Raw genomic sequence first — 129,628 nt, 5'->3', positions numbered from 1 at the left:
CTCACAGGCAGAATTCACTGATGACTTCTATATGTGCCCACACTCTGGAAGGGAGGTTTTTACGAGAGTGCCAGTGTTCCACCCTTGAGCAGGTGCTTTGTGTTTATCAACATCCTATAGGTAATATGACAACAGTCAAAAGCAAATGATAGAATCTCCCCTCTCTGCTCCCTGTTGGTTATTGGTTAGATCTTTCTGCAGAACTCACTTGGGAGGCTGCTGTAGCTCTCTTGCCTCTGTCCCACTTCCACTGTCTATCAGCTGCATGGACTGAATGACACTGGGAATGAAGATCACAGTAGAACATGGAGAGGGGCTGGTCCCCACTCCCAAGGGTAGGCAGGGAGAGAAGCAGGGAGGGAGAGCATGTAGATGGAGGTCTGAATACCTGGGGTAGAAGTTGACATGTTCCTGAAGAGGGCATGATAAGAGAAAAGGCTGGTTAGCTAGGTACTCTAAAGCACCTTGAGCCAGGAAGCCACCCAATACCCAAGTGCTTTTAGGGGATGGAGATGAATAAACTGAGTTTTGGTCTGTTGTCCATAGTGTGATGAAGAGCAGTGAGTTGAGCCTTGTTTTCAAAGGCAATGCATATTAATTTAAAATTTCTGAATACTCACCGTCAACCCCACAAAACTGTTTTCCAGTGTCAGGAATTGGTATAATTATAAATCTGTGTTTTTGCTCAGCTCAAACATGAAGTCAGTGACTGTTCTAATGTTGATATATCTCAACTTTGCCCCCTTTTTTCTGTGTTTACTGCCTCTGCTTGTTAGATTACTCATCCATTCTTGCCTAAATAATACAATAGTGTCTCATATCCCCAGGGCTTAGGATAGTGGTGGCATAATAATACCTTAATAATACTTGAATTGAAAGTCTGGGCTTAGGAAGCAGACAAATCATTACATTAGTGTGATGAGTGCTATGGAATAGGGAATGCTGACACACGATTACTGGGGTACTGACCTCAGGTCACAATAAAAATAACCTTGATTATGCTGTACACCTTAAACTTATACAGTGCTGTATGTCAATTATATCTCAAAACTGGACCAAAAAGAATTTAAAAAATAATTTTGAGAAATATCTTACACTCAGTTAAAATAATTTACTATATGTAAGGGACCATAGCTAACATGACAAAGACACAGGACTTGCACAATGGAGCTCATGATTGCATGGGATAGTCTCACATGCCCAAATTGTCTAATCAACACATATACTTGAATGTCCAATATTCACCTCAAACTATAGAACAGTGAACTCCTGATTCCCTGCTCCAAGCCATCATCTGATTACACATATGAAATATTCTCCAGTCACAGTATTCACAGCATCACTTAATGGCAGCTCCATCTTTCTAGTTGTTCAGGACAAAAACGTTGGTGTCATCCTTGATATTGTTTCCCTAACTGTCCATATCCAGTCCATCCTGTTGTCTCTACCTTCTGAAATGAATTCGGAACATGATGATGTCTCTCGCTCAGTCTGCTGCTATGATTACTGCAGTAGCATCATAACTAATCTCCCAGCTTCTGCCTGAGACCATACTTCCAACAGTCTGTTCTCAGCACAGAAGTTTGATGGTCCTCAGGGAAGGTCCTGGCTGTAGAAGACTAGATAGAAAGATAGATTAAGATCGAATGATGGGCTTCCCTGGTGGCGCAGTGATCGAGAGTCCGCCTGCCGATGCAGGGGACGCGGGTTCGTGCCCCAGTCCGGGAGGATCCCACATGCCGTGGAGTGGCTGGGCCCGTGAGCCATGGCCGCTGAGCCTGCGCGTCCAGAGCCTGTGCTCCGCAACGGGAGAGGCCACAGCAGTGAGAGGCCCGCGTACCGCAAAAAAAAAAAAAAAAAAAAAAAAAGAAAGAAAACCAGAGCCATATTATTCTAAGATTTCAGGGACAAAAATGTCCTCAGGTATATAATTCATCTAGTTCTGGTAAAACCTCTTTCTTTGCCAATGTAACAAGCTCTACCTTTAACATTTTTTTAGGGTCTGCACACCTAACTCCTAACATCTGTGAAATCCTTTACTTCTTTCACAGGATTTTTCTAGTTTGGCATCCGGGCATCCTCTCAAACAGCAAACACACAGATCCAGGTGCAACCCCTACCCTATCTGAAGACAGCATTTCTGCATCCATGGAGGGCTTTAGTAACAATTAAATGACAAGTTGAGGACTTCAAAGCCTTACGATAGAAGACTTTTTCTTTGTTTCCTTATTTAGTTGAATACACGGCTATCCTCATTTTTTAAAAAAGCAAATGCAGAACTTCTTAAAATGGATAGGAAAAAGAAAATTACTAGACATAGTAAGGAAGAAGAGATGGCCTAGCTGATATACTAGGAGGTTCTCTGGTCAAAGTCAGCATTTATGACTCTGAGCTCTAGGTCCTACTTCCTCCATCAATTAAACATTTCCAAATTGTAAATGTGCTGGGGCAGCAACCGGGCTCCTAGGTAGGACAAAAATACAAACCAAGAGATGCGTGGACGAAAAGTAAGACAGAGATAAGTTTAAAATATATAGCCATTTCAAAGCTCAATTCAAAAAATCCTAGCAAAGGAACCAACCACTGCAGGCCAACAGCAGTATTCGATCAAGAAATAGACAAACTGTGCCTGGTAAGCTGAAAGCCATTTCTGAAGAGGTGAAGAGGGAGAGAGAGGGAAGGGACAGTTGTCCAGCAGCTAAACATAACTCACATCAAAAGGAAGGGCCTCACACCTCAATATAACTCCAAGAAATTAGCTACACATTCCCAGACCATCAAAAAGTAGAAAAGGGCTTCCCTGGTGGCGCAGTGGTTGAGAGTCTGCCTGCTGATGCGGGGGACACTGGTTCGTGCCCCGGTCCGGGAGGATCCCACAATGCTGCGGAGCGGCTGGGCCCGTGAGCCATGGCCGCTGAGCCTGCGCGTCCGGAGCCTGTGCTCCGCAACGGGAGAGGCCCGCGTACCGCAAAAAAAAAAAAAAAAAAAAAAAAAAAAAAAAAAAAGATTGAATGATGATGATGAATATGAAGGAGGAAGAGGAGGAGAAGAAAGAAAGAAAAAGGAAGGAAGAAAGGAAGGAAGGAAGGAAGGAAGAAAGAGAAAGAGAGGGAGGGAGGGAAGGAAGGAAGGAAGGAAGGGAGAAAGATAGATACGTAAAATTATGAGACTGGATAAGATCACCAAGGCAATGATTGTAAATGAAGGGAAGATCTAAAGACAGGCTCTGGGACACCTCAACATTAAGAATTTGGAGGAAAAAGTAGGAACCAATAAGCAGAGACTGAGAATTAGCAGCCAGTGAGGTAGGAGGAAAACCAGGAGAGTGTGGCATACTGGAAGGCAAGAGAGGAAAGTATTTCAAGGAGAAAGTGATCAACTGCATGAAAAGTTGCCAATCCTCCAAGTAAGATGAGGACTCAGAGTTGATCATTAGATTTAACAACACAGAGATCATTCATGGCCTTGAGAAGAATAGACTCAGGTGAGAAGTGGAGGTAAAAGCATGACGGGAGTGGATTAGAGAGAGAGGAAGAGCAATTGGTGATAGCAAGTGTAATCAACTGCTTTAGGGAGGTTTGTTCCACAGAGGTGCAGAAAAATGAGATAGCATCAAGAGGGCTTTTTAAAGGTAGGAGATATAGCTTGTTGGGTGTTGATGGAAAAGATCCAGTCAAGAGGAATAAACTGATGATGGAGGAGAGAAAGGGAGAACCGCTAGAGCAATTTTATGGTGCAGAAGTAACATAATAGGAGTGAGTCACAGGTTGAGGGGTTGGCCTTGGCTAAAAGCACAGATGTTTCACTGGTGGTAAGTAGAGACAAGGTGACAGTAATGTGGAGGGACTCTGTATCACGAGAAGAATGTTTTTTCTACAATTAAGAGAGCAGGGCAAATACCTAAGGGGGTGAATGAGGAATTGGGGAGGATCATGGCTGGGGGGAGGGGCTGATACATAGAGCCAAAGCCGGAGACAAAAAGGAATTCTGGAAGTTGCCATGGCAAGGTTTTTTATTAGAGCCTAAGGAGTTGGTAGCAGCATGTGAGCCTAGGTGGGCAGAAAAAAAAGTTGAAGTTGGTGATCACCTGGTAACAGGTATGCATCCTAGTGTTCAGCCAGGGACAAGGGAGTTTTGGGGTTTGGAGGAGAGCACTGGGAAGCAGAAAGACAAAGAGGCTGCCCTGAGTGGATGGGAGGGAACTCTGTTTTGGACACCTCATTTCTCTCAGAAGTTGGCACCTCTGTGGTCCCACTTCCTGACCTACCACAGAGGAGAGAGTAAGGGCAGGAAGTGCTGTGGCTTCCTCATGGTGTGGTATGGGGGACTATGGGATGCCCCCGCCTCACTGTTTCCTAAGGAAACCCAAGATGGCTCAACATACCATCAAACCAGGAGGTGGGGGCAGGAATCTATTCCTCTGATAGGACTCAGCACTTAGCACACTCTATCCACTGCTAGCAGGATGCAGAAAAGCCAGATGGGAAGAAGCATGAATGTGTCCCTCCTCTGAATGGTGATTCTGTGCCTAAGGGTTGGGGGCCCAGCCCCTGGGGGTAGAGAGATGAGCTGGAACCAAGACCTTCAGGATTCTCAAGTCTCAGCAAAGTTAAGAGCTGAGAGAAGACAGGGTCAGAGCCTATAATTCATGCAGGATGTTGTAGAGGGATGAAGCCTTGCTCATTCCATCCTATAACCCTAGCACAAGCCCCACCTTCCAGCTCCCCCTAGGCTCAAGAGGTAAAATCAGAATGAAAACTCTCATGGCAGGGCACAAACTCAAGTATTTACTCTTCCAGAATTGGTGGTAGATGCTAGGAGTACATCAATGCTTGCTTGGGAACTTTGGAGTTTCCTCTGCCCTCTGAGGTACCATATTGTCATGGTGAAAGGTTTTGACCTTCTGGAGCCCTTCTGGTCTCTGAGGAAAGCATTTCAGAATTCTATAGAGAGAATTTAAGGCAACTGCCTTCCTGCAGTGGAGGAGAATGGCTTCTCCACAAAATCACTTCTGTTAAACAATGAGTCCTAGCAAACGGAGCGTGGCTGCTTCCTTTTTGTACCTCCTCACTGCAGCCCACACAGAGAGGGCAACAAACACAGGACAGCACAGGAATAAACCCCACGGAGATGCTGCATCCTGCACCATGTGAGAGAACAATAAGGATAATCTTATTTTAATAAGCCAAATCCTCTTAAATTTTATAAATATTTATAACACAAAAGTGTACAGATTTTTACACAAAATATCATGGGTTTGATTCTCATCAACATTTCTAATCTTAATTTCTAGGATTAAAATCTATTAACTCAAAAAGAAAACAATTTAAAATAACAGATTATCCTTGTGATTCTAACTTAAAGTATATAATTATAGAAATGTTTCATTCATGTAAGCTAGGATTTACATCCTCCCCACTCTAAGGCCTGTTTTTCCTCCTCCTCCATGCAAATACGGTAAGAAAATGACTGATTAGTATAACTCAATTACCAGTAAACAGGTGAATGCCTAATTTCTGGGTGCTGTTTCCTTTTGTGTACCAGCTATCTCACTTTCCCTGAAGGTACTATGTACTTTCACACCTATATGTGTTTCTTCAGGCTTTTCTAGACACCCATTTCTGCTTGGAAAAACTTAACCCATCCTTTAAGGCACAGTGGAAATGTACCCTTGGCTGACGTTTTCCTCCTCCTCCTCTAGAAGCAGGGTTTTCTACGTCCTCTGTGGTGTTCTGCTTTCCCTGCCCTGAAATATGTATGTATGACTGCCAATGGTGGGATCATGCATCCATAAAGGCACAGTGTCCGGTCCATAATAATCACTTAATACATGTTAACTTGGGCTAACCTAATGAGTTAAATTGGCATGAGGTAAATATGCTGACCAGCTAGATAAGAGATTACTCGGTCAACTCTTATTTAGGATCCCATAGAATCATAGATATTTGAAATAATCTAGCTCTGGTTCATATTTTTGTATTTTATGGAGAATTTAATTTGAAGAAAGGTTTCTATGGCATAAAACAGCTTGAAAGCCACTGATTCTGGACTATTTTCAGATGAGTAAATTGAAGATTTTTTAATATAAAAATCTAGGTAATCTGATTTGAAAAATTAAAAGACCCAGCAATAAGGTTTTGTTTTTTCATTCTTGAAAAGTGTCAATCTTCTGGAACTCACTCCAGTTTGCCACAGTCCTCACCATTCCCTGAAGTGTCCCTGATACTTAGCTTCTGCATCAGGGACACTTCAGGGAATGGTGAGGACTGTGGCAAACTGGAGTGAGCTTCCAGAAGATTGACACTTTTCAAGAATGAAAAACACCAACCCTTCTCCTGCTTGGGTTCTTCCTTCCTACAATTACTTCACCTCAGATTTCAATAGATTTTTCTATATTGAAAAAATATTTACAATTCTACTCATCTGAAATGTATGCAGTTTGCTATTCAGAGGAATTAACTGTAACTATATACTAACTCTTTTGAACATCAAATGAGCACGCTTGATTATATTTCTATTCCCTTGACAAGAGCTACATGATGTCTTAGCCTGGCATATAATTCTGAGAGCTCAGTTTGTCCTATTAAAATTTCTTTCTTTTATTATCATGACATTTACTTTTGCACAGGAGAAGCTTGGGTTCAGTGTGATTATTCTTCCTTTGCAAGTAATCTTTTTGTTTGGCTTTCTTTTCCTGCATGGATAAGATCATAGTTCTTATACAGTTTTTATCACGAAAATAAAACTGTTGCCAAGACAAGTTGAAGACTGAACAACATTAAATTAATTTTTGCCAGGGGCATGGTGAGCTCATTAGAGCTGTAGATTTGGAATTTTTTTTTCACCCTAGCAAGTTTTTCTTTGTGTATATGGTTCTAAAAAAATTTTATTGGTGTACTGATTTCATATAAAATTTACACATACTAAGTGGTAAACAGTTTGATGATTTTTGGTTTCAGAACATTTTCATCATCCCCCAAAGTCCTTTTGTCCTCATTTGCAGTTAATCACTGCTCCCACCCACCCCAGCCCTAGCCAAGCTTGAGCCAGAAATATACTTGCCCCACTTATGACCTCAACCTTGGGCAGGTATTGGCCCTCCTTAATCACTCGTCACTGAGGTCATCACCTCCACCAACAATGCCTTTGGACATAGGTGTTGCCAACCACTCCACATGGAGTGAACTCCCTTCCACCAAAGCACAGCCTGCCTGCTGCCCTGGCAGAACCTTACTGAGCTGAAGGGGGTGGGGAGTGATTGGATATTTGAATTACCATTCAGGAAGACACAAACAGGAAAAATTCTGCAACATCTCCATTTCCAGACTCACCAAGGGCCTAGTGCTCTGTGACCCCTGCCTCCAAAGCAGAGACTGTCACCAAAGAATTACTCCATCAATACTCGTGTGCCATTTCACATTCAGATATGACCTTTTTATTTGGGAGGAGACTGTTAGAGTGAGGAGGTGGCAACTACAGATATGACTTATCATTTTCATGACACCAATAATATTTGTTTGTTTATTTAATTTATTTAGTTGCCCTGGGTCTTAGTTGTGGCTCGCGGGCTACTTAGTTGCGGCTCGCCAGCTCCTTAGTTGTGGCATGTGAACTCTTAGTTGCAGAATGCATGTGGGATCTAGTTCCCTGAGCAGGGATCGAACCCGGGCCCCCTGAATTGGGAGCACAGAGTCTTAACCACGGCGCCACCAGGGAAGTCCCTTATTTATTTTTAAAAAGCTTCTAAAAGTTTGAGTTTGTTGTGTGTATAGCAGGTGGTGTCATAAAAATTCAGACAGTCCTTTGAGACCATGAATACAGGAGGAGGAGATTACAGAGCTCCAAAAAGGATTTCTGAAAAGAATGCAAAAATAGCCAAGGGTGTATTTGGAGCTATGGGAAAAGAAACTATGGTTAAAAAGGTTGGCTCTGCTCTAGAAGAGCTGAATTGTTGATGTTTTAGCATTCAATAAAAATAAATACCCTTATTGATTTGGAAGATTTAACAGTCAATAAAAATAAATGCCCCGGGAATTCCCTGGTGGCGCGGTGGTTAAGAATCCACCTGCCAATGCAGGGGACACGGGTTCGAGCCCTGGTCCGGGAAGATCCCACATGCCACGGAACAACTAAGCCCGTGCACAACTACTGAGCCTGTGCTCTAGAGCCCGTGAGCCACAACTACTGAGCCCGCGTGCCACAACTACTGAAGCCTGCACGCCTAGAGCCTGTGCTCTGCAACAAGAGAAGCCACCACAATGAGAAGCCCGTGCACTGCAACAAAGAGTAGCCCTGCCCGCCACAACTAGAGAAAGAGCCGTGTGCAGCAATGAAAACCCAACGCAGCCAAAAACAAATAAATAAATTTAAAATAAATAAACAAATAAATGCCCCTATTGATTTGGACGATATGTTGTAGAAGACCCCTCATAATAGATTCCATTGTAGTCTTTTGTTTGCCAGTTTGGGCATTTGCATGGTGTTAAACTTAAATCAGAGTTAATTTTCAGGATAAGACTGCTTTTATTCCCCTGCCTGCTTGTCATCCACTATATTCTACACCTCTCCTCCAGCATAATTACTTTCTTAGTCTAATATTTTCTTTGGAGAATCTTCTTCATGATCGACACTTTCAGTTTATGGGTTATGCTGTAGCTCAGAATTACAAGGCATTTAGCTAGAAATGCCTAAAGAGTAAACTTGAGCCCTCACGTAAAACAAAGATAATGGTGTCATTTTCAGGACTAGCGCCATCTGAAACTAGCCTGCTGGGATTATTTGGCCAGTGGGTACAGGTAGGAAAGCAACGTGCCCAGGAAGCTTTAAAGGCCTTAGATGTTTGGAAAAAGATTAACACAAGTACCACTGACACCAGTTCTATAGCCTTCGACAAATCATTGTATTTGTTTTGTTTGTTTTTTATTGGAGTAGAATTGCTTTACAATGTTGTGGTAGTTTCTGCTGTACAATGAAGTGAATGAGCTATGTGTATACATCTATCCCTTCCCTCTTGGACCTCCCACCCCCCCATCTAGATCACCATCTGGATCATCACAGAGCACCGAGCTGAGCTCCCTGTGCTATACAGCAGGCTCCCACTAGCTATCTATTTTACACATGGTAGTGTATTCATGTTAAAGCTAATCTCCCAATTCATCCCACCCTCCCCTTTCCTCCCTGTGTCCACATGTCCGTTCTCTACATCTGCATTTCTATTCCTGCCCTACAAATATGTTCATCTGTATCATTTTTCTAGATTCCACATATATGCATTAATATACGATATTTTTCTCTTTCTGACTTACTTCACTCTGTATGACAGGCTCTAGGTCCATCCATATCGTTACAAATGACCCAATTTCATTTCTTTTTATGGCTGAGTAATAGTCCATTATATATATGTACCACATCTTCTTTATCCATTCATCTGTCGATGGACATTTAAGTTGCTTCCATGGCTATTGTAAATAGTGCTGCAATGAAATTGGGGTGCATGTGTCTTTTTGAATTATGGTTTTCTCAGGGTATATGCCCAGTAGTGGGATTGCTGGGTCATATGGTATTTCTATATTTAGTTTTTTAAGGAAACTCCATACTGTTCTCCATAACTAAAAATTAGATTGCATTTACGTCTTAAAATAGGTCAGCTCCTTAGGATAATGTTCAAGTTTTGTGTATCCTCTACCAAAAAAACAATCTTTTAAGTATCTTTTGTCTTGCTTTTGTCTTACTTCTGTATCATTCTGATAAAGCATCGTCCAGTGGACCCTGCCGCAGCTGATCCAACTTCTGACTTCGGTCAGCAAATTTTCTTTTGCTTTTTCTTAAATATTTATTTATATATTTGGCTGCGTTGGGTTTTCGTTGCGGCATGTGGGATCTTTCGTTGCGGTGCAAGTTGCAGCATGGGCTCTTCATTGTGGCTCACGGGCTTCTCTCTAGCTGTGGAGCATGGGTTTTCTCTTCTCTAGTTGCGCGGGTTCCAGAGCGCATGGGCTCTGTAGTTTGTGGCACGCAGGCTCTCTAGTTGAGGCACGCGAGATCAGTAGTTGTGGCACGTGGGCTTAGTTGCCCCGCAGCACGTGAGATCTTAGTTCCCTGACCAGGGATTGAACCCTTTGCATTGGGAGTCGGATTCTTTACTACTGGACCACCAGGGAAGTCCTAGTCAGCAAACTTTTGAATATTTATTTGTACCACTCTATTTTTCTTATTCCCAGCATGAACCCATCTGTTACTACCTTCCTGTCTCTAGCTCTTTGTCCTTCTTTTTCAACATTCATAATTGTCCTCTTTTCTATCTACTAAATTGTGTTCCACTATTTTAGGACATCTCACTATAAGACAGACCTAGCAATACATTTTTCAAGATTAACTTTTAGTACAAATATTTCACAACTCTTAGCTCCCTACTCCAACTTACTCAGTTATTATGATTATTATTTTTTATTACATACTTACTAACTTACTCATTTTGCATCTAGTGACTGTGTTCTTTTTTAATGTGTACTATCAGGGTTAGTCCATAAACCTACAATTCCCCAAATAGTATTTGCTACAATAAGGAATACCAATTAATACAACAGACTAGAGAGTACCAACGTAGACAATTATATGTATGCAAAACTCTGTATGTATGTTTAAAGAGGTTAAGGAAGGGTTGTTTAAGATAGGGTATTATAGAAACAGGACAGCATTTCAGTAATTTAAGGTGAATCCCTGCTTTATCATGTTTCAAAGTCAATCTATATGGAATAAGAATATAAACATTGAATCAAAATCAAATTTTAATAAAAATTGACAAAGATTAAATCATTTATTCAATATATAGAAGGAGGACAACGTCTTCATTTTTGAAGAAATTACAAAATTGTAAATGGATGATTGATAGCTTCAAGAATATACGTATATAAAATTTCTATACCATTAAAAAACCCCAAAGGGGCTGATATATACAATACTTTTAAAAATTCATGTTTATAAAGAAGACATTCAAACTTGGAAGGATAAACGAAAAAGAGGATATCAGTGCATTTCACTAGACTGTAAGCTCTGAGAGGACAGGGACATTTCCTTGTACTTCACACATAATAGGTATGTAATAAGTATTGAATAAATAAATGATAATAAATGAAATAAAAGACAACTTCTAAAAGCTTATTACTGCAAGAATAAATATGTGAAATAAACAACTCTAGACAACTAAAATATGCCAGCTAAAATAGTTTAAAAAATTATACAGTATCAGCAGCGTTGTAGTAGAATTGGTACACATTCCTTGTAGCAGCTCTATAAATTGGTTATCTTTTGGAGGTAATACGATAATTTGTAATAAGGGCGCATCATCCCCCATGCAGAATTTTATCGTAATGAAGTAGCCAAGGTTAGATATTTCATCAGATTTGCATCACTGGTGGTGTTTATGTCAGCAAGACAAGGATTACAGATCTACATTTCAATTTTAAGGGTCACCTGAGTTGAAGAACCTTGTAAAAGAGTTCTGCAATTTTTTTGATTATCTGCAGGGTTCTTGCAGATGCTTGCAGAAGCATTTCCTTTAGTGATAGAAGGCCGGCATAGGCCTTGTATCAGTGAGGAAAATCTAGATTATGCTGTGGTAACAAACAACCTTCAGATCTCAGTAGCTTAAAACAATAAAGGTTTTGCTCATGTCCGTCTTGGATGGGTTGGAGGCTCTACTCAACAGCTTTGTCATGCTTGGTCCAGGGCCTGGGCTAGGAGAGCAGGCACTGGCTGGAGTACTGGCAACTGTCATGGAAGAAGGGAAAGAGGACGTGGTGAAGCATGCACTGCATCCTAAAACAACTGATTACATTTCATAGAGCAGTGAGCTCTGTGGAATGGGGAATTGGAATCCTACCACATTCCTGGAAGGAAAGAGAAAACCAGACAGTTGTGAAGAGCCATCCTGATATCACAATCTCTTAGAGTAGAATTGTGGCCAAGGTAGTTTTAGTTTTCCACCTGCCTCTCTAATCAACTAATCTCTACTTCTGATGAATTTGATGATAGCTATTCTGGAAGGAAGCAAGGCCTCCTTCAGATATTTTAACAGAAACTTTGATGTCAATATATATCAGATGCAGAAGGCAATGAGTCATTATGGCTTTCCATCCAAAGCAGCAAAATCAGATGTGCTGTCAGGCATCACAAATATACTTTCTGCACACAGCGTCCATAAGAACTGTTTGGAAAATACAGGATCATTTTAAAGATATCAGTGTCTTTACCAGTTTCCTAAAAGGTGAAAGCAAAACAGAAGTTCGTTGTTGAGGGTGTCGACATGTAAATAAGAGATGAAAACCAGGAAATGGCTGCACTGAGTGATAGCAATAATTTTCACCAACTACCTGTGTAATGAAAATGGTGAATCTGCTGGCTCTCCACGGCCTGCTTCAAAATGGCAGATGGCATGCCTGATGGGGAGGGGAAGTCTTCATCTCCAGGGCTATTGCTTCAGTTTCCTTCCTTTGCTTCAAGCCTTAATGTAGGATAACCATTTCTATGACATGTAACTTTATCAAGGGTCCTCTGATCATTCTTCTCAATGTAAAAAGCTTCCTTGTAGGATGTTTTTAAGATAAAGACTTTATATTAAATCAACTCCATGTTTTAGTAAAGTGCCAGCTTTTTAGAGTTGAGCCTCGTGTTCACAAAGAATACATACTGGTGGTGTAAATTTGTGAGTGTCAGGTAAGATTTTCTTTCAGCTTTTCTGATTTTGTGCATCCAGTGGGAAGAAGTATATCATATAAAAGCACTGTCACTTTTATGTCCCATTATATTTGGTGATAAATCTAAAACCAAATGCTATGTAAGACTCACTATATTTCATTTCTTTGTCAATTTCTGACTGAAGCTTGGCCTGGTGGTAAGCAAAGTGAATCTGTATAATGATCATGATGTCACTGTATGTTTTCCTTAATTTATCTTCCTAGGAAACTACTTTTGGCCGAATAACATGGTAGTGATGGTGGAAACTATACTTGAAGTGGCCACGCCACTTAAGGAGTGTTCCATATCCCTTACACAACCATATTCTTTGGTCACAATCAAAGCCTTGATAAAATAATTTGAAATAAAAATATGTTTTCTACAAAGACAAAAATCAAAGCAACAGAAAAGAAATCCAAGAAACAAAGATATATATGTGCCTGACTTACTGAGCCCTCCAAAGTTGATGTAATTAAAGTGCATTGTTTACCAAAACAAAATCCTCTTTAGATAATTTTGTGGTTATTTGAATAACTAATAAACTGTGAGCTTTTGGTATTAAATCTTTTTTTTAAACTAAAGATGTTATTGAGATACTTCTTTTTTTGGTAGACTTTCAGCCTTCAAGGACTCTCCATTAGTGTATGCCATATTACAGACACAGCCATTAAAGCTTTAGTTGAAAAGCATGGGAACAGGTAAGTAACGATAAATTTCTCATTTACATGTACCTTAACATTTTTATATCACCTGTTAGCTTACAGAGTACGTTCTGTTGTTGTGTTTGTATTTAATTATTTGGTGTTTTCATCAAGCATTCATTGAGGTAGGCATTATCTGTATTTGTCAGTTGAGTAAAATGAGGCCCAGAGACATTAAGTGACCTGCTAAGTGACACAAAGTATGTTATAGAAGCTAGACCTTCCAGTCTCAAGCATAGTGTTCTTTGTGTTATAGCACAACTCAAGGAAACATCTTGAAAACATTTTCCTTTTCTCCTCTTGTTCAGAACTTCAAAGCTAATCACAAAAAATTAGAGACTTTCCCATCGTGATTTGATTTCCACTGTCTTGGGCTGAAAGAGTTGATGCCATGCTTTCCCCCCATCGTTCTGGAAAGATCGTCAAATAGCTGTATTTTCAGTAACTGTCATTCTTCCACATTTGGGGAGAGAAATTCCACCCACTACAGTAAGATGACCAGTAGCAGATGGCACCCGCAGGAAGGTACTCCAGACTTACAGGATTCCTAAGGGTCTGATGAGGTTTGACTTCTGTAACCTGAAGGCTCATCAAGGGAGAGCGTGTGGAATCCTCAAATAAGGTGGCATCAAAGATCCATGTCTGGTCTCTCGGGGCAGCTGCTGCTGCTCCTACACCTATAGAAACCATCTAGAAAGAAGCTTCATGAACAGCAGTATGGGCTTCTTCCGTATTTGTGAGGTGAATTGATTCGGTGGGTGGTAGATTTTCATTCCACTAATTTAAGTCTGCTTCTTATTTGAGTCTGCTTCTCCTTTGTTCCAAAGGAGTCTGGTGAGTTTTACCCAGTGTGAAAACCAAGGTGTAGGCTCTGTGCATAAACAACCCCTGGACAAACAGAATTTTTCTCTTGGTCACTCCCTCTGGAGAAAGGCTACTGCCTTCTCTTCAACTTTTTGTTTGTTTTTTTTAAAAAATAAAATTTCCCAACACCATCAGCCTGGGAAAGTCTAATTGAATAGTACATTGGATGTGATGATGTGTTAAAAATATGGTGTATGATGACCCCAACGTGAACTGGAAGTCTGATGTATTCTCAAGAATCTGTTTGAAACATCCTCGCTTTGATCAACTCACTTCCTTATTATTTTATAAATCATGAATCATAAAAATCAGTTTATATTATGTTTTTGGAAAGAGTAACTGAGAGACTCTAGATATTTGCTTGATCCTGTGGTTATTTTGATGCTTAGACGTTCTACTTTATAAGCAGAAAAAATATTCTACTAAACTGATGTAAGTAATTGGCCAACTTGTTATGAGGAGGAAGTATTGGATACATTATAATTTGTTTACAGATTACCTGTCCTTTTACCTATTGATATAGTACTCATTTTTCCCCTCAAATTCTTACTTCTCTTTGAAGCCTTCTTTGAGTAGTAGGGGGGAAAGGGTGGGACTCATATAGACCTGTTTATTAGTTATGTGAATTTGGGAAAGTTATATATTTTCTGAGCCCAAGTTATTTATAAAGTGTGGGTCATAATGATTATCGTGGAGAGCTGTTGTGAAAATTTAAAAAGATAATGTATATAAGACCCTTAGTGACTAGTATTTAGTATGTGCTCAATAAATGCTACTTTAATTATTTTATTCCAGCCTACATTGATTGTCCCCCTCTCTGAATGCCTGTGGCACATACTGTTCCCTAATATTTCTATAATGATAACCTTGTCTCCTTAACCAGCTTTTAAAGAAAGAATACTTTTTACACCTTCAGGATCTGGCACAATGCAGGAAATAATTTGGGGAAACACCATGAATCCTCCCAACGTCAACAGCCTGTGAATTGTGTAATAACTTATTTGGTAGAAAAACACACCAAGGATTGTGGCCCTTATGATAAAGAAAGGCTGGGGCTGGCCAATAAAAACCTCATCAAATCCAATTCTGATTGGCAAAGTATACAAGTAAATTAAGGAGGCCAACATTTCTTACATAAGTTGGCAACAGGTTGTGGTTTCTCTGCATTATCTCAAGTCTTTTGAATCCTAGCCCTTGAACAATTTTGACATAAGTCAGCATTAAATGGAAAGATAAAACGAGAAATGAAGTCTTGGCAGGGAATTCCAAAATGGTCCCTGTTGCCACAGTTTCAAATCTCACCTGTATTCACTTTGGAATATTAATACCAATGCTGTGGTTCAGAAAAGTTCCAGTGTATTTTTTCTTGTTTCTTTTTTAAAAGTTTTACTATCTGGATATATTTGCTTCTAATTGTTTCTGATGCATAGGTTAATTTTTTGAATAGTTGTACCTATTTTTCTCTTTCAAATTTTAGCAAATATTTTCCTACATTATTAAAAACTTGCCATTAGCATCATAAGCTTTGAACAGTTAGGATGTTTCTAATATTTTGAAGCAAATGCTGCCGCAATGATACATCTTTTTACACAGAGATTTCCATCTCCCCTTTAATGACTATTTAGGCTAGATTCTCCAGAGTGGGATTTCCGGGTCTAACTACATGAAAAAAAAACACTTTAAATCTTGATTTACATTTCCAAATGTTTTTAAGGATTGGACTAATGTGTACTCCATCAACAGTGGAAGGGAATGCCTCTTCATCATACCCTTGCCAGTCACTGTTCTTTGAGGCGAGGTGGGGAATTGAGGCACAGGGACAAAGTGAACTTCACTTATTTGACAGGGAAAAGAAGAAGTTTTTTTCTTTTGTAAGATTGCTTTATTATTCTTGTCTTTGGTTATTTGGTTTTATCTTTAAATATGTTTGCCATTTGCATTTCTTCAATTGTAGATTTTCTGTTCAAGTCCTGTTGAAGGCATAGTGGTTTTTGTAACAAAGAAATTTCATTCATTATCTTTAAGAGAGCACAGTTCTTTTCTGTCTAGATCTCAGATTATTATATCCATATTTTATTTTACTTGTTATCTATTTGTTGAAAATTCACTCTTAAATCCATAAGGATTTTTAAGTACCATGCTTATTTTTAAAAAAATAAGGATTAAAAAAAATTAGGACATACAGAATTAAAGAAAATTAAAATTGCCATTAATTTTACTACCCAGTGATGAGCACTGTGTACATCTTATATATTTCCTTTCAGTCTTTATTCTATGTGTGGAAAAAAAGTTTTTTAAAACAAAACCATAATCACAAGGATAGTTTTGTGGCATTTATTTTCATTAAGTACACAGAATATTCTCAATCCATTAAATATCTTTTGAAAACATCATTTAAAAAATTATTTATTTATTTTTGGCTGCGTTGGGTCCTTGTTGCTGCATGTGGGCTTTTCTCTAGTTGTGGAGAGCAGGGGCTACTCTGTTGCGGTGCGCGGGCTTCTCATTGCAGTGGCTTCTCCTGTTGCAGAGCATGGGCTTCAGGCGTGCGGGCTTCAGTAGTTGTGGCTCGCGGGCTCTAGAGTGCAGGCTCAGTAGATGTGGCACACAGGCTTAGTTGCTCCACGGCATGTGGGATCTTCCCAGACCAGGGCTCGAACCTGTGTCCCCTCCATCGGCAGGCAGATTCTCAGCCACTACGCCACCAGGGAAGCCCTCATTTTTTTTTTTTTTTAAGGTAAGTCTTCCTTGATGATACTTTCTTTTTTTAAACAATTTTATTGAATTATAGTTCATTTACAATGTTGTGTTAACTTCTGTATAAATTCTGTATAGCAAAGTGACTCAGTTATACATATATATACATATATATATATGTTTATATACATTCTTTTTCATATTCTTTTCCGTTTTGGTTTATCGCAAGATCTTGAATATAGTTCCCTGTGCTGTACAGTAGGACCTTGTTGTTTATCCATCATGTATATACTAATTTGCGTCTGCTATTCCCAAACTCCCAATCCTTTTCTCCCCACCCGCCTTGGCACCCACAGGTCTGTTCTCTATGTTTGTGTGTCTGTTTCTGTTTCGTAGGTATGTTCATTTGTGTTGTATTTTAGAATTCGCATATAAGTGGTATCATGCAGTATATGTCTTTCTCTTTCTGAGAAATGTCTGTTTCTGTTCTCTATGTCTGTGTGTCTGTTTCTGTTTCGTAGGTCTGTTCTCTATGTCTGTGTGTCTGTTTCTGTTTCGTAGGTATGTTCATTTGTGTTGTATTTTAAAATTCACATATAAGTGGTATCATACAGTATTTGTCTTTCTCTTTCTGACTGACTTTGCTTAGTATAATAATCTCTAGGTCCATCCATGTTGCTGTAAATGACATTATTTCAGTCTTTTTTATTGCTGAGTAATATTCCACTGTATATATATATATATATATATATATATATATATATATCACATCTTCTTTATCCATACATCTGTCGATGGACATTTAGGTTGTTTCCATGTCTTTGCTATTGTGTTCATAGCTAGTGCTGCTATGAACATAGGGGTGCATGTATCTTTTCAAATTATAGTTTTGCTTGGATATACGCCCAGGAGTGGGATTGCTGGATCATATGGCAACTCTATTTTTAGTTTTTTGAGGAACTTCTGTACTGTTTTCCATAGTGGCTGTATCAGTTTACATTCCCACTAACAGTAAAGAGGGTTCCCTTTTCTCCACACACTCTCCAACATTTGTTATTTGTAGACTTTTTAATGATGGCCATTCTGATTGGTGTGAGGTGGTACCTCATTGTAGTGAAAATAATTTTTAATTGTTCCATAAAACGAATGTGCAACTTCACTAACAGATATTTGTATAATTACTAAATATTTGCTATTATGTGTAATATGATGAAAATTTTAAGATAGAATCTTAGAGGTGGAATTATTGGATCAAAGGACAGGGACATAAATATTGCAAAATAGCTTTCTATAGAGAGGTAACAATATGCATCCCAACAGAATGTGAAAATGTAGTCTAACCTCATTTTGCTAGCTTTGAGCACTATTATAACTTTAAATAAAAATATTTGCTTCTTTAATTGGGTCATTTGTAGAGACATGGATGGATCTAGTCTGTCATACAGACTGAAATAAGCCAGAAAGAGAAAAACAAATATCGTATATTAATGCATACTTGTGGAATCTAGAAAAATGGTACAGATGAACCGGTTTGCAGAGCGGAAGTAGAGACACAGATATAGAAAACAAACATATGGACACCAAGGGGAGAAAGCGGGGCTGGTGGGGTGGTGGTGGTGGTGGTGGGATGAACTGGGAGATTGGGATTGACATATATACACTAATATGTATAAAACAGATAACTAATAAGAATCTGCTGTATAAAAATATATATACAATAAAATTTAAAAAACTAAAATTTCCTTCTTTGATAGATTTGAGTTATACATCATCATTTTGCTTTGCTGCAAAGTTGAACATTTATTAGAACATTTGTTTATTGATTATTTGCCTCTATTCTTCTGTGGAATACGTTTGTATTCTTTCCACACTTAAATATTTATTATTTTTTGGAATATATTATTCTTGGATGTTATTGGATATTGTTCTTTGGAAACTAAAAATGTACAAAAAACATAATTATATGTATTCTTAACACCCCCAATTATCTACTATTAATGTTTAATTTTTTTCAATCTTCCTTTTATATTTTCAAGGAAAAGTCATCTACTTATAATTTATATGGTCATTATACATAATTTATTTTGCTTTTCTTCATAATTGGAGGATTGCTGAAAATTCTCAGGATTTTATTGACAGCATGAATTCTGGGGATGTTGGCGGGGGGTTAGAAACCAAGTCATACTAATCCTTCTCTGATGCAGAATCTGTTTCTTTCCTTTCAAAAGTTTTTGAAATTTATTGCATTCAATGACTCTTGTCTTTGCTGGGTTGCTCTTGAAGAGTTTTAGATATTTTCAATTTTTTTTCTTGTTTCTGTTGTTCATTTTATTGGCTACTGGGGAAAAGAGATTTAATGTTATAGTTAAATATTAGACAACCCAGAAAGTCCCTTCTTACTCTTATTTTGGTCACCAGGGTAAGGTGAGGATTTGGCATAACTTCTGTGAGCTGGGCCAATTTTCTAATACTACCTGCCAGATAGTATTAGAAATGTTTCTAAATGGTATCTGGTTGGTTTGGAATGCTTTCTTTAACATATAGTAAGTTTTCATCCTCATCAGAAAATATTTAATGACTATCCATTCTATTACATTAATTTGTCAATTACTGTGCTAATATCCTGTTTTTCTATATATTTTTATTAAATATTCTGATATACGAAAGAAGTTCCTTATTTTTTATTTTATTTTATTTTTTTTGCTGTACGCGGGCCTCCCACTGCCGTGGCCTCTCCCGCCGCGGAGCACAGGCTCCGGATGCGCAGGCTCAGCGGCCATGGCTCACAGGCCCAGCCGCTCTGCGGCATGTGGGATCTTCCCGGGCCGTGGCACGAACCCGTGTCCCCTGCATCGGCAGGCGGACTCTCAACCACTGCGCCACCAGGGAAGCCCCAGTTCCTTATTTTATTTGTAAACATTTTATTCTCATTCTTCCCTGTTTGCTTTTCTAAAAAATATTTATCAATAGAATTATTTTCTCATCAAAAATTCTCTTTGAAATTTTCTTATTAAATTCTTTGTAAAACTTTAAGCTATTGGTGCTTCCCTGGTGGTGCAGTGGTTAAGAATCCGCCTGCCAATGCAGGCGACATGGATTTGAGCCCTGGTCCGGTAAGATCCCACATGCCACGGGGCAACTAAGCCTGTGCACTACAACTACTGAAGCCCGCACGCATAGAGCCCACACGCCACAGCTACTGAAGCCTGCGCGTCTAGAGCCCGTGCTCCGCAACAAGAGAAGCCACCGCAATGAGAAGCCTGCGCACCGCAACAAAGAGTAGCCCCTTCTCACCACAACTAGAGAAAGCCTGTGCACGGCAATGAAGATCCAACACAGCAAAAATAATTAAAATAAAATAAATAAATTTATTTAAAAACCACTTTAAGCTATTTTGGAAGAATTGTTAGCATTTATAAACATTTGCACTATGCATATTGTCTCCAGATCTTTTTCTGGTTCATTAATTCTTCCATCACATGCAATTTGCCATTTAATGCATCAATTGTTTTAAATTTTAATTTTTACATTTCATTCTTAGAAATTTTCTTTTTTTTCAAATCTGCTTAAACAATTTTGATAGTTTCTTGTTATTTGCTCATACTTTCAATGCTGTCTGTTATTTCTTTAGTGTTAATATGCATTCTTATCTTATATTCTGTACCTAAAAACTCCAATATCTGCAGGCTTTGCCCATCTGGCTTTGCTGCTTGTTTCTGGTAATTCTTGCTCATGGTGCCTTATTTCCTCTAGTGGTTTGACTTTTTAAGTGTCAGCTTATGTTTCAAGTTCCCCTGGAAACACCTGGAGGACTGGGTGAACACACATTTCTCCAGTAAGGATTTGCTTTTTCTTCTTCCTGGTTCCTGGAACACTACTAACCCAGAATCACTTTAAAAGAAATTCTGGACTTATGGCTTTTCATACCAAACAGGTGATATAAATTTAGGCCACAAATCAGTGTGAAGGCCAACTTATGATTACCATAAATACTCAGGGGAGATGGGCAGTTTCTGTGGTGTCTCCTTTTTGGGGGCAATCACAGTTTATTCTTTCACTGAAGGTGGAGACATTTAAGATCCTGGCTCTGTGGTCACATTTCTCTTCTGACTTCTCTCTTTGTACACACCCTAGGCTTTAAAATCCCATGTTCTGCGGTGCCCTTAAAATATAAGGTTTGAGACAAGTACCCCCATCTTCATTCTAACTCAAGATGGTAGGCCACCCATATAGGACATGCTAAGAGAGTATAATATTAGTTTTGCAGGATGGCAAACACAGCCTCAGCCTGTATGAGAAGTGGAGGTTGAAGAGTTGGGGGGAGGGATTTTTTTGGAATGAGTCATTGGTATACCCTTATGGGGGAGGGAAGTGTCCTTGACCTCAAGTCAAGAGAGAAAGGGTGATGAGAACAACCAGGAGAGTTTGACCCAAGTTCCCTGTGGTTTAGGAGCCCCAGGGCCTACTGTCTTCTTTGTGTTCTTTGAGTCCATTCTGCCTCCTAAATATGGTTGTTCTGATAGTTGTCACCTGTCCACATTGAGATCATGGCCACTTTGTGTAGACTGATGTGTGCCAATTGCTCCGAGGCCTTAATAATGCTAACTACTAGAAAGCAATACAAACATTTAATTTTCTTTCAAAATATAATTGGTAAGCAACAAAATTCTGTTTTGATAAACTTGTAAGAGTTCAGTGTCCACATAAATCTGTGGATTCTTATCAACTTGGTACAAGAAGTAGCAAATATGGACAAAATATGTTCCCTCCACTTTGGAAATTGATTCTTCGGAATTAGAGAGATTTAGCCTCTTGATGAGCCCATAAAATCTTTTCACCGTTAGGAAAAATGCATTGAATCTCATTGAAAGGGGAATATATAACGTTGCATCTGGGAAGAAATTTAGATGGGCTAAGGCTTGCATGGAGGTAGAAATGACAATTTTTTGATTAACAAATTGTCAGCATGGGGCACATTCTTTCAATTTTCAGCAATTTGAAATCTCAGCATTAATCAGCTTTTGTTGAATGCCACCCACTGTTCATACAGCAGTGAGGAAGGCAGTAATGAAAAATTGAAGAACAAGCATTAGATCAGAGATCATGCTGGCTGCCGTGTCTGTTTTGTGTGAAGACTTTTTTTATTATTCTGGAATTGGTCAAAACATGCTTTGTCCTCATCAAATGACTTCTATGAATGCTTTCTTTCAGAACAATAAATGGTGCGAATAAGTTGGCCAGCCTCCCACCAGCTAGACCTTTGATATATGTTGTGAGCACATTAATAAAAAATCAGAATTACAGAAACATAGGGACTGTTCCGCACTCATAATTGTCTTTTTCTGTGATGCAAAATAAATAAAACTATCATATTGCTCCCAGGAAGCCTAAACCATTTATAAAATCATGACTTTGTTTTTATAAATTGGTTTAATTTATCCATTTTAAAATTGCTTATTAGTTTCCTACAACATGCAAGGCACTGCAGGGACTAAGTAGCTGCACAAAAATGGCCCTGCTGTGAAAGAGCACACAGCATCCACATACACTCCATCATTTGGTCCACAAAGTTTTACTTCCTCTATATTCTTGGTCTGTATTCTTCCTGTACATTTTTGGTCTATTGAATAAACGTACCAATGTTCTTCATATGTGAATGTGACACTGCTCACTCCTCTGTCTGTAAGCCATTGTTTTGTGCTTTTTTCTAGTATTAAGGCTAGGGACTGCCAGTTCATCACTTCTGGTGTTCTTGGTCTCCCTTGGTACCAAATTATATCACATTTTCAGAAAGACTTCTCAAGGCTAAGTAGCATATAGACTGTCACCTAGATGGAGAACAAAATAAATCAATTGATACAGGACTGGATATTGTGACCTGGGCAACTTTGTTATTGGCTATAACTATGAGTAGTTCCGTAGAGCGAACAAGAATGTGAAATGGAAGTTTAATCATTTGTTGTTCAAAGAAAAGAGAGCCAACCTGTGGACTGTTCTCAGTAGAGTGGTTTAGTAATTTGTGATGAAAACCTCAGACAGAAAGTCTTAAGTTGGGGTTAGTGACTGCTTCAGAGGGTCTGTGAACTTCCTGAAATTATGAATAACATTGAAAAAATTTTTTACTGAAGTATAGTTGATCTACAATGTTGTGTTAATTTCTGCTGTACAGCAAAGTGACTCAGTTATACATATATTCTTTTTCCTGAATAACGTTTTATATTTAAGAAGCTGTGTGTTTTCTTGAGTAGATAATCTATAGCTTTCACTGGATTCTTTGAGACAGTCATGAATTCCTAAAAAAGTTATGAACTATTGACTAAGTCAGGAGTTGGTGAATTTTTTCTGAAAAACATGAGATAGTATATATTTTAGGCTTTGAAGAACATAGAGTCTCTGTAAACAAGTGAGTGTGGCTGTGTTCCAATGCAACTTTATTTACAAAAAACAAGATGGTCCAGGGGCCGTAGTTATCCCACCTCTGGTTTAGGCTATGATTTGGTAAGATGGAACTTTCAAAATACTGTGCTGAAGTACATCCAGGTTTTCCTTTTTATATAAATCATATTTAATGTATGAATTTTATTTATTTAATTTTCTTTTTTCTTTCTTATTGAAGTATAATTTACGTGGAGTAAAATGAACAAGTCTTAAGTGTACAACTCAGTGAATTTTTGCATATGTATATACCCATGTAACCACCACCCACATCAAGATATAGAGTATTTCTGGGCTTCCCTGGTGGTGCAGTGGTTGAGAGTCCGCCTGCCGATGCAGGGGACACGGGTTCGTGCCCCAGTCCGGGAAGATCCCACATGCCGTGGAGAGGCTGGGCCCGTGAGCCATGGCTGCTGAGCCTGCGCGTCCGGAGCCTGTGCTCCGCAAGGGGAGAGGCCACAACAGTGAGAGGCCCGCATACTGGAAAAAAAAAAAAAAGATATAGAGTATTTCCATCACTCCAGACAGGGCCTTCATGTTCCTCTTTAGTTATAATCTTCTCCCTCCCCTGGAAGTAACCACTCTTCTCTCTTCTATCATCATAGCTTAGTTTTACCTTTTCTTGAACTTCATTTAAATGAGATTGTAGTTTTACCTTTTAAAAAATTGTGTGTATTTGAAAAACTCCTTGTATATAGACTGATAGTTGTAACACACAGACAATTTAAAAAATAATTGTAAAGTATGGAGACTAATTGGAAATCACTCATATATCTATCACCTATCTTAAGAAATGGAATATCATCTATTGCATAAGAAGCTTCTGTGTACGTCACCGTGCCTCTGTAATAGAGACCATGAATGGCCTGACCTTTGTGAGAACCATCACCCTGTTTTTATTTATAGTTTTACCGCATATAATGCATCCTTTAAAAATAGCTTAATTTTGCCACTTAAAATTTTTTTATAACTGGAATCATTCTGTTTATATCATTTTGTGATTTGTTTCTTTTGTTTAATATTGTTTGTGAGATGCACTGTTGTTAAAGCATATGGTTATGGTGTATTCATTTTAATTAATGTATAGTATCCCATTGCATTGATACATCGTACTTTTTGTATTTATCAGGTCTATTATTGATGGACATTTAGGTTGTCCAGTTTGGCTTATTGCAGATAATGTTTCTATGAACAGATAGAGAAAACTTGGAAATGAATGTTATTTGAGGAGGAAAATTTGGAGTGTGTTCTTGGCTATACTCAGTTTGAAGGGCTTTGGGATATATCAGTGGAGATTAGGTATAAGGATATAGGACTCTGGAGCTCAGACCAGGATCTGCCTGGAGATGTAAGTTGGAGAAGCTATGGCCATGGTTGACATCCAGAGAGATATTATGGTGTAAGGGAGAAGAGGATCTTGCCTTTAGCCTTGAGAAGCTCCAATAGTCAATGATCAGATAGAAGAAGCTGAGTCTGCAAAAGAGAGTGAGAAGGAATAGCCAAAGAGATATGAGGAAAACCAGAAGAATATGGGTTTTTTTTTTGTTTTTTGTTTTGTCTTTTAGAAATGAAAAGAATAAGACATTTTAAGAAATAGGCAGTGGTTAACAGTCCTGTGCTGCTTAAAGTATATAAAATCCATGTTTGTTGGATTTAGCTACTAGCAATCATTAGTGACCTTCATGAGAATTATTTTGGGGGAGTGACAGAGTAAAAAACCACATTGGCATGAAATGATGAATGAATGGGGCATAAGAAAATGGAGATAGAAAATAGCAATTTTATCTACAAGGGCAGGAAAGAAATAAAGTGATGACTGGATAGGAACGTGAGGTCAAAGGAACCTTTTGGTTTTTCATTGATGAAACTTGAACGTGTTCAAATTCTGGTGAGGAGGATCCATTTCAGACAGAAGGATTAGATATATAAGATGGAAAAAGTATAGATGACAGCATATAGTTCTGGAAAAGGCTGGAGTTAATGGGATCCAAAGATTAGGAATTAGCTTTTGAAAGGAAGAGAAGTGGTCAACTAATGTAGGAGGAGTGGAGAAAGTTGAAAGAATATGTGGAAGGATATGGTAGTGGAGTGTTGAGCATGAGGTAGGAGGCAAGGTCATTGGCTATGAGGAAAAGGGAAGTTGGAGCTCTAAGGACATGTCTAGAGATGAGTGACATAGGTTTGAAAGCCATTTCAGAGAGTGTAGTGTGTTGGCCAGACAAATATAACAGGTTGCTGATCATTTGTTTAAAATGTAAGTATATTGTGTACCTTGCTCCAGTGCAAGGCCAGAGAACATGGATAGCAATTTATGTGGATTCTGACTATGACAGACAAGTGAGACAGGACTTTGGGATACTGGCTAGATTATCGGTGAAATGGTAGGTCATGGGATTTAAGTATTAAGAGAATAAAGTGAGTCTTTTTTTTTTTTTTTTTTTTTTTGCGGTACGCGGGCCTCTCACTGTTGCGGCCTCTCCCGTTGCAGAGCACAGGCTCCAGACGCGCAGGCTCAGCGGCCATGGCTCACGGGCCCAGCCGCTCCGCGGCATGTGGGATCTTCCCGGACCAGGGCACCAACCCGTGTCCCCTGCATCGGCAGACGGTCTCTCAACCACTGCACCACCAGGGAAGCCCAAAGTGAGTCTTTTGTATATATGTAGATACTTGCATGATATACTGTAGTCAACATTGATTCCCCAAAAGGTCTTGCTGCTGTCAGGTGTTATCACTACATTCATCATAACTGCGCTAAACACATTTCACATGTAAATAAACATGGGACATCTGGCCTTGGGGAAAAAAAGGATAAAATGAAGAAATTAGAAGGCTGATGTTAGGAGTGAAAGCAAAGAAGACAGATATTTGGAGGTCCTGATGACGTGGAAGAAGGTCTCAATGGGAGTAGGTAGAAAAGTAGTTATAAGCTGGAAAGAAAAGGTCCAAGGCCATACTAACGGAGTGGGTGGCTGATGGGGTGCAGAGGACAAGGGTCTAAGTTATGGGGTCAAGAACCCAAGGTTAAGGTGTTAGATGGGTCATCGACTTGGCTACTGAAGTCCCCCAGGATATTGGCAGGACTTAGGGTGAAGAGGAAGACTGATTGTGCACTAAAGTCCTTCATGAAGGGTGGTGATTGACGTGTAACTGCAAGGGTGGTAACTGACAGCTAAGAGGAAGGGGAGAAGCTGTCATGCATGATGTGAGGGGAGGTGATAATTTTTGGCAAGTGATGATGGGGAGCACAGAGGACAAAAACTCCCTGTCCTGATTTTGAGCTACATGACAGTGAGAGAATGAACAGTCTCCGAGGGTTGTGGGAAAGTATTTGCAGCAGGGCTCTCCCTTAAGGCAAGGTAGAGGGATTAAGCAAAGAAACAGATAAATTCATGGAGGATTTGGTGTATGGAGCAGTATTTCCACAGAGCTCAGTTCATGGGTTTAGATGGGGTAGGGTAGGGATGGGATGGGTCAAGGGTCCAGAAGTACCAAGCAGAAGGGAAGAGAGAATGGATGGCCAGAGATGCGTTCTTTGGATATTCCTGGTGAAAATGCAAGCTGGGCTTTCAGTTAATCCCTTTGAAAAGAGGGGGCAGTGGGCTTCTAAGACTTTTTTTAGAAGATGTTGGGCTGAGCAGCTGCAATTTCTGTAGTCACTTGGCCTTGGGTGGTGTTCTTCTAGGCTGCAACCCTGCAGCCAGGGCATTCAACGTTATAACCAAAATTCCTGGCGATGATTGGGTTCAGCTTTTATATCCTACCACCATACTTGCTTGTCATAGTTGGCTGGGTTCTATAATAATGCAGTCATACACTTCCATAATGTTTACAGCTTTTAGAACAATTTCCAAGGTACTTTCAGTCAAGTACATAATCCCATATAATGCCACGCATTTTACTTTTATAAAAACAAAGCTTTGCTCTTATGGTTTGTTCACAATTAAGGCTGAGAAAAGAGAATTTTATTTTGGGTTTATAATTTCTGTTAGACTAATTGGTTTGTTAAGTGGAAACAAAAAACACATTGAGGGGGGTTAAAATTTGAAAAATAAGCTTGGGGAGTGAGAGGCAAGGTGTTCCCCTTGTCAGTTTTCAGTGACTCTGAATGGGTGAAGTTGAAACGAATTTAAAGCAGGTGGGTCTTCATGCTGTTCTCTAGACTTGATGATGGCTTCCCGCCATTCTTTATTTTTTCACTTTTAACACAGTGTTCCTGAGTGCAGGAGTCTGTATTCTCTCATTTAGCTTTGTGACTCTTTGAGATTGGGTGGAAGTGGCAGGTATTGTGAACAGTTAGCTGGTAGTGTGAAGCTCAGTTTTGCCCTTGGAAGTAGCAAAAAGAGGTAGAAAGGGCATGAAGTGTTGAAACCTGGCGTCTTACAGAGGCTCAAACTCGAGTAGGCTGCATCCTGAACCCCATTTTCCTCCCTGTTAACAATGAAAGTTATGATACCCATTTACCTGGAATAAAATAGACATTGAATAAATGTGAGGCTTTCATTTCTTCCTCTTAGCTGAACTGTTGTTTACACTTGGCACTCAAGTGAAGTTTGAAAGTGTAGGAAGCCTGTAAAGAGGTCTTTTGCCCAAGGCAGACTAGCCTTGGTAGTGGGCAAGTCTTAAATAATGTGACTTATTTTATTTTACATGTTCTGGATATCCTGATACTAGTTTGGGCAGTTAAATGTTTTTAGAGAGCTGACATTTTATATCTTTGTAACTGTATTAAAGTATACAAAACTATATTAAAGTATACAAAATTAAATGAGGGGTTTGACAGTTGATGCTGTCTACCAAGAACCGAATCATTGGGAAATGCAGAATTGTTTAGTCAGATGAAGCAAAGAATTTTTTGGGATTTGTCACTGAGATTTTCTTTTTATGGGAAGAAAAAGGAAATAATTCTTTGTAGTTTGAATGGTCTGATACCACCAGATATATTTGTGTAGATGCATTCTCTCTCCTTTCCTTGAGCAGACACACTGATTATCAAGTGCTCTGTCATTGCATACAGCATTTTGATTAAAGGGTCTTTTATATTGTTCATCTCCTATCTCATAGACTAACTCAGTGTTTCTTACAATCTCTTTAAGAGGTTTTACAGATATCGTGAAAAGAAGACTCTCAGAGAATTGCTTCTTTTTAAATTTCCTCTGTTGATTGTTTTATAGTTATAGAGTTATGGTTCACAGTTTTTTGTTTTTTTTAATGGATTCTTATTTCTTTAAACAGGAACAATGAATTTGGAGGAAGAGTTTTCTCAAGCAAAAAGTTGGTCACTTTATGGAAACTTTATGGAAATATTTATGTAAATCTAATACCTAGAATGTGCCTAAAGAAAAATCCATTGATACCATTAAGATCAATGTATTTTCCTTTTCCTTCTGTTGATAAGTCTTACAGGAATTTTCACACCAAGATTTCTGAGTGCTGTATTTGGAGGATTCTTTCATCAACTTGGCACAGATAGAAATGTCATCTTGACCTTGTTTTTGAAGGATGTTTTAACCTCACTAATTAAGCAATCCCCATCACTATTCAGTGAAGCTCTCTTGAGAGTGAAGGGCCTTTGATAGGTAAATTCCCTAATTGGATAGGACCTCTCATCATGAAACAGTCATAACATGTTGATTATAGTTTTACCATTAGGAATTCCATTGCTCAACACAAATGGACTATAACAACAATTTGATTAAACTAAGTCAATTTTAGCCTGGAGATATTTGGAACCATTGAAAAAAGATCAAGTAACCTTAGTAATCCAGGAGTCTGTGGAAAGAGGATGAGTTTTTGATTCATGATAGCAAAATATTGTACAATAGAGTTTGGGTTTGAATATAATAGCAGTCCTCCAATGATTGCTAATACTTCTTTCCCCTGTCTCTTAAATTACATTAAATTTTTTTATTATGAAAATATTCATGAATACGCAAAAGAAGAACTGTATAATGAATTCCCGTGTACCTCACTGAGCTTCAGTAATTACCAGTTTTTTTTCAATCTTCTGTTATCAATCTTCTCTCTCTTTTTTGTTTGTTTGCTGGGATAATTTAAAGCAGATCACGCATGTATTATTTCACCCATAAACACTTTAGTATTCACCTCTGTCAATCTATTTTTTTTTTTTTTTTTTTGCGGTACGTGGGCCTCTCACTGTTGTGGCGTCTCCCGTTGCAGAGCACAGGCTCCGGACGCGTAGGCTCAGCGGCCATGGCTCACGGGCCCAGCTGCTCCGCGGCACGTGGGATCTTCCCGGACCGGGGCACGAACCCGTGTCCCCTGCATCGGTAGGCAGACTCTCAACCACTGCGCCACCAGGGAAGCCCTGTCAATCTATTTTTATGCTGTTAAAATAACTATAAATGCTAAAAATTACATAGTGCTTTATAGTTCCAGCCTGCCTCATTTCATTAGGTTATCACAAAAATTTGATCAGTATTATCATCACTGTCGAGGAGATAAAAAAAAAACCCAGAGGTCTTGAGTAGTTAAATGACATTCTCAGGGGCAGTGGGTTTCAAACCTGGGTCTCATAAATATTTCAGTCAGTCTTATACTCTTGTGCAGATGTGACCATACCAAGTAAAAGCTATCCCTTGGGTATTTGACTTCAACTGCTCTGGGCAGAGGCTCCCTTCTTTTGGTCTTGTGATACCTGTGGACCAACTAAAGAGTGTGAGCATAGCCAGAGGGAAGTGACCTTTGGAGATGTGTATTAAACATGTCTTTTTATTCTGATGTTTTGACATCTGGGGCTTTGCTGACCCTGGAGAGACTACCTTTCCCAGGGCTCTAATTCCTAGACATAGTAAAGGACTCACTTGCAAGTGCGCCTTTCATAAGCAAACCAACCAGTCCAATGCCCACGTTCCCCAACCACCTCCTTTACCTAGCTCTTACACTCCAGGCCACTATCTGCCAGTTATAATCTCCCCCGGGCCATGTACCTGACAACTAGGGGCAGCCCCTATGCCCTAGAATCCACCAAAATTATTCAATCCAGCCAATCCTAAACCTGCTTGCTCTGTCTCACCATTCCTTCCAATAAAGACCACAACAAAGGCTCTTGCCCACGTTTTCCCCTCATTCCTTTGCCTCCTGACACTGGTACTTCCCCATGTAGCCCAGTGTGGTGTGGCATGCTACTTCCTCTTGGGAACTGTGAGTATAACAAACTCTCTTTTCAATGGCAGTCATCTCCTGATCTGCTGGCCTGGCCATACCTGGATAATAATAAAACCTGCACTTTAAAACAAAATGGTTAAGGCTGAGTGAAATCTTTGGGGCTTAATATCAAGGCTTGTTGCTGGAAGATCTGACAAGCTTAGTTGGAAGCAGGTGACAGTCCTGGGTCAGGTAATTGGGTTGGAGATCAAACTCTAAAAGCAATATGGGACAGGCAATGAGGTCAACAACATGTGAAAGAAATCATAATTGAATGGCAATAGACAATCATTGAGTTATCTTGCTGGCTTCTCAAGGTGGGCTCAATTCCAGCGGGAATTATATTTTTTCTTAGGTATCAATATCATCTCAAATACATTCCCCTAGGACTATTAGGAAGGCAGTGTTCCCTCACACCCTGTTGTTGATGCCTCCCCAGTATTTCTTCCCTTAGGCCACCATTTCTGCTGGTCCTGCATATCCCATCCAAGTCTTACACTGGTCTACAGTGAAGGGCTATATCTGAGGCTCTCAGTACCTGACTCTACCTCAAGTGTTTCTTCTTCTCTGAGACTCTAGTTTTCAAGCTAACTCTTACATTTCCAGCTCAGTTTCCATCTCAGGTAGAATTTTATTTTATTTTTTTTGCGGTACGTGTGCCTCTCACTTTTGTGGCCTCTCCCATTGCGGAGCACAGGCTCCAGACACACAGACTCAGCGGCCATGGCTCATGGGCCCAGCCGCTCCGCGGCATGTGGGATCTTCCCGGACCGGGGCACGAACCTGTGTCCCCTGCATCAGCAGGCAGACTCTCAACCACTGCGCCACCAGGGAAGCCCTCAGGTAGAATTTTAGATCAGACACCATAGACCCTTCTAAATCCAACATCCTCATTTTACATATGCGGAAACTGAGATTCAGAGAGGTAAAGGACTTGTCCTAAGAACATAGGCTGCAAAAAGGTGAAGGCCTTTTGATACTAAGATACACATTATTTTACTATTCTGATAACTTTTGGTAAAATCTGACTTGTATTTAATATAGATCATATCTCACAATAACAAGTTCTAGTGGACGATGAGTTACTTGGCTGTAGCACAGTCAATATAATAAATATTTATTTAAATAACTGGGAGCTTAATTATTTCCTTATGAAAAAGTTCCTATAATAGTTTATGTCATATTTCATTATAATACCTGCACTGTATAATATGTTAGATTTTTTTTATACAGCAGGTTCTTATTAGTTATCTATTTTATACATATTAGTGTATATATGTCAGTCCCAATCTCCCAATTCATCCCACCCCCCCGCAATATGTTAGATTTTGTCTTTCTTTTTTTTTTAAAATTTTTTTTTGACGTGGCCCACTTTTAAAGTCCTTATTGAATTTGTTACAATATTGGTCCTGTTTTATGTTTTCGTTTTTTGGCTACGAGGCATGTAGGATCTTAGCTCCCCGACCAGGGATTAAGCCTGCACCCGCTGCATTGAAAGGTGAAGCCTTCACCACTGGACCGCCAGGGAAGTCCCAGGTTTTGTCTGACGTTTGCTTACATACACACCCCACACCTGAATACTCACTTTCCTATTGCCTTAAAAAAACCCAAAACTCCTTAACTCAAATTAACCTATATAGATGGATGGGGCAATAAATAGTTCATGTGTTAAAACCCTTCACAATAACTCATTCATTTTAATATGAATTGATTTTGAAATAATGTCCTAAAAGTATGCTGTCAGTTTAAAGAGGTATTTTATTATTTTGTACTGGTTCTGGGAAATATATGATTAAAGCGTCATTATTCAGTAATGAATTCACTTACCCAAGATATAATCATGGACTCAGGGCTCATATACCTGTGCTAACTACTAAAGTGACCTGGGTGTGATTAGGAAGATTCCTGAGGTCAGTGATTCGCAAACTAAAGTCATGAGAATCACCTGGGGGGGGCTTGTTAAACCACAGATGTCTGGGCTCCACCCTCAGAGGATCTGGGGTGGGCCCCAGGTATTTGTATTTCTAACAAGTTACTGCTGGTTCAGGAACCACATTTGGAAGGATGCTGCCTTAGGTAATCATTCAACTGAAAGTCATGCAAGAAGAGGGGCTGGTGTGAGTTCCCTGATTCCTTCAGAACCAACTCATGGACTTGCAGTCTTATACCAGGTAGACAGAGTTATTACTTACTATCTTCCCTGTGCCCTTATTGTGACCTGAAAGGAGGATGCTCCTAAAACCCATGCAAGTAGTAACTCAAGTCACCTAAATATGTGTGAAAAATACACCAACAGTACCTGCTGCTGGAACAGACACTAATACCTGCAATCCTTAATGCTTTAAAACAATCAGGTTTTTCATGTCCTGTAAGTTGAGGGTGAGGGGTGGTTCCATATTCTTGTGTACTATTAATTTGTAAGAAATGTGAAAATTTTTTTATAAATCTCCACTGCCACGGATCATGGCTGTCCTGTAATTTAGGTATCACCAGCACCTACTAAGGTAGTGCTGCTTCTGCTGTAAGCTGCCTTTGACCGTATATACTGTTGCTGATTTTAATGTACCGATATTGTTGATCCTTATTATTCATGGATTCCATATTTAAGAACTTGCCTACTTGATGAAATTTATTTATAACCCCCAAATCAATACTCATGATGCTTTCCTGGCCATTTGTGGACATGTGCAGAGCAGGGACAAATTTAAGTAGCCCAAGGTGTATGTTCTCAGCTGATATCCAACAGGGCGAGGCTTTGCCTTCTTGTTTCAGCTCTCATACTGTAAAGAAGTGTCCTTTTCTTGGTCCATTTAGTGCCATGTTTTTCACATTTTTTTTGTGCCCTTTATTAGTGATCTTGCTGTTTAAAATGGCCCCCAAACATAGTACTGAAGTGCTGGGTAGTATTCCTGAGGGCAAGAAGGCTGTGACGTGCCTTATAGAGAAAATATGTGTCAAATTAACTTTGTTCAGGCATGAGTTATATTGCTGTTGTCCATGAGTCCAGTGTTAACGAACCAATAATATATATTAAATAAGGTGTCTTTAAACAAAAGCACACAAAAAACAAGGTTATGTTTTGATCATTTGACAAAAATGTTATGTTCAAACGCTTGCAGAAACCTAACCCTGGTACCTCCCCTAGGAGCAATGGTTAAGTATTTGCTAATCAGTGTTTGCAGCAGCTTCATATAACATAGGAGGATCAAGGGGCTTGGATTTACTGAGGATACCATGCTTAGTGACTTTTGTTCATCTGTTGATTAAATTTAACAATTCATTTCATGTTATCAGCACCATATGTTCCCTTCTCATTAAACATTAAAATGCAGACTTTCCACCATGAAGTAATGCTCTGAAGTGTGCATTTTAGGAGGGAAAGAATCCCAGAGTACCTGTGTGATAGAAAGGGTTTGGACATTGGATCCTTTCTTCTATCCAAAAGAAGAAATATTTGAAACTGTTTCCCTGAGGAAACATTGCTATTTAGTTAAGGAATAGGTAATAGATCTAAAAGTCAGCCCATTAACTGGATCCTTTGCCACTTTTCTAACTGAGCTAAAATTTACAATAATTCAATAAAACTATTGAACAAATGAGAGATAATGATAATAGTTATTATTTACTGAGCCCCTTCCATGTTCTAGGAACCGTACAAGGCACTCGTTACACACGTTATTTCATCAGCTTCCCATCTTCCCAATGCTACTTGTGAAAAGTAGCATTGTCCCCAGTTTACAGATAGAGTCATTGAGACCCTGGAAGTTGAAAGAGAAATGATACAGGTCACAAAGCTAGTAAGCCTGGACCCAAGCTTGCTGTTTTCCCCCGACTCCATCCCCCTTGGCTTCCATCTATGTGGAAGGAGAAGGGAGTCTGACTTCTCCCTCAGATATGATTAGCCAAAAGGTGATATGACAGTGGGACAGGCTGATTTTCACAGACTGAATGTTGATTGCAATTCTGTGAATTTGGAGTGGATAGTACTTCTGGCTGAGAACAGACTGTTATCATGCTTTTTGATACTGGTTGACCGGAAGCCAGTGAAAGGATATTCTGACATAAGCAGTTGAATTAAACATTTTATGTTCTCAATTTTCCCTTTTACCAGGTTCACCTTGGGCTCTGAAGTGTTCTTGCCTTGAACACTGCTCTGAATGAAGTACTGAGAGAAGAACAATACTTCATTTCTTCTTTTTAATCAAAATGTCATGTCCTTGAAAGGAATTCTCCTTTAAAAGTTGACAGTCCACTCTTAACTTGCTTTGGGATGTATTTAGATATATTTGGGGAAGTCTAGCACAAACTCAAAATTCTGGAAAGAAATAAACTCTCATTCTTAGTCTCTTTTCACTCAAAACAGCAAACTCACACAGCAACAATAGCTTAATCTTACTCAATTTCTAGGCATTTACTTCTAATCCGTGAAGAGCTCCTAAATTAGCATTATGTGTGCCGTGTTAGATTACTTGATATCTTAAATAAGAAGATGGATGCCATATAAGGGCAGAGCCTATTGCTTAAATTATTTGAGCCTAGTATAATAAGTGTTGTATTATGATCATATTGGCGGTTCCTTAGTTAATCTAGGCACAATATGGGATAAGCACTTCTGTGACTCTCTGATTTATATATTCAAATGGGGATTCTGTAGATTCTGTCACAAAAACAGACATGCAAGAGTACAGATTTGGAGCCCAGCCCCAAAAGGTGTTTGGGGCTCTAGGTATTGATCATGAAGCAAAACACAGTTCCTTGCATGTGGTTGGTGCTCTGTAAATTTATGTTAACTTAATGACTGGGTTGAGACCAGGCTACGAAGGCTATACCACAGTAAATTATGTGTCAATTGAAATTTTGTGAATCAAATACCATCTTTTTATTTTATTATTATTATTTTTTTGCGGTACGCGGGCCTCTCACTGTTGTGGCCTCTCCCGTTGCAGAGCACAGGCTCCAGATGCACAGGCTCAGCGGCCGTGGCTCACGGGCCCAGCCGCTTTGCGGCACGCGGGATCCTCCCGGACCGGGGCACGAACCCGCGTCCCCTGCATTGGCAGGTGGACTCTCAACCACTGCGCCACCAGGGAAGCCCTCAAATACCATCTTGAATGTGTAGTAAGAGCTTGTTATATTTAGGAACTTTGCCTAGAATTATCTGTAAAATGAATAGCTACTTCCTAATTTGCCTACTCTGTAAGTTTTACTTTTCAAAAAAATTTTTTACTGTATTCTCCACACTATTCTCATTTATTTTGCCATTGGAAGTTTGTACCTCTTAATCTCCCTTACCTATTTCTCTCCTTCTCCCACTCCCTCCCCTCTGGCAACCACCTGTTTGTTCTCTGTAACTCTGATGCTGTTTTGTTATATTTGTTCATTTGCTTTGTTTTTAAGATTCCACATATAAGTGAAATCAAACTATTTGTCTTTCTCTATCTGACTTATTTCACTTAGCATCATACCCTCTAGGTCTATCCATGTTGCCACAAATGGCAAGATTTCATTCCTTTTTTTTTTTTTTGAATTTTTGAATTTTAATTTATTTTTTTATATAGCAGGTTCTTATTAGTTATCTGTTTTATACATATTATTGTGTATATGTCAATCCCAATCTCCCAATTCATCACACCACCACCACCACTGCCCCACCCCCCTGCCACTTTCCCTGCTTGGTGTCCATACATTTGTTCTCTACATCTGTGTCTCTATTTCTGCCCTGCAAACTGGTTCATCTGTACCATTTGTATAGGTTCCACATATATGTGTTAATATACCATATTTGTTTTTCTCTTTCTGACTTACTTCACTCTATATGACAGTCTCTAGATCCATCCACGTCTCTACAAATGACCCAATTTCGTTCCTTTTTATGGCTGAGTAATATTCCATTGTATATATGTACCAACCCTTCTTTATCCATTCATCTGTCGATGGGCAGTTAGGTTGCTTCCATGACCTGGCTATTGTAAATAGTGCTGCAATGAACATTGGGGTGCATATGTCTTTTTGAATTATGGTTTTATCTGGGTATATGCCCAGTAGTGGGATTGCTGGGTCATATGTTTTTTAAAGGAACTATTTTTAGTTTTTTAAGGAAACTCCATAGTGGCTGTATCAATTTACATTCCCACCAACAGTGCAAGAGGGTTCCCTTTTCTCTACACTCTCTCCAGCATTTGTTTGTAGATTTTCTGATGATGCCTGTTCTAACTGGTGTGAGGTGATACCTCATTGTAGTTTTGAGTTGCATTTCTCTAATAATTAGTGATGTTGAGCAGCTTTTCATGTGTTTCTTGGCCATCTGTATGTCTTCTTTGGAGAATGGGTTGTTTGTTTCTTTAATATTGAACTGCATGAGCTGTTTATATATATTGGAGATTAATCGTTTGTTGATTCGTTTGCAAATATTTTCTCCCATTCTGAGGGTTGTCTTTTCGTCTTGTTTGTACTTTCCTTTGCTTTGCAAAAGCTTTTAAGTTTCATTAGGTCCCATTTGTTTATTTTTGTTTTTATTTCCATTTCTCTGGGAGGTGGATCAAAAAAGATCTTGCTGTGATTTATGTCAAAGAGTGTTCTTCCTATGTTTTCTTCTAAGAGTTTTATAGCATCCAGTCTTACATTTAGGTCTCTAATCCATTTTGAGTTTATTTTTGTGTATGGTGTTAGGGAGTGTTCTAATTTCATTCTTTAACATGTAGCTGTCCAGTTTTCCCAGCACCACTTATTGAGGAGGCTGTCTCTTCTCCATATGGTCATAGATTAGTTGACCATATGTGCATGGGTTTATCCCTGGGCTTTCTATCCTGTTCCATTGATCTATTTTTCTGTTTTTGTGCCAGTATCATAGTGTCTTGATTACTGTAGCTTTGTAGTATAGTCTGAAGTCAGGGAGTCTAATTCCTCCAGCTATGTTTTTTCCCTCAAGTTTGCTTTGGCTATTCGAGGTCTTTTGTGTCTCCATAAGAATTTTAAGATTTTTTTTTCTAGTTATATAAAAAACGCCACTGGTAATTTGATAAGGATTGCACTGAATCTGTAGATTGCTTTGGGTAGTATAGTCATTTTCACAATGTTGATTCCTCCAATCCAAGAACATGGTATATATTTCCATCTGTTTGTGTCATCTTTGATTTCTTTCATCAGTTTCTTACAGTTTTCTGAGTACAGGTCTTTTACCTCCTTAGGTAGGTTTATTCCTAGGTATTTTATCTTTTTTGTTGCAGTGGTAAATGGGATTGTTTCCTTAATTTCTCTTTTTGATCTTTTGTTGTTAGCGTATAGGAATGCAAGAGATTTCTGTGCATTAATTTTGTATCCTGTACTTTACCATATTCATTGATTAGCTCTAGTAATTTTCTGGTAGCATCTTTAGGATTCTCTATGTATCGTATCATGTCATCTGCAAACAGGGACAGTTCTACTTCTTCTTTTCTAATTTGTATTCCTTTTGTTTCTTTTTCTTCTCTGATTGCCATGGCTAGGACTTCCAAAACTATGTTGAATAATAGTGGTGAGAGTGGACATCCTTGTCTTGTTCCTGATCTTAGAGGAAATGCTTTCAGTTTTTCACCATTGAGAATGATGTTTGCTGTGGGTTTGTCATATATGTCCTTTATTATGTTGAGGTAGGTTCCCTCTATGCCCACCTTCTGGAGAGTTTTTATCATAAACGGGTGTTGAATTTTGTCAAAGCTTTCTCTGCATCTATTAAGATTACCATACGGTTTTTGTTCTTTAGTTTGTTAATATGCTGTATCACATTGATTGATATGCATATATTGAAGAATCCTTGCATCCCTTGGATAAATCCCACTTGATCATGATCTTTTTATTGTGCTGTTGGATTCTGTTTGCTAGTATTTTGTTGAGGAGTTTTACATCTATGTTCATCAGTGATATTGGTCTGTAATTTTCTTTTTTTGTAGTATCTTTGTCAGGTTTTGGTATCAGGGTGATGGTGGCCTCATAGAATGAGTTTGGGAGTGTTCCTTCCTCTGCAGTTGTTTGGAAGAGTTTGAGAAGGATGGGTGTTAGCTGTTCTCTAAATGTTTGATAAAATTCACCTGTGAAGCCATCTGATCCTGGACTTTTGTTTGTTGGAAGATTTATAATCACAGTTTCAATTTCATTACTTGTGATTAGTCTGTTCATATTTTCTGTTTCTTCCTGGTTCAGTCCTGGAAGTTTATACCTTTCTAAGAATTTCTCCATTTCTTCCACGTTGTCCACTTTATTGGCATAGAGTTGCTTGTAGTAGTCTCTTATGATGCTTTGGATTTCTGCAGTGTGCTTTGTAACTTTTCCTTTTTCATTTCTAATTTTATTAATTTGAGTCCTCTCCCTCTTTTTCTTAATGAGTCTGGATAAAGGTTTATCAATTTTGTTTATCTTCTCAAAGAACCAGCTTTTAGTTTTGCTGATCTTTGCTATTGTTTTCTTTGTTTCTATTTCATTTATTTCTACTCTGATCTTTATGATTTCTTTCCATCTACTAACTTTGGGTTTTGTTTGTTCTTCTTTTTAGTTTCTTTAGGTGTAAGGTTAGGTTGTTTATTTGAGATGTTTTTTGTTTCTTAAGGTAGGCTTGTATTGCTATAAACTTCCCTCTTAGAACTGCTTTTGCTGCATCCCATAGGTTTTAGGTCATCACGTTTTCGTTGTAATTTGTCTCTAGGAATTTTTTGATTTCCTCTTTGATTTCTTCAGTGATCTCTTGGTTATTTAGTAATGTATTGTTTAGCCTCCATGTGTTTGTCTTTTTTATGTTTGTTTCCCTGTAATTGATTTCTAGTCTCATAGAGTTGTGGTCAGAAAAGATGCTTAGTATGATTTCAGTTTCCTTAAATTTACCAAGGCTTGATTTGTGACCCAAGATGTGATCTGTCCTGGAGAATGTTCCTTGTGCACTTGAGAAGAAAGTGTAATCTGCTGTTTTTGGATGGAGTGTCCTATAAATATCAGTTAAGTCCATTTTGTTTAATGTATCACTTAAAGCTTGTGTTTCCTTATTTATTTTCATTTTGGATCATCTGTCCTTTGGTGAAAGTGGGGTGTTAAAGTCCCCTACTATGATAGTGTTACTGTCGATTTCCCCTTTTATGACTGTTAGCATTTGCCTTATGTATTGAGGTGCTCCTATGTTGGGTGCATAAATATTTACAATTGTTATATCTTCTTCTTGGATTGATCCCTTGATCATTATGGAGCGTCCTTCTTTGTCTCTTGTAATAGTCTTTATTTTAAAGTCTATTTTGTCTGATATGAGAATTGCTACTCCAGATTTCTTTTGATTTCCATTTGCGTGGAATATCTTTTTCCATCCTGTCACTTTCAGTCTGTATGTGTCCCTAGGTCTGAAGTGAGTCCCTTGTAGACAGCATATATATGCGTCTTGTTTTTGTATCCATTCAGCCGGTCTATGTCTTTTGGTTGGAGCATTTAATCCATTTACATTTAAGGTAGTTATCGATATGTGTGTTCCTATTAGCATTTTCTTTATTGTTTTCAGTTTCTTATTGTCTTTTCCTTCTCTTGTGTTACCTGCCTAGAGAAGTTCCTCCAGCATTTGTTGTAAAGCTGGTTTGGTGGTGCTGAATTCTCTTAGTCTTTGCTTGTCTGTAAAGGTTTTAATTTCTCCGTCGAATCTGAATGAGATCCTTGCTGGGTAGAGTGATCTTGGTTGTAGGTTTTTCTCTTTCATCACTTTAAATATTTCCTGCCACTCCCTTCTGGCTTGCAGAGTTTCTGCTGAAAGGCCAGCTGTTAACGTTATGGAAATTCCCTTGTATGTTATTTGTTGCTTTTCCCTTGCTGCTTTTAATATTTTTTCTTTGTATTTAATTTTTGATAGTTTGATTAATATGTGTCTTGGCATGTTTCTCCTTGGTTTTAACCTGTATGGGACTCTCTGTGCTTCCTGGACTTAATTGATTATTTCCTTTCCTGTATTAGGGAAATTTTCAAGTATAATCTCTTCAAATTTTTTTCAGTCCCTTTTTTTTCTTCTTCTGGGATCCCTGTAATTTGAATGTTGGTGCGTTTAATGTTGTGCCAGAGATCTCTGAGACTGTCCTCATTTCTCTTCATTCTTTTTTCTTTATTCTGGTCTGCAGTAGTTATTTCCACTATTTTATCTTCCTGGTCACTTATCCATTCTTCTGCCTCAGTTAATCTGCTATTGATTCCTTCTAGAGAATTTTTTATTTCACTTAGTGTGTTGTTCATCATTGTTTGTTTGCTCTTTAGTTCTTCTAGGTCATTGTTAAACATTTCTTGTTTTTTCTCCATTCTATTTCCAAGATTTTGGATCATCTTTACTGTCAGTACTCTGAATTCTTTTTCAGGTAGACAGCCTATTTCCTCTTCATTTGTTTGGTCTGGTGAGTTTTTACCTTGCTCCTTCATCTGCTGTGTTTTTCTCTGTCTTCTCATTTTGCTTAACTCACTGTGTTTGGGGTCTCCTTTTCACAGGCTGCAGGTTCGCAGTTCCCGTTGTTTTTGTTGTCTGCCCCCAGTGGGTAAGTTTGGTTCAGTGGGTTGTGTATGCTTCCTTGTGGAGGGCACTGGTGCCTGTGTTCTGGTGGATGAGGCTGGATCTTGTCTTTTTGGTGGGCAGGACCGCATCCAGTGTTGTGGTTTGGGGTGTCTGTGAACTTATTATGATTTTAGGCAGCCTCTCTGCTAATGGGTGGGGTTGTGTTTGTGTCTTGCTAGTTGCTTGGCATAGTGTGTCCAACACAGTAGCTTACTGGTTGTTGAGTGGAGCTGGGTCTTCACATTGAGATGGAGATCTCTGAGAGAGCTTTTGCCATTTGATATTACGTGGGGCCAGGAGGTCTCTGGTGGCCCAATATCCTGAACTTGGCTCTCCCACCTCAGAGGCTCAGGCCTGACACCCGGCCTGAGCACCAAGACCGTGTCAGCCACACTGCTCAGAAGAAAGGGAGAAAAAGAAAGAAAGAAAAATAAAATAAAATAAAGTTATTAAAATAAGAAATTAAAAATATATTAATAAAAATAAAAAGGTAATAAAAAAAAAGAAAGAGCAACCAAAACAAAAAACAAATTCACCAATGACAACAAGTGCTAAAAACTATACTAAAAAAAACCTCCAAAACCAAAAATGGACAGACAGCCCCTAGGACAAATGGTGAAAGCAAAGCTATACAGACAAAATCACACAAAGAAGCATATACATACATACTCAGAAAAGGAGAAAAAGGAAAAAATATATATATATAAAAAGGAAGACAGCAACCAAATCACTAAACAAATATACCAATGATAACCTCTAAATACTAAATTATGTTAGGCATAAAACCGGAAACAAATTAGATGCAGAAAGCAAACCCCAAGTCTACAGTTGCTCCCAAAGTCCACTGCCTCAATTTTGGGATGATTCATTGTCTATTCAGGTATTCCAGAGATGCAGGGTACATCAGATTGATCGTGGAGATTTAATCCTCTGCTCCTGAGGCTGTTGGGAGAGATTTCACTTTCTCTTCTTTGTTCGCACAGCTTCTGGGGTTCAGCTTTGGATGTGGCCCCGCCTCTGTGTGTAGGTCGCCTGAGGGCATCTGTTTCCTGCCCAGACAGGACGGGGTTAAAGGAGCAGCTGATTAGGGGGATCTGGTTCACTCAGGCCAGAGGGGAGGGAGGGGTACGGAATGCAGGGCGAGCCTCTGGCAGCAGAGGCCGGCCTGACGTTGCAACAGCCTGAGGCACGAAGTGTGTTCTCCCGGGGAAGTTGTCCCTGGATCACGGGACCCTAGCAGTGGTGGGCTGCACAGGCTCCTGGGAGGGGAGGTATGGATAGTGACCTGTCCTTGCGTATAGGGTTCTTGGTGGCTGCAGCAGCAGCCTTAGCATTTCATGACTGTCTCTGAGGTGCGTGCTGATAGCCGCGGCTCATGCCCGTCTCTGGAGCTTGTTTAGGTGGTGCCCTGAATCCTGTCTCCTCGTGCACCCTGAAACAATGGTCTTTTGCCTGTTAGGCAGTTCCACACTTTTTCCCGGACTCCCTCCTGGCTAGCTGTGGCGCACTAGCCCCCTTCAGGCTGTGTTCACGGCGCCAACCCCAGTCCTCTCCCTGGGATCTAAGCTCCGAAGCCCGAGCCTCAGCCCGCAGCCCCCACCCTCCCCCGCGGGTGAGCAGACAAGCCTCTCGGGCTGGTGAGTGCTGGTCGGCACCCATCCTCTGTGTGAGAATCTCTCTGCTTTGCTCTCTGCACCCCTGTTGCTGCGCTCTCCTCTGTGGCCCTGAAGCTCCCCGCCCCCCCACTCTGCCACCTGCTATCTCCACCAGTGAAGGGGCTTCCTAGTGTGTGGGAACTTTTCCTCCTTCACAGCTCCCTCCCTGAGGTGCAGGTCCTGTCCCTATTCTTTTGTCTCTGTTTTTTCTTTTTTTTTTTGCCCTACCCAGGTACATGGGGAGTTTCTTGCCTTTTGGGAAGTCAGAGGTCTTCCACCAGCGTTCAGTAGGTGTTCTGTAGGAGCTATTCCTCATGTAGATGTAGTTTTTTTTGTTTGTTTTGTTTTGTTTTGTTTTGTTTTTTGCGGTACGCGGGCCTCTCACTGTTGTGGCCTCTCCCGTTGCGGAGCACAGGCTCCGGACGCGCAGGCTCAGCGGCCATGGCTCACGGGCCCAGCCGCTCTGTGGCACGCAGGATCCTCCCGGACCGGGGCACGAACCTGCGTCCCCTGCATCAGCTGGCGGACACTCAACCAGTGTGCCACCAGGGAAGCCCGTAGATGTAGTTTTGATGTATTTGTGGGGAGAAAGGTGATCTCTACGTCTTACTCCTCCACCATCCTGAAGCTATGTCTAATAGAGATTTTTGGCGTTTCTGCCTATAGACTTATTTTCAAGAATTTGTTTCTTTGAAGTATAATTTGTTTATGTTGGTAGAATCATTGAGAGTGATTCTCTGGCATCAGTATTTTTTATTTATCATGTCACAGGTGAAACTAATACATGGCGAAGGCTGTGAATCATTTTTCAGGCCAGTGGTGCTCAGATTTTTTGTGCATCAGGATCACCTGGAAGACTTGTTAGATTGGTGAGCCTGACCCCTGGAATTTCTGATTTAGTGGTTCGGGGTGAAGCCCCCCAGATTTCTAACAATTTCGCAGGTGATGCTGCTGTTGCTGCTGCTGGTCCGGGAGCCATCCTTTGAGAACTTGTGATTTAGGTTATAGAGATCCCTTGTCCTGAAGGAGGCTTTTTGACTCCTGAGATCTAGGTAAACATTTGCTTAAGGTTATCAAAATTCCATGCCCATAATTTTGACAAATTCTGGGGTGGGATTTACGTGCTCATGTTCCCTCCTGTCTTCTCTTGCCTCCTGGGCTCTTCTTCCCTTTCACATGATCAGTGTTACCTCAGCCTCTTCTTCTAGTTCATTTGTGAGCAAAACAGACTTCAGCAGAAATGTTTCAGGTACCCTAGGAAGGGCTTATAGCACTTTCACAAGTTCTTCCACTGGTTCCCCAGCAGCCTTCTCACCTTGAGGGGTCCAACCTCTCTCCATTTTTCTGTCGTCTCTCTTCTCTCCACTGTCTTCCTTATTCACTTTTCAGGAGGAAGAAAAATCCATCCTTGTCTATGAAAATTGGCAGAACTATTACATGTTATTCTGCAGATTCTTTTCTCTTGCAAGAGTCTATCAAGGTATTACCCCAGGGACTTCCCTGGTGGTCCAGTGGTTAAGAATCTGCCTTCCAATGCAGGGGATGCGGGTTTGATCCCTGGTCAGGGAACTACGATCCCACATGCCACGGGGCAACTAAGTCTGTGTGCCACAACTACTGAGCTTGCGCACCTCAACTAGAGCCCGCATGCCACAAACTGCGGAGCCCATGCGCCACAAACTACAGAGCCCACAGGCTCTAGAGCCTGCGCACCACAACTAGAGAAGAGAAAACCCTCTCACCACAACTAGAGAGAAGCCCGCACAACACAACGAACAGCCCGCATGCCACAACTAAGACCTGATGCAGCCAAAAATGAATAAAGATAAATAATAAATCTTTTTTTTTTTTTAAATAAAGGTATTATCCCAAACTAAGATGGTTCCCTTCTGGGAGTAATTCTGGTGCCAGATGTTAAGATAATGATTACTTTTACCTCATTATTATTAAATACACATCAAAATGATAACACTATAACAATTACCTGGATTTATCTACTTTTACCATTTTTCTCAGAATCTCAGAATGAAACTCTGACATCTTTAAATCTTTGCCCCTGTCCTGTCTACTTTTTTACTTTATTTTCATAGTCTGGAAATTGTATTAGGTGTGTTCATCGTGTGTGTTTCTGGAAGGTCCATTTGTAGCCTCAGCCTGGTTGGGAAGGCGGGACCAGTAGGTGAGGAGCGATAGGGTGGGGTTAGTGGATATGCAGGGCCAAGGTAAATTTGAGGGTTGAATTTTTGTAAACTTTGTAAAAAGTGCATTTCACAATCTATTCCAATAACCTTTTGTCCTCTTCCTTCTTTCCAGGGTTTGCTCATTAGCTAATTATTGTCATATTAGTTTGGAATGTGTGAAATTCAGTTTCTGCAAGAATGTCACCCTGGATGTGGTTAAAAAACTTTGTAAAAACTGTCAATGGTAAGACAATGTTGATTTTGCTCACTTGTGTCTCTTTCAGTCCCATATGCCATTATGAAGTGAAGAGGAAACGTGATATTAGCTGTGCATTGGTTTGTGCTTTATAAATCCTTGTGGTTGTTTCCATTTTATTAACAGAGTTCTAGCAATCATTAAATATTTCTCAGAAAATAGCTTCTGGTAACTTTATTTAAGACTAAACCAAGGTGACTCATAGCAGACCGCTGTGGCTTCCCCTCCCTTGGTCCTAGCTCCCACTTGCCTCCTTCCTGGGCTGCTCATGTTATATGGGGTGTGTAGGCTCGGCTGCTGCCCTGGAGGAACACAGTGGCTAGGATGGGGTTGGGCTCAGTAAATTTTGTAAACAAACAAATAAATATACCTAGGCCCTGAATTAAAAACAAACAAAAAAAAGACGAAACCAAGCTTTCATGACATCTCAAATGTACTTTGGAATTCATAGAAAAGTTCAGAAAAAATATTTGGAAAACTTAAATGAAATACCTTTCAGTTATTTTGGCCTCTGTCCTTGGAACACCATTTACGAGAATTATACAAGCTAAGGAAATAAAAAGATTTCAGGAGTCACCAGAGTTGAAGCTACCATTTCAAGTGTTCCATATTTCAAGAATTATTTTATTAGTCCTAGTCTACTCTCTGAAATCTGAGCTCTTTGAATGAAATCTAAGATTTGTGTAATAATCTTTCATGAAATGGGGGAATCCATAGAATAAATAGGGGAATACATAGAACAAATACTTGTATATGGGGCCCTGGAACTTTTTAGGTTTCAAAACAAACAACATATTGGAATAGTCTGGAATATTGCAAATCCCTTTTGCCAATTGTAAATATCTTATAAAAATTAACTAATAATTTGTTTATTACTGGAAAACGTGAATTGAGAGCTTAAAAGACAATGAAATATACATTATTTTAAAAAATCATCTCTAAAGGTATTGCATTCTCAACAAACGTGTTGGTAGGCAAGAATTCTATCTCATTGTACGGTGCAAATGTGACCTCTTTTTCTTTTTATAAAGCTAACTTTTCATTTTATTCACTCATCTTCTATAACATTAAAGACTTACAAATTAAGGAATACATGTAACATTAGAAATTCTGATTCTGTATTTCTAATTACTACATTAGTAAAAGATGAGTATCTTAGTTCATTGCTAAGCTGAGGCTCTTGGGTATTGGTGAAAAGAGCCTTATTTGAATATCTCATCCTTTGAATTCTGAATTATATAATGCTTTCCAGAGGAATAGGAATGGTTTTAGAATTTTATAGATCTCTTTCTGACTGATCTTTCGTCTAATTTTGTACTTCTGGAAATAGGAGCTTTAATCTTTTTTGGTCTATAAAAAGGGATTAATATTTTAACATCTTATATAGAATTGGGAACAACTTTCATGTTACACAGAAATGGATATTTCTCCATTATTTTGCATGAATATAAATGTATCTCTGATATAACAATGCACACACTGCATTCCCTAGAGCTAAAAGTAATTTTTGAGTATTTGAGATAAAATTCATAGGCTTCCCTAGGAAAAAATTCATTGTGGTCTTAGAACGTGATCTGCCTACTGTTAGAATACAAATTTTGGAAAAAGTTGAGTGTGTCCTGAGCAGCTCTAAAATAATTAGTAAATTGCTAACAAGGAAATATTGACATAATTATCATTCCAATATTACCGATATTAAAATGAACATAGCTTCCTAATAGCTGTTTATAATTATTTATAATTTATAAATCCTGCCTGTCAAAAAGGCTTTGGGACTTTTTATGGTTAAACACACACACACACACACACACACACACACACATACATACAGCTGAGCAATTCACAACTATACTAAAAAAAAAATTTGATCAGAAACCAACTAGAGAAAGAGCAGAAATGGAACCAAGGTCAAACTGAGTCCCTCAGTTTAACACTAAACATAAGCTGAAATCACTGGCAGGGAAATAAGATGGGAAACATCATGAAACCTTGGTCCTTTTTGCCTTCTAAAAGGAGGCTTGGCAATTCTTCATTAAAGGGAAAATTAATACATTCTAAGCAGAATTTATCATAGGATTCTTCTAAATTGCTGAGGAACCGAAAAACTTAACAACCAGACAAAATTGCACAAGGTTCTGGTCGGTTGGTATTTTCTTATTTTAAAAAATGTTAAATAAGTTACCATTAATAAAGTTTGTGCATTCTTCCTTTATCCTATCACCATTCCCTTGTGATGACTTTAATTCTTCTCCTGTAAGTTGAATTATTATGTTTTTATTGGGTTTGAAGAATTTTTAGAGGCACTGAAGCTACCAGCTGTACCATCACTTCTGACCTGTGCAAAATAAAAGCTTTTATGAAAGAGTCAAAGTATTTCACAACACGTCTGCCCTTACCTGCTAATGTTTTCAGGAAAATAGCACTTCTAGCAACAAAGACTTTGAAAATATTCTTAGTTAAATATGCCCAGAAATTTTCCCAATTAAAATAAGATACAAGATTTTTTGAAGTAACCTTACTTTATTCAGTATTTTGAGTCATAGATTGATCAATAATACAGACATTACTTTAAGTTCTGCCAGCTGCAGATATAAATTATTTTAAAATTTAGATGGAGATAGGTAAGCAAGAGGTAACTGCACATGAAATTTTGACATCTCATACAAAAACAATGCATTTTGCATGCCAAACATCTCTGCCCTCTCCACCCCTCTAAATAATGATAAAGTTAAAAAGTACAGAATTTTAAGTGTTTGTATTTTCTTGCTTGCTTGTAATGCATTTAAATTTTTACCTGAGATTACTATGGTACATTGCAATCTACTTTTCTTCAGTCACTCAATGTATTATGAGACAAGAATAAGTTGAAAGGAATATTTTCTCTCTTATAACTCACAAATATTTAATAGTATACACTCTGGTTTTATACGTACTACAGTGTACTACAGCAATGTCAGATGTGTTGATTTCAGCAGGACTTGTGTCAGGGCATTGCAGTGACTTCTAGGTAGCCCATGTATTCCATAGGGCCCTTTCACAAACTGCAGACAATGCCACACCCTTAGACTTGAGTTACTGTGGAGAATATTTCATGCCAAGGAAATAGTTGTGCACTGCCTTTAGCTGTTTCTGGATGCTAAAATAGAAAATAAATGCCTCCTATTTCTTTTTTCTCCTCTGTTTCCTCTAATTTTTCAAAGTAGTAAGATAGATTATGTAATCTTTGCCTTCCCCTGAGCATATTTCTAGGGATATTCAAAAGCATTCCTTAGTACCTTGTGAGGTACTTTAAATACTTAAAAAGACGAAAAGCAACCCAATAGGACTCCTTTAAGAATCTTTTTATAAGCTGAAGAGTCCTTTCAAAATGTGAGTGATTCCTCAATAGAACAGACTACAAAGTCCAGAAATAAACTCAAATACGTACAGGAATTTAGTATATGCTAAAAGTGGTATTTAAATCCATGGCGAAGAGATGGTTGTATAAATGGTGTTGAGACAACTAGGCAGAAATTCAGAAAAAAATAAAGTTGAATCTACAACTCACACCTGACCCAAAATAAATTCCAGATGAATCAGAGTTTTAATGTGAAAAATAAAACTGTGAAAAAGACTAAAAAAGAAAAGAAAAAAGCATTCCTGTGGCCTGAGCTGACATAGTACATGCTAAGCAATGTCCTTGTAGGCGACAGGTCATAATGAAATTGTGGAAACTTTGGTAGGAAAAGCAGGATCCAACTCTTCCCCTAAGGCTGGGAAATGGTTTGGTTAGGGAGAAGTGAAAAAAGCTAAAGGATGTTTAGTATTTACATTTTGTTATGACAATAAGGAGCTATCAAGTTAGTCATGTAATCAAGTGCGGCATATTTGGGGGACAGGAGGAGCCCTGATGGAGACTAAAGCAGAAATGTTTGTATATACAGTATAAGGTGGGACCAGATTGTAGAGGATTTTGGATGCCCAGATGAAGAGCTTACCCTTGGTTCTCCTTTTACTGGGACACCTCTAGAGGTTGAAGAGCTTGGGTGCAGGCTTTCTCAACATCAGGACTACTGACATTTCTGACCAGATAATTTTTTTGTTATGGGTGGCTGGGCCTGTGCATCATAGGATGTTTAGCAGCATCCCTGGCCTCTACCTACTAGATACTAGCATCTCCCCCTTTTCAAATTGTGACAACCAAAAATGTCTCCAGATATTGCCAAATGTCTCCTGGGGAACAAAATTACCACTGACTGAGAAACACTAAGCTCCAAAATGACAGAATAATTGGTGTTTAAGAAGGACTGTCCAGCTGTGGTTGTGTAGAACGAACAGGAGGTTGGCAGGACAGGAGCCTGAGAGAATGTGTTAGAGGCTAAGTATGGTATATTATTATAGTAAGGGCCTCCAATAAAGTACATCTGCCTGTATTCATGACCTTGTATAATCCCCTCCTCCATTGACTTAGAGCTTGGCCATGTGACTTCCTTTGATCCATGGAATAGCAACAAACATGACACAAGCTGAGGCTTGAAAAGCATTTGTGCATTGGTCCTAAACCTCTTGGAACACTGCCACCATGTGACAAAGCTGGCGTGAGCCTCCTGAAGACACATGTCCAGCTAACAGCCAGCACCAACTTCCAGACGTATGGGTGAGGCGCTCTTAAGACCACGCAGCCACAGTAAAGCTACCATGACTATATGATCCCAGGCAAGCCAGCAGAAAAACCACCTACCTGAGCCCTGCCCAAGTTGATGGCAGTGAGATTATGCAAATAAAATGGCTGCTATTTTAAATCACTAGGTGTTTGTTGTGTTATGATAACTGTTGTGATAACTGGAGTAGATTAAAATCAGTGGAAATGAGAAGGTGTGTACACAGACTTTTGGAATAATCCATGTTTCTTGATGACCCCTCAGTGAAGGGGCTTATTGAAAGGACAAAGCAGGTCAAAGAATATAAGAATTTAGAATTGAGTGCAAAGGTCAGTGTGAGTTAAGGAAGGAAGTTGCAAGAGCAGTCTTCAAGAAAGCATTTCTGGCAAAGCAGTTAAAAATATTAACTTATCTATTTTGAAAAATACAGATATTTATTAATTGCTAACAGAATGATAATGATATTTCAAAGATTCAGTTTAATAAGTATATCTGAAAAGCTTTAAAGGCATTACCGAGGTAATAAGTGGCATTACTGAGGCCACTTTTTACTTTATATGGAAAAATCAGTCTTTAGAATAAACAGGAAAGCACATAAACCCAAAATCAATAACATTTTTATTGCACTAATAATAAAATTCATTCCAATGTATTAGCTATCTACTTGAACAGAACTATATTCACTTAGCAATTAGATTGCTAAGACCAGGGCTTCTTAATAGAATGCCTCTCATAATTTACTAGTTAAATTTACAGATGGCGAATATCAGTGGCATTTACAGCTTGACGGATGCTGTGAGTGTTGACCTTATTTATTGTACTATTCAAGAAGAAACAGTTCTTCAGATGTTTAGCATTTAGCTTCCTGTTTAAGAACATCAGCTTGAAGAAATGTGTCAGTCAAATCCTCTATTTTTATGACACTGAAAACAATCAAAGTAATAAGCAATAGAGAGAATTCAGAATGAAAATAAATGGAATACAGAGTCATTACTAAAAGAAATGGAAATAAATAAAAAAGTCTAAAAGGTGGAGGGAACTGATGTGATAAAGTAAAAATAACCCAAATGCATTTTCACAAGCTATGAGAATCACCAAAGGGAACATAAGTCATAGGACAAAGTGAGGGTCTCTTGAAAATAAGACGAGATTTTTTAAAAGAAGCATAAAAATGAATTTTAAAGATCTTATACCCATTAAGCAGCCAGTATTAAAGAAACAATAATAGCACTGTTGAAATTAAGATCAAAGGGTAACATACATCTGTACATATAATTTCCATAAGATTTGTTTAAAAGCTACCTCAGTCCTTGTTTAAATATTGCTGCCTGTCAAGGACTTTGGTTATTAATCTTCTCAGGTTTTGGAGACAAGAACTGTGAAAAATTATTTGGATTTGAGGATCTGGAAGATCTATGTGATTCCTAATGTGCATTAACTAGTTGGATCTTAATGTTGGACAGACATGCATTAAAGAAAGCCAGTAAAATCAGAGAATGGGGGTCTTCTGGTAACTCTTGTATATACAGAAGTTTACCAATTTTCCGGAATCAGAAAAGAATAAAATACACATAACGTTAACCAATTTGGAATCCTACCCCTACTTTCCTTTCCCCTTTCTGTCCAGTTAGCTCTCTACGCTCTTGCCAGCTCTTGACTGACCCGAGTAAACACTGTTTACGCCGAAGAGCCTACTGCTTCACTCTCAGCTCCGGCCGGGCCCCCCAACTCCAAGAGCCCCAAACTCAGGCTCCAGAGCTCCGCACGGGAAGCACAGCCGGAATCCCGGAGGCGTGGGAACCGGAGCTGGGCGCTCCTCCTCCCAGGCTGGGCAGAGCCAGGCCCCGCCGGGAAGGCGCGTGCGGCCGCGCCGAGGTCTCAGTCGCGGGCGGGCATTTTTGCGCGGGGTCAGGGGCGCGCTGGCACCGCTCCAGGGCTGGCAGAACGCGAAGCCGCGTCGGAGCGCGCCGTCCCATCCAGGCTCCTCGCCCCGCCCGGAGATTCCCGCCAGTGGCCAAACCAGCCCGACTCGCCGAATTTGCGGCGGCTCCCGGGGTTCAGCAGGTGGCTCCGGACTCCCCGCTGTCGCCACAGCCGGGGCGGACCGCGTGCCCCGTCGCGCCGCGGAGCCCTTTCGGTTGGCCCCACCAGGCGGGACGGAGGCGGACGGGGACCTGGAGGAGCTAGCCGGACTGCGCTCCGTCTTCGCCGCCTGCGAACCGCTCAGGGAAGCTGGAGCGCGAGAATTTCAGCGCGCTGTGGGCGGAGCTGCGCGTGCTGCCGGCCGACGCAGAGGCCGGCTCCGGAGGCTGGAAGCCGACCGCGACTGCGCCTCACCTTCCAGGAGTTTGCGCTCGGCTTCCGCTGGCCGGCCGCGGGGGACGGCGCCTTGGCTGGGGGCCGCGGGGAACGGCGCCTCGGCTGGGGGCCGCGAGAACCAGGCGGGGTCCGACCCCGGGGACAGCGAGGAGGACGAGGGCGACAAGGACGCGGCGGCGGCTCTGGCCGCCTCCTGGGACGCGGCGAGCCCTGGCTAGGCTTGGCAGGACTTCCAGGCACGACTCTGGGACGAGGCCAAGTTCATCCCCAGGTGCGTGTGTAGTTTGGAGGGCGGGAGGTGGTGGTGGTGTTTCCTGTCCTCCCAGGGGCGCTGCCATCTCTCCCTCTTACACGGCGGAGCGTGCAGCCCTCCTAGTCTCTCTCTGAGTTCCTTTTTCTCCATTCACCGACTCGCTTTGACTTCCCCAAGACGAGATGCCCTAGCGTTAAGGAAAGAACGCGTTCAGAGTCAGAGTTTGGGGAGAAAGTTTTACTTGCTCATATCTGAGCCCTGCAAAGGGCACTTTGTTAGTTATACAGGCCAAAGTGAAATCCGCAGTCCGGAGAATCTTCCCAGACACTGATTTAGGAGCGCTCCCACTTCTCAACGACTTGATTACGGCACCTTCTACTCCAGGCCTCCTGGATGCACCTGAGCGGCACCTGAGCCATGACCCGGGCTGTTAGCCAGTTTGGCTTTCTCTATAGCAGTTTTTGTACTCCCTGTTTTCCTGCTACTACATAGAAAACAAGACATTGTTGTGCATTTATATTGCTGCACACAGATATTCATTGATGCCTACAATTTTACAAGCTCATTTGTTTGATTTTCAGAATTAAACAGGGTCGTAGACTTTCTTATCTCTGATTGATGGAGAAATTTAGACCTAAAGACGTTAAGGGACTTGCCCAGTTAATAAAAGAGCAGCATTTAATCCCGGATGTTGTAAACTGAGAGTGAAAACTCTCGCTTTTTATATCACAGAATAAAATGATAAAATCATGAAAAATAAACTCTCTACTCTTATGGCTCTGACAGAAGTAACATAACATCAAGTTACTTAATTCTCAGGCGAAAGGGAATGGCTGCAGGTTTAGGGCATAGAGGGAAAGATAGTTGGGTTTTATTGAGATTAATTTCCATCTGTCTCTGCCAGGAGTCTTGGTATGTCTTGAGCTATTTTCACTTCTTCCTCAGGCGCTACAAGCATGTTAATACTATAAAATGGTTTTCTGCTCTCTGGATTTCCGTTGAAATTTTATGGATCTCTGGCTGTCATTATTAGGAAGGTCTGAAAGGCATCATTTTGGTTGGCAGTTCACATATTTGAGACATATGACTCAGAAAAGGAAATAGCCCTGGAAGGCAGCAGTGGCCTGGCTCACCCATTAACCGCTTAGACCTGCAGGGCTGGGAGTCCTCACTTCTTCCTCCGGACAGCCTCTCCCCGCAGTTTGGAGAGTTCGAGAATACTGGGCATAGAAAGTGGCTCATTGCAGTATAAGATGGATTGTGTGGAGAAAGTGTGTGTGATACCCATCTTTTCTATTATTTACAAATGAGTGAAAATGCAGTGTCTCCACCAAGGAAGTAGAAAAATTTAAACTTTGCTATAAGCCATATATACTTCGAATTATCTTTCATGTGTAACTTGGTTTGGGTCCAGCTAGTTAAAAAAGGTAACAATATTAAGAATAAGGAAAGGTAAGCCCACACCACATTTTATACACACACACACACACACACACACACACACACACACACACACACACTGAACTACTTTTCAGAGTTGTCAAGTCTCAGCAGCAAATATATGACACAACCTTTAAATGATCAAAATGACCTTCTTAGGATCAGCATACAAACCAGGACTTAATACCATTGGTGACATTATTATTATCACAATGCTTTTCCAACTCTTCAGAAGTTATTAAATTTAATGGCACCAATGTCATCTGGTAGACTTGTGTCCTAAGCCCCACCCCCATCTTCTGCGAGATTAACAGGTACAATATTTGCCTTCCTGTACTTGTTCAAGTGGAAAAGAAATAAACAGAGTTGCTTCATCTGACTGTTCACATGGCAGCCATCAGCTGTTTTGGTAAATTGGGTTGCTTCTATTCCATGTCCTCATACAGCTGTTCACCTTCCCTTCCTCCCATTCAAATGTGATAAAAAATCTTTTGTTATTGACAGTGCTGTTGCCATTATTTCAGCCAAATTAATCCTGCAAACATCAGAGTGCCTGTTTTGTGCCAGGCACTGTCTTATGTACTGTCCTAGGTCCCTGGAGACAAAGAGAAAGAGGAGACATAGTTCATGCCCTCAGGAAGTTCATAGGGTGGGTTAAACATTTCTCAAAAATTTCATCGAAGAACTTGTAAAGGCAAGAGAGTTATTTGCAGGAAACACCATGTATTGTGGGCATAGCCTGACACACTGCCCACAAGCAGGAGCTTTCTTTGAAGTCTTGAGTTTTTATCTTAAAAAAATCATGCATTTGTTCATTTTACTCTATAATATATTGGGGCTTGTTTTAATCTAAAATGTTATATTTCCTTTCAAGGGGAAAATTGTCTCTCTGGGAAGGTGTGCCATTTCGTCTGGTGGCTTAGTTTCCCACCTGGCACTCCATCTTCCCCCGGGTGACCCTGTCCCATGCCTATCCTAGGAGGATTCATGTACAGTTTGAGGAGAACAGATATCAGATAGTATAAGAATGTTTGGTTCCTGTAGAGGCAAAACGTGGTGGCGATTTCCATTTCAAAGATCATTCAAGCTCTTAGATCAAAATATTAAGCAAATTTGGGTTAAATTCCTCAGTTATCAATAATTGCGATATTAGAGAGAAAATAACATTGCATTGGGAAAGAATAAAAATGGTCTCTGGGATGTGTTAACACATTCTTAAGTTCGTTTTCTCTTATAATACTGAGGGACTCCTTTCCTTAAAGGCTGGGGACGGGAGTGTCCGAGTGACCTGTTGAGTTGGGCAGGTGTAATGGTCCAGAGGGTTAGGATGGGCCGTCACCACTTCCTAGTAAGCTAGAACTAGGTCAGCCAGCAGGTGAAACCAGAATGGGCAAGGTGATGTAGCTGTGTAAGAGAATTCTGGAAGGAGGATTGTATCAGGCCAAGAAAAATCCATCACGTGGGGAGAGGATGTCTGGGGAGAAGCAGAGAGCAGACTTGTAATAACCTAGTCTAGCCAGTTTCTGGTGCCAGGGACATTCGCTTGGTGAAAGCAAGGTTGGTACCCAGTACGATAAGTGTACTCAATAAATATTTGCTGAATGAATCAAATAAGCCCGTGTTCTTTGATTCCTCGCTCCGTATACTGAGAATGCAGTTAGCTCATGCTGGGTGTGATCTCCTCATTTCTTTTGTTGGTTCCCTCCCTATACTTTCAAGTTCCTAGTGAGCGCTGGTGTGTTCTGAGACTGGCAAGGAGAGAAGTATATAGGGTGTGTGTGTGTGTGTGTGTGTGTGTGTGCGTGCGTGCACGTGTGCGTGTGTGTGCACGCACGCACACATTGAGCATTTGACTGAGGCAAGGGCATAACAGGAATTCATTTCTCTCCTCTAATCAGAGCTGAAGCTTTTCAGAGTTTTCTCAGTTCCATTTGTAGTGATAGCGATTGTCATTTGTGGACTGATTCACGTTGATAAATTAACTTGGAACCCCGCATTCTTAGAAACAGAAACACAAGGGTCCAGCTGGCACTGGAACCACAATGGGTTTGTGCACGGGCACTGGTTGTGCCACAATAGCCAGACCAGGGACCGACCCAGGGTGGGTGCATCTGGTGTAACAGGGGTTAGTGTGATTGGTGACCTGCCAGACAGGGCTAGGGTGGGATTCGTTCAGGTGCCAAAATTGGACCCATGCTGTCAGCTGTTTCACGTGATTTGCACCTTTTCTACACACACAATGTTGAAGAGGACTCTTTTGTTGAATAATTTAGAAGCAAGAAACTTATTGGAGAAGGAACCAAAACTACCCCTGTGTGACCTGTATATGGGTTGTCAAAATGGTTTACTTCAGCATGTCTGTACAACTATAAAGATGATGACTAAAATAGGAAAAGAGCAACAGTTGAACACCAGTCCCACTTCACTAGATTTTTTAAAACACATAGCTACAAGTACACAGAGGCGTGGTTTCAGCATCGGTCAGCGTTTCCTTTACATTTCCCTTTCTCGGGTTCCACTTTAGGGCTTTTCCCTCTAATCATCTTCTTTTGCAATAGTGCAGTTGCTTCATAAACCCACTTTACCTACATGATGTGGTGCTTTGCAAGATGAGAACGGAAGAGAGGAGAGGTGGACGCAAAGAGAGAAATAAACACAGAGAGTGATCTGGAGACACAGAGGGAGAGGGACAGGGTGAGCAGACGGATGGAGAGACACTGACTGATTGATTAGATAGTGCCTCAGTTTCCCTTCTCTTCCCACTCAATGAGAACGGCCCTGAGGCAGCTTGAGATGCGAGAGTTAAATCAGCTCTTCTCTGGTTGATCTCAGCTCTTGAGTATCTTCCAAATGTGAGCATCTGGGTGCTTTGGACTGTGTTTGTAGTGTTTGAAGATAAATATTTTTTTTTCACTCATATGGCCAGTAATATCTTGTGCTCTCCAAGGAGATAAAGATTTGTTTCAGCCTTGAGGCATGATGGTGGGTTGAGCCTCGGTCCTGGAAGAGTGTTTTTTTTTTTTTTTTTAATACAGTATTTATTTTAAAATGTTTTTATTTATTTATTTTTGACTGCATTGCATCTTCGTTGCTGCACTCGGGCTTTCTCTAGTTGCGGCAAGAGGGAGCTAATCTTCGTTGTGATGCACGGGCTTCTCTTTGTGGTGGCTTCTCATTGTCGTGGCTTCTGTTGTTGCGGAGCACAGGCTCTAGAGCACAGGCTCAGTAGCTCTGGCATGCGGGCTCAGTAGTTGTGGCTCATGGGTTCTAGAGTGCAGGCTCAGTAGTTGTGGTGCTCTGCGGCATGTGGGATCTTCCTGGGCCAGGGCTTGAACCCCTGTTCCCTGCATTGGCAGGCGGATTCTTAACCACTGCGCCACCGAGTGTTTTTGACTGTGTGTAATGCTTTCCTTTGGCCCTGGCTTTGGGGCCTATCAGTGTGCTAGCCACAGGCTTTCCAGAGATTCTCTGCCTTTTATGCACTCAGAACTGGAGATGTATAGAGACAGATGCATAAAGATCTATCTATCTATCTATCTATATCTTTATCTGTATATCTCTCTATATATCTTTATTTTCTAATTGTTGCTGGGTTGTTGCTTTTTGTTTTTTCCCTTCAATATATCCTCTGTCACAATTATGTGTGTCATTACTGCTGAGTGGGAGAAGCCTACCTGTCTGTGAAAACCATAGACTACCTTGAACCTTCCAAACCTTGCGCCTGGGCCTGGCAGGAATCTGTGTGTGGCTTAGTTTTTCTGAACTCTGCTTGCTGGTGGTGACCCCGTCTGGTTCTGATATTTGAGTTTCATCTCAAGATAGTAACTTCTTTTTGGCCTCCTGGCCCCAGAAAGGTATTCTGGCCTGCTCTGACCCTCAGATCTCACTGTTTGTTCCGAGCTTTGCTGTCAGATTTTGATGAGAGCTTGTTTACTCTGCCTTATGGTGTGGACAAAAAGAGAAAGGCTTAGGGGCTTCCCTGGTGGCGCAGTGGTTGAGAGTACGCCTGCCGATGCAGGGGACACGGGTTTGTGCCCCGGTCCGGGGGGATCCCACATGCCGCAGAGCGGCTGGACCCGTGAGCCATGGCCGCTGAGCCTGCGCGTCCGGAGCCTGTGCTCCGCAACGGGAGAGGCCACAACAGTGAGAGGCCCGCGTACCGCAAAAAAAAAAAAAAAAAAAAAAAAAAAGAGAAAGGCTTAAAATGAGGTATCATTGGAAGACTACGCTCTAAGAGCCGCAGACTCTTCTCTGGCTTGGCTTTTAACCTGAAGTTTTCATTTACTCCTATCCTGAATCACTGTTGAAATTCACAGTCATACTACTCCTGTCACTTTGAGCATGTAAACATCTTTACCTGTTTCTCAGTTTGTTCCCAGGTTACATGATCTTATTTCATTTGTAAAATGGAAGTGGTTGAAACAGGCTAATGTGCTGTGAATGGAAGCTTAGAGGCTGACGGTGGAGAGAGCTTTTAGGTGATGGGGAAGGTTAGGATGCTGTAGTGATTCAGATGTCTGCTTTCTTCTCCTAAGAGGGTATATACAGTATACCTTCTTGCTTCATGTGTAGCTTGGTAAAGTTTAGGTAGGGCCTGACAGCGGTATATTGTTGGAAGGAAGAAATGGGAAGAGGTTATTTATCATGATACTCGGGCTTCTCCTATCTGACTATTAGTCTCATGCCATGTTGTAAAATGGGAAGTAAACACTGTTTCCCAGAGGAAAGTTGTAATGGTGGAATGACACATATGATTTCATAGAAATTAGTTCCTCAAAAAAACAGTTTCATGGGACTTCCTTGGTGGTCCAGTGGTTAAGACTCTGTGCTTCCAGTGCAGGGGGCAGGGTTCGATTCCTGGTCGGGGAACTAAGATCCGAGATGCCGCATGGCCCAGCCAAAAATTTAAAAAACAAACAAAAAACCAAGAAAAACAGTTTCATTGCTTCAACTGGTAAGTGTTTGGGGTCTTCCAAATTATAATTGCTTTTGTCAGAATAATTATAAAAAGAGGAAAGTGAATTTAAACCTTAAGGCCTTCATTTGTATGTCTTATAAAGATATATAGATGCAGTAGCTCAGACATGTTTCTTTAATTCCCTCAGTGTTCATGTGCCTGCCAGTGTCCCAGGCACTAGAGTGACCCTGACCTTCAAGAAGCTTATCGTTTCACCTTTTAAAATATCTAGGAGTTTCTAACACCTGAAGGACCTGGGATGCAGTATAATAAATGGAAAAATACCTCTGGTCACATCCTCGGACTATGGACATTTCATGTCAAGAATGTTTCTCCAATCAGGGGCCCTTTGGGTCTTGTATGCTTTGGGAGTCTTAGAAGACCCAATATTTTTGTTTTCATTTTGTGTTATTATTATATGCTAATATAAAACAAATTATTTGGAGCACATTTGCAATCACCTGGATGACCCTTGCATGACAGATCTGGCTACAGCATTTCAAAACCTGCCTCTTTGTTTCAGACTGGTTATGCGGCTCCCACAGCCCCACTTGTCATGGGCTGATGAGGAAGGCACAGCAGTGGGCTTAGTAAGTGATGTGTCCGTGTAAAAGGAAACTGACTGACAACATAGAGTGTTGGAGTCTCTGTGTTCTCAATGGAAAAGTGATGGGGAATGGGGTTTTGATCTTGTAAGTGTAACTCAAAAGTACAGCACACAAGCGGTGTGTCAGTGCCTACTGACATTAGCTGTGGGCATGTAGTTTCAGTGGAAGTGCATCCCTTGTTGGATTAAATGAATGTTGTTAATTATCATTCCATTGATTTTCAAACGCGTGTTGGGCACATTAATGTTTTGGAACTATAAGTATAATTAGTTTATATCTGTTTATGTTCGTTCGTAGTTCGTAACATGATATAGACAATATTTACGTCAACTCTGCAATCCATAGGGGGTATTTTCTTTAATAAGGTCTACATGTTAGTCAAGTGTGAGAAATACTGTTCTAAAAGGACTTGAACTCCTCAAGAACTATAAAAGATTGAAAACATTAGTTTCTCCATTTTTCGTTGCTTATCGATCTTGTCCATCATTTAAATTGAGGGCAAAAATATTGTGGAAGAAGTTCATCTTAAATTGGTCCCAGTCTTAAGGATCATGTCTGTCATTTGCCCACAGAAGAAACTCTTCGTGCTTTTTTCCTATGTCATTCATTTTAATTACTTCATTTAAAAAAGATTTTTTTTTGTATCCACGTGTGCCTGGGACTATGCTAGGAACTGGGTGCTTAAAAATCATACCCCGTCGAAAATCAGAGTTTCTTGGCCAGCCGCTCCCTCTCCAGAGGCACCGGTGAGTGTGACGAACGGGAAGAGTCATGAGGTGGGTGGTCTGGGTCCAGGTCTCACTGGGGGTCGGAAATCAAGCACACCTGCTAAATTCAGGCAGTATTTTCCTCTCTCCAGTAGAGACGTTATCTCCACTTATCTTGTGTGGTGATGATACAGTTTCAACGAGAGAGATTCTAGGTCCTGGTCAGATCATCTTCAGGTTCCCATCTTCACCATCCCGTGGGCTGTGACTGATGTCAAGGAGAGGGGCTCACAAACTCAGAGGCCTCCGCGGCCAGGCAGGTAACACTGACCCGATAGAATGGAGTTGGGGCCCAGTAGCAGCCTCTGCTTTATCTGCTGGGGGGACGGACAGATGCTGACAGGCAGGATATAGGCCCAGTGTTGCCAGCGATGCCAGCTTATAAAGAATGGTGAAACATCCAGCTTTTAAGTAGAAATTTCTAATTTTGCGTACTCCGTGAGGTGGGAAAGATACCATTTCCAGTTTGCAACCCCTGTTTCCTACCTGTGAATATGCCCTGGTAAATTCAAGTGTCAGTTGTGATCCTGCCCTGAAGATCGGTGAACATGTGGTTCCATGGTGCCCTTAGACCTTTAATCGTGTTACTTCCTCCCCTTTCAAGTTTGTGGGATCATATTTTGACCCAAAGATAGTCTATCTTTACTCTCTTTTTTGCTCTTGGATATTCTTAGCATTTCAGAGTTACCTTGTTCAGGCTCAACAGGTGGTGCTGTACAATATTTTCTACCTCCAGGTGATGCTGCCCTGATAGTGTGTCCTTGGGGGAGGAGGGCTGAGCACTGAGATATCCAGAACACCTTTTCCCCTGATGTCTTTCCTTCTCTTCATTTGAAGCTGGAAGTACTTGTCTGTCACAGTTTTAAGACAGGTAAAAAAAATCAATTGGAATGGAATGATTTCTGATCAAAAATAAGGGAACTTAGTGATGAGAGGTCATATTTTCTGGTACCACAATGGCGTTTCCTTTCATTGCTGGAATATTTTGTCCTTCAGGCAAAAAAATTTTTGAGGAGATGAAAAGATGCTCAACATCACTAATCATCAGAGGAATGCAGACCAAAACCACAGTGAAATATTGCCTCATACCTGTTATGATGGCTGTTATTAAAAACACAGAAGGTAATAAGTGCAAGTTAGAATGTGGAGAAATTGGGAGCCTGTACACTGTTGGTGGGAATGTAAAGTAGTGCAGCCGCTATGGAAAACAGTATGCAGGTTCCTCCAAAAAATTGAAAATAGAACTACCATATGATCCAGCAATCCCACTTCTGCATGTATATCCAAAAGGATTGAAATCAGGATCTTGAAGAGATATCTGCACTCCCATGATCATCGCAATACTATTCACAATAGCTAAGAGTTGGAAACAGCTGAAGTGTCCATTGACAGATGAATGAATGAAGAAAATGGGGTGTATACATACAGTGGAATATCACTCAGCTTTAAAAAAAAGAAGGAACTTCTGCAGTATGTGACAACATGGGCGAACCTTGAGGACATTATGCTAAGTGAAATAAACCAGTCACAGAAGGACCAATAATGTATAATTCCACTTACATGAGGTATCAAAATAGCCAACTCTTAGAAAGTAGCATGGTGGTTGGCAGGGGTTGGGGGACTGGGAAATGAAGAGTCGCTGTTCCGTGGGTTAGAGAGTTTCAGTCGTTCAACGTGAACAAGCTCTAGAGATCTGCTCTGCAACAGTGTGCATGTAGGTGACAGTACTGCACACTTACACGTTTGTCAAGAAGGTAGATTTCACATTATATGTTTCTTAACCACAAGAAAAGAAAAACTATGGAAATATGAAATTTCTTTTTTATAGAGATAAGAAATTTGGATAGCTACAAAAGCTCTGTGTCTTGTAATTTTCGTCGGCCCCAAATACAGGCTCCATCAAGAGTTTCCCCTTAAATGTACTCATACCTGTCCTTTTCAGGTGACCAGGCGGAAGCACTCCAGATAAAGAGATTCTGAGAGCTCCATCCCACCGCCCCCCGCCACCGCCCCACACTAATGGCAACCACTCTCTTCAATTTCATTTTTTTTTTTAATTTCAAGTTTTAAAAATTTTGGGGGACATTCTGGGGAATGTTCAGCCACAATACCCTCTTGTGATCATTTACAACTACACAGTTATGGAGCACGCTCAAGTGGGCATTTTGTCATAATGGTATCTCTGACCTAGAGTGTTTTTGTTTGCTTGTTTGTTTTAATGTCTGGCTAGAAAACAAAAAAGTGCAAGTGAGTTATTCATTTTGAAACCTGAATGCAGTGGTGGAAGTCTCCCCTGCTGTGAGCCACCTGTGGCTGCCCGGTCCCGAGGTGGAGGGTCAGGGGGGTTGAGGCAGCATGTGCTGGCTTGTTGCCCATCTCCTTAGGCGTGGTGGCCGCACAGTTCATCCCCTGATGTGACACAGTCACGCTGTAATTCTTGCTCCTATAGAGCAGAGTTACAGTCTGCTCTGGCTGAGGCAGAAGAACTTCTGAGGAGTCAACTGACATTTGCTTAGAAAATCCGTGTTTTAGGACATTTGTATGTCATGTTTTCTGACAGACATGCCGTAAACTAGTGTTAGTGTTGGTGATGCAAATACTTTTCCTTTTCCTCCTTGGGGATCTGTTGGCATAGCCTGTACTTCAGTCTGGCAGATATGAGTAGCTTGGGGATGTTAGTGAATGAATTATAGCGCATGCATTTTTGCTCTAACGTAGTATGTGCATTCCAGAAAAACCTAATATTCTGCAAACACACACAAGACATATATAAAAAAAAAAGTAGGAATGGGGCCGACCTCTCCCTATCTGTACAGCTTTGTAACCGGAATACTCAAAAACAGTAACAATCCTAATAAGATATAAGCACAATAAAAAAAAACCCTACGTTACATTCTTAATCGACAGAGACATGCAGCAGTCCAGAATCCCAGTCCAGCATAAACTGTAGATGTTTTAAACAGTGAAAATATAGGATTTTGCAGTTTATTTATTTATCTTTTTACGGTGAAGGTAACTTGATAGATGGAGGTATATGGGTTGTGGCTGCCAAGTTACGGGAACAAGGACAAAATGAACAAACACAAAGCATGTGGAATGTCTGTGTCAGGAAGAAGTCCCCGGGGAGTGGGCACCGTGCCTAGCACTGGGTTCGCTTGCAGCGGCTGCCTTCAGTGGCGGTAATAGGCTTGCGTTGGGTGGCTGTTACTTGGGCGCAGAGCACTGACATGCTGGGAAATGCAACTTCCACTTCTGCATCTCTCACCTATTGACCTAGGGGACGAGCTAATTGATGCTCTAGGAACATGTACTCTGTCTGAGCAGTCCTAGTCTTGAGTACAAATTCATGGGAGGCTAAAGGAAGGCACCGAACCAGAAATGAGCGTTAGATTGATTCCATGTGTACAGATCTGGAGGTTTTATATTGGTCTAAAAAGATAATGTATTGCCTCTCTCCTAAAAGATTTCAGTGAATAAGCTGTCTTTGGACTAATAAACTCTGTCCACAGAAGTCCTCTGATCTAGTAGACAGGCTGTTACAATCCTAATGAGCCCTGTGAGAATTAAAATGTTATATTATGTGAGCATTTGGGCCCTTAAAAAGTGGCCCATTCTGTTGAATGCTATTTAAAATTAAAGTTCTCATTCAGCAGCTGAATAAGAATTCAGTTCTTCTTGAGTTCAACTTATTCAACCAAGTAAGCTGAATAATCTTACTCAACTCTTTTAAGCAGTGCTAACATATATTCACTGCGAAGCTGGTGTATTTGTTTATGTGATAAACTCCAACGAAAGTACAATGACATAACCCATTATGTTAGGGTTCTCCGGAGAAACAGAACCAGTAAGATGTGAGAGTGTGTGTGTGTGTGTGTGTGTGTGTGTGTGTGTGTGTGTGTGTGTATAGAGGCGGCGGCTGGGGGTGGATTTATTTTAAGGAATTAGCTCACACAATTGTGGAGGCTGGCAAGTCTGAAATCTGCAGGCTGGGCCGGTAGGCTGGAGACTCAGGGAAGGCAGTGGGCTGGCAAAATTCCCTCTTCCTTGGGGATGATCAGTTTTCATTTAAAGGTCTTCAACTCACTGGAAGAGGCCTGCCCACATTATGGAGGGTAATCTGCTTTATTAATCTCATGTACAAAAGACCTTCACAGCACCGTCCAGACATGTACAACCAAATACGTAAGCACTGCAGCCTAGCCAAGTTGACACATAAAATTAACCATTGCAGCTACTAAATAAAATGTTTTTCAGATACTCTGTTTTCGAGATTCCCTATGTTATGGGAATGTTTTGGAGAGATCAGAGAGCATTTGTTTCTTTTTTTTTTTTTTTGCTTCCATCTTATAAAATGCACACCAGAAAATTTTCAAATATTTATTTGAATCTGGGAAAAATCCCTATACATATGTTATATTCCCCTTGTACCCCTTCCAAATGCCTAAACACTTCAAAACCACATACCAAGTTTCTGGGGAGGCTTTAAAGTTATTAACATTTTTCCATCTGCCAGGAAAAGGCTTGTCCTATCTGTATTCAGGGCTCTGAGATGCCCTGGGAGAAGAGGGCTTACTCACCCTGGTATCTACTCCTCCATTCTCACCCTACAACCTCACTCTTCATGAAAATATTCGTAACTGCAAACTGAGCCCCTCATGGAAGAGACATCTTGGATTTAAGCAGCCTCTCAGCCATCTGGCAAGTCGCACCAGCACTTCACATTGCTGCACTTTCCCAGGCAAACTAACTGCTTGCTTGCTCACTTTCTTTCTCTACTTCTCCCTCCCTCCCTCCCTCCCTCCTGTAAGTGCTATGGGAAAGGCACCATGCTAACAAGTCCAAAGGTGAAGTTTTAATGAGAAACAGAGCAAAACTCCCTAGAGTAGGAGCAGGTTTTTACTTTACTGTCCCCAACTACTAGTTTTTGTCCCTGAGTTGGTAGAGCTAATAGGGGTGCAATTTGAGAGGCATTGGGAAGCCAAGAATGTTCCACCAGATATGGGTCCTAAAACTTCCATGCTCATATTCCCGGGATGAGGCATTCCTCAGCACCCAGGAGCCTGGCAGGCACAGGTTTTAAATCACGTCTTTCCTCAGGCTCTGCAGCCCGAGGCCTCACTCAAGCAGCATTGGCCACACCTGGGAGTTTTTCTAGACATGCGGGCTCTAGGTCCCACCACAGACCTACTGAGGCATCTTCATTTTAACGGGATCCCTGGGAGATCTGTGTGTGTATTAAACTCTGCTGAGGAAATGAGAAACGGGGCGGGGGGGGGGGGCGTGGTGTGTGACCACGCTTGGTTGGGAGTTGCTTTCCAAAAGATAGAAAAGCCCCAGAAAGAGAATGTGGAACTGAGGGAGGAAAGATAAACATCTCATGTGCTTCAAATTTTGCCTGGGGTTGCCTCTGGTTACTTGAAATCTGAATTGTGAAGTGTTCATGATTGGATTTACCACGAAGACAAGAAATGTATACTTCATCGAGTATACTGTGTAATATTTTGTGAATGTGTTCTTCAGAGACAAATACACATACAGAAAGGAGCACAGAGCTTGGTGTACAGCTTGCTGAATCTTTCCAGATGGAATGCTCGCATATTCAGCATCCAGGTCAGGAAACAGCATGTTACTTAGAAGCTCCCGTGCTCCCTTCCAACCAATCACTACAGCCCCTCCCTGACCCCCCCAGGCATGATCTCTTGCCTGTTCTTTTCCTTACTCCATGGGTTTGGCTTCTTGCACTCAACGTTATGCTTGTGAGCTTGTTGTTGAAGATATCACAACTCATTTATCCATTTTACTATTAATGGCCATTTGGGTACTTTCTACTTTGTGGCTGTCACGTAGAGTGCTGCCATGGGCAGTCTGTCACGTCTTTTGGTAAGCATATGGAGCCCCCCAGTGCCTTGCTTTTAATAACTCTTTGCAAAATACCTTCAGCTTTCCTTGCTAACTCAGGGTCGTCATTATGAAGCCGAGTTTCATCCTGGACTGTAGTATAGTGATATCCTCAGGATTTGGGGGATGGTAGTTCAGCTTGGCTTTTTGAGTTCCTGTGTGCATTTTCTGTTTTTGCTGTCAGGCTGACAGGTTACAATTTACTATTGTTGGTTCTTTCTTCCTTCCTTCCTGAGTTACCTTCGTTTGCTGAAGACTCAGAAAGCAAAATGATCAGATATACTAGAATTGAGTGTTAAACCCCCTTGAACGTAGTCCTGTGCCAAGGAGGGGTGTCTCACAGGGTGCTGTTCATCCTTTCCTGACTTTCAGTCTTCTTTTGGATTCTTCATGGTGCCAGATATGTGAGTTTCAGGTGACTGGAGTGCTGCCATCATTTTGAAATTGGTGTTTTTTGCAGTTTTATTCCTTTTCTGTTTTTATGTATATTTTAACTCCTTTCCCCCTTTTGTTCATTTTGAACGTTCCCCAAAGCAGATACTGTAGTTCTAAATTATCTTTGTAGAAATTATGTCATTTAGAAAGGTAAACACAAAACATGGATATATAATATTATGAATACATGTGAGAAGTAGGCGTCTAGCCAAGAGTGGGCATAGTCTTATGCTGATATGAAGCCATAAGCAAGATACGGGCTTGCACCTGTGTCTTCGGCCCCCAGTCCAATGGTTGGTCATTGAGATTATCTTTAATGCTTTTTTTTTTTTGAGTCTTGGGAAAATGCTACAAAAACTGTACGTGGAGGTAAACAGATACTACCGCTTTGTGGGTTCTCCTTGTCCACTCAAGCAGATTATTGTAATAACTTTATTATGGCTCCTTCTTTAGTACCACTTGCATTTAAAGAAGCCATTCAACATGTATTTCTGTTTTGTTTAGTAGCTTTTAAGCCAGTTGTACTGCCCAAAAGGGATGTTATCCACACAGGTGAGAGAGGGTAGCTCATACCTCAGGGAACCAGAACTGGAAACCAGTGAAATTTTGGGATGAAAAATGTAATTTGAGATAAATGTAAATACACAGCTGACTGAAATTGCTTTTTCCTTATCTGATGAACCAGTGAGTTAAGTGGTGACTCAATTAAGAGAAGACTGACTTTTTTTTTTGTTATTAATTAATTAATTTATGTATTTGGTTGCGCCGGGTCTTGGTTGTGGCATGCAAACTCTTAGCTGCGGCATGCATGTGGGATCTAGTTCCCTGACCAGGGATCAAATCTGGGCCCTCTGCATTGGAAGCGTGGAGTCTTAACCACTGCGCAACCAGGGAATTCCCAAAGACTGACTTTTCTTTTCTTGGATCTCCTGAGGGGTTGAGGTCAAATTCCTTCAGGAGATAGTGTTTGTAGATCTGAAGGTTGTTTGCTCTTTTAGTGGGCTGTAGCTCTAGGAGCACAAAAGTGGACTAGTTTTCAGGGCAAATGATCCTGGTATAGTGTGAAAAAGATTTTAATAGGATTTTTGGCTACCTTCTGTTTTTTTTTTTGTTTTTTTTTTTTTGTTTTGCGGTACGTGGACCTCTCACTGCTGCGACCTCTCCCGTTGCGGAGCACAGGCTCCAGACGCACAGGCCCAGCGGCCATGGCTCACGGGCCCAGCCGCTCCGCGGCATGTGGGATCCTCCCAGACTGGGGCACGAACCCATGTCCCCTGCATCGGCAGGCGGACTCTCAACCACTGCGCCACCAGGGAAGCCCCGGCTACCTTCTTTTTAAAAGCACATTCCAGAAAATCACCCTTCGGTTCTTTAGAAAATCAAATGAAAAAGTAATTAAAATTTCCTGCAGGTTTCTGGGGAAGCAATGAAGTGGAGAGTATCTCAGGAAACTTCTACCTTGTGGAAAATACACCCCAGGCATCACTGAATGAGATGATGTCTCAAAGGGTTTTAACTGTTGAAATGTTGAAATTGAAGATGTCAACAACATTTTGTTTTAAAGGGGAAATGTGTTGAAGAAAATTTGTAACAAAATCTCTATAATTTTGCTTTAGTTTGATATTTTTTGGTCTATCTGCATAAAACAGAGAGACTGGAAAACGATTATTGGTTTATCTTTGTGTTTGAAGGTTAGGTAGCAGGGTAGGTAGGTAAAAATCAATGATTTTTCAATTAAAAGTAGATTAAAGACTTTTTTGTGATATGTTTTTTGTATAGTAACTAAACAAACTCTACATGTGTACAGATAGTTTTAAGATAGTTCAAAGACATCATAGAAAAGAAATTCTCATTTAATTACGTGATTTTTCAGAGCAAACTCTTGTAACCTTTGAGAAAGACTTTTAAGAAGGCCAGAGCAGGTTGTACACAATCTCCAACAGATTTTCTTGCCAGTATCATATCTACTCAAGTGTATGGTCAAGATTTAACTGTTGAAGAAAATTCGGCTATAGCTGATGCACCCAACAGTTATTCTTCCACAATATCAATAATAATATAGTTAAATGCCAGTCATTCAATAGTTAGTAGTAGGTGTTCAATATATATTAAATATGAATTCAAGAAATACATTTGCTGCTGAGTGAACAGATAGAATGCACTTATATCCCAGAGTATTCTAATTTTAGGAGAGGAAATGAGCTCTTTACTGGTACTCATGATTCTATGGTACATTAAGACGTCATTGGGAGATTTAGAAAGACAAGCAAGTCCTTACCTTCTGTAGAAGCTGGTGGTGGGTAATCTATGTTACGCAGGATTTGAAGTCCGTTTTCATCTACATAATCATGTGACTTAATTTGTGGGGACTTACATACATATAATAATGTTTATAAACTTAAACATAAATATTCTTTTATTAGAAATGCATCCCAGTTTGTTATTCAAACATATTTAGGATTCACAACATTGTTTTCGCCATTCAGCCAGAGTTCCGATTTCAGTAACCTCGACCCATAAAAACACAAATCTGAGGTGGAAGAAAACGAAGGGATCTCTGCATATCAGAAATATTAGTTACATATTTTACAGATCTTTTCCTGTAATTGATATCTAGTCTCATGGCGTTGTGGTCGGAAAAGATACTTGATACAATTTCAATTTTCTTAAATTTACCAAGGCTTGATTTGTGACCCAAGATATGATCTATCCTGGAGAATGTTCCATGAGCACTTGAGAAAAATGTGTATTCTGTTGCTTTTGGATGGAGTGTCCTATAAATATCAATTAAGTCCATCTTGTTTAATGTATCATTTACAGCTTGTGTTTCCTTATTGATTTTCATTTTGGATGATCTGTCCATGGGTGAAAGTGGGGTGTTAAAGTGTTTAAGAAATCTTTGCCTACCCCAAGTTTGCAAAGATTTCCTCTATGTTTCTTCTATAAGTTTTATTGTTTTAGGTTTCACATTTAGGATCCATTTTGCAAGGTATGGATCAAAGTTCATTTTTTTGCACGTGCATATCTAATTGTTTCAGCCCACTTGTTGAAAAGACTATCTCTGCTGGATTGCTTTTGCATTTTGTCCAAAATCAGTTTTCTGTATTCGTGTTGGGTTTATTTCTGAGCTCTCTGCTCTGTTACATTGATTGAGTTGTCTGTCTTTATGCCAGTGTTACATTGTCTTGATGACCATTGCTTTATGATAAGTCTTAAAATCAGGTAGTGTTAGTTCTTCAACTTTTTTATTTCTCAAAATTGTCCTGGCTATTTTAAGTCCTCTAATTTCCATAGAATCACATTGTCAGTTTCTAAAAAAACTCCACAAAAACAACAACCCCTAAAACTAAAAAACAAAACCTGCTGGGTTTTTTTCTTTTTAATATTTATTTATTTAGGCTGTGCCAGGTCTTAGTTGAGGCATGCATGTGGAATCTAGTTCCCTGGCCAGGGATCGAACCTGGGCCCCCTGCATTGGGAGCTTGGAGTCCTACCCACTGGACCACCAGGAAAGTCCCCTGCTGGGGGTTTGCTTGGACTTCAATTGCACCTAAAGATCAATTGGGGAAGAATTGGCATCTTAATAATAATAAATAATGAACAAACCTGGTATATTCTCCGTTTATTCAGGCCTTGTTACACTCAATTCCAGTAGTTATAAACTTAAAACTTTATTTGAATACTGAACATAGGATATAAATTTCCATAATGTGTTAAGAGAAAAAAATTCCAAGGTATCTGGACTCACGAGAGCTTCAGCCCCTGACCTCCTGGGTTGCCCTTCTGCCATTCTCTGCACCAGGGGTGATACATATGAGAAATACCAGCCTAAGGGACAGCACTTGCATAGAGATTTGCAGGTGATGTGATTTGAATTTAGATAAGGTGTAAGCTCTTGGAAAAACAGTAAACCCACCAGGACTTCCTGAGTCCTGATGACATGATAGGATTCAGGCAAGCACTGGGACCCTTGGCTGTGCCAGTAGCTTTTAATTAAACACAGCAGTAATTAATTAGCTAGTTAATTGATGTGTTACAGCCCTCTATCACAATTGAGTAGTGGTCATAGAGGTGTCACTCCAGGTGATGTGTATAAGTAGGTTGCGAGATACCTCAATTCTTTCACTCTTGTAGGTTTCCATTATGAAAGTGCTGGGCTTCTAAAGTTTGGTTACTTCCCTTATCTCTTCTCACCATCTCTATAGGAGACTTGGCATCAGCCTTTTTGACACAAAATTTTTCTCACCCACAGGGTTTTAAAGAACCTATTTAAGTGAACAAAATCTTTCTTTTTTTCTTTCAGGAAAAATGCAAAGCTGAGGAAGCCCTCAGTGACCTCAGACTTCAGCGTGAAACAGAACTGGGAGATCTACAGTGACAATAAAGAAACTCAGAAAGGTAGGTATGTGGCAGCTGGACTTTGAGGGATACCTTCAGTATCTCAGTGTGTCTAAATTATTAGCAACTAAAAATATATGGAATCATATTGAAGCAGCAGATGGATCAGATTTCAGAATCAAATTGGGCTCCTTGGCAAAAAAAAAAAAATTTTTAAGGCCCCTAATTTCTTTTTCTGTTTCTAAGGGCAGCTTATCTTTTGCATAGATCTAATAAATATTTCTGATCCCCTGAACACTTGTCCATCAAACCTCAGTTTTCTTTCCTTGGTCTTTACCAACCAAGGGCCCTCAAGTCCTGGGTCTGCTTATGACAGTAGGGAAATGGTCTTTCCTTGTCATGCAGCCCTACAGCCAGCTTACTACAAGGTACATGTATTCAGTGAATGTTTATTAAATGAAATGAATATTTCCTTCTCTGTGGAAAGTTCCAGATCTAGAGGATCCCTGTTGAGCAAGAAGTAGGAGAGAACCTGCTGAAGTGAAAGCAAAGGTGTGATTGGTTTTGGCCTTTGCTCTATTTGGTTTCTAAAATGAGTAGGGTCTGTTTCACTCTGCTGTGCTGGTAGATGTTTAATAACAACAGACTCTGGAGAGGGGAGGAAGGGAAGGAGGGATTTGTAGCATTTGACGATTTCCATGGTATAAATACTCCTGCCTTTACCGATTTCAAGCTCCCAAGTCAACATCACTGAATAGAGAGTTTGGGAAGAGATGCTTAAAATAAATAGCCTCTCACCTGCTGGTACACATTGTCTCCAGCACAGTACTGGATTTACTTCCTGCATGTGGATGGTCTCCATAACTAATGGAATTATCTTAGCTAAAATGAAAATGGGTGCTTAAAAAATAATCATCCATGAAAGTGGCATTGTGCGATTTGGGGACATCACTTTGTTTTTCTGATTGTTCATATGATAACCTTTAATGCTCCTTCCAGTATTTGTACTGAATGAGATTGACAGTTAACTGCATTTTGTGGGTTATTGCTATTTAAACCTCTGGAATTATTAAGAATTCTCCCCATATCCTTTTTGGAAAATTATTATCAATGTCAACCTTATATTTGATTTCCACAGGTCATTAGACCATACATACTAAGCTTTTATTACAGAATTTGAATGGACCAATCCTTTGCTTTATGCTAGAGTCACAGATTCTCCTAGCCACTGTCTTTACTTATTTCCATGTCATCCCAAATCTTTAGACTAAGAGAATGTTTGCAAAAGGAGACAGAGTTTCTTGCCCTGATACAGCATATGATGAAGACCAAACAGGCCCTGAACAGTGAGAGTCAGTAGTGACGAGACCTGAGTCCTCATCAAGACCTGCCAGTTTCTGCCTGTAATACATGGGACAATTGACTTCCTCATTAGCTTCTCATCTGTAAATGGGGATTAATAATAAACTGTCCTGTCTAACCCTAATAACTAACATTTTATTGATTTTGTAGTTTATGAAGCTCTTTTTCATAATTAAAAAAAATTCAATTCTCAAACCTTCTCTGAGGAAAGTGCAAATTCCCCACTTTTATGGATGGGGACAATGAGTTCCAGGTTTAATAACTTGTTCAAACTCACTCAGCTAATAAGCAATGGGTTGTCTTTCTGTCTTTACACAGGTGGTGCTTTCACATTTATACCAGACTTCCTGCCTGCCTCTTAGGGTTATCCTGTAAGAGAGTAGGAGATGATTTATGGGAGAACATGTTAAAGGCTGTAAAGAGCTATACAGAAGTTTACCAATTTAGTATAATTGTCAACACCTTATGCCACTGGTTCTGAGAAACTCATTTCTTTCTCTCCAGTCATTATTCCTATGCCACTCAAAAGAGAAGGTTCCCAGCTTTGTGGTCAGATGAATCCCCTTTATGTACTGCCAGTTCCAAGTTTTGCTACCTCTTAATTGGTTTTGTGTTTGGTTCATGACTTTCTTGTAAAATTGCTTATTTCTCTTGGATTCTCTGGTTGAGTTTTTCGTTTCTTGTAAAAAGAAACTCTGCCATCTTCATGATATCACTGATACCTTGCAACTTACTTATTCTTTGCAGTGCATGGAATTTGTTTTTTTCTCCTTGAAAGTACTAATTTTGGAGTCCAGGAAATTTCTATTCTTATTGGACTGATTGCTTTTTAAACTTGCTACCCAGATGTCATCTTGGAATTTCAGATCATTTTAGGTAGCTGATGTAGCAAGTAGATCTGTTTACCTCAGGGCATCTCCTCTGAGAGATGGTCTTCCTTGGAGCTCTGTGTGTGAAGCTGGCTGTCAGACAGGGGACCCCGATTACTAGGTGCATGGGGTATGGATGTTTAGAGAGAAGCCTTAGCTTTCCTTTTGGGAATCATTCAGTTATTTTTAAAAAGACAAACCCTGTCTTGTTGCATTTGGAATCAGCTCTGGCTTATCTGCTCTTCTTTCCTAGAGTAAGAGCAGCTATGGGCTTGAGAGGCAGTGTGCCTTAGTATACAATTTTAATCTCTATTTTCAGCCCCCCTTCTCACTCTCTGGGGTTCTGCATGACCAGTTGTCTCTTCTTTGTTCTACAGTAGGACCTTCAACACGCATCTTCTGGACCTCCTTTTCCTCAGCTCTCTTCCCTTTGTCAGCACATTACCATCCAGTTTCCTTTTTCCAGCAATGTGTTTAAATCACTTTACTGCTGATGGGCCCTCTTCCATTCTTTTAATTTTTTTAAAATAGATCTTTATTGGAGTATAATTGCTTCACAGTACTGTGTTAGTTTCTGTTGTACACCAGAGTGAATCAGCCATATGCATACACATGTCCCCATATCCCCTCCCTTTTGAGCCTCCCTCCCACCCTCCCTATCCCACCCCTCTAGGTGGTCACAAAGCATTGAGCTGATCTCCCCGTGCTGTGCTGCTGCTTCCCACTAGCTATTTTATGTTCCATAGTGTATATATGTCCATGCTACTCTCTCACTTCGCCCCAGTTTCCCCTTCCTACACCATGTCTTTTAACTTTTATTGGCTTATTTCCTTTGAAATTTCATATTAATGAGGTCTCAAAAGGGAAAGAAGACAAATTCATGTATTCTGTCCACCGTATTGAACTGCAAGCCTCCAATGATTATTTTCTTCCTTCCTTTTTGTTTTTAAGAAACAATTAAACTTAAAACCTTTTGCACAGCAAAGGAAACCATAAACAAAACGAAAAGACAACTTACTGAATGGGAGAAAATATTTGCAAATAATATGACTCATAAAGGGTTAATATCCAACATATATAAACAGCTCATATAATATCAAAAAAACAAACAACCTGAGTAAAAAATGGGCAGAAGAACTGAATAGACATTTTTCCAAAGAGGAAATGTAGACGGTCAACAGGCCCATGAAAAGATGCTCAACATTGGTAATCATCAGGGAAATGCAAATCAAAACCACAATGAGATATCACCTGTCAGAATGGCTGTCATCAAAAAGACCACAAATAACAAATGTTGGTGAGGATGTAGAGAAAAGGAAACCCTCGTACATTGTTGGTGGGAATGTAAATTGGTGCAGCCATTCTGGAAAACTGTGTGGAGGTTTCTCAAAAAACTAAAGCTACCATATGACCCAGCAATTCCACTCCTGGGTATATATCAGAAAAAAACAAAAACACTAATTCGAAAAGATACATGCACCCAGTGTTCACAGCAGCATTACTTACAATTGCCAAGATATGGAAACAACCTAAGTGTCCATCAAAGAAGGAAGGATAAAGAAGATATGGTCTATATATACAACGGAATACTACTCAGACATAAAAATGAATAAAATTTTGCTATTTGCGGCAACATGGATGGATTTGGAGGGCATTATGCTAAGTGAAACAAGTCATACAGAGAAAGACAAATACTATATGATATCACTTATATGTAGAATGCAAAAAATACAACAAACTAGTGGGTATAACAAAAAGAAGCAGACTCACAGATATAAAGAACAAACTAGTGGTTACCAGTGGGGAGAAGGAAGTGGGGAGGGGCAATATAGGGGTAGGAGATTAAAAGGTACAAACTATTAGGTATAAAATAAGCTATAAGGATATATTGTACAACATGGAGAATATCGCCAGTATTTTACAATAACTATAAATGGAGTATAACCTTTAAAAATTGTGAATCACTATATTGCATACCTGTCATTTATATAATATATATCAACTATACGTCAATAACAGTTTTTAAAAAAAAACTTAAAATCATCTTGTAAATTTAATTTTATTGCTTTTGTGGCCTTACTGGATTTTATCTTGTATATTTGTTTTAGTTTCGTCATTTTTCTAAGAACTCTAGCAAAAATATAACTTATTTTATATTTTTACATATTGTAATGAAAATACTCTTTGGGAAGATAAGAATAGTTTACTTTTATTTTATTATTTTTTTTCATAAATTTATTTACTTATTTATTTTTGGCTAGGTTGGGTCTTTGTTGCTGCACACAGGCTTTCTCTAGTTGCGGCAAGCAGGGACCACTCTTCGTTGCAGTGCGTGGGCTTCTCATTGCGGTGGCTTCTCTTGTTGCGGAGCACGGGCTGTAGGTGCTCGGGCTTCAGTAGCTGTGGCACACAGGCTCAGCAGTGGTGGCTCACAGGCTGTAGAGTGCAGGCTCAGTAGCTGTGGCACACGGGCTTAGTTGCTCTGCGGCACGTGGGATCTTTCTGGACCAGGGCTCAAACCCGCGTCCCCTGCATTGGCAGGCGGACTCTTAACCACTGTGCCACCAGGGAAGCCCTTGTTTTTTCTTTTTTAACATCTTTATTGGAGTATAATTGCTTTACAATTTTGTGTTAGTTTCTGCTGTATAACAAAGTGAATCAGCTATATGTATACATATATCTGCATATCCCCTCCCTCTTGCGTCTCCCTCCCACCCTCCCTATCATCCCTCTAGGTGGTCACAAAGCACCGAGCTGATCTCCCTGTGCTATGCAGCTGCTTCCCACTAGCTATCTATTTTACATTTGGTAGTGTATATAAGTCAGTGCTACTCTCTCACTTCATCCCAGCTTCCCCTTTCCCCTCCCCGTGTCCTCAAGCCCATTCTCTACTTCTGTGTCTTTATTCCTGCCACATCTTCTTTATCCATTCATCTGTCGATGGACACTTAGGTTGCTTCCATGTCCTGGCTATTGTAAATAGTGCTGCAATGAACATTGTGGTACATGACTCTTTTTGAATTATGGTTTTCTCAGGGTATATGCCTAGTAGTGGGATTGCTGGGTCGTATGGTAGTTCTATTTTTAGTTTTTTAAGGAACCTCCATACTGTTCTCCATAGTGGCTGTATCAATTTACATTCCCACCAACAGTGCAAGAGGGTTCCCTTTCCTCCACACCCTCTCCAGCATGTATTGTTTGTAGATTTTTTGATGATGGCCACAGGGCGACACATTTCTAATTACCTGTCATTTCTCACCATGTTGATTAGATATGTGACTCCCAGAAAAATTCAGTTGGCCTTTATTTTGTCTTGTGCAACCTGAGAGAATGTATTCTTCCTGTGTCAGTTCTTCAAGTATTTGAAGAGAGAAACCGTTACAGCTTAAGCCAAGTGCACTGACCTGAATGTTTTAAGTCTCACGTCATCAGTTGCCTTTCTCATCCAGGTTCTTGGCATCCCTTTTTTAAAATAATTAATTAATTAATTAATTAATTTATGGCTGTTTTGGGTCTTCGTTGCTTTCTCTAGTTGCAGCGAGCGGGGGGGCTGCTCTTCGTTGCGGTGCACAGGCTTCTCATTGCGGTGGCTTCTCTTGTTGCAGAGGATGGGCTCTAGGCACATGGCCATCCGTAGTTGTGGCATGCGGGCTCAGTAGTTGTGGCTCGTGGGGTCCAAAGCTCAGGCTCAGTAGTTGTGGTGCACGGGCTTAGTTGCTTTGTGGCATGTGGGATCTTCCTGGGCCAGGGTTCAAACCCATGTCCCCTGCATTGGCAGGCGGATTCTTAACCACTGAGCCACCAGGGAAGCCCTTGGCATCCCTTTTCAGTAGAGATATTATCCAGAAATGGATACGCTGTTCAGAATATGGTCTGACCACATTAGAGTAGAAAAGTTCACATGTTGTGTATACATTTTCTTAATACAACTTAAGATTGCATTTGCATCCTGGATGTTCTCATTCTTTTTGTATCGGGACATAAAGATGGTGATTTTTAGAAAATAGCTTCATTTATTAAACGTTTGATTTAAACGTCTTTATCTTAATTGATTGTTGCGTAGAATGAACTGATATTGCTCTGAGGATTTTATTTCCCCTGATGCTTAATCATGGAATACATTGTGGCTCTTGGGAAGAATGAGATTATCGGTCTTCTTGATTCTATTGCTGTCTGATTCCACTGCTGTGTCATCTTGAGTATCGCCAGCCCTTAGGGAGCGGTCCTCTCCTTTGTCACCCGGTCATCCCACTCTTCCTACCTGGGTGAGGACTGCAGCTCGCTGGCCCTTTGTGATCCCGTGCGGAGGATGAATTGTGATGTTGACAGCCTGCCCGAGAACAGCTTGTCTACCCTGAAAGATTCCGAGTATGACTCGGAGGTGGAGTACAAGCACCAGAGGAGATTCTGAAGGTTGCAGAGCTTGCAGGAGAGCTTTGGGGGTGATACTTCAGACACAGATGTGAGCCCCGAAATCACTGCTCTCCTAGGCCTGATCTTCAGTAGAAATATCACCCTATTTGACCTTCATCTGTCATGGGCATTGTTTTAAAGGTCATACATGTGAAACATAGGAGAATGTTTTTCTCTACTAAGTTAGGGAAAACTCTCACAGGTTTCCTTTTGAGGCCACTTTGTCCCATAACAGCGTTGACAGTAGATTCAGGTGCGTGTTTTTCTTCTTTTTACTTCATGATGTATATGTGTAATGAAAGACTTTGCTTTATAATGGCTGACTTTTTAATAAAAAAAACAGGTTCCTGATGTAAGGGATGAAGGTGGCTCAGAAGGTGTGGCTTCCATCCTGGATTAGAAGCCCGAGGGGTCTGCTAGCGAAGGCCACGTCGTTATTAGCTCCTCAAGAAAGCCCATCTCGGCCCTTTCACCACAGGCAGGTGGCTTCGGGGGCACTTTTATTCATGAACACTTCATTTTTGTGCCATATAACTTACTAGGAAGAAAGCTGGCACTACCTTTGTCATCCACTGTGGCTTTCTTTCCCTAGACGGACATGGTGGATGGTAACCATAAATCCTACAGCTTGCAGAAGCCTTACAAGATTGTGCTGGCCAGGGATGCTGCAGTGGGGAAGCCAAGTTTCCTCATGAGACTTTGCAAGGATGAATTTTGAGGGAGTACAAAGTGCCACCCTGGGTATGGTTCCTTTTTCAGTGGATAATGGGAAAAAGACCTTCTTTAGCTTGATTCTGTTTTCTTTAGAGATTATATACACAGATACATGGATCTCTCCCTTTCTCTCTCTCTGTACGATACATATATATATAGGTAGGTGTGTGTGTTTGTCCTTGTCTATAGTCCTCCTCTGTTTGGGCTAAGTCCTAAATTTGGGAAAGGAAGACTAACAAAGGACTTAGGTATTTACTTACCCAGTGAAATCAACCAAACCAAGTTTAGAGCCAGAAATGACAGATTCATTTATGCAGCAAGCATTTCCTGAGTCCTGCTGTGAGTCGCATACCGTTGTAGGAGTACAGGCACGCAGTAAACAAAATCGATGAAGTCCCAGCCTGAAAGGAACTTACATCCAAAGGAAGGAAATGGATGAAAAGCAAATTGAAAAAATGAGGTTTGGGTGACGTGCACTTTTACACAGGGTGCCCAGGGAAAGCCTTTCTGATCAGGTGTCATTGGATGTTGATAAACTGATCTTACTGATGGCCTTTTTGCCATTATGTTCAAAATCATGGCTGGGTGTATGTTCCCTCCCCTCCTTCACAACAGAATATATGAATAATACCTCTCAGAACAAGGAAAAAGTAGTGTCATGGTTTCTCAAATTTGCATAATATTCAGAAAAAGGACTTGAAAATATGCAAATTATCATTTATTTTTCTTCATCTAAAGAGTTCTTATTTTGATAACCAGAACCGTTAGAACAGATTGACTACCCTCTTCACAAGGGGTGTCTTTTTTTTTTAACATCTTTATGGAGTATAATTGCTTTACAATGGTGTGTTAGTTTCTGCTTTATAACAAAGTGAATCAGCTATACATATACATATACCCCCATAGCTCCTCCCTCTTGCGTCTCCCTCCCACCCTCCCTAACCCACCCCTCTAGGTGGTCACAAAGCACCAAGCTGATCTCTCTGTGCTATGCCGCTGCTTCCCACTAGCTATCTATTTTACATTTGGTGGTGTATATATGTCCATGCCAATTTCTTCATCCCAGCTTACCCTTCCCACTCTCCATGTCCTCAAGTCCATTTTCTACGTCTGCGTCTTTATTCCTGTCCTGCCCCTAGGTTCTTCAGAACCATTTTTTTTCTTTTTTAGATACCATATATATGTGTTACCATATGGTATTTGTTTTTCCTTTTTCTGACTTACTTCACTCTGTATGACAGACCCTGGGTCCATCCGCCTCACTACAAATAACTCAATTTCGTTTCTTTTTATGGCTGGGTAATATTCCATCGTATATATGGGCCACATCTTCTTTATCCATTCATCTGTCGATGACACTTAGGTTACTTCCATATCCTGGCTATTGTAAATAGAGCTGCAATGAACATTGTGGTATGTGACTCTTTTTCAATTATGGATTTCTCAGGGTATATGCCCAGTAGTGGAATTGTTGGGTCATATGGTAGTTCTACTTTTAGTTTTTTAAGGAACCTCCATACAGTTCTCCATAGTGGCTTTATCAATTTACATTCCCACCAACAGTGCAAGAGGATTCCCTTTTCTCCACACCCTCTCTAGCATTTATTGTCTCTAGATTTTTTGATGATGGCCATTCTCACCAGTATGAGGTGATACCTCGTTGTAGTTCTGATCTGTATTTCTCTAATGATTAGTGATGTTGAGCATCCTTTCATGTGTTTATTGGCAATCTGTATATCTTCTTTAGAGATATGTCTAGTTCTTCTGCCCATTTTTGGATTGGGCTGTTTGTTTTTGTCATATTGAGCTGCATGAGTTCCTTGTAAATGTTGGAGATTAATCCTTTGTCAGTTGCTTCATTTGCAAATATTTTCTCCCATTCTGTGCGTTGTCTTTTTGTCTTGTTTATGGTTTCCTTTGCTGTGCAAAAGCTTTGAAGTTTCATTAGGTCCCATTTGTTTATTGTTGTTTTTATTTCCATTTCTCTAAGAGGTGGGTCAAAAAGGATCTTTCTGTGATTTATGTCATCGAGTGTTCTGCCTTGTTTTTCTCTAAGAGTTTGATAGTTTCTGGCCTTACATTTAGGTCTTTAATCCATTTTGAGTTTATTTTATTGTATGGTGTTAGGGAGTGTTCTAGTTTCATTCTTTTACATGTAGCTGTCCAGTTTTCCCAGCACTACTTATTGGAGAGGCTGTCTTTTCTCCATTGTATATTCTTGCCTCCTTTATAAAAATAAGGCGACCATATGTGTGTGGGTTTCTCTCTGGCTTTCTGCCCTGTTCCATTGATCTGTATTTCTGTTTTTGTGCCAGTACCATACTGTCTTGATTACTGTAGCTTTGTAGTATAGTCTGAAGTCCAGGAGCAGGATTCCTCCAGCTCTGTTTTTCTTTCTCAAGATTTCTTTGGCTATTTGGGGTCTTTTGTGTTTCCATACAGATTGTGAAATTTTTTCTAGTTCTGTGAAATATGCCATTAGTAGTTTGATAGAGATTGCATTGCATCTGTAGGTGGCTTTGGGTGGTATAGTCATTTTCACAATGTTGAGTCTTCCAATCCAAGAGTATGGTATATCTCTCCATCTGTTTGTATCATCTTTAATTTCTTTCATAAGTGTCTTACAGTTTTCTGCATACAGGTCTTTTGTCTCCTTATGTAGGTTTATTCCTAGGTATTTTATTCTTTTTGTTGCAGTGGTAAATGGGAGTGTTCCTTAATTTCTCTTTCAGATTTTTCATCATTAGTGTATAGGAATGCCAGAGATTTCTGTGCATTAATTTTGTATCCTGCTACTTTACCAAATTCATTGATTAGCTCTAGTAGTTTTCTGGTATAGCATCTTTAGGATTCTCTATGTGTTGTATCATGCAAACTGTGACAGCTTTACTTCTTCTTGTCTGATCTGGATTCCTTTTATTTCTTTTTCTTCTCTGATTGCTGTGGCTATAGCTTCCAAAACTATGTTGAATAATAGTGGTGCGAGTAGACAACCTTGTCTTATTCCCGATCTTAGAGGAAATGGTTTCAGTTTTTCACCACTGAGAATGATATTGGCTGTGGGTTTGTCATATATGGCCTTTATTATGCTGAGGTAAGTTCTCTCTATGCCTACTTTCTGGAGAGTTTTTATCATAAATGGGTGTTGAATTTTGTCAAAAGCTTTTTCTGCATCTATTGAGACGATCATATGGTTTTTCTCCTTCAATTTGTTAACATGGTTTATCACATTGATTGATTTGCATATATTGAAGAATCCTTGCATTCCTGGGGTAAACCCCACGTGTTCATGGTGTATGATCCTTTTATTGTGCTGTTGGATTCTGTTTGCTAGTATTTTGTTGAGGATTTTGCATCTGTGTTCATCAGTGATATTGGCCTGTAGTTTTCTTTCTTTGTGACATCTTTGTCTGGTTTTGGTATCAGGGTGATGGTGGCCTCAAAGAATGAGTTTGGGAGTGTTGCTCCCTCTGCTATATTTTGGAAGAGTTTGAGAAGGATAGGTGTTAGCTCTTCTCTAAATGTTTGATAGACTTCACCTGTGAAGCCATCTGGTCCTGGGCTTTTGTTTGTTGGAAGATTTTTAATCACAGTTTCAATTTCGGTGCTTGTGATTTGTCTGTTCTTATTTTCTATTTCTTCCTGTTTCAGTGTCAGAAGGTTGTGCTTTTCTAAGAATTTTTCCATTTCTTCCAGGTTTTCCATTTTATTGGCATAAAGTTGCTTGTAGTAATCTCTCATGATCCTTTGTATTTCTGCAGTGTGACTTGTTACTTTTCCTTTTCTATTTTTTTTGAATTTTATTTAATTTACTTTTTTATAAAAGGGGTTCTTATTAGGTATCCATTTTTTAAATATTAGTGTATATATGTCGATCCCAATCTCCCAATTCATCATTTATGATTTCTTTCCTTCTGATAACTTTGGGGAATTTTTTTTCTTCTTTCTCTAATTGCTTTAGGTGTAAGGTTAGGTTGTTTGTTTGAGCTGTTTCTTGTTTCCTGAGGTAAGATTGTATCACTGTAAACTTCCCTTTAGAACTGCTGTTGCTGCATCCCATAGTTTTTGGGTCATTGTGTTTACATTGTCATTTGTTTCTAGGTATTTTTTGATTTCCTCTTGAATTCTTCAGTGATCTCTTGGTTATTTAGTAATGTATTGTTTAGCCTCCATCTGTTTGTATTTTTTACAGATTTTCCCCTGTAATTGATATCTAGTTTCATAGTGTTGTGGTCAGAAGAGATACTTGATACAATTTCAATTTTCTTAAATTTACCAAGGCTTGATTTGTGACCCAAGACATGATCTATCCTGGAGCGTGTTCTATGAGCACTTGAGAAGAAAGTGTATTCTGTTGTTTTTGGATGGAATGTCCTATAAATATCAATTAAGTCCATCTTGTTTAATGTGTCATTTAAAGCTTGTGTTTCATTATTTATTTTCATTTTGGATGATCTGTCCATGGGTGAAAGTGGGGTGTTAAAGTCCCCTACTATGATTGTGTTACTGTCGATTTCCTCTTTTATGGCTGTTAGTATTTGCCTTATGTATTGAGGTGCTCCTATGTTGGGTGCATAAATATTTACAATTGTTATATCTTCTTCTTTGATTGATCCCTTGATCATTATGTAATGTCCTTCTCTGTCTCTTGTAATAGTCTTTATTTTAAAGTCTATTTGTCTGATATGAGAATTGCTACTCCAGCTTTCTTTTGATTTGCATGGAATATCTTTTTCCATCTTGTCACTTTCAGTCTGTATGTGTCCCTAGGTCTGAAGTGGGTCTCTTGTAGACAGCATATATATGGGTCTTGTTTTTGTATCCATTCAGCAAGCCTGTGTCTTTTGGTTGGAGCATTTAATCCATTTACATTTAAGGTAGTTATTGATATGTATGTTCCTTTTACCATTTTATTAATTGATTTGGGTTTGTTATTGTAGGTCTTTTCCTTCTCTTATGTTTCCTGCCTAGAAGTTGCTTTAGTACTTGTTGTAAAGCTGGTTTGGTGGTGCTGAATTCTCTTAGTCTTTGCTTGTCTGGAAAGTTTTTAATTTCTCTGTCGAATTTGAATGAGATCCTTGCTGGGTATAGCAATCTTGGTTGTAGGTTTTTCTCTTTCATCACTTTAAATATTTCCTGCCACTTCCTTCTGGCTTGCAGAATTTCTGCTGAAAGATCGGCTGTTAACCTTATGGGGATTTCCTTGTATATTATTTGTTGCTTTTCCCTTGCTGCTTTTAGTATTTATTTGTGTGTATTTAATTTTTGATAGTTTGATTGATATGTGTCTTGGAGTGTTTCTCCTTGGATTTATCCTGTATGGAACTCTCTGTGCTTCCTCGACTTGATTGACTATTTCCTTTCCCGTATTAGGGAAGTTTTCAAGTATAACCTCTTCAAATATTTTCTCATTCCCTTTCTTTTTCTCTTGTTCTTCTGGGACCCCTATAATTCGAATGTTGGTGCATTTAATGTTGTTGCAGAGGTCTCTGAGACTATCCTGAATTCTTTTCATTCTTTTTTCTTCTTTCTGCTCTCTGGTAGTTATTTCCACTATTGTATCTTCCAGGTCACTTATCCATTCTTCTGCCTCAGTTATTCTGCTATTGATTCCTTCTAGAGAGTTTTTAATTTATTTATTGTGTTGTTCATCATTGTTTGTTTGCTCTTTAGTTCTCCTAGGTCTTTGTTAGATGTTTCTTGTTTTTTTTCCATTCTATTTCTGAGATTTTGGGTCATCTTTACTGTCAGTACTCCGAATTCTTTTGCAGGTAGACTGCCTATTTCCTCTTCATTTTTTTGGTCTGGTGGTTGTTTACCTTGCTCCGTCATCTGCTGTGTGTTTCTCTATCTTCTCATTTTGCTTAACTTACTGTGTTTGGGGTCACCTTTTCGCAGGCTGCAGGTTTGCAGTTCCCGTTGTTTTTGTTGTCTGCCCCCAGTGGCTAAGGTTGTTTCAGTGGGTTGTGTAGGCCTCCTTGTGGAGGAGACTAGTGTCTGTGTTCTGGTGGATGAGGCTGGATCTTGTCTTTTTGGTGGGCAGGACCGCATCCGGTGTTGTGTTTTGGGGTGTCTGTGACCTTATTATGATTTTATGGAGCCTCTCTGCTAATGGGTGGGGTTGTGTTTCTGTCTTGCTAGTTGTTTGGCATAAGGTTTCCAGCACTGGAGCTTGCTGGTCTTTGAGTGGACCTGGGTCTTAGCTTTGAGTTGGAGATCTCTGGGAGACCTTTTGCCGTTTGATGTTACGTGGAGTCAGGAGGTCCCTGTTGGACCAATGTCCTGAACTCGGCTGTCCCACCTCAGAGGCACAGCCCTGACACCCGGCCGGAGCGCCAAGACCCTGTCAGCCGCACGGCTCGGTCAGCCATCCTGTCACAGAGTTGCCTGAAGGCCGGGCATCCTGTCGGGGGCTCCTCTCCTTGGGTCCCGGAGACACCTGAGGGGTGGCCTCCTGTCAGGGGCTTCAAGGTCAGTTGCAGTCGCCTGAGGTCCAGGCTCGGGTGTGAATCATGTGGGGCGTTGGGCGCTAGCCTTCTCTGCTCCTGTGCGCAGCATCGGGGGGTTCGGCTGGCGTCTGAGCAGGTTATGGCTTCCACCCAGCTTTACATCTGGGCCCCATGTTTACAACTGGGGGGGTTTACATCTGAGGGTTTACTTCTGGAACCCAGTTTTACATCTGGGCCCGGTTTACCACTTGGGGGGTTTACACAGTGGGTGTCTTTGTAAATTTGTGGTTCTCTGTTATACCCTTCAAGATAACAAATTTGAAAGTTCACTTCAGTTTGATTCATAAAAATACCACAATATTTGGTTCGGTTGCTAGAGAGCGTACCCTATATACATACACAGAGTATACCTGCATATATACATATATACATAGACATTTATGTACATGCACACACACAGATATAACTGAGTCCATCTAATTACATGGGCAAATAGAACATAGATTTTCCTTTTGTCTATAGATCAAATCCTTCCCCAAGCCAGCCAACCTGCAGATGTGCATCTGTGCACATGTCTGTGGTCTGACTTAAAATTAGTTTGTGAAGGTTACTCCTCTTGAAGGCCAGATTCATTTCTCTCTACCTCGCTGAACTTTGGCTTACTGGCCCTTGTCTCATCCAAATAAGGCTCGAAAGTAAAAACCGATGGAATTATTTACATCATGTTCTCCATGTCCTCTTATATTTTTTTCAGAAGTTGATTTTCAATTGAAAACTCTCGTCGTAGATGGAGAGCTAACAGCCCTGCAGCACTGGGATACGGCTGGGCAGGAGAGGCAAGTGCTTTCCATAATGCTTTGAATTCTGCTGAGGTTTGCACAGACAAGCCATTTAAAAAATATGTGTGGTTGACATGGCCCTATTTAAGGTCCTGTAAAGTGCTGCACCTGGTTTAGAGTTAGGACATGTGGGTGGAGGTGTGCTCTTCCTCCGGTGAGCACCCCGTACCCTGTGTGTGTGCCCTGTGGTGTTGCACATGGGTAGTTCTTCTCCCACCCACGCGCAGTATTCCCTACCCACCACCCCCAAAATAATTTTTCTCTGATGTGCCTCTTCTTCCATCCTTCTCTGTACCTCCACATGGGATCTGGTAGCTTGCTGCTGAGGCTGAAATTTTTAGAACTTATGCTCTCAAGCTATGCTCTGAGGCTTGTAGACATTCTTGGGATTGTCTGGTGGAGAAAATGATTTGCTTTTCTCAATCAGCAGCCCAGATTCTTATGTTGTTACCATTCACCAAGTCATTCTAGGCCTCGGGGATGGCTATTTCACAGTAATAGGCTGCTATTAGATTCTTCTCAATTGGGGGTTATTTTAGAAGATGAGAAGAAAGTGAGCATCAAAGAGTTGGAAGAATGAGGCAGCCCCAAACTGACTGACTGATTAGAACTGTTACTTATCTGCTTTTCTCTCTTCCAGATTCAGAAGTATTGCTTAAGTCTTACTTCAGAAGAGCAGATGGTGTTTTGCTGCTGTATGATGTTACATGTGAGAAAAGCTTTCTCAACGTACGAGAATGGGAAGGTATGGTTGAGGTAAGAAGTGAAAACAGAGAAACAAAAAAGTTACACAGGAGAGTCACAGGCTGTCTTGGAAAATGTACTTTCTCTTCTTTGTCAAAACGAACTTGATTAGAAGCCACTGATCCAGGCCATCAGGAAGAACTGGATGTGAGATGCGGGGTTCCCAGTGGCATCTGGCAGTACTGGTCTCTTCCTTAGTAGCTGGGCAAGTTCCCACTGAGCCAAGGACACTACTAAAGTGAGCTTCTGGGGAAAAAAGATAACTTCTGTGTTTTCTTATAGATAAAATCAGAACCCCATGGGCAGTGCATGAAAATTCAGGCAGCCCAAGAAGGAGCAGCAGCTCTCACAAACAAGGGGGTGATGGGGCTGGGTGTGTAGTGTGATTGGGGGTATAATAGGGCCTCCATGTATGCTAGAGGCATAGGTGAGATACCACCTGGGTGTGAGCTTGTGCCAGGTCCAAATTCTATAGCATAGAGAACTGTGTTCTCGACCTTATTCTTTCTGGTAGTGATTTGGGTGATTTACACATCTCAAAGTACCACTGAAATAACCAGTTGGTATTTTAAACATGTGTGGTAACTGTCTGTGCTTTGTTTTGCTCCAGTAAGATGGTGTCTTTCATCTGAGGAGCTTTCATATCCTTTGGTTTCATGGTAAATACTTTTTAAAGTAGAAAATGATTTTGACCACAGGCAGTGTGTTACCAACAGTCATTAATAACCGTGACACTACAGTTCAAGCCATGGTTTAGCATGCTCTCCCGGAGAAAAACAAAACAAAACTGGTGGCTAATACAATTTTTCGAGTAAGTCTATTATCTATAATTTTTAACAGGCTTTAAGTGCAGTGGTGGCTGAACAGAGAACTGATTGCTGTCTGATCTCAGGTTAGCTTCTAGATTCTTCAGTTGGGCCTATTTCATACCCTGTAAATCACCAGAATGAGTGTTTTCTTTCTAACTAGAGAAGTGATTTAAGAAATGACTGGTTGAAATTGCAATAAGACTTAGACAATGATAAATAAACATGCATTTTGTTCAACTGAAATATCATGACTTAAAATTATTATAAACACAATGAAAGTGTGTTGACATTTATATAGTATTTTATTTCACAAAATTTCCCACATGTTATATTCATCTGTGTAACATATCTGAGCAAGGAAGTAAGAAATGTAATGTTATTCTCACTTTTTATGAGAAACCTAAGGCATAGAAAGCGTATGACACTGGTTTTTGGTTGTTTAGGGGTTAGGCGTAGAAGGGGAAATGGGGCCTCCTGACTCAACGTCGGTTGCTCCTTTGATTAAGCACCAGAGGGTGCAGCAAATTAAGAAAAAAATCTTTTGATGTCAAGAAAGGATCTCCAAGGTAGTTAGTGCATAGAGGAGAGGCATCTACTCAAGGGAACAGATGACCTCCCTGGGATCGACCAGTGAGTTCGGAGAATCCGGTGAGAATGGATAATCCCAGCTCACTCATACCTACAGATATTTAAGATCTGTAGCAAAACAGTTTATTGTTGGAACTGTTGGATTTGGTCTTCATTTTAAGACTTTGGATTATATTCAAGAAAAGGAGGCACAAAAGGCAGGGTCGGCCATAGGGTTGAAATAGCCCTTAGTGACCAGCTGTGGCCTGTGCCAGGGGCCCCATGGCCATAATTTGCTAAATAAGCACCTACATATGATAAGTGACCTTTTTAGCTATTCGTATTACCTTTCATATGGTCTAAAAAGGAAGAAAACTGTATTCAATACGAATTCTTGAATTTGTTATGTAGAAAAAATTAGATGCCACTTGGCATTTGACTTTTCACTTATCACAGTGAACCTTTGCCATGGCTACCTTTTCTAATTTGAGGAAATTGTATTGGGATGCTTTATATGACCACCATAAATATGGGTAGAAACTAATGGTGAGATCGTTGGGATAAGCCAGAGGGTTGAGAAGCAGTAGAATGTCAGTGGTGAATGGACCCTCGGAACTAATAATGAATACACTTCGACTGAAAATCACTGGGTTACAAAATCTTATAATAAAACGAAGACCATTTACTTACCTGTCATAAATAATTTATTGTTTGAATATTTACAATATTCAAACAATATTGATCTCTTTTACATATTCAAAAAGATTTCTGAAATACCTGCTTTGTGTGTGTACTGGGCTCATGCTTGCCATATATCCATTAATAAAACACAGAGCCCTACCCTTAAGGAGCTTGTGCTCCAGTGGGGGAGGCGTAACACACAACAAACTTAAATAAAATAAGTAGAACGATAGAAAGTGATAAATGTTATGAAACCAAAAAGAGGGCTGGATAACGGGCCTTATGGTGAGGCAGGGGGGCTGCAGGTAGTGTGGTCAGGGTAGCCACACCAGAAGGTGATATTTGAGTCAGGACTTGAAGGAGGTGCCAGTATGTTCCTGTATGACTTTGGGAAGTCATTTAGACGCTCAGACCCTTGGCTTACTTAAGCGAATATATATATATATATATATATATTTTTTTTTTTTTTAAGTAGTCCTTTTTTTTTTAATTTTTAAAATTTATTTATTTATTTATGGCTGCATTGGGTCTTCGTTTCTGTGCGAGGGCTTTCTCTAGTTGCGATGAGCGGGGGCCACTCCCCATCGCGGTGCGCGGGCCTCTCACTATCGCGGCCTCTCGTTGCGGAGCACAGGCTCCAGACGTGCAGGCTCAGTAGTTATGGTTCACAGGCCCAGTTGCTCCGCGGCATGTGGGATCCTCCCAGACCAGGGCTCGAACCCGTGTCCCCTGCATCGGCAGGCAGATTCTCAACCACTGCGTCACCAGGGAAGCCCTTAAGCGAGTATTTGATTCATGGCTTCCACGTGATGCCCCCTCAGATCCTGAGCAGTTCCCCACTGAACGCAATTACTTAACACCTTAATGGGTGGGGTGTCCAGTTTTAGGGAAGGCCTTTCATTTCCTTCTCCCCTTCGCTTTTACTTCACTCTGGTATGTTCAGTTGGAGGAAAATGGTCTGAAGAGAAAGGAAGTCGAATACAGTTTCCTTGTTCCTGAGGCTCAATTCTTGATGCTGTATCAGGTGTGGCACCGAAGTGGATGAGCACCTGGATGTCTTTAGGCACCGCAAAGGGTCATTCCCCACGTCTCAGTCAGGGCTGCTGTCTCTCTTGTTCAGGATCCAGAGCAAGGGTTGTCTGCTTGTCCTCCCTTCTCATCCTGCCTGCTGAAGGGGATGTGCCCTTGCTGATCCCTTCATTTTAGACAGGGAAGGTGAGGCAGAACCAGGAACAGACTTGCCTGACTTCACGCAGCCAGGGAGCAGCCACGTGGTGGGATTGGTGGGGTCTCAAGCTTAACCCTGCCTCTCAGCGCTTCCGCTGCGCTCGCCAGCTCCCCTCTGAGTGTCGGGGCTGTGTGACAGCGTGCTGTGCTGATTTGGGGGCATTAATCTTAAGAGTCTGTTACGTTGAGTGATCGCTCAGTGACTCCTCGCAAGAAAAATGTTGATCTTTAGGGCCTTTGTATTTTGCTTTTGCTATAAACCAGAGAGCAGTGAGTGTGGAACTTTCAGACTCCATTTTTTTTTTGTGTGTGTGCGGGCCTCTCACTGTTGTGGCCTCTCGCGTTGCGGAGCACGGGCTCCGGACGCGCAGGCTCAGTGGCCATGGCTCACGGGCCCAGCCGCTCCGCGACATGTGGGATCTTCCCGGACTGGGGCACGAACCCGTGTCCCCTTCATCGGCAGGCGGACTCTCAACCACTGCGCCACCAGGCAAGCCCCAGACTCCATTTTTGTCCCATTGTAGCTGAGGGAATTCTTGTGTGTTTTATACCTGAGGTAATGAAGTTGATTTGTAATCACCACTGTTTGGAGTGAAAGTTGTGGAAAATTATGTGGGCACTACAGCCGAGTAGTGTTTTGTGGTCACGCCTCTTGAGTTTTATTGGTTTGTATAGTGGCAAGCGTGATGGAATCAGTTTGGACCACCCTGGCCTTGGTCCTTACAAGGTCTTATTTAACCTCTCTGAATTTCAGTTTTCTCACCTGGCAATGGGAGAAAGTTTGGCTCCTTTTAGAGATAGTTTGAGGTTTGAAGATATTGTGTATACATCACGTGGCACATAAGGGGCATTTGGAAATGGTAGCTGTTGTCGTCATCATCCTCATAACTTGTCCAATGTGTGACGTGTGCACAGTTTTTTCCTTTTCTTCGTGGTAGGCTGCAGCCCATGAGAGCATTCCTATCGTGTTGGTAGGAAACAAGGCTGATCTTCATGACGCTGCTAAAGCAGAGGGACAAAAACATGTCCCAGGGTACCTTGGAGAAAAACTGGCCATGGTAAGAGTGAGAGTGGGTCCAAGCTGGAAGGGGTCTTGCACTTTTGTCAACCTTAGCTGAAGAGGTTGTTTGACGGACCTCCGCTCAGTTTGGTGGGTCTTCTGTCCTTATACAGGCAGAACTCCCAGTGCCCCCGCCCCCATGCCTGTCTGCCCCATAACTGTTAGTAACTGCACCAAGAATTAAATCCCTTAGAGAGGTAAAAGCATCACATGATCGTTTTCCCCCACTGAGTGTCAGTGACAAAGAGGAGGCAAAATTATCCCGTCTTCCTCCTCACTCTTCCCCAGCTCCTGGAACCCTTCTCTAGTCCTGGAATTTGGGTAAAAGGAAAAGAATGGGTGTCCTACTTTGAAAACATGGGTTTGGTTCCAGAGGGTCCCTGTGCCAAGGGGCAGAAGGTTGGGCTGTGTGTCACCTGGGTGAAGGGGTGAAGGGAATTGGAAGACTTGTTCTTTTCTGTAAGGTTTGTATTCAGTTGGAATAGTGTAAAATTATTTTTGGTTATGCATTTGTATAGTGGTTGGACCCTGTTTCTGTCCAGATTGTTATTGTGGGTAATGTTTATTCTCTCGTTATTATCATTGTATCAGAAGGCTGCATGGCCCTCTTGTGCCTTGTCTTACCCAAACAAGGAACCAGATGCTCCTTGGGTTAAATAAGAGGTTCTTACCCTAACAGTCTGACCTGATGTTGCTATCATTGCTGTCTGTCATCAGTACCATGAAAGGACTGCTCTGTAGCATATACATGTTAACTTTAAAAAGAAGTTTCAAGCTCACTATTTTTAAAAAATATTATTTATTTATTTATTTGGCTGCATCGCGTGTTCATCGTGGCACACTGGATCTTTAGTTGCGGCATGCAGGATCTTTTAGTTGTGGCATGCGGGGTCTTTAGTTGCGACTTGCAAACTCTTAGTTGTGGCATGTGGGATCTAGTTCCCTGACCAGGGATTGAACCTGGACCCCCTGCATTGGGAGCTCGGAGTCTTAGCCACTGGACCACCAGGGAAGTCCCAACCTCACTATTTTAAGTTGGAATTATTACTTGTTTTAAATTTTAGAACTTTGAACCAAATATGATAAACATCAAAACTAGGCAATGAAATACAGAAGAGATTGATTCAACACATATTTAACTGTATCCACCATGTGAAAAGCACTTCATTGTGAGCTGAGCAAAGGGTAGAGAACAAAGCAGACTGTCCTTGCCCTCACGTAGTTTACTGTCTGGGGCAGATAGATATTAAACTCATGTAATCCACGTGTCCCTCTAGAGATTTCAGAATTCCTGGCTGCAGGCCAGTTTTATTCCCTCTTCACGATTTCTCAGATTTCCCGAGGTTTGCTTCCTTATTATGCATCTCTTGACCTCCACCCTCCTGCGTCCTCAAAGGCAGTCTCTATTTCACCCCATAACATCCTGGCTGTGCCAGGTAGCAGCACTGTGTCAGGTAGCAGCACTACCCATTTCTACTACAAATACATTCATTTTTTTTTTTAAGCTTTTCTGTGGATTTGGGGGCTCACGGGTAAAGGTTTCACAGTAGTCTTTGCCTGTTGTTCGGTTCTTCCCTTTCTCTCTGCTCCGGAGCACCCATCACATCCTGCCCGTATCCCACACAGGGCTGTGTCGCCCACACCCAGCCCCACAGCACACAGAGTTCTCCTTTCCTAAGGGAAATTGTCTCCAGCTTGTTAGACAAAGACACACAAAAATAACTTGGTCAATTACAGCTGTGGCAAGTGCTATACTGGGAAAATACATATGTCAAGAGGTTTTATAATAGGAAAACCTAATACCGACTTTTCAGAGTTAGAAAACACTTAACTTCAAGGGAGGATTACCTAAAAATCTAGAAGGTAGGTAAAAGTCAGCCTGGTGAAGGGGGTTAGTGGGGTAGGGGATGACTTAGTAGTGGGAACAGTAGATGCATATGTCCTGAGGTGGGAGGGAATTTGGAGCGTTGGGGAAATAGAGGGACAGCCAGGGTAACTTGAGCGTTGTGAGTGAGGGAGAGTGGTGACAGGTAAAACTGGGGGGTTGGCTGGGGCCACATACAAGCTAAGCCTTGTTGCCAGGTAAGCATTTCAGTATTACTTGAGAGGGATGGGGGAAAGCATTAAAGGGTTTGAAGAAGGAGAGTGGTATGATCGATGATTATATGCATAACCACTGGGGGGTTGAAAAATAGAGGACTAGAAAATGTCCATAGGTTTTAGTGACAGAGAGGCTATTGAATCTTGATAGGAAAAGATGATAGGGTGAAGGGGAATGTGTGTTAGCTTCTGGCCAAAAGGAGACATACTTTATTTATTTATTTTTTATACAGCAGGTTCTTATTTATCCATTTTATACATATTAATGTATATATGTCAATCCCAACCTCCCAATTCATGACATACTTTAGATGGACATTTAATTCCTGAGTGGTTACCTTAAGCTATCATTTTTCTCTCTCTCAAATTATTTGATAGAGAACACTTGGTAGCACATGTGACTCTTGGAAATAAAAACCTTAAAACATGAAATTTTGTATTACGGGTTTTTTTTGGGGGGGGATGCAAAATAAAAATCCTCTGACTAGGAGTTGTTCCTGGAATAACTAGGCTCAAACCTGTTTTTTTTTTAAAGTATTGAAACTTTGAATTCAATTTCTTAGCTGTTAGTTTTAGCATACTCAAAAGGGGAGTATTTTTATTTTATTTTATTGGTTTTAAAAGCTAACATTCCAGGAAACCTAATTAAAGCCTTCATTTAATGGTGTATTTATATTTTTTACAGACCTATGGGGCGTTATTTTGTAAAACAAATGCCAAAGATGGTTCGAATATAGTGGAAGCTGTTCTCCATCTCTCCTGGTAAAGTTTTGCCTTACATTTCGAAAACTGGATGCAGGATTGAATTTTCACTTAGCTGTTGTGTGTGCCAGATTTCTTGACCATAACATGAATCTACATTGGAAAACACTGTCTTGTCTTTCAGTAGTGGTTGGAGAAACAAACATGGTTTTTATAAAAACTGGTAATGATGCTTGTTCACTGTGAACTTTGGCAAAATACCTTTACTGACAAACAAAGGAGATGTATCCGAGGTGTTGTTGATGTTTCTGCAAAATGTCACCACAAAGCTAATAGTTGACAGGTATGAGTCACTTCCAGGAACCAGGTTTTAAACACAGGAGACTATTATGAATATAGCTGTCTATTATGACATTTTCCAAGGTAAAGGGGAAAAAAACCTCAACAAAGCAAATTGTATATCATGCCAGTTGGAAGCACTTTGTTTAAATTATTACCCAGGTAATTATTTAGCTAAGTCAATGGTGTTAACAATAAATAATATTGTGAGATGTGGATTAGAATGAAAATTGCATCACTGAAGACCTTGGATTTAACTGTACTTTGATCGTTGCAGCATTCTTAGGAAATAAGAATGTTTTCTGTTAGATTTATTTCTTCTGCCTAGTTTTCTGCCACAAATGAAAAGATGATTCTTTGCTGGTCTAAAGGGATTAAATATCCAAAAAAAAAAAAAAAAAAAATAGAGAAAAAAAAACGTGTATCAACAAAATCCAGGCCAATGATACTTTAATTGCTGCCAAAGCAAAAACATAACTTTAGGCGTGTAGTTCTTTTCCTGATCATTTGTGAGATTCTGGTTTTATAAGAATCTTAACTTTAGTACAATAAGGGACTCGGTGCTACCTTAGCTTCAGGCAGGGGGTGCTGCATTGCTGTCCTGGATGAGCAGGAAAGGATGCTGCAGGTCAGGCCCTCCGCATGGCTGCTGGCTTCTGCCCAGCTCGTTGGAGGAGTGTAGTGTCAGGAGGCTCAAAGTCTGATCTTAAATCTACCCCGAACAGCTGAAGAGCCTTGACTAAGTCCCTGTCTTCCTTTAGGCATTTCTAATCTGTACAACGAGGGCGTTGAAGAAAATGATTCCTAAGGCCCTTGTAGTCCTGACAGTCTATGATTCTATATGTAACAGCCTGGACTCGACTGAATAACATAATCACTGTTTAACACTGAATTGTCTTGTGGGGTCACATTACAGTTAAATGACTCCAGAGTGCCACCGTCACACCCAGATTGCAGAATCGATTCTCTTTTTATAATCAATTCTCTATGTTACAAGGATAGGAGAGCTGGAGGCCGCTTGTGCTCTTCCCGTGTGCTCCCGCCAGAGAGTTGGCTCAGCCCGGCACCACCCTGTTTACAGGGTAGCTTCCACTCAGGTTTGTGTTTCTTTGGGAACACAAAACACCTGTGTGCAGAAGCGTTCGATAACAAGGTCACTTCTTGTGAACCACTTATCAAGGAGTTTTTAAAATGGTTGTTATTGTATTGTGGCCTGGCTTGAGTCCTCTGAGTTCTGTTAACAATGTGTTAAATATGAAAATTAGAAATAAACAAACATGTAAAGACTTAAATTTGCTTTATACTGTGCCATCAGATTTGCTTGTCAAAATACCCAAGTCTTAAGTGAAAACGGCATAGTTTCCACAGGTAAAACTACCATTTAAAAAAGTGTTACACACCATACACAAAAATAAACTCCAAATGGATTAAAGACCTAAATGTAAGGCCAGACACTATCAAACTCTTAGAGGAAAACATAGGCAGAACACTCTATGACATAAATCACAGCAAGGTCCTTTTTGACCCACCTCCTAGAGAAATGGAAATAAAAACAAAAATAAACAAATGGGACCTAATGAAACTTAAAAGCTTTTGCACAGCAAAGGAAACCATAAACAAGACGAAAAGACAACCCTCAGAATGGGAGAAAATATTTGCAAATGAAGCAACTGACAAAGGATTAATCTCAAAAATATACAAGCAACTCATGCAGCTCAATATCAAAAAAACAAACAACCCAATCCAAAAATGGGCAGAAGACCTAAATAGATATTTCTCCAAAGAAGATATACAGATTGCCAACAAACACATGAAAGAATGCTCAACATCATTAATCATTAGAGAAATGCAAATCAAAACCACAATGAAGTATCACCTCACACCAGTCAGAATGGCCATCATCAAAAAAATCTACAAGCAATTAATGCTGGAGGCGGTGTGGAGAAAAGGGAACTCTCTCGTGCTGTTGGTGGGAATGTAAATTGATACAGCCACTATGGAGAACTGTATGGAGGTTCCTTAAAAAACTAAAAGTAGAACTACCATATGACCCAGCAATCCCACTACTGGGCATATACCCTGAGAAAACCATAATTCAAAAAGAGACATGTACCACAGTGTTCACTGCAGCAGTATTTACAATAGCCAGGACATGGAAGCAACCTAAATGTCCATTGACAGATGAATGGATGAAGATGATGTGGCACATATATACAATGGAATATTACTCAGCCATTAAAAAAGAAAGAAATTGAGTTATTTGTAGTGAGGTGGATGGACCTAGAGTCTGTCATACAGAGTGAAGTAAGAAAGAGAAAAACAAATACCGTATGCTAACACGAATATATGGAATCTAAAAAAATGGTACTGCTGAACCTAGTGGCAGGGCAGGAATAAAGTTGCAGACGTAGAGAATGGACTTGAGGACACAGGGAGAGGGAAGGGTAAGCTGGGACAAAGTGAGAGAGTGGCATGGACATATATACACTACCAAATGTAAAATGGATAGCTAGTGGGAAGCAGCCTCATAGCACAGGGAGATCAGCTTGGTGCTTTGTGACCACCTAGAGGGGTGGGATAAGGAGGGTGGGAGGGAGGCTCAAGAGGGAGGGGATATGGGAATATATGTATACGTACAGCTGATTCACTTTGTCGTACAGCAGAAACTAACACAACGTTGTAAAGCAATTATACTCCAATAAAGATGTGGAAAAAAAATAAAGTGTTACAGCCTTTAGAATGTTATATATAATGCAAAACATGTAAGTTCTTGATTTAGATTTCATAAGATATTTCCCGGCATGGTCCCTTTCATTCCATGTCATGTCATAAAACTTGAACTAGAAGAGGTTATGGATTTGCACTGTCTGAAACAAAATTTGTTTTCGAAGGGAGGCCATAAATGTTTGGTTAACAACCTGAACTCCTCTGCTTTTTCTTGGAAAACCTCTCAATCCCAGGAAAAGTTTCTCCTAGAAATGCAATTTCCCTGTAGGGCTGATAGGAAATTCATCCCAACCATTGTCTATTGGTAAATACATTTGCCGTCACTAGAGCCACAGGCTTTAAACATTCAAGTTCAACAGGCATTAAATCGATCAATGGCCTGAAATTTGAGAAAAACACAAAAAGTTCAGGCTGATGTATCAGCGCCATTGCTGAGCCCGCTGGGTGTAAACCTGTCCATAAGATTGAGTCATTCAAAATGCAGTTGTGAAGCACATGGTAGTTTTTGGTGAGGTAATTTAATTTTCCCAGCCTTAAACCTGTTTGAGTTGTATGAAATTGTATCTTCCTGACTTCCTTAAAGTGGGATGTGCCTGCATTTTTGGTAGATTAAAGAAACTGAAGTCCAGGTGAACAATATGGGTACCTGTTTTTTTTCCCTTAATATTTGCTTTCAGGTTCAATAATATCTGCATAATTATGAGTGCTCAGCATCAAAGCCGTGTAGGGATATCAGGGTATGTAAGAAAGGCCATACAATTTAATATTAGAGGAAAAAAAGAAAACAAAATATATGACCAGGGAGCCATATGATATGTAGCTAATAGAGGCTGTTGGACCTCCCAGAAGGGAGCGATGTGAGTTGTCTTGTGAGGATGCTGTGAGTACTATACCCATTGTACAGATAAGAAAATTGGGAATTAGAATGCTTAATCAGCTTGCTCAAAGTGACACAGCTACTAAGAGTAAAATTGGGACTTTTCACTACTCTGAATCTCTGGCTTGCCTTTTGAATGCTGGTAATCTCAGGATTCTGTTCTGCACTCTCTTCCTCTTTCCTTTCTCTCTCTGCCTAATGTCTTCCACCCCCATGGTTTCTAGAACTATGTCTAGCTGATGACTTCCAATTTCTGTATTTTTAATCCTCATCTTTTAAAAAAATTCCATGACCATATTCCCATCCACTAACAAATGGGAATTCCATAGGCATGACTGCCCCAACATGTCCAAATTCTAATGTGTTAATTTTTCTTTAAAATTGTTCCTCATTCTACATATCCTATCTCAGGAAACTACCAACCAGAATCAGTCCTGACTCCTTCCTCTCTTTCTCCATCACCTACCTCTAGTGGGTTCTGGGGCCCTATTGATTAGGTGACCTCTCTGTAATCTTTCTTGAATCTGTCCGTATTCTCTCTCTCTCTCTCTCTCTCTCTTGTTTTGCTTCAGGCCTCAGAATTTCCTACTCCAGGTAGTGCAGGAGGCACCTCAGTTTCTGCCTCAGAGTTTCTCCAGCATCAGTTCATCCCCCACCCTGTAAACAGGGTAATCTTTATAAATAAACATCCAATTAAGACTTTCTTTCTTGCTGTAGGTAGGTGTCCTACCTACAGCATAGAGTCCAAGCTCCTTAACAAGTGGCTAATAGTCTCTCAGAGCCCAGCCTCACCTACCTTTGTTTGCATCTCTTATCTTGCTTCCCAAATGAAAGATCATCTATCCACACAGCAAACATTGCTTCCAGTTGTGGCCAAGTTCTTTCATGCCTGTTCGCCTCATGCATGCTGTTTCCTGCACCTGGGATCTCCCTTCCTCATTACATGAAGGTGAATTCCTATCCCATCAAGAGGTCGCTCCACTGTCAAAGTCTCCCTGAAGCTCAGTCTCCACAAAGCTGCCTTCCCCTCACCCCAGCACAACTGTGGTGCACCTTTTGTGTTCCTGCAAACGCTGTGCTTGTGTGTTAGCAGCTCTCTTGGGACCTGGTAACAATTTATTTGGAAGACATCTGTCTCTCTCTCAAAGGTCACTAGTTGAGGATCCCAGAGCTTGGCATAAATCAGACATTTATTGAATAACCAAATGGTCGAGATTTGGCATTTGGAAGTTGTACTAGTTTTCTATCGTCACTGTAACGAATTCCCACTAGCCTTGTGGTTTAAGCAATAAAAATGTATTATCTTACAGCTCTGCAGGTTAGAAGTCTGAACTGAGTCTTATAGGGTTTATGGATTGAACTGTGTATCTTCCTTCTTTTCATGAGTCTCTGATTCCTTATCTGTGAAGTAAGGACAGTGATGCTCACCTGTCACCTGTGAGAATCTTGTGCGAGCGGGTGTGAGTGTTATTTGTATTAAATAAGGAATATGTGAAGACACGTAACATAGCATTTATTAACTGGCCTTCAGCAAGAACTAGTTTCCCTTTTGTTTCCTACTCACAGTGCAGTGGTTTACAAAGGTTAGCAGGTATCAGCTCCTTCTGGGGCTGTGCTGACTGGTTTGGTGGCCACTAGCTGCCTGAAGTATGGCTGATCCAAGCTGAGATGTGCTGGATATATTAAATAAATACTGGGTTTTGAAGACAGTATAAACATTGTAAAATACCTCATTAATATTTTTATTGGTTACATGCTGAAATGATAGTATTTTTGCAATACTGAGTTAAATAAAATATATTAATAAAATTTCACTTGTCCTTTTACATTTTTTAATGTGGCTGCTAAAATTTTTAAATTACATATATGGATTACATTACATTCTATTCCTGTTGAACAGCGTCGCCGTGCTGGGAATATGCCAGTTCCCAGGATCTACTGCTCTGTAAGAAACCACCCAAAATGTAATTGCCTAGACCAGCACCACTTTTTATTTTCTGAAATTACCAGAATTGACTGGATCTCACTTGGAGAGTCCTCAGCTTCTCTCCCTTGGGTGTCTCATGTGTTCGCAGTCAGATGGACACCGGCTGTGGCGCGTCTGCATGTCTGCGGCCAGGATGCTCCTCCCTGTGGATCTCAGCCCCCGGGACCTCTCTTACCTCTCTCCAGCGAAGAACCCTGGGCTACTTACATTGCAGCTCAGAGCGGCCAGGCCTGATTAATGCCTGGCTTAGAAATCTCAGCACACCATTTCCTCGCCATTCTACTGGTCTGAGCAGTCACAGAGGCGGTGCTGACCAGGGGGCAGCCGCACAAGCTTCACCACCACAGGGAGGCAGAATTCTTTGGGACCACCTTGGGGACGAGCTGTCACACTCTCCTCACCCACAGAGACTGCCATTCAGCTTATCTAAGGGTGTATTTCCCAAGCATCCCCAGGGATAGGAGACTTCCTAGGGGGCTTTCATAAGATCATGGAGGTCTTAGGTCCAGTGCTGCCTCTAGAAGTTAATTCTAAAAGAAATTTAGGAAGAGGCAAAAGGCAGACTTCTTTTTTCCTGGATTTTAACCATCTGTTGTTAACTCCATGATCGTGTATAACTACAGAATGGTTATAAAGTCATCATTGCTTTTGTGCATTAGCTGGGGACGGGAGCCAGGTTCCAGAATTCTAAGGCGTGAGCTGTGTGTGTGGCAGACTATAAGCCATATGAAACCACAGGAGAGAGCAAGAGGAGTCTGTGCGTGTGAGTGTGTGCACACGTGTGTATGCACCTGGGCATGTGTGTCTGTGCACATGTGTGTATGCACCTGGGTATGTGTGTGTGTTCATGCATGAGTGTGTGACCTGGTGCTTAGAACGCAGGTGCTGGAGCCCAACTGCTGTGCCACTTCTCCAGCTGTGTGACCGAAGGGAAATTTCTTAACTTCTTTTTTTGTCTTCGTTTCCTCACATATAAAATGGGGCACAGGGCTTCCCTGGGGGCGCAGTGGTTAAGAATCCGCCTGCCAATGCAGGGGACATGGGTTCGAGCCCTGGTCCGGGAAGATCCCACGTGCCGCGGAGCAACAAAGCCTGTGCTCCGCAGCAAGAGAAGCCACGGCAATGAGAAGCCTGCGCACCGCAAACGAAGAGTGCCCCCGCTCGCCGCAACGAAGACCCAACACAGCCAAAAATCATTAAAAAAAAATTTTTTTTAAATAAAATGGGGAACAATGAAATCACATAGTTGTTGTGAGAATTAAATAAGTCAACAGCTACAAAGCATTTAGAACACTGTCTGGATGGTGCATAGCAAGTGCTCAGTAGTGCCGTTTTATTTCTATAGAGCTGTTTACGGTTCAGTTTTATACCTCAGTAATCTCCTTTCTCTCTCTGTCTATATGTCTCTCTTTCTCTCTCCAGGGAAGTAAAGAAAAGAACTGGTGAGGATGACAGCAAATCCATTTCCAGTCTGAGTGGGACCAGTTCCAAAAAGTCAGCCCAGATGAATTGTTGCAATGGTTAAATCCCAAACATTCTTGGCCCATGAGGCCTTCATTTCCAGAGTACTGAATGTATGTGACTTGTTTGCTTCTTACATAGCATAGTGGTGCATCCTACGGACACTGTCGTGTGGAGAGTTACAGTGTGTGGAATCTGAGAGATGCTCTGGGGTCCCTCCAGAACCTCAGCTCTTGTTTGCTATGTTTCAATGAATGATTTGGGCCCCCTGGTTAAATGTACCTGTCTTGTCCTCACAAAGTCTTACCAGATAACATATAGGTTTTTAAAGTGGTAAAAAAAAAATCACATGCTCAGATCAAAACTATAGAAGAAATTCACTGACATAATTAGATTCATATGGTGGCTGATTTTGTAGATAACCTATAACATTTACTTCCAATATTCAATACTAGAAAACTAGGAAAAGGGGGGTTGCCATCCTAGCTGTGCTGTAAACTAGCCTTGTAGTCTTGGACGTGTCACCAGCCCACGTTAGATCCGCTTCCTTGTCTGTAAACAAGCAGCTTTGCCTTTCAGGCCTTGGCCCTCTCAGCATGGTAGGTCTTTAAGCAGTGGGAAGGAGAGCGAGATGGCCCACAGTTAATAAGGACTCGGGTCATTCGTGCTTTTTAAATATTGGAGTATTGATTCTTCTCACTTCATATACAAGAACAGAATTTAATTGAGGAAAAAAATGGTAATGTTTTAAGCTCCAGTGGAGACAGAAATATCTATTTTTTTATGTATAAAAAAAAACATTTTTGCAACAGAAATAGTTTGTATATAGAAGAGAGTATTTTATAATCTCAGAATACTTATAAAGCCCATGGTTTGAATTAAGTGTTAAAAGTTCTAATGAAGGGCTTCCCTGGTGGCATAGTGGTTAAGAATCTGCCTGCCAATGCAGGGGACACGGGTTCAAGCCCTGGTCCGGGAAGATCCCACATGCCGCGGATCAACTAAGCCCGTGCACCACGACTACTGAGCCTGCACTCTAGAGTCCGCGAGCCACAACTACTGAGCCCGTGCACCACAACTACTTAAGTCCCACGTCTAGAACCCGTGCTCCGCAACAAGGGAAGCCACCTCAATGAGAAGCCCGCGCACCACAACGAAGAGTAGCCCCCGCTCGCCGCAACTAGAGAAAGCCCACATGCAGCAACGAAGACCCAACACAGCCAAAAATAAATGAATAAATAAATTTTAAAAATTCTAATGAAAACGTATAAAGCCACGCGCTACTGAAAATACAAAGTACAGGAAAGTTGTCACGTTTCACTTAAAAAAAAAAAAAACAGCAAGTGACTGCCAGGGGCTGGTGAAGGGAGGAACAGGGAGTGAGTTCTAATGGGTGTGTAGTTTCTTTGGGGGATGATGAGAATGTTGTGGAATTGTGAGAATGTTGCACAACTTTGTGAATATACTAAAACCCACTAAATTGTGTATTTTAAATGGTGAAGTTTTTGGTATGTGAATTATATCTCATTAAAAAAGCACACTAGTACTTAAAACGATTTACCATTTTGCCAAGTGAAAATACCCATGCTCGAACCTCCCTGTGATTTAAAAGCATAATCTCCAGTATAACTCAAATCTCCTAACTCTCTGGTTGCCAGCATTCAGTTTCTTAAATAATGAACGGTGAAAGAAACGTTACGTGTAGTTTTGGAAAATCATCTCTTTTGAAGCGGATTGTGGTTAGGGGAGAGGTAAGTCAGAGTCCTTTGTCTGAGGAGACTAGTGAGTTACTCTCACCCACAGCCTGGTGGGTCTTGCCCTCCTAGAAGCTGTGCTGCCACCCAGATTCCCCAGTGAAATGTCTCCAACAGCTAAACACCTGACCCCAGGGTGGGTCAGTGAGGCCTGGTTTTTTAGGTTTGGCTTTTGAATTTCAGTGGCCTTCGCCAAGTTATTCCCAACCAGAGACTTGAACTTACCTTGTGATAGGGCTAGGCCCCAAGTAGCTTGCTGAAAAAACTGAAATAATAGCTCTTATTTATTGTACTACATCATCTAAAAACATCCCTTTTTGTTGAATTAAAATAATTCCATGTAGCAGTTTTTCTCCTGTTTATGATGTTTATGATCAGACCTTAAATTCCCCAAGCTCTATTGTTATTATTTTTAATGCATATTGACCAGATATGTTACACACATAGATTATAAATAGCCACAATGTTGTTTAGCTTTTCAAGGTGTGCCTTCTCTCTACCTACTAGATCTATTTTTTTTTTTTTTAACTGGAAAGTTGGTTGTGTCTTCAGCAACTTTACTGTGGATTCCTGTTTCCTGTTTTTTGGTCCCAGAAAAAAAAGTTTACATTTTTGACCGAAAGGAATGCCTTGCTGGTGGGGAATGTCAAACTGAACCGGGGAGGGAGTGGTGGTTATTTTTGTGCCATGGTCAGATGAAAGTTCTGCCACCACTGTTTGCCTAGGTGGCATCTACAGAGCCCAGGTTAGAATGGACCCGACACCTATGTGTTGACTTATGGTACTCATGTTTAGGTGTTTGGTGCAATTGCTCAAAACTGTGTTAGTATACATGTTATTGTGTTGTCTTTATTTTCCCCCAAAGTGTCTATATTTGTCTTACAATCTATATATAAGAATGTACCTTTGATATAGAAATATCATCTTGATCTTTGCTTCTGGGTTGTACAGCTGGTACACCCAAATTGATTAGATTACATAGGTGCCTGTGGTACACAAAGCCATCATCTGTAGCTCTTTGAACCTGGATAAATATTTTTGCGACAAAGTCCAAATTAGAAACTTAAAGCTCCAGTTAGCAATCTTATTTAAAGAAAAGCTACTTACGTCTCTTTCCATTGCCTTGCTAGGAAATCGAGATTATTATCAACATTTGATTTCGTGAAGGTGTTCTCAAATTTAAAGAATATTTTTGGTAAGAAAAAGGTATCTAATTTTTTTTAACAGATATAATTTGATACATTTGCGTAGTTCTGTGCAAGTAACTCATCTTGGCTCAGTTTTTCCTTTGAGAGCTTTTAAAATCAGTTATGCTACACTCTTTTTTATGTATCCTGACACACTGGATAATATTTTAGTTTCATCATGGAAAAGAAAGTTGGATATGGAGACATCTTTCACTGCTAACTTTAGCCTCATGCATTTTCATAATTTATTTTTTCTACTTGCTGCTTTATATGACATATGTGACGTTTGATTATTTAATACTAAATGTGATTTGCATAAAGCCAAACTGTACAGTCCTCTTGCTGAAGATAAAATCAAGGTTAAAGATAAAGATTTATTTTCATATTTGTACAATGAATGGCTTCAGAGTGATGGTCTTTGTGGGCTTTTATAGTATATGTGTGTAAGAAATTTCATATGTATATATTAAGTAGGCCTCTGAGTATTGAATAATGATTTTATGATTTTGATTTACATGGTTTACATTTTCATAGTATCAGCTTTATTTTGCTTATACTGTTTATTCTCTTCAAACCATTAATAATTATCCCATAAAGTATAATTTTTATAGCAATACAAATGTCTAAGGAGCTACAGATATTTTCTGCATTGTAAATTCAATGAAGCACGCTTTCTTTGGCTTTCTGGATGTTCTCTTCAGCTTTGCTGCAGGCATCCCTGAAGTAGTTTTAGTTCTAGGATGTGTCTACATGAAACTGTGCAGTTGGCAGCTGGCTGGGGGGAGAAAAGAATGAACACATGGTGTGCAGTCTGTGGCACAGCCTTGTCATCTCGGCCAGTTGACCAGCTTGGGGTGTCATGGCCAGGAATAGTGAGGCTTTCATAGGATGCGCTCTGGCTAGCCTTATGACCTCAGGGATTAGTTCCTTTCTCTGACCCGCCCCCCACCCCACCTGATCTACACTTACTGCTAATACATGCCCCTTGAGGCTCCAAGCAAGGGGAGCCTGGTACTAAAACCATAGATGCTGTTTTATATGCTGGCAAGCTAAATCTCACAGAAGAAAAAGATGTATGTGGCCAATAGTTCAAGACCATCAAGTGTGCTGAAGTTTAAGAATAAAATGTGGCCTTTGCAGGAATGTGTTGTAATCCATCTCCTGTCTTATAACTGCAGCTCTGAAACTAGCCTGATTTAATCATCCCTCTTATAGCTATGAACATGGGCTGAGGAAGTAAGGAAGGTACAAAGATTGAGGAAAATTGGGTTAAGAATCAGAAATATTGAATGTTTTCTGGGATGAGACAGTGTATCATTTTTCTTCTATCTAAAACTCCATTGAAACTAGAGTCAAATGGATATTTCTTTTAAAGGTACAAACCCACAAAGACAGAAGACAATAGCAACAAAATTATGAAACTGGAGAGCAGATGAAAAATTTGGAAATGAGTAAACAACCTAAGAAAGCTGAATCCTAAGCCAGTAGTGGGGGAAAGCTGAGAGGAATCTAGATTTACACTGAAGATTTTCCAGAAGGCTCAGGAATTGGTGGAAGCAGGTACCTCTGGAACTGGGGGTAGAAGGGGAGGTGGGGGAAAAGCATTTTGAGAACAGCTCTATCCTTAAGTATTGTTCTCCCATGCTCTGCCACTATTACTCTGACCAAAGTCTGGAGATGTATTTTCTGGAGTGAAAGAGAGGGATGCTAGATTGGGAGCTATGCTGGGCACAGTTGAGTATACTGGTACTATTCAAAAAGCAGGGAAATTAAGTAACAACATCTGAGTGCTCAGTGCTAAAAGCTAATAATACCCACTTGGCTTTCAGGATACTGTTGCCTTTATCTTCCAGAGATTGAAAGACCTTTCCCTGGAGTACTGACCAGCTAAGAGGTAAGACCTCTCCCCAAGAAATGCACCCTGCCCACATCACCCTACAGTAAAGTTGGTAAGTTGCTCCCATCACTCAGAGCTTTCAATCAGGATTTTAGCTCCCCTGAACAATCAAAGGATCACTGGATTTTTGTGGAAGGCTCTAACGTGGAAAATGGAGACCAAATAAACAGAAAAATATCAATGTGGGGGGAATAGATCTTATGGAGGGAAAAAAAATCTATCATTAATATATTTAGAGAGAGAGACAAAACTATCACAGCCATGAAACAAGAACAAGGTACTATCAATAAGGAACATTCACAGAGCAAAAATAAGCTCTTAGAAATTAAAAACAGGGGGCAGAGTCAAGATGGTGGTGTGGAAAGGCACCAAGTTAATGTCTCCCTACAACTAGGGCACCCGCTGGCCACTGGTGAGGGACCCTGACACCCAAAGAGACGGGAGGAACCCCCAAGCGAACCACCAGGGGTTGGGCCGAAGCTCCTGTGGTGGGGGCTCTCTGTTGGAACCACTGGACTTAACAGAGAACCTCAGACCCCAGGGAATATTCATCCGAGTGAGGTCTCACAGAGGTCCTCATCTCAGCCTCAAGACCCAGCTCTACCAAACAGCCTACAAACTCCAGTGTTGGAAGCCTCAGGCCAAACAACCAGTAAGACAGGAGGACAATCCCACTCATTAAAAAACAAAAACAGGGCTTCCCTGGTGGCGCAGTGGTTGAGAGTCCGCCTGCCGATGCAGGGGATGCGGGTTCGTGCCCCGGTCCGGGAGGATCCCACATGCCGCGGAGCAGCTGGGCCTGTGAGCCATGGCCGCTGGGCCTGCGCGTCCATAGCCTGTGCTCCGCAACGAGAGAGGCCACAGCGGTGGGAGGCCCGCGTACCGCAAAAAAAAACAAAAACAAAAACAAAAACAAAAACAAAATGGCAAAAATATATGTCACAGATGAAGAAGCAGGGTAAAAACCTACAATACCAAATAAATGAAGAGGAAATAGGCAATCTACCTGAAAAAGAATTCAGCATAATGTTAGTAAAGATGATCCAGAATCTCAGAAATAGAATGGAGGCACAGATTGAGAAAACACAAGAAATATTTTAAAAAGATCTAGAAGAACTAAAGAACAAACAGAGATGAACAACACGATAACTGAAATGAAAAATACATGAGAAGGAATCAATAACAGAATAACTGAGGCAGAAGAATGAATAAGTGAGCTGGAAGACAAAATGATGGAAATAACTGCTGAGGAGCAGAATAAAGAGAAAGGAATTGAAGACAATCTCAGAGACCTCTGGGATAACACTAAACACAGCAACATTTGAATTATAGGGGTCCCAGAAGAAGAAGAGAAAAAGGATCTGAGAAAATATTTGAAGAGATTATAGTGGAAAACTTCCCTAACATGGGAAAGGAAATAGTCACCCAAGTCCAGGAAGCATAGAAAGTCCCATACATGATAAACCCTAGGAATAACACACCAAGACACATATTAATCAAACTAACAAAAATTAAATTCAAAGAAAAAAAAGCAGCAAGGGAAAACCAAAAAATAACATATAAAGGAATCCCCATAAGGTTATCAGCTGATTGTTCAGCAGAAACTCTGCAGGCCAGAAGGGAGTGGCAGGATATACTTGAAGTGATGAAAGAGAAAAACCTACAACCAAGATTACCCAGCAAAGATCTCATTCAGATTCGACGGAAAAATCAAAAGCTTTTCAGACAAGCAAAAGCTAAGAGAATTCAGTACCACCAAACCAGCTTTACAACAAATGCTAAAGAAACTTCTCTAGGTGGGAAACACAAGAGAAGAACAAGACCCACAAAAACAAACCCAAAACAATTAAGAAAATGGTAATAGGAACATACATATCAGTAATAACCTTGAATGTAAATGGATTAAATGCCCCAACCAAAAGACGCAGACTGGCTGAATGGATACAAAAACAAGACCCATATATATGCTGTCTCCAAGAGACCCACTTCAGACCTAGGGACACATACAGACTGAAGGTGAAGGGATAGAAAGAGATATTCCATGCAGATGGAAATCAAAAGAAAACTGGAGTAGCAATACTCATATCTGATAAAATAGACTTTAAAATAAAGACTGTTACAAGAGACAAAGAAGGACACTACCTAATGATCAATCCAAGAAGAAGATATAACAATTATAAACGTTTATGCACCCAACAGAGGAGCACCTCAATACATAAGGCAAATGATAACAGCCATAAAAGGGGAAATCGACAGTAATGCAATCATAGTAGGGGAGATTAACACGCCACTTACACCAATGCACAGATCATCCAAACAGAAAATAAATAAGGAAACATAAGCTTTAAATGACACAATAGACCAGATAGATTTAATTGATATTTATAGAACATTCTACCCCAAAGTGGCAGAATACACTTTCTTCTCAAGTGCATACAGAACATTCTCCAGGATAGATCACATCTTGGGTCACAAATCAAGCCTCAGAAAATTTAAGAAAATGAAATCATATCAAGCATCTTTTCTGACCACAGCACTATGAGATTGGAAATCAATTACAAGAAAAAAACTAAAAAACACAAATACATGGAGGCTAAACAGTGGGCTACTAAATAACCAAGAGATCACTGAAGAAATCAAAGAAGAAATAAAAAAAATACATAGAAATGACAATGAAAACATGACAACCCAAAACCTATGGGATGCAGCAAAAGCAGTTCTAAAAGGGAAGTTTATAGCAATTCAATCTCACCTCAAGAAACAAGAAAAATTTCAAATAAACAATCTAACCCTACACTTAAAACAACTAGAGAAAGAAGAACAAAGAAAACCCAAAGTCAGTAGAAGGAAAGAAATCATAAAGATCAGAGCAGAAATAAATGAAATAGAAACAAAGAAAACAATGGTAAAGATCAATAAAACTAAAAGGTGGTTCTTTGAGAAGATAAACAAAATTGATAAACCCTTAGCCAGATTCATCAATAAAAAAAGGGAGAGGACGCAAATCAATAAAATTAGAAATGAAAAAGGAGAAATCACAACTGACACAGAAATACAAAGGATAATAAGAGACTACTACAAAGAACTATATGCCAATAAAATGGACAACCATGAAGAAATGGACAAATTGTTGGAAAGGTACAATTTTCCAAGACTGAACCAGGAAGAATTAGAAAATATAAACAGACCTATCACGAGTAATGAAATTGAAACTGTGATTAAAAAATCTTCAAACAAAAGTCCAGGACTAGATGGCTTCACAGGTGAATTCTATCAAACATTTAGAGAAGAGCTAACACCCATCCTTCTCAAACTCTTCCAAAAAATTGCAGAGGGAGAAACACTCCTAACTTCATTCTACAAAGCCATCATAACCCTGATACCAAAATCAGAAAAAGATATCACAAAAAAAATTATAGACAAATATCACTGATGAACATAGATGCAAAAATCCTGAACAAAATACTAGCAAACAGAATCCAACAAACATTAAAAGGATCACACACCATAATCAAGTGGGATTTATCCCAAGGATGCAAGGATTCTTCAATATATGCAAATCCATCAATGTGATACACCACATTAACAAATTAAAGAATAAAAACCATATGATCGTCTCAATAGATGCAGAAAAAGCTTTTGACAATATTCAACACCCATTTATGATAAAAACTCTGCAGAAAATGGACATAGAGGGAAGCTACTTCAACATAATAAAGGCAATATATGACAAACCCACAGCAAGCATCATACTCAATGGTGAAAAACTGATAACATTTCCACTAAGATCAGGAACAAGACAAGGATGTCCACTCTCGCCACTCTTATTCAACATAGTTTGGAAGTCCTAGCCATGGCAATCAGAGAAGGAAAAGGGATACAAATTGGAAAAGAAGAAGTAAAGCTGTCACTCTTTGCAGATGACATGATACTATACATAGAAAATCCTATAGATGCCACCAGAAAACTACTGATCAGTGAACTTCGTAAGGTTGCAGGATACAAAATTAATGCAGAGAAATCTCTTGCATTCCTGTACACCAACAACGAAAAATCAGAAAGAGAAATTAAGGAAACAATCTCATTTACCATTGCAACAAAAAGAATAAAATATCAAGGAATAAACCTGCCTAAGGAGGCGAAAGACTTGTACTCAGAAAACTATAAAACACTGACAAAAGAAATCAAAGATGACATAAACAGATGGAGAAATATACCATGTTCTTGGATTGGAAGAATCAATATTGTGAAAATGACTATACTACCCAAAGCAATCTACAGATTCAATGCAATCCCTATCAAACTACCAATGGCATTCTTCACAGAATTAGAACAAAAAATTTTACAATTTGTATGGAAACACAAAAGACCCCAAATAACCAAAGTGATCTTAAGGAAGAAAAACAGAGTTGGAGGATCAGGCTCCCCAACTTCAAACTATACCACAAAGCTACAGTTATCAAGACAGTATGGTACTGGCACAAAAACAGAAATATAGATCCACAGTACAGGCTAGAATGCCCAGAGATAAACCCACGCACATGTGGTCACCTAATTTATTACAAGGGAGGCAAGAACGTACAATGGAGAAAGGACAGCCTCTTCAATAAGTGGTGCTGGGAAAACTGGAAAGCTACATGTAAAAGAATGAAATTAGAACACTACCTAACATCATACACAAAAATAAACGCTAAGTGGATTAAAGACCTAAATGTAACTCCAGACACTCTAAAACTCTTAGAGGAAAACATAGGAAAAACACTCTTTGACGTAAACCACAGCAAGATCTTTTTTGACCCACCTCCTGGAGTAACGGAAATAAAAACAAAAACAAATGGGACTTAAAAGCTTTTGCACAGCAAAGGAAACCATAAACAAGACAAAAGACAGCCCTTAGAATGGGAGAAAATATTTGCAAATGAAACAACAGACAAAGGATTAATCTCCAAAATATACAAACAGCTCATGGAACTCAATATCAAAAAAATAAATAACCCAATCCAAAAATGGGTGGAACACCTAAATAGACATTTCACCAAGGAAGACATACAGATGGCCAAGAGGCACATGAAAAGATGCTCAACATCACTAATTATTAGAGAAATGCAAATCAGAACTACAATGAGGTATCACCTCATGCTGGTCAGAATGGCTATTATCAAAAAATCTAGAAACAATGCTGGAAAGGGTGTGGTGAAAAGGGAATCCTCCTGCACTGTTGGTGGGAATGTAAATTGATACAACCACTATGGAGAACAGTATGGAGTTTCCTTAAAACACTAAAAATAGAACTACCATATGACCCAGCAATCCCACTACTGGGCATATACCCTGAGAAAACCATAATTCAAAAAGGGTCATGTACCACAATGTTCATTGCAGCACTATTTACAATAGCCAGGACATGGAAGCTAAGTGTCCATCGACAGGTGAATGGATAAAGAAGATGTGGCACATATATATAATGCAATATTACTCAACCATAAAAAGGAAAGAAATTGAGTTATTTGTAGTGAGGTGGATGGACCTAGAGTCTGTCATACAGAGTAAAGTAAGTCAGAAAGAGAAAAATAAATACTGTATTATAACACACATATATGGAATCTTAAAAAAAAATGGTACTGATGAACCTTGTTTTGGGGCAGGAATAAAGATGTAGACGTCGAGAATGGACCTGAGGACATGGGGTGGAAGGGGGAATCTGGGGCAAAGTGACAGTAGCATGGACATATATACACTACCGAATGTAAAATAGTTAGCTAGTGGGAAGCAGCAGCATAGCACAGGGAGATCAGCTCCGTGCTTTACGATGACCTAGAGTTGTGGGATAGGGAGGATGGGAGGGAGGCTCAAGAGGGAGGGGATATGGGGATATGTGTATGCATATGGCTGATTCACTTTGGTGTACAACAGAAACTAACAGTATTGTGAAGCAATTATACTCCAATAAAGATCTATTAAAAAAAAGGAAAACATGACAGCAAAGTTAAAGAAGTAAACAATACAGAGTTTGGAAGACAGATTTGAGGAGTCTTCCAGAAAGAAAAGCACAAAGAAAGAAACCAGGAGAGGAAGGAAGGCCAACATCCAAGAATAGCTGTTCTGGAAGGCAACAACAGAGAAAGCAGGATGACAAAATAAGACAAATTTCCAGAGCCGAAAGACATGAGTTGCTAGATTGAAAGAGCCTATCTAGAACCCAGAAGAATGGATGAAAATAGAGTATACCATCATTAGGACCCTATGTCTAGGGAAAAAATTGTCCAAGTTTCCAGAGAGAAGAAGCAAGAAAATCAGGAAACAAGAATTAGAATGGCTGTGCACATTTCAGCAGAAACACTAGAAGCAAAAGGCAATGAAGCAAAGCTTTCAAACTTCTGAAAGAAAATTCTTTCTAAACTTTAATTCTGTACCTAGCCAAACTATCAAGAAAATGTCAATAATAATGACATTTTCAAGATATTCAAGGTCTCCAAAAACCTTCTCTTTCATATACTCTATGCACTTTTAAAAGAAGCTCTTGGAGAACTTGTTCCAACAAAGGAAGAGTAAGTGACATGGAATATAGAAAATAAGAGATTCAGCACAGGAATGGTATGAAGTTCAAGTCCCAGAGAGACACTGAAGGGAGAGCCCAGGATGAGAGACTTTGCAGTTGCAGAAGGATACTGGTCCTGATTGGAACAGTGTGACTTAAGAAAGCTGTCATCTAAATATAGCGAACACTGCTGAATGTTATACATGAAAATTGTTGAGAGTAAACCCTAAAAGTTCTCATCACGAGAAAAAATTTTTTCTGTTTCTTTAATTTTGTATCTAAATGAGATGATAGATGTTCACTAAACTTACCGTGATAATCCTTTCATGATGCATGTAAGTCAAATCATTATGCTGTACACCTTAAAACTATACAGTGATGTATGTCAATTGTATCTCAGTAATACTGAAAGGAAAAAAAAATTAAAAAAAAGAATAAAAAGTCCATTAAAAAAATCACCAAGTGCCATTATAGCATCTTTTTATCTGAGGACAGAATGCTGCAGTGAGCCTGACCCTAGTTCTCATCTGTGCTCTCCTGTCCTTGCCTCCACGTGCTGATGAAGTTCCTGCTTCCTTCCCTTCATGCTGTTTGGATTAGCTGTTCATTCTGCCTCATTGGAATATTCTGTTCCTACCTCTTGGTGGGAGGCTGTGTCAAACTATAAAACAAGAGAGGGAGGGAGGAAGGGGGAGAAAGAGAGAGAGAGAGAGAGAGAGAGAGAGAGAGAGAAAATTCACTCTTATATTACCACAGACATCCTCTACCCAGCTCACACTAGATCCTCCCAGATTGCGCATCTCTGGTAAGCCTTGTTTCCAGAGAGTTACTCATTGGATTTTCAACTGATGTGCCCAGAAGGAAGGAGAGAGGGAGGGATGGAAGGAAGGAAGGAAGGAAGGAAAGAAATAAGAGGAAGGAAAGAAGGAAGGAAGGAAGGAAGGAAGGAAGGAAAGAAATAGAAGGGAGGGAAGAGGAAGATTAGTGTTATATGGAACACAATTTTCAAACATTCTCTAATTTAAATATTTGAATTTCATTCAAAAAAATTTTAATCACTTGCCTATGTTTTTCATAACTGTAGACAAATGGGTCTTCACAATAGTATTTTAAATTTCTTGATTAAATACTACGCTGGATAATTCAGGTTATCAGACCCTCTGATAGCCATTTGTCACTTTCTTTTCTACCAGCATCTGAGTACCCTTCTTCTTTAGAGGGAATCCCACACCATGAATGTTAGTGGGAAGGAGAATGCCACAGATCCTGACAGAAACTTAAAGGAACAAATATTTTCTCTCCCCATCCCCTAAAACCCCAGCTTATGTGTATAATCTAGACTTAGCACCTATCTCTAAAGGAGTGATACAGACTTAAAAGTAGTTATTAAATCACTCACACCACAGTGATGGTAGAGGGGGTGCTACAGTGGCAATATCTTGGTTGGATCACAGACCTTCTGGGCCATTGATGTGGTTGAATTCCCCTGAGATGAGCTTCCCTTGCTTGGTTTCTGCTTATAATCTGTAATCTGCACTGGGTTCTTAAGCCTTCTCACTGATTCTGTGAGTTACCCAAAGCCTGTAGATAAGATTATTTTCTGCTAAGACTCAAAAAAGACTGTAAATCCATGAATGTTTCTAGTTTGTTTACATGTAACATCTCTTAATTTTGACATCAAACCCCAAATAATTAGTCTATGTATTCCGTCTTGTTTTTCTTCTTGATCTGACAAATTACCACAAACTCTATGACTTAAAGCAACATAAACTTATTATTTTACAGTTTTGGAGGCCACAAGTACAAAATAGGTCTCATGGACTAAAATCAAGTTTTCGGCAGGATGGAATTTCTTCTAGAGACTGTAGGGAGAATCCATTCCTTGTCTTTTCCAGCTCCTTAGAGGCTGCCTGCACTCTTTGGCTCATGACATGACATCATTCCCCCATGCCCTCCAGCAGTGACATCATTCCAAGTTCCTTTTCTGCATTCATATCTCTTTCTCTGGTTCTGACTCTCCTCCCTTGTTCTTTCCCTTGTAAGGACCCTTGTGATTTTGTTGAGATGACCTGAATAATCCAGGAAACCCTCTGCATCTCAAGATTGTTAATCACATCTGCAGAGATGTGATCCTTTTGCCAATAAGGTAACATGTTACAGTTTCCGTGGATTAGTACTTTGGTGGGCTGTCTCTATACTGCAACATTACAATAATTTTGTACCTTTATTTTTTTTCTTTTTACAATTTCAGAATCATTAGGTGATTTAAATTTTAAAAAGGAAGACTGCTTTATATTCTCTCATAGTTTGCCTTTTAATCTTCTAATTTTGAGAACCTAAATGAGCACACATCAAACATTTTGAGACCTTTTTAATATTTGTATGTGAGGTGATTTTTAAAAATTCATAAGTGCTTTTTAAAAAAAAATATTTTATTTTATATATATTTTATTTTTGGCTCTGTTGGGTCTTTGTTGCTGTGCACGGGCTTTTCTCTGGTTGTACTGAGCTGGGGCTACTCTTCGTTGCAGTGCGCAGGCTTCTCATTGCGGTGGCTTCTCTTGTTGCTGAGCACGGGCTCTAGTGCACGGGCTTCAGTAGTTGTGGCACACGGGCTCAGTAGTTGTGGCTCGTGGGCTCTAGAGTGCAGGCTCTGTAGTTGTGGCGCACGGGCTTAGTTGCTCTGCGGCATGTGGGATCTTCCCAGACCAGGGCTCGAACCCATGTCCCCTGCATTGGCAGGTGGATTCTTAACCACTGTGCCACCAGGGAAGCCCATAAGTGCTTTTTGAAAATAGGAAATGAGCATTTATTATTTCAAACATTAAGTTTATCTAAATGACCACAACCTGACATAGAGCTGGCCAAATAAACACACAGCATCGGTTAGAGGAAATACTCTCTGAAAGGTTGGGCAGAAAGAAAAACAAACAAAAAAAAGATATGCTTCCTATTCCTGAAAAACATATCACTTAGTTGACAAGATCACAAAAGAGGCCATCTCCTCTGCTGCTGGAGAGAATGGAGCCATTGATAAATTCCAGCTGTGTAGTGACTGGGAGAATGTGTGTTCCCGTGGGCTTCTCCGCCATCCATAGGGTTAATGTGTACTCTGTGCCTCTTATCATTTTAGAGGCTGTTCAAATGGCTGTAAATGGATATGGTCCTTTGAGGAGTTTATAACTCCAGAGATTGTAGACTTGATGGGATTTCAGTGGGAGCACTGGGCAAGTACACAGATGAACGACTAAAAATACACATCACGGCATGTACAACTGACCTTGTGCAGGTGCTCTATCATAAAGGGAGCTAGATATCTACCAGACGGTACCATAGAGCATCAACCAGACTTGTGGCTAGCTTAGATTTGGGCAAGGTATGGAGAGGACATACTTTTCTTATTTTAGTCAGAAAAACAAGTATTTCCTAAGTGTTTACTGTGTCCTACAAGCTTTCTATGTATTTTCTCACTGCATCCTTGCAATAACTCCTGTTTTAACAGAAGAGGAAACAGGCTTAACCAAGATGAGTGACTTAGCTCAATTGATTAAGGGCCTAAATGGCAGAGGTAGGATTCCACCTAGGTCTGTTTGAGTCTTTCCACTATAGCACCCTGCCTGAGACAAAGTATGTCTTAAAGATCACCCAGATTTACTGAGTCTAAATGATCTTGGAGAAGAAAATATTTCATGATGATAATTATTATATATACTTTAAAAAATTATAGGAAACATCTTTTCTTTCTATTGTCTTGACTCTTCAGAAGGAGAGATAAGATTGTAATGTAGCCAATGCTCAGATTCAAGACAGTCATCTCAATGGCCTTTGCCCTGTGGCAGGCCAGGTCTCTTTCAGTTTTTGTTTTGGAACGACTATGATTTCTATAGGGTTTTTCTCCCTCCATCTCGAGTATTGGAAGCTCTCAAATTCTCCTAAGAACCAGTTCGTGATTTCCCAACTGGATGGTAAGCAGAGGAAACACTCTCCTCTCCATGGACCTAATGCAGTGAGTGGACACCCAGGATAGAATGAATGCCCGTGCTAAGAGGGATTTTAGAGATTATCCATTCTAAGCACCTTGTATTTAACTGGTGAGGTAACTGGTATTTGGGGAGAGCCTATGACTGTCTGGTGTTGTTTCAGAGCTGGACCCAGAGTCCAGGGCTCCTGTCTTCAAGCCAACACTTCTCCTTCTGCTTTGCAGGACTAGGAGCTGAGAGTGTGGGCCAGCTTTTTCCCCTCCCTTCCTTCCATTTCTCTTGAGTGCAAAGGTAAAGGCACAAAGGGTGTGGGGTTTTTGTTTCAAGGCACAGAAGGAAAGGACAACTAGAGGCATATGGCCCAGTCACTAGTGACTCCCCTGTTAAGCATAGAAGTAAAATTTTTTCCCAAACTAGACCTTAACCTAAAATACTTGGGGTATTTAATGCAAAGCACTCACTGTCAGGTAATTAAAAAAAAAAAAAAAAAAAAAAAGCAACCTAGCAGGCAAAAGACTTAGGAAATTAACTGAAGGTCTTAGGGGAAAGGAGCTGTTCATGTGTGTCAGTTACATAAAGGAATACAAATTGCATAGTGACTCATCAGAATATAAATTCAGAAAACCGAGTTGAGATGGCTTTTTTTCCTTTTGATATGATACTTATGAAAGTAGCATATGTATCTTATGAAAAACCCAGTTTTTTCCTTTTCATTTCTTCTTCCTTTCTTTTTTCTTCTTTCTGTGAAGTATGCACTTACTCACTTGCTTTTTCCATTAAATCACCGTTGCAGGTCAAATTGTATCCCCTCCAGAAGATCTATGGAAATCCCAAACTTTGGTATTGGTGAATGTGACCTTACTTGGAAATAGGGTCTTTACAGATATTCAAATTAAGATGAGGTCCTACCTGACTAGGGTGACCCCTAATCCAATGTGACTGGTGTCCTCATCAGAAGAGGAGAAGGCAGACAAGCAGGTAGGGAGAATAGTGTGTGATGACGGAGTCTGAGGGTAGAGTGACGCAGCTACAAAATAAAGGGACCCCAAGGATCACCAGCAACACCGGAACCTAAGAGGAAGGCATGGAACAGCTTCACCCTTAGAGCCTTTAGAGAGAGCCTGGACCTGCCAACTCCTTGATTTTGGACTTCTGGCCTCCACAACTGAGAATACATTTGTGTTGTTTTAAGCCACCTAGCTTGTGGTCATTTGTTATAGTTGCCCTAGGAAACAAATGCAGTCCTCAAACATTTCCAGAATTCCTGCTACAGCCAGAAGCTTTGAGTAGCGAGGGTGCTGGGGAAGAGAGGACCAAACAGGTGCATGGAACAATGTTTTACCTTCTAGGAGATCACAGTCCAGCAGTTCCATTAGGAACCTTAGTGATTCCCCCATCCTATTCACACAGGTTTATCCACTTTTCAGAACAGTCGAGGGCAGGTGACATCCATGGTGACATCTGTGGTTGCCCTTTCAGTTCATGCAGTGATGGCAGGAAACACTGTGGGGAGAGGAAATGATAATAAGTCTTTGGAATCAGGCAGCCATTGAGATCAGCCTCAGAGAACTGAGAATTATTGAAAATTTCAGTAATTTTCAATTACTGAAAGAACAACGATAATATTTAGGATTCTGTTTGGAGTTATTTTGGGGTTCTTAGCAAAGATGAAGAGGAGTGAAGAAATCAGATAGTAGAGGGTAAGAAAGTTCTGTCTGAAAAGCTGGGATTCAAGAGGAAAATGTGGGGCAGAGATCAACAGCTCCCTGAGGACCCACATCACTCTAGCATCACCCCTTCCCAGGTCCTCTCGTAAACAGTAAATTCCTACTGGGTTGGCTTGAATTAAGTTGTGATCATTTCCCCAGCTCTGATTTCACGTAAAGAGTTGAGCTGGTAATGAGAGAGGAGGGGACCCACAGTGGCTCTGCTTTTCGTGCTAATGAACTTACCCAGGCTGGTCTTGTCCTCTGAAGCCCAGTTCAGACCATTTCCTGTGTGGACTTTGGAGACCATGAAGAGAGAGGAAGGTGGAGGAAAGACAGTGGAAAGTCTGGGGTAGGAGAGAGCAGCAAGGAGAGGTAAGACCGGAATGAGAAAATGGTTTGTACCCAAATGTTGGTGCTCGCACCTTGACAGAGCCTGACTTGAATGCTTCCCAACCTAAATTTTGTAAGGTAACTATGAGCAGCTTCGATTTTAAAATCAGCTGCTCACTAAGTGATAATTTAAGTTTAGCAGCACTTAATTGGAAGAGGTTTATATGTCTAATGGAAACGGCCTAATAGGCCGAATAGGAGGCAGCATGATACAGTAGAGGCACAGAAGACCTGCGTCAGGCGTATGCCTAGAGCAGTGTTTCTCAACTTATTTTCATTATCATCTCACTGAAGAGTCATTTAGACATGTTTTCCTAGTTGCCTCCCACATGAAATTTTATACCATAGATATCTTAGAAATTTGTTTATATACTACATGTACATCTGTGTTTATATACTGTTTAAATTTGTTTATATACTGTTACAAGAAGCAGTTTGTCCCATCTGGGGCCAATATTGCCCCGTTGATAATTTCTGCCTTAGATGAGAACTGACCTCACGACCTAGGAATCCTCAGGAGTTGGGACAGGAGTCACTGGGTACAAGCTGACAGGCCTGGCCTTGAAGTCTACTTCTGCCACTTCCAACTGTGCCCGTGAGCAATTTACATAACTCATTCTGAGTTTTACTTTCTTCATCTATCTTATCTATATTAAGAGCAATTTCGGTGAAAAGGTAAAGAAAGTTTAAGTACTTTGCACATTGCTAGACACCTAGTCTGTGATCAAAGCAGACGTGTTTTCAGGCTCTTTGCTAGGCTGTTGTCCAGCCCCCGGCATCTGCCATCAATGAATGGGGTATATGACAGTGACGTCAGGGAGTTAGACAAATGTGAGCTGTTCATTTGCAGAGTGTTTTCCTCCTTGAGGCACTTTTCCGTAATGAGCATGATGACCTTCTTCTCTAGAAGGGTTTGCTGGGCCTGGGCAGCCTGGATCTTCGGGGAGCTCTGCTTCTGCTTCCTCTCACCGGCCTGTTCATACCATGCAGAAGAGGGCTGCAGGCTGCGGCTGGCTTCCCACTTCTCAGGACAGATCGAGCCAGAATGTAAGGGCCTCTCCAGGGAATTCAAAAAGCCAAATGAGAGAAATATATTAAGAAACAATAACAAAAAAGAAAAGTCATAAACCTTCAAGTGTTTAAAATGAGGGAGCAACACACAGATGAACTGTTGTATAGAAGAAGATTTGTCTTCAGTTGTGGTTTCTAAGCGTAAGATGACTCCCTATTTAGGTAGCGGGAGAAGAAAAAAGAAAAGGAAAAAAATTATAGAGGAACTCTTCTAAGGAGATGAATGAAAGAGGAAAAATGCTTCCTTCACGCGTGCTGGTGGCACTCAGGACAAAGTTTAGAATAGGGCGGTTTGTTTCTAAATGAGGTTTTTGAAGGTAATCAGCTGTGAAATTTTAGGAGATGATGACGATGCATTTGCATAGGCCAGGGCTTTTGCTTTTCTCTTCCCTACAGGACATCTGAATTTTTGCCGTATTACAAGGTGCTACAGACTGAGGCCTGGAAGAACTTGAAGGTAATAACTCCAGCTTTTTGACAAATTCTTTGAGAAATCTGAGGACCTCCCCCGCCCCTAAAGAGGTTATCATTTACCCAAGGTCGCACAGCTAGTGAGTAGCAGATGGACATACCTGGGTTTTCTGATTTCAGATCTGCTGGCCTTGCTGCTCCAAGTTAGCAGTTAGTAATGCCAGGACGCAGAAAGAGCACAGAGTGTGGTTACAACTGACTTGGATTGCAATCCTAGCTCTTCCCTTTATCAGCCACGTAGCTTTAGAAAAGCCATTTAATCAGCTTTTCTCAAATAATAGCACTGTGGAAGAGCAAGTTTCTGCTTCTTGTGAGGGGCAGGTGTGTCTGCACATAGTAGGTGCTCCATCAACGGGACCTCATCTCAAACTCCAAACCCAGGTGTCTTGGATCCCAGAGTATGGGCCCCTTTGCCCACACCCTTGTGAAATGAGTCTAATCCTCTGTAACACATGAGATGCCAAGAAATCCTAAAGTCTCCATCAGTTTTCATCATATGAAGTTTATACAGCATCATTCATTATAAGAAAAATACATATAAAAACAATAATACCATCTCACTCTTCCTATTTGTTGGCAAGTGTTTGGGGAAACAGGCACACTCATGGTTTGGAATATTAATTTGTAGCACCTCTTTGGAGAGTAATTTGACAATACATATCACAATTTTAAATGCACTTACTCTTTATGAACCTACCTGTTTCACTTTTACCGATACATTCACGCACATCCAAAATGTGTATCATTGCAGCATTCTCTGCTACAGCAAAGTTTGCACAGGAGCTAAATATACCTTTTAAAAAACATGATAAATTGTGGTGTGTCCATACAAAGAAATATTATGCAGCCATCAGGATGAACCAGCTCTACATATACTGTTATGGAACCATTTCTAAGATGTCCTGGTAAATTTAAAAGAAAGATACAGACTGATAAGTACAATATGATATGGCTTGTGATATATAGGATGTAGATACATTTATGCTTATATATGGAAAGGCTACCTGTGGAAGTATCCAGAAGAAATTCAGGGGAGGAAAATTGGGGAACTGATGGCCAAGAGTGATAATGAGATTACCATTTGGTATACCCTTTGGAAACTTTTGAGATTTGCTCCATGTACATGTATTACCTATTAAAAAAATAAACACAAAGCGAAAAGAAAGCCCAGCCAAACAAATAAAATACTTGTGGTCTCGGTGCTGGCACAAACAGCCCTCCTGCGCATCTACTCCAATGTGCTTGGCCCAATCTTCTTTGTCTCACTGGCCTCTTGTATCCTCACCTTGGCTCTCTCTTGACTCCCAATACCCACCACCGGCCTCCTTTGTCCTGAAAACCTGTTTCAGACAGGCTCCTCTGGCTTCCATCTCTGGTGCTCTCTCTTGGGCGCAATGCCACGCATGTTCTCTGGCTCTGCGGAGCTCAGCTTGCTGGAGACCGCCAACTCCTGGCCAGGCCAGCCAGGTCGCTAGACAACATGCATCTCTTGGCAGCAGCCACTGCCTAGGCGCAAAAGGGGAATGGTGTACGTGCTCGTCCACTGTGTAGATGTATTGCCTTTGATTGGCCCAGGGCATCTTGGTTTCTTCATTCAGTTGTTTCTTCATTGGTTGATTTGTTGGTTCTTTTGTTCATTCATTCATTCAATACTTCTGAACCAGAGAAACAGAAGCTGTGGTCCAATGGGATTCATTTTAGGGATGTGCCTGGGAATTTCATTTTCCTCTACTTTCCTTTTCCCCAACCCTATGGATAATTTAGATTTTATCATATCCTGATAGCATAAGACTTAACAATTAAACCAACTGAACATGTTGCATTATCAGGGGCAGCTTCTGGGGGTTACAGTTAAATGACCTCCCTTTCACCCTCCCTGGAAAGGATCTACAGCAAAGAGGCATTTAGTTTAATGACATTCGCAGATGAGTCTTATTTCTCGTGGCTGATTTTTTTAAAAAATTTATTCACTTATTTATTTTTGGCTTTGTTGGGTCTTCATTGCTGCACACGGGCTTTTTCTAGTTGCGGTGAGCGGGGGCTGCTCACTGCGGTGGGTTCTCTTGTTGTGGAGCATGGGCTCTGGGCACGTGGGCTTCAGTAGTTGCGGCTTGCGGGCTCTAGAGCACAGGCTCAGTAGTTGTGGCCCACGGGCTTAGTTGCTCCATGGCATGTGGGAATCTTCCCAGACCAGGGATCGAACCCATGTCCCCTGCCCTGGAAGGCGGATTCTCAACCACTGCGCCACCAGGGAATTCCTGATTTTTTTTTGAACCAGTAAAATCCTTATTTTGAGACTTTTCAGCGTTTCAATTTTTTCAGAGGGCACCTTGGGGAAAACAATGAATGCCTGTAGGCCATTGACCAGTTTCTATCTTCAGCCATCAGGGATCTTGGGTGAGGTTAGAAGAGCTACCATGAACCGTCTCTGGCTTGATTCAGCTTCGGAAATACCTCCATTGATACTATTCAAATGTTTATTGAGTACCTACCTCAGACATGATACTGAATTGACTTCAGAAAATCACCTTTGCCCAAGGCCTGGGAAGGGAAGACACATGTGGACTCTGGTGGGAAAAGGAAATTCCTTGTGGGGTGACTGAAGAATGGGCTGGCTCAGCTCCAACCAGAGAAGGATCCACGAGAGAAAGCCATTAGGTCCTGAACACTGATAGGGTTTATGGCCTCTGCTCTTACTGAGGTGATCTGACCTGAATGGGCATCTGAGCAGGGAAGGAAGCCTACAGAAGTGGCAGCAGGAGTGGTCCCTAGGAAGGCAATGACTTACATCAATTGGAGGCATCATCTTGAACAATTGCACTGGGAGAAGCTGTAGTTTCTTGTGTTGTCCGATAAAAAATGTTCTTTAATGAGATAGCTTAGCATGGTATTTACGAGTACAGACTCTGGAGACAGACTAACTACCTGGTGATCTAGGCTCTATCGTTAAGTTTGTTTAACCTCTCTGGACCTCACTGTCCTCATCTGTAAAATGGAGATGTGATAGTGTCCACCGCACTCCATTGCTTGAGGACCAAATGAGTGAAGCCCTAAGATAGCACCAGGACCATTGTAAGTACTCAAAAATGTAAACAGTTATTTTAACCGTGCTGTTTTGCCCTTCTGAAAATAACCATCTTCCAGTGAGTTGAACTATTAATTTGCCTAATATTGAATTTTGTATTTGTAGGGGTAATAGGATTTTTGCACGGCAAAATACATGTTTTTTTCTTTTTTGTGTGTCTTTGCTCTCTTGTTCTTTCAACATCAAAACCCTAGGTTTTTTGATCTCGGAGAAATGATGCAAACGAAGGGAGCCACACAGTCTGTGGTCCTGGGGTGTGTTCCTGAACATACCTTTGCTCCTTCAATTCAAAGAGGAGCCTATAGTTCCTGGCTTAAAATGTCACGAAGAGATTGTAGCTAAAAATTCCCAAGCTCTTGAATGATTTGTCTCTGGCTTTTGCCCCTCTTTTATTGCAAGTATCATTAGTAATGTTGACTAAATCATTACCTCTCCAAAAGCCTGCCTAAATTATCTTTTTCCTAACTTGTGTGTTCATTGCATTAATCATTTGGAAATAACGTCCTCACGAAATACAAGTTCTTCAGGTTTATATAAAATGGCTTGCATTTGTGTACAAGCTGACATTGCCTGAGGAGAAAGTCAAAGACCTTGTCAACAACAGACTTTTGAGTTTGCCCTTGAAATAATGACAATTAGGAATACACCCGTCAGATTCTGTCATTTGCAGAACTTCAGTAATCAATAAGACATCATCAGCCTTGTCCTTTTTTCTATGTCCACAATACTCCCTGGCTTCTGATTTGAACCTGAATAACTTTTGAATAAATTTCATTTTTGCAATTGAAGTGTAGTTCTGACCAGATGGACCTATTCAGACTTTTGTAACAATCCATTTCCAAATGATTTTCCAGCTATTCAGTTCAAGCTGCAAAGCTAACTGTTGTAATGAAAATAACTGTGTTATTTTCCAAGAGCTCCTCAGAACCATTCTTTAAAGGATCTTCCTCTTTAGGGCCACCGTGGGTGTTTTCAGTGAAAAATTATTATATATCTTATGATTGCATATTTTATAATATATTTTGTTTAAGTGAAGCTGAGGTAATCATTTCAGTTATTTTACCCAGCCCCACGCAGTGGGAGAAAGGTCCCCTTTTAACCAAACAGCCGGCCACTGCTCTTTGAAGAGCAATGTGTCAGTTCTTCAGTAGTACCTCTAGGTGGTAGTGCAGCCCAAGACAACGTTCTTGGACCGGGCTTCCTCCCCTCCCCCTCTTTCTGGGCTGGCGGCACAGGTTGGATTGGCACGCAGGGAAAATAATCATTAAAAATAAATGCAATCAAAAGAAATAGGTTATTATAGTGGCACACAGGAACTGCTTTAGTTAGAAGTCTGTCACCCTCCCATTAGAAATGTTGTTTGGGAGGAGTTTGCCACTGGGCTGTGAACATTTGCTAGAGGTTAAAAGTGACACTCGCTGCGCCTCAGCCTTGTAGCCTATTTAATCCTAAGAAGTTTGACTTTAGATGGTCGGGTGGCTTTGAAGTAGCACGCAAAGGTGCACAGATGGATTTGCTTTGCTTAAGGCAATTCATAACTGTTTTTGTAACACTGACATGCACTATGACTCAGTGATGTACGGTGGTTTCATTGGCCATGAGAAAGTGTGCATCCTTAGGAGGATTTCAAGATTAAATTCTGAAAAAAACCTGTTGTGTGAGCAGGGAAATATGATTAGAAAGTGTTGTTTAGTAAAACACTTTGGTAGGTTTAGTAAGAATCTTCCCCCCGCCCCTCCCACCTTCTCTGAGGCCAATCCCCTCCCACTGCTCCTTTTTTTTTTTTAAGATTTTTTTTTGATGTGGACCATTTTTTTAAAAGTCTTTATTGAATTTGTTACAATATTGCTTCTGTTTTATGTTTCGGTTTTATTGGCCCTGAGGCATGCAGGGTCTTACCTCCCCGACGAGGGATCGAACCCACACCCCTTGCATTGGAAGGCAAAGTCCTAACCGCTGGACCACCAGGGAAGTCCCCCTCTGCCCCCTTCTGAAGAAGCTATGGTTTTCTTCACTTTAAAATCAGGCGTTACCTCCATGAACGTTATCATCCCACGTGAGTCAGGTGTTCTGGGTTACGCTATGGTAACGAGCAACCCCTAAGTCAGAGCAATTTATCCCCACCGAAGTATATTTCTCACCCACACAGCATGACTAACTTGGGCAGCAGGGGACTCTTTATCAAGGAGCTATATCACAAAGCTCCACCATCTTGTAACTGCGCCAAATGGAATGTGTGTTCTTGGGCCCTCTCTTCCACACTCTGCTCTGGATCGGACACACAACACTTCCACCCCTGCTTCATTACACGACTCGTTTCACAGCCCTACTTAACGGCAAGGTCCTGGGGGAGACATTGGCTGACCCTCACAGCCTCCATCAGCAGTTTATGATCCTAGGATGCTGTTGGGGGCGTTATCTTATTTATTTTGTAATGCCCTCAACTGTCAACACCACACACATATTAATTCCTCAAAAACTAAATTTAATGGAATACCTTGATGAAGGCCCAGGCCCCCTCCAGGTGCAGACTATATGATGTTTTCTGAGGAGCTTGTTCTCCTTTGCTAGGCAAAATTAATTGCTTCTTCTCTGTGGTTTGGTGGTACTTCGTGCATGCTGATGGTTTTGCATTTGTCACAGCCCAGTTTGTTGCTATTCTTTCTCCTCTGATAGAATATAGTCTCCAGGATGGCAGACACTCATCTTTATCCACCTTTGTATTACTGATGCCTGAGAAGATAGAGATGAAAAGAAGAAATGGGTGGAAAAAGTTATTCTATGAAAAATAATGATAAAAATAATATTTTAAGTTCCATGTGCTCAAAATACTGATTAAGTTTTTAATATCTATAATATACATAGATGCCTGTCTTTTTCAATTCCTATAATAATTCTATAATGTAGGTAACTGAGAAATTGCATTTCACAGCAGTCAAATAACTTTCCCAAATTTCTGAGGTAGAAAATGCTAGAGGTGAGATTTGAATCCAGGCCTCTTTGGCTGCAGAGTTCTACTTCTGAACCATTATGCTATGCTGACTTCTATCCTGATATGTATGTTTTATTTATTTATTTAAAATTTTATTTTATTTATTTTCGGCTGTGTTGGGTCTTCGTTGCTGCACGTGGGCTTACTCTAGTTGCAGCGAGCGGGGGCTACTCTTCGTTGTGGTGCAGGGGCTTCTCATTGCGGTGGCTACTTTTGTTGTGGAGCACGGGCTCTAGGCGCATGGGCTTCAGTAGTTGTGGCACCCAGGCTCAGTAGTTGTGGCACACAGGCTTAGTTGCTCCGCCGCATGTGGCATCTTCCTGGACCAGGGTTCAAACCCCTGTCCCCTGCATTGGCAGCGGATTCTTAACCCCTGCGCCACCGGGGAAGCCCCTGTATGTTTTAGTAACAAGCACATAATTAAAAACATAATTGTGATTGGTTGAAAAGTTGACTATGCAAAGTAGTGTCAACTTGGAGTAAAGCCTTCCACGAATGGCAAGAGACCTGGATTCTATATCCCATTCACTGGCTGTATGACTTCAGCCAAGGATCTTCATTTGCCTCATCCCAGGTTCCATATCTGTAAACTTATACGTTTGGATCATTAATTTTCAGCTTTACTGTACATACTGGAGACTCTTAAAATGCAGATCCTGATTCAACAGGTCCAGGGAGTCTGAGGTGCTGTAACTCTAACAAGCTTCTTGGTGATGCTATTGTTGCTGGTCCAGGAAGCGTATTTTGAATAGCCAGGAGCTACATGATTGCTAAGGCTTCCTACTGTCTGAGTCTGTGAGTCATTAGAAACTCTTGATTGAACTGCTTCTGAATTTCTATAACTGGCACAAAAATATGAAGCAATTGGTTATCTTAACATCCAGGTACTTGATCATTCACCCCAACTTTCACTCTCTCTTCTTCCAGCAGTAAATCTAGAGTCTCCCTGGAGATTCTCTCCAATTTTCAACCTGTGCTTCAGGTGAATTTGGAAGGCATCAGTGTTTATAATTTTCTGGCCACTACATTTGGTTCAGGGAATGTCACGAGACAGATTGAAAGCCAGTAAAGTACAATCAGATGTGTGCCTGAGAATTCAGGGATGGGGCAGAGACTGTTTTTGCTGGACTTCAAGGACTAGAGCGGCCATGGCCATCTCACCTTACTACCGTGCGCACAGTAAGGTTACGCAGAAAGAGAAAACAGATCGAAGATGTGGAGGGAGAGAAACCAAGTCCTGGGAAGTCTTTTGAGCTTTACTTGTAAGAGTAACTGGGATGGCTCACCCATACATGGTTAGATACATTTATTAACATGCGTGCATATGTGTGTGTGCCCTTGCACACGTGTGCCATGTGTGATTACCAATTAAAGGCATATCAACTGTGTAGGTTCAATCTCCTCCCAGATGAGGGCCTTAGGCCCTGGAATCTGGGATCAGCATTGGAGAATGGGCCCGAGGGATTAATCCCTGAGAATTCAAGGCTGAAGACACCACTAAAAGCCAAGCAGAAAGTACAGCAGAGGCATGGATGAAGCAGAGGGATAGGAAATGGGAGGTAGGCTACAGCACCACTAGAGAGTCAAGGCCATAGCCTAAGGGATAAGAACGGGACCTGCAGAGAGGTCCTGAGCTGCTGGTCTCTGGCTGTGATGCCTCCCACAGGGAAACTCTGACCTCTGCAGTAGGTGAGGAAGGAATCATGAGGTGTGCCAGGCCAGGAGGATGTAGGACGAGGTTGTGCTACTCTCTCAGGCCTTCATAAGGCAAAGTCACAGACTATGGATTGGAATTTGTTTGGCTAGGAAACCGCTGCCTGCAGTGCATGTGCCTGCGTGTGTGTGTGTGTGTGTGTGTGATTATTTATTTTCTGACAGAAGCAGTAACCTCAAATAGTCCCTTGAGACTGGGCAGCTATTATGGATGTCACAGATGAACTCCTTGTAGGATGGCCAACTTCACTTTGACCTGTGGCAAAGCTATTTGAATTTTATTAGGGAAGCAGGCCAACCACCCTATTAGACCTTTGGGTGATTAAAAGAAAATCATCTTATAAAACGTTCCATTATGGAGGTCTCTTAACTGACCGTGGCTTCTTGATGAATTTAAAATATCTGATAGGCAGATAGCGTAACAGTAACAATTTGTCTGAATCAGACTAAGCACACTCAACTTTATGGAATCTCATGACATCGGTATTTTTCCTATTTATGAGCAATCCCCTTTTTCCCCCATCCCCCCAAACATGGCTGCTTCAGCATATTCCAGAATCCACGTTCCCAAGATTGTTTTTGTCTTGCTTCAGTAACTCGGGAGCATTTATCCATGTAATAGCATGGTCTTCCGCTCCACTGCTTATGTAGCCCTCACACCTCAATGAATTTGCTTGATGGGATGCAGACAAAATGTTGCTTAGTATATTTTATATATCTAAATGAATACTTATAGCAAACAAAGGAGGCAGATATTTTAAAAGAGATATAATCGTTTTGAGGCAAGTGGCTAATTAAGTTTTTATCATATATAATAACTTACATTCTGTGTACCCCTCACTTGCCTTTCAGGACAGTGTGGAGCCATATTTGACTAAATGGTGGATACGGACATGTTGGTTTATTAATAAAGCAAAACACAACCTAAAATATGATTGTAAGCTGCTATCTTAGTTTAATTATTCTACAATAGTCATTTACATGTACAGAGATACTATGTTTTCTGAACAGGAAATTTGTGATTGGGGAAATTAGACAAAACAATTTATTAAAAGGATGCCCATATTATGGTACAGACTCATAGAGGAATCTAATGCAGTTGAGAAGAAAGAATGCAATAGGTTTATACTTGCTGACCGGGAAGAGTTTTTAAACACAAAGACAATTTTGTAGTAAGTGTATTTCATGTAAACCTGTTTTTATTAAAATATTAATAGTAAAAATAATACTTATAAAACTATGAAGGAAAATACTTATAATAACTCCTTCTTATAAAACTATGAAGGAAACTGTAACCAAATTGTTTTCACAAGAGAAGTAAGATAATGTTACTATCTCTTTCTGAATACATTTCCATATAATTTTATTGTGGAATTTATTTTATAATGAGAAAAACAAAGTAAATGTTTTCTTTGTTTCCCAACTTAGTGTATATAGAAATAATTCTGGGCTACCATTGGAAATCTGACCACCAAAAAATGATCTGTAAGGTAAAATGAAGCAATTTCTCTCTCTCTCTCTCTTTTTTTTTTTTTAATTGAAGTGTAGTTGATTTACAGCACTGTTCCAATCTTGGCTGTGCAACAAAGTGACTCCATTATAGGCATGTAGACATTCTTTAAAATGAAACAATTTATATTGCTGTTTATAGAAAAAAAGAATATGATAGAAATCCTTGAATGTCTGGCTTGGCAGGGAACTTAGGGACAGGGAATCTGATTCCTCGTTTTGGTGATGGGGAAAACGAAAGATTAGCAAGAGAGTGTCTTTCTTGAGCTCAGGCAGTCGGTGCATGATGAGATGGCCATGGACCCGAGGTCCCGAGATTCCCCAGAGGCCCCACCCACCGCTCTCTCCATGAGAATATTCTTTCCAGTTTAAAGGTAAATAATACCCAATATTTGAAATATGTCTGCCATTGCATCTGAAAGCTAAGTAATACTTTATCTCATTAACTTAAGAATCCTAAAACACCTGTGTCTTCACTGCCTGTATTTTATTACTGTGCTGTACGATTCTCGTTTGGAGTGTGGGA

At 40.5% G+C, this 129,628-nt stretch overlaps 1 non-coding gene and 1 pseudogene across 1 annotated transcript; one reads left to right on the top strand and one right to left on the bottom strand.

The window, feature by feature from the left end:
• The first annotated feature begins 50,620 nt into the window (after window positions 1-50,620).
• LOC136125077 (ras and EF-hand domain-containing protein-like) lies at window positions 50,621-100,870 on the top strand (annotated as a pseudogene).
• Window positions 69,981-70,053, bottom strand: TRNAW-CCA (transfer RNA tryptophan (anticodon CCA)). The gene has a single exon. It is a non-coding gene; the product is annotated as a tRNA-Trp (tRNA).
• Window positions 100,871-129,628: the final 28,758 nt, after the last annotated feature.

The sequence above is a fragment of the Phocoena phocoena genome, chromosome 6, assembly GCF_963924675.1.
Source record: "Phocoena phocoena chromosome 6, mPhoPho1.1, whole genome shotgun sequence".
Lineage (NCBI taxonomy): Eukaryota > Metazoa > Chordata > Mammalia > Artiodactyla > Phocoenidae > Phocoena > Phocoena phocoena.
The sequence above is the reverse complement of the archived record's forward strand: the minus strand, read 5'-3'. Positions and strand labels throughout refer to the sequence as shown.